This window comes from Taudactylus pleione, unplaced genomic scaffold (genome assembly GCF_031769625.1).
Source record: "Taudactylus pleione unplaced genomic scaffold, aTauple2 ptg000016l, whole genome shotgun sequence".
Taxonomy (NCBI): Eukaryota; Metazoa; Chordata; class Amphibia; order Anura; family Myobatrachidae; genus Taudactylus; species Taudactylus pleione.
In genome coordinates, this window is record NW_028284418.1 from 14529423 (window position 1) to 14673601 (window position 144179).

Here is a 144179-nt window from a genome sequence, read left to right on the forward strand (position 1 = left end):
TCAATAATCACACCACTTTAAATAAGAACTTAAAATAATCCCCTTATATTAACAGTCAAATTTTCCAGATGTAATATGCACAATATAAGTAAAAAAAATAAATAATAAAAATCATTCAAATTAGTCAATTTTGCTACAGCATATATTAGTAAAAATGCCTGTGGTACAAAAATTCAATGGACTTCCAACCTTAATAAGTAATTACAGTTTTATACTTATAATCGACAGAGTGATCCTGTATTGCTGCCTTAGTTACCTGATTGGACACATTGACGATAGCATCAGGCACTCCACGTTCATTTAACTGATGGGCAACAATCTGATGAGAGAGATATGTAAGTCTTGCTTTTGTGCTGTATTATTCTCTATTATGTATGGCTTATCTGTGATCAGGGCCGATGCTAGAGTGTTCAGTTCGCCCCTGCAAACTATAAATTTATGGAAATATAACAAGAAAGGAACAGCGCTCAGAATTCAAACATGAAAAAAAATTCTCACAAATTAATATAAGAAAAATAATCATATGCACAAATAAAAACACATGTACAGTAAATAAATAGATATGACTAAATCAACACAATATGAAGAAATTAAAATTAAAGGATAAAAAGTCACCCAATCCACATTGGTCATGTGTACTATTGTGATTTATAAACCTGATTATTTGGCTTTTAATAAATAGTGCAGTTTTGAAACTACCAAAAACTAGCGATCTTTATTTTATTTTCAGATGGACAGCTATCCTCTGATACATGGAGGTTTTGAGAAATTTGGTCTCAACTCCGAAGGTGCACAGTTCAGTTTCATTCAAAGAAGTTCCAGATCAAGATAGAACAAGTCAAAACCCAACTTAGCCAGTCATTATCCTCCTATTTCAGTCAAATTCCCGGCTCGTAACCAGGGACACAGAGCACGGGTTGAAGCCAGGATACCCCTTTCACACACAAGGGTGATGACCCGGGTTATTCCCGGGTCGTCACCCTTTTCACCGGACCCCGGTCTTTCGACATTCAGTGGGCGCTTGGAGATGATCTCATCGACAAGTGTCACTGTACCCTGTCAATAAGTTTAAGTAGCACCTTTCACACTAGAGCCAGGCCATCTACTCGGGTTGCATGTCCTGGGAAAAACCCTGCTAGCTAGCAGGGTAGCTTACACGAGGCTTTCAACCCGGGTTGCACCTTTCAAACTTACACCAGACCCGGGTTGATGCGCATTCACGTGCAAAAACCCAGGTATTTGGCATGTCTAAATGGCCCCCCTGAACTGAGACATTTCCTGGAGGTGGCAAACATTAACCATCAGGAAGACGTCCAAGACTTTTTTTTTTTTTTTTTTTATTTATTTTGCATTTGGCAGAACAAAATGTTCCAGCACTGTCGGTAGTATTCATCTCAGGTGTAGAAAACAGGGATACATCAGGCATGCCCTGCATCTAAAAGGTGCCTATACATCTGCGACGGATCGCCGGGATGCCATGGTAAATTTCCGATCGCCCACCATCGATGTTTTGCGATCCGGTGCCAGATCACAGACATTTGCCAATTGCGATAATTTTTTGATCACGATCGTCAAAATCCAACTTGTTGGATTTCTGCAATCCCGAGTTGCAGGTTTGCAGCAATCCATCTCTGATGTAAGGTGGCCCATCACAAAATGGTCTATAACCGAATTACATGTGGCTACAGCCACATGTCAATATGCTGGCATCTCAGCTAAACCACAAGGTGGCTTGCTGTAGCTCAAAGACCAGGTATTCAGTCCATAGAGTATTCAGCTATTTTTCTGTTCTCTTAAGTAGCAATGCTTACATGCATTATGAAGGTGAAAGAAAAAAAAGGTTCACGTGCTGCTTGGTGCACTGGACTGGCCTAATTGGACTTGATAAATGGAAGTCTAGGAAATAAAAAAAATAAGGAGGGGGATGGGCTGTACATATTAATCTTAAACATAATAGGTGCTACCATGCTGAGACCTGTAGTTCTACAGCAGAAATGAAGGGGGGAAAAGCAGGTGCACACTATAAACACTAAGAATTCTAATGATCAAAATATTTATAATAAACTGCAACAATTAACATGGTTTTTAAAGGAAGGTTTCTTAGTACGTTAGGCCAAAGATTTTTGCCCACCTACTAAGTCATGGTGAACCTTATAATGTGGGTCCCTAGCATCCCTAATACTGACAGTAAATAATTTATCTAGGACTTATCTTTCATAGAAGCTTACAAAGCTTTGCTATGCCAGACTTGGTAACTCTTTTAGAATGATTCCCAGCGAGTCTGGCCAATGTTTTAAAGTAAAATCATTTAAAAAGGCAAAACCAGCTTGGTATTGCCTTTTAAGACGGCTACGTTAACATCGGCCAGGCTCGCCGGGAAGTAATCTATGCCTGCATATCACTGGCTATTACATTTATCCCAGAATCTTAAATTGGGGATAGTTTATCCCACCAGGACTTATGGATAGATTTACTATGCTGTGTTTTTTCAAAGCCACCGAGGATCAGCTGCTTTCACTGATGTATTGCAAAGGACAATAGTCATTGATGCTAAATAAGTTTGATTTAGCATGCATTACTGTTGCCCTCTGAAATCATCGGTCAAAGCCGATCATCAGAGGCTTTGAAAACCCAAGGCATAGTAAATCTGTCCATTAGGAGTGGCTGTTTCTTTAAATAAGTGACTATGGGCCTGATTCAATACAGTATGCAATATTGCGTACAGACGCAGTTCAACTATGATTGCATTGCGATCTCAATGGATTAGCATACTATCTCAGCACGACATAAGGACGCCCACTTACACACATCTGTAATCCTTAGCAAGACTGCAAAACCATTGGTACAATCGAGTACCATTGCAGCCTCACGCACACTTGCACAAGCCCTGACCTTACTCAGAAATTGCTAACTTCCACACCTCGGACTGCGTATGGCAGTGGATAATTTATGCACGCCCCTGCAACACCGTTGAAACGCACTGGCACGCCTGCCCGACCCCCCACCACCCACCAACGGCACTTCCCGTCGATCGGTCTGTGATGGATCTGCGTAGTCCTTGCAATCGCAGTCCCGATCGCAATGACTAGTTCACACACTGCGATGCATGCGCAGTACACAACAATCGGTTGATTGCCTGCGTATTAGCAACTGCGTTCCTTGCTGAATCAGGCCCTATGTTAGCACTAAATATTTAAGTGAAAGAGGGTTCACAGACAGGGTTGTCTAGAGCATGCTTAAAGAAAGATCAATGATTTCAGCTAGGTCGTCATAGGGCCTAGAAGAGCTCTATTTTTAGGTAGCTCAGATGCTTGTTTATTTTGCCGGAGGACTTGGGCAATGTACCTGCATAACCATAATGTGGTTACCCAGGAATTAGATATTCACCACATAGTGCAGCTTATTCATAAACAGACAGCATTAAGCATGTGCAAGTCATGTGTGCGATAAAAGGAGATGGGTTGATGAAAAAGGAGAAGATCAGATGTAGAATGACGGCACAAGGAAAAAAAAATATATATATTTTATTTACACTCAAATCAACACTTTACAGATAATCCACTTTGGAACTGTGTGCAAATGTAAAAAGGTATAACAAATTGGGGATACCCATATAAGCAGTGGTGCAAAACAAAGCAATAAACAAACATAGTAATGATAGCAAAGGAAACAATTAAAATTATTATGGCTGGACAAGCACATAAATACATGCCCAGTCGAGTACACCCTAACATGTACATGCATTTTATTGCAGTTTCTTTTAAGGGGAGGGAGATTATAGAAAAAAAAAAAAAAAAAATCACTCGTAGGATTTTTAAAAAAGAAAAGAAATAATAGCAGCTCTGCTCTAGTATTTCATTATCCACTGAATCCTTCAAAATGACATAACCATAGCAATTTTTCATTTTTTTAAATGATAAGTTTGATAATGATAGGTTTGATCATGTAAAATATACCAAAAATACACCTAACTTATATAAAATACTACCTAATTGCATGTGGAACACTTAAAAATAATGGTGTTCCCAAATGTAACCAAAAGGTTTGTTTACTTTTCCTAATCTGTAATAGAAACTACAATAGGTTTTATCATAGACTGACCCCTTGAATTTGTGCCCCCCCCCCCAAAAAAAGAAGCAGATTTTAACTTTTTTTTATTTTTAAACAAATTAGACTGTGGTAAAGGAGAAACAGGATGTGGACAAGCAGACCGGACAGAGACAAGTGGGTGAACTATCATCCTCTGGAGCTAAACTTTACAATACAGAAGTTTACCATTTCCTGCAACTACCTTTCCACATTGAATGTAGTCATGAGACATTGTATTGCCACTTTATCATTGCAAACATTCTCACGTTTATATACAAATTTTGCCAGAGCATTATAGATATTCAGGTACTTGGCACAGTGACTTTTATCTTTTATCTATGTCACTAAAAGCCATTATTTTTTACATTCCACCAGGTTAGAAAAGGAACTTTTTATTATCCATCACCAGGATAGTTTTAAGAAAAAACAAGCACCATTATCAGATCCTCCTGTTCAGTTCTGCTATGTGAAACATTACCATATGTAACTGTAGACACAGCATCAGTACCAAACATAATAGTACCAGAAAGTATTCATGCAAATGGGAAGGAAAGGTTATAGGAGGAGCCAGCTCATTCCTAGGATTAGGGATCAACATTATTTCAGTGCAGATAATGTCCTTTTAGGTTCACTCACAGGCAACAGAAGTCAGGACCTCTTTCCCAGCCTTGATCATTAAGTGTCAGGAGGCTGTACGCTTCCCGTTTGGACACCAGTGTGTGTCAGGGTACAATAGACAATGAACAGATTTGAATCTGCAGGAAAGAGGAGAGAGTTTAGTTTAACAAATCAATTGATCGGCCAATATCGGCCAGTGTGTACCCAGCATAAGAGAGAAAAGAGGAGACTGACCGAGTGGGATCTTGTTTTAGGCTGAAAGACCCAGCAACACGCACAACATTTCTTCTGTTTTCAGGACCACCATAGCTCAGCGTTACCTGGATAAGGGAGAAGTGTTCAATTAAAGCATATCTATTGTCTTTACATAATAGAGCCTGCCATTTTGTGGATTAACCAGTGAGAATACAAGATGGAGACTGCCAGTAATACGGAATAGTTTAAATCTGAACAGGCATTTATCATGTAATTAAATCACTTAGGTCAAAAATATTAACATAGAACCACCATTATAAGCAGCACAAGTTAGTCATTGCAAAAAGAAATAAATAAAAAAAAAAAAAGGGGTAAGGCAGTGGTTCCCAAACTGAGTCATGCCGCCCTAGGAGTATCAACATTTTATTCATGGCACCCCTACGCCAAAAGTTTTGTATTGATCATTTCAGCAAAAATTATGAAACCATGTAAATTGCTATCCTTAGGGTCAGTTACAGTATGTGGTGGTGGACAGAGTTGCAATTCTGATTGTCAGCATCCAACACTGGTTTTGCCTAACACATTGACCATAAATAATTTGATTTGGTCCCGAGCCACCAACCTCTGGCACCCCTGTAAGTGCCCTGAGGCACCCAGTTTGGGAACCACTGGGTTAAGGGTTATAAACTTTAAACATGCTTATTAACATCACATAAATGCTCACCACTGGCAGGAATACAGGACAGTGCAGTGCTCACAGGCAAGAGGTTACAGGCTGAACACAGAATCTTCCAAACAGCAATATAGTTCTAGGATCCCTAACACTAGTCACCCCCGGGCCTATAACCTGGGTGACTATTTCACCATCAGGATCAGTTTCCCAGTATCTCTGCAGCTTTTTTTTACCAGCCTCACACAGGTGTCTGTAATCAGCTGCCTTTCCAGACTCAAACCTACGCAAAACACAAACCCTGGCATGGATCTGACAACCTGCAGTTTTACCACTATGTCAAATCTATCCTGTCCTTGCATATATTATATTATATATACATACATACATACTACTGTGCAAAAGTGTTAGGTGTGGACAAAATGCTGCAAAGTAAAAATGCTTTCAAAAATAAAAGTGTTATAGTTTATTTTTATCAATTAACAAAATACATAGTGATCTAAAATCAATATTTGGTGTGACCACCCTTTGCCTTCACAATAGCATCAATAGGTACACTTGCACACAGTTTTTGAAGAAACTCTGCAGGGAGGTTGTTCCAAACATCTTTGAGAACTAACCACAGATCTTCTGTGTATGTAGGCTTGCTTCTGTCTCTTCATGTACTCCTAGACAGAGTTGATGAGTTTGAGATCAGGGCTCTGTGGCCATTTCATCACTTCCAGGACTCCTTCTTTACGCTGAAGATAATTCTTAATGACATTGGCTGTACGTTTGGGGTCGTTGTCCTGCTGCAGAATAAATTTGGAGCCAATCAGACACCTTCCTGATGGATAATTACCTGCCTGTATTTCTCAGCATCGAGGACACCATTAATCCTGACCAAATCCCCAACTCCATTTGCTGAAATGCAGCCCCAAACTTGCAAGGAACCTCCACCATGCTTCACTATTGCCTGTAGACACTCATTATAGCACCGCTCTCCAGCCCTTCGGCGAACAAACAGTCTTCTGTTACAGCAAAATATTTAAAATTTTGACTCATCAGTTCAGAGCACCCGCTGACATTTTGCTGCACCCCAGTTCCTTTGTTTTCGTGCATAGTTGAGTCGCTTGGCCTTGTTTCCACGTCAAAGGTATGGCTTTTTAGCCGCAATTCTTCCATGAATGCCACTTGTGGCCAGACTTCTCCAAACAGTAGACGAATGTACCTGGGTCCCACTGGTTTCTGCCGGTTCTGAGCTGATGGCACTGCTTGATATCATCCGATTTTTAAGGGAAGTACGCATCTGATGCACTAAGTTTCTTGGCCGACCACTGCTTTTACGGTCCCCAACACTGCCCATTTCTTCGCGCTTCTTCAAAAAAGAGCTTGAACAGCACATTTTAATTCCACAGTCTGCTTTGAAATCTTTGCCTGGGAGAGACCGTGCTGATGCAGTATATCTACCTTGTGTCTTGTTGCTGAGCTCAGTCTTGCCATGGTGTATGATCTGCAACATGAAACAGTCTTCCACAACCTCACTTTTGTAGCAGAGTTTGGCTGTCCCTCACCCAGTTTTAAGCCTCTTACACAACTGTTTCTGTTTCAGTTAATGACAGTGTTTGGTATGATTGGTTAATCATACACCTGTTTGTTTCAGTTAATGACGGTGTTTGGTAGGATTAACCAATCATATACCCGACTACAATCCTACAAAATCCCTGACTTTGTGCAAGTGTACCTAGATTCATTGAGGCACGTGGGGAGCGTAGGCTAGCACGTCTGGTCGAATCCAACAAATAATCTACTGTTGCACAAAAAAAAAAAAATAAAGCTGGCTATTATAGAAAGGTCATATAATTAGAAAAGAGAAAAGGAGTTGTTGGTGATGGGCACACAGGTAAAGAAAAATATAACTTTTATTAGTTATTACCTAAAATAAATATTCCCAATTAGAGGGGAAATATACAGTGAAATATAAGGTTTAAAAATTGATATCAAACAAAACACACATATATAGTAAAAAAAGAGAAGGCAGATCCACTGATGGAATATAATTGTAACTAAACGACTATAATGATGGATGAATTCATCGTATATAATTGTCAATGCTTCTAATTATTTCCTATCCATTCTAGATGCTATGTACATGGTGTCAGATTTAATCTGACATGTATTGTAATTAACATGTCACAAATAGTAATCCTGTTGGCACTGTATTTAGTTGTCAAATATAGCTTTTATGATGTTAATTGTTATATTGCACCCAATATAATGAATATGACACACCAATTTAAGGAAGTTTTGTCACTAACATCAGAGTATCACTCCAATATCGCTGTAATATTGTTACTTACACCTCGTGAATAAAGATGTCATACCACTGTATCAGGGTGTCAGTATAATATAATTCACATATTATTGAAAGGAGAAATTAATATCCAAAATCTCCTCCTGATTATATAAGTTGTGAATAAAGACTCCTTATGGTGTTGGCTTATCAGTCTATACACCAGGTTATCACTGTGCCTTTGCATTGAGCGGTTATCAGATGAATAATGATAATCTCATTCTTACACAAGGCACTGGATCAAGTTTCTCCTGGTAAATCGCGAGTGCAGTATCAGCAATAGTGACAGCACTCTAGACAGCTTGAAAATGAATCACATACCCGTAGTTCAGATTAACGTTTCAGAACTAGATTTGGTAGTTCTTTCATCAGGTAACCTGATAAAATTACTGCCAAATATAGTTGTCGTTAATCTCTACTATAGGTCTGCGATTCATTTTCAAGGTTTCAAGCTATTTGTTCCTTTTCTTGTCGGGAAAGGTAATTGGAAGGCACCAGACGCACTAATGTCTTAGCAAGCCAAGGAGTGCTGGCACCACATACAAACACTCTATATGATAGATAGATAGATATCTATCTAAATAAATACTGTGATTGACTGATGGGCGACCAGTGTGCTATAAAAGTGCTACTGCATAACTAAAGCCTGATGAGCATGCAAATATATAGAAATGCAACAGTGAAATAAGTTAACAATATATATATAATTTATTCTAAATACACAGATAAAAATGGAAGAATTGCTAATACAAAAATGGACAATAAATATGTAAAAAATAAATAAGACTAGACAGCGATCAATGGATAAAAAGGAGATATATATCTCTATCTGTATATATATCTATCTATCGGTCATGCACCCCTTTTAACTTGTTTAATCTAACTTGTGTCAGCTGTTTTCCTAGGTGCTTTGCAACAGGTGTGCTATGTGACTGTCTCACATTTAAAAGCAAAGTTGCTGTGAGCTTTAAACCTTGATAGCATACCCTGAGTTTAACACTAATGTAATGGCTATTTCCATGTTATAATTCTGAGCAATAGAGTAGGGACTTGCAGTAAAGTGGGGTCCCGTGACAGGGGCTGCAAGCTTAAATGCATTGATCAATTCATGAACCAAAACCCCACTGTTTATTATTAGTTATTATGGTGATTTCTATCTATCTATACACACACATATACATACATACTATATATATATATATATATTATATATATATATATATATATCACACACACACACACACACACACACACACACACATGATGGTCGCTGGATGGTGGAGGTCCATTTGGAAACTGTACTAAAGACCACTTGAAATAAGCACAGTGGGACCATACACCAATGAGAATACAGCCTATATATTCATTAAGCACCAATAGTGTCACCGACTCATTATTCTTTAAGTCTGCATTTGTAGGAATATAGGTTCAGTCTACAAGACGGTTGCAATGAATGTATGTGGACAATAGATATACTCTATAGCAGGTATATCAAACACGCGGCCCAAATAAACATTTTATGCTACCCAACTGCGGCCCTGATTCAGAGACGGCCGCTAATGCGACCGGAACTGCATCTCCGTATGCAACGCAGTTGCAAAAATATGCCAATGTTAGCAAAAATCTCCTGAGCATAAAGACGCCCACTGTGCTCTATGGTGGTCCGCGCTACAGGATAGTTAATCTATCTCTAGCTGCTATACACAAGAGAGGTATCCCAACCTCATACAGATAAATAACTAGTAATCACAAGCAAAGGTGCTAGCGCTGCGAGATAAAACTGTGATCTAATGGATGGCTAGGTGTTTATGCTATTACTTGATTGATAGTTTTCTTACACTAAGACGCATGTGAACGAAGCTCAAAGCGGAATATAAGACAGTGGATTTCACCTATTAAACTATATGGTGGGCGTTCTTGTAATATGGTCTATTGTCCTGGTGTGAACCACCTAATTAACTGTTGGGTGGGCGTTCTTTATAGTGAAGTCTAATGTCCTGGAGGTATATATGGGGCCTAGGTTTGCAATAACTTTAGGCAGGATGTTCTTAAACAGCCAGGTATCCGTACTTCTAATGTCAGTCACTGATGTGGTACTCCAAACAAATAGATTCCCTTTATCCACTGGTATGTTTCAGTCTATTGACTCACCTCCTCGGCCGTCACCCCAGATCCTGTAGCGGGTTCACGGGTGCACCTGCAATCCTTGCTCCACGGTCCAATATGTACGGGTGTAAGGGTGGATGGTGGTCTAGCTAGACCATATATACACTATGAACGTGGATGTATGGGAGTAAAAATTTTATTTATTGCCTGTCCACACACCTAGGTGCTACAAGTGGTACAGGTAAATAAAAAATGGCAAAATTCATGCATACACATACAGTGGTGCCAATTATAAGAGTTCAGGGGTAAAAAAGTCTGTAGATGGTGGGTCCCCAACGCGTTTCGTCCCCTGTAGGGACTTTTTCAAGACGCCCACTACTGCTGTCACACCTGCGTACAACTACGCATACCTAAACAACGGTATCATCGAAGTTAATTGGCGGCCATTTTACCCATGCGGCAGGTCTGACCTGACGCAGGCCAGGGAGCTCTTCAGCCACACAGAGCTGCGTATTCAATTGTAGTGGCTAATTAATGCACACCCAATTAACGCCATTCAAATGGCCGGGCACACCTGCGTTTCGCTAACCACCCCGTCAACACCCCCAAACGGTCACTTCCTGTCAATCAATCTGCAATGGGCCTCCGTGGTCTGCGTGAACACACAGCAAACGCACTTCTGTCTTCGCGCCTCTGTCTTCGGAGGCCAGCGTTCCCAGTGATGCAGTTCGCGGGTGACATCATGACGTCACCCGCAATGAGAGGAGCCTGCGCCTGCTGGATCTAGTTAAATCCAGTCAGCGGCAGCGTCAAAGCGGGAGCGGTGCCCAGCACCCAGCGTGAAGAGAGGTAAGTACTGCAGTGGTGCCTGTTCTACACTGGGAGGAGGAACAGCATAAGGGGCACTGCATAATGGGCACAACATAAGGGGCACTACTAAGGGTATTACTGGGGGGCACTGCATAATGGGCACTACTGGGAGCACTGCATAAGGGGCATTACATAAGGGGCACAACTACAGTGGCATTGCAGAAGGGGAATCGTCCGGCGGTTGGAATAATGACAGCAGCTGCCCGACATGGGTGAAAATCCCGATCGTCCCCAAGGTAAGTATTGACTAACCTAATTCCCTCCCCTAACCCTCCCTTAGGAGTGTCTAACCCTAACCTTCCCCCTCTAAGTGCCTAACCTAACCCCCCCTGCCCCTAGCCTAAACCTAAGTCCCCCCCCCCCCTCCAGGGGTCCCTAACCCTAACCCCCCCTTCCCCTAGCCTAAACCTAACCTCCCTGGGGGTGCCTAACCCAAAGTCCCCCCCGGGAACCCTAAACCTAACCCCCCCCCCCCCTGCGGCTATCCGCGCCCGGCGTCCCTTCGATCGGGATGCTGGGCTCCCGGAGTCGGTAAAATGACAGGAGTCTACATTTTGACGCCTGTCATTTAACCCATCCCCTGCAGTGCCTACACTGAACAATCAGTCATCAGTCTCTGTCATCCCCAAACATGGTCAATCTGTCGTTATCAGCAGATTGAACATTCTGGTCAAACGATGATAGATGTCAAAAACGACCAGCGGGAGCGAGCATCGCTGGTCGTTTTTGACATTAAGCTGCCAGATTTGTGCCAGAGTAACAAGTGATTGAACGATAACGATGTCGTTATCGTTCAATCGCTCTGTTTAATCGGGTAGTGGATACCCGCCTTTAGACCTTGAATATTCAGCCCGGTTGGTATTTTGAGTCTGACATGCCTGCTCTATAGAGTAGATGCAGCCTCACATCCCTGGTAGACATGGCTAATTTAAGAGCAATTACAAAATCAATCTATGAAATAGTTCATAACAGAAAGGTCATTGGATATTTCAGAATGGATTCAAAGAAGTGAAAGTTTTTGCCATAAACCTCTTACATGTCCTAGCATGGTCAATGTGAATGAATATATACAAAGTATATATACCTTACAGTCAAGTAACCAAGAGTACAGTCTTGAAAATCTGAGCTTAGAATGAACATGCAAGTCTCACAGTACTTACCTGCTGTAGCAAAGTGTTCTGTGGGAGTCTCTGCAGGTTTTCTAGGTGTGAATGGAAGAGATTACTGTGCTGCATTTTTACTTCCAGCATTCCTTCAATAATGTACCCTATGGTGCAGTCGTCCGGTAGCCGAACCTTCTCCGCTGTGCTGATGAAGTTCCCCATACTAAAAAGGGAAAGGAAAGGCTTGGGTTTCCATTCTCAGACCGCAGGAACAAATTATGGTGACATGACCAAACCACTCACCTAGCCCATGGACTCATCTTTAGCGCAAGTCCTCGGCTGATACAGAAGCCAGCACCACCAGTTGCAAACCAGAACTTTAAGGATGCCTTAAGACCAAAACATAGGAAAATATTTGACATAGCAAATCACAAGTCTCATTAGGACCACTGCATTGCACTGTGGGCCGGATTCAGACCAGTTCACTAGGATGCGTTCGCACGCAGTCGTCAGCAGCCAGAGTATGCAAATCTTGCGATCGCTAGCAAGACATTAGCACGCCCACTATGTCTTCACGGGCGATCGCGGTTTGTATTTAGACGCCCACCAGCCTGACACAAGACGTCCTCTTTTCCTTAGTAACATACGTCATCTGCAGGAAGTGTCTTAAACAGATCGGTAACATCGGACCCATATGCTGCACTTGTGGCTGACCATACCCTACCGCAAGCACTGCGAGTGCTGCGGTGTGTAATTCAGCCATGTGACGTGTACGCTGACGATGTGTCTTAATTATGCACGCCCCTAAAACGTCATTCAGACGCACAGACAGGCCTGCGTTCACACCCCCATTACAAATCGACTAACCCCTGTCACCACCGACAAACAGCTCGTCCTGTCACTCATGCTTGCGGAGTGTCTGTGTACAGGGTGCTAACGCTTCCCGATCGCATGGACTAGTTCGCGCACTGCGTCTTGTACGCATGCGCAGATTGCAAACATTGGCAGGCTACGTGCGATCGCAGCCTAGCGAATGGGTCTGAATCAGGCCCTGTATTCAAAGCCTGGTCTAGGAGCTCAGCATAGAACATGACAAACTAAGGGTTAACGTTTCTTCATCCACAATAGGAAGCAGTGGCCATACATTTGCTCGCATTAGGAAACAGGATATTTCCAGCCTTCCCAATGTTTTAAAGAGGCAATAATTTAAAATGCTAAATTCTGGAGCACAAACAAGTTCTATGTATGTATTTCATACAGAGGTGCATCTGGTACAGACTAAAAACAGTTTTCTTGTACCAGGGTGAGTGATTTTAAAGGGACCCTGCTCCTCCTCCTCCCAAACCATTCTGTCGCCTCCTGCTCATTACAGTGCTCACATCATGACATATGTCATATGCTGGTGTCACATACAGCCCTGTCCTCACCAACACAATGACACATATAGACAGGTCACTGCAACCGCCACACAATCAGCTCTCTCTTCTTCTGCTGCTGAAAACATTCCAATGATCGGATTGGTTACAGGTCCTTCTATCATTTCAAAATGGGGGCATTCCATACGAGTTAGAGAAGAGTTAACACAGCAAGGAGCTCAGGGCCCGATTCAGACCACTGTTAGGCCACTGCGCATGCGCACGCCGGAGCCGGCTCCGACGTGCGCATACGAGAGACCCAGCTAGCGACGGGTGCTCCGTCGCTCCGGGTCTCGCACCAAAAGGGGATGGCTGTCGATTTTGATCGACAGCTCGCACCGTTTTGGAGGCGTGGCGGTGGCTTCACACACGGAGGCGTTCCCATGTGAATACCAGCCGTTTGTGGGCGGCCTCACTGACATCACAAGTGATGTGTGGGAGAGCTTCCGGCTCTATTAGAGCCAGAAGCTCTCTGGGGCTTGCGGCCACGAGACTCTACCACAAGAGTCTCGTTGCAAGCCCGATGGGCGCAATGGGTCTTGACCATGGCGACCATCATCCTGGTCGCTCGCAATAACTGTGGGTGGTCACCCACAGCGGCCAGGAGGCCGCTCCAAAAAAACGCCCTGATTCAGAGCGCCCGGCTCTGAATCGGGGCCTCAGTCCCAGTGAAATGTATGTTAAAGAAATGGTATTACACTGCCTTTAATCTGAACATAACAAAAAGGGGAAAAAAATAAATAATGGATGAGAAGTTATATTTCTTGACGCAGAACCAAAAGAATCATCCTCCACAAATGAGATTATACACAATGGAGTGAGGCTTCTTTTTTTTTTTTTGGTTTGGTTTACACCACCATATATAGTCACTGCACATGGCACTTAGGTGACTCGCCATTTACTTGCTTGTTGGGCATACAATGCTTCAGCTGAAAAGGACAACCTTGGTTTCACCTGAATAATGGTATATCTAGTTCTTCCTAAATTCATGCCCAATGAATGTGGGGTGATGCACCATGGTGCCAATTCCGAGTGATCCCTAGATATAAGACTAATCAGCCTTTCACTGACTGTTAAGGGTGGTAATTGAGAGCACCACAGGTTTGGGCGGCTGCTATACCACCTTCTAATTGAAAAACAAACAAACAAACAAAAAAAACCCACAGCATTTAAGCTGGGTACACACTATGCCAGTGGCTCCCAAACTTTCTTGAATCACGGCGCCCTAGAGTATCAGCATTTTTTTCACGGCACCCCTAGGCCGAAAATGTCTTAGGGTCCTAGTCATGAAGAGAAAAATGTCCCTAGTGGTAATTAAGGACTGAACTCACTGCAAGTTCAATCCTAGTATTGGAGGCATTCATCATGCCTCCTATACTTATCACTTCCAATAAGCTGCTCCTTTTCAGGAAGACAGCTTTTCGGAAAAAGGGCATTTTTCTCCTGCTGCCATCACTCTTCGCTGCCTGTCTTGAAGCTGCGCATGTGCAGCTTGAAGACAGGCTGCGAAGAGACAGGAGAGAAGCCGGCAGAGTAAAGCCCGCCCTGCCCCCTTAGCATCCTCTATACCTCCCACTCAGCCCAGGATATCCCCGCTGCTCCAGCTTGCTCGCCTCCTCAACCCTGAGACCTGGTTTCCAGCTCACTGGCCTCCTCAACCCTGGATATACCCCATGCCTGAGACCTGGTCTCCTGCTCACTCGCCTCCTCAACCCTGGATATACCCGATGTCTAAGATCTGGTCTCCTGCTCACTCGCCTCCTCCCAAAAAAATGCTTTTGTGGAACTTGATGAACTTCATAATTTTGACATCCCCATACTATAGTATGGCGACTGTGGAAATTATCTGGGGAGAATTGTAACCAGGAGATATCAGTTATATCTCCTGCGTTACATTAATGATTAATGGGGCTTACACTTCATTTACACAAAAATAGATGAAAATCTTTAAAAATGTACAAAAAAAAAATATTAAATGAAGTAAATTGTGCCTAGTATACAGTATATCCTAAGGTTCAGATATGGCAGCCAGAAGCACTAGTTTTGCCTATCACACTGATCATAAATAATTTGATTTGGTTCCAGACCACCAACCAGAGGCATCATTACAACTGCCCTGAGACACCCCAGGGAGCCATGGCACCCAGTTTTATATTATAATATATCTCGCAAATTGTACATCCGATAACTTGTGTCTGCGGGTTATTCATCACATCGTCCCATCTGCTGATCTGCACAGCAAATGGGACGATGCAATGAATGACGCCATGCTGCTAAATGCAGCATGGAACTTCACATCATGCCGTCGTACACCGGATCGTGCAGTGTGTATGGACGGCACGATGTGTCGTTACATCATGTGGTCCGGCCGGCTGGGTACACCATCGTGTAGTGTGTACTCCGCTTTAGACTTGCTAGTCTTTCTCATTCTTTAATTTGCCAGTGAATCTTATACTTAAGTTTCTAGCAGTTACAGTAAGGTGCCTCCCACTCACCGAACCATCTCCTTTAACTCTATCCACAGTTTCCACAGGATGATCTAGACTGGGCCTTCCCACATAGATGTCTGCATTGTGTGGGAATACAGACAACAGGTCCACAAGATTGCGCACATTCAGATAATTGTCATCATCCAAATGACAGAACCACCTGTAATAATAAAGTTACCAAAGAAAAGAATTAAGATTACTTACATGCAACAATGGTTTTGTGGAAATCCACTACTTTGTTTGAAGCATAACGCCACTCAATTGAAAATCTAGTCAGATTATTTGCAATATTTTACCCAAATCCTGTGTGCTCCCGCTGGCAGCATGTTGTTAGTGAACAAGATGCTGCCAGTCTGAAAAAAAGACTAGATCACAGTATATAAAGAATAATACTACCCACAAATATGAAATGGTTCCATGAGCTTACAGCAGTAAAGAAACAGAAGTACAACACATGTACAGAGGGTGCAAAATTTGAGCCTCGTCTTTCAGCATATTGATATATGTTATGGATAGGGTCAGGAAATCAATGTACAAATTAGCTACACCGTGATGGATAGTTGGTAATAACTTGATAGTTGCCATTATTTCTGTGTAAGGGAACTGCAACAGGAATGAGTGATAAGGCTGGGGCAAGATGGGGCATATCCATGTAAACCCCGTTTGATCTACTTTCTGTAAGTATAGTCTGGCAAAGAATAACGTTTTCCAATTTCTGATATTTATGTTTCTTGGTCTCCACTATCACATCTATACTAATGACAAATCTACTCTTCCTCTCCTACATATATTGTCTATGAAAAAAATAACAAATTATATATATATATATATATATATATATATATATATTCCATAGACAAAAAAAACCTTACGGTTTCACGTGTCCTGTTAAGGCTTCTTGGAGATGATCTGAAATTTCACAAAACTTAGATCATTAAGGTCGACGCCTTAATGGACGTGTTCCTTGCGCAATACAAATATGGTATGCCCTCACACCGTGTGGTTAACTGCAGATTCAGCACGCTCACAGATTGAGATTGCCGTCACTCACAAAATGGTGGAGCTGTTAATTCAGAGAATTCTACTGCTTTGACAGAAAGGAGGGGATCCAAACGAAGGCTGCACACGGACCCCCTCCTCTATTAAAACGCCTCTGTTTATACCACTTAATTTTCCTAAAAGCCATCTATAGAGTAAAGGGGGGGTTACATAGGAAAAGATTTATTTCATATGTAAACCATGCCCTGTTAGAAAATGCTTAGGCAAATGATATGCATATATACTGTAAGTATGGGGGTGTAGTCAGCATTCCGACATACAGGAGGCCGACGGTCTAATTACCGGCACCGAACAGCAGTCAGGATTCCGGCTCCAGTATACTCACCACCGGCATCCCAAAGGTAAGTATCGGGGGTTAGGGGAGGGTTAGGATTAGGCACTAAGGGGAGAGGGTTAGGTTTAGAGTGCGGGGAGGGGGAGGTTAGGTTTAGGAACTAGGGGTTGAGGTTAGGGTTAGGCACTGGGGTAGGAAGGTTAGGGGTAAAGGTTAGCGGTAGGGAGCTTACCTTTTTGGGTCAGGATTCTGGAAGTCGGGATCCAGCTGTCAGTATTCGGACAGCCGGCATCCTGACAGCAGAGGTCCCATACCCAACTAGTGTGTATATTAATATATATATATATTAATCCTATTAGTTATATATTACTTCTTACAGGTGTACAAAATCCAATTTATTTATTTTTTAATGTAGCTTTCCCAGTCCTGTAAAAATCATTTTCTAATAGACACAAGTACAGTTGTATTATTCCCTATTCCAGTGGTTCCAACATTTTTTTGAATCACGGCGCCCTATAGTATAAGCATTGTTTTCACGCCACCCGTAAGCCAAAAATTTCTTGAGAAATTCTTACATTTTTTTAGTAAAGTGAAGTAAATTGAGCTGACCTGTCATCCTTAGGTTCAGCTATGTGGTGGTGGACAGGTTTGCACACTGTTTGTCCACATATTTCCACTACATTGACCATAAATAATTTGATTTGGTGCTGTACCACCATCCTGAGGCACCCCAGCCAAGTGGTCCGAGGCATCCCAGGGTGCCACGGCACACAGTTTGGGAACCACTGCTCTATTCATTGTTTTAACTACAGAGCGTAGGTCGACAGGTACATGTAAAAAGAACAAAAGAAAGCCTATCACTGTATATCACAGGTTCTCAAACTCGGTCCTCAGGACCCCAAACAGTGCATGTTTTCCAGGTCTCCTCATAGAATCACAAGTGAAATAATTAGCTCCACCTGTGGGTCTTTTAAAATGTGTCAGTGAGTAATGAATACACTTGTGCACCTGCTGGGTGAACTGGAAGATGTGGCCTGTGTGGTGTCCTGAGGACAGAGTTGAGAACGACTGCTGTATATATTGATGATAAGGCAGGAAAAGCGAGCATGGGCTGTCTGCAGTCACAAGGTAACACAGGATTTCATGGTCATTTAAATATATGACTAATACACATTAGGATTGTAACACACCAATTCTGACCATCTTTCTCCCGTATTTAACCCGAATCACCCATCAAGACATTTTTGCGGACCTTTTAATATATGTGCAATATATTCATTTATAAAGACATGAAAATAAGAATAGTGATTACAGGCAGTTGGCAACTATACAACCATATTAATGGGTATGTTCTAAAAGACAAGATAGAATAAAATAAACATAACACTAATTGAAATTATCTTCAAATAAGATGTAAGGTATCCGATTGTCATACAACACATATACAGTAGGTAATACTAGCGTTCACGCTAGGCTGTTTCAGCGGGGCGCTGCGCTGCGCCCTGCCTTATTTCTGAAGGGCAGAAAGCAACCTGCCCTCCAGCACGGTGCCCCGCTGAGACAGCGTGCGGGTTCTCTCTCTGGTAACTTTACCACTGTGTTCCAAAACAGTGGCAAGTGGTAAAGAACTGTATCCGCTAAAAGTTTAAAAAAAAAATCCCACACACCCAAAACCCAATACATGCCCCTCCTGAGTAGTCCTATGCTAATAACCGCAGTACCCTTCAACGGTTTTAAAAATTCACCTGCCACAGCTTTGTTGGCTTATGTCCCAGTGTTGACAATTTAAATCAAAATAGTACTATACTTTTTAAATTTAGATCAAACACTTTTTCTGTGACTTCAGAACTTGTATTAGAAACTAAAAAACTCCTTCTATGGAAGAGAAACTATTGCATCTCTGGCAGGGTGAATTCTCATGAATGAAAGTAAATAGAAAACAAAATAACAGTTGTTCATAGTAAACTTAGATTTGAAAAGCATGTTTTCCTGCATATAGATAGATATATACAGTCAGGTCCATAAATATTGGGACATTGACAGAATTTTCAGATTTTGGCCTCTATTCACTACCACAATGGTTTTGAAATGAAACAAACAAGATGTGATTTAACTGCAGACTTTCAGGTTTAATTTGAGGGTAATTACATCCAAATCAGGTGAACGGTGTAGGAATTACAACGGTTTCTATATGTGCCTCCCACTTTTTAAGGGGCCAAAAGTAATGGGACAAACTAAACAATCCTAAATCTAACTTTCACTTTTTAATACTTTGTTGCAAATCCTTGCAGGCAATTACAGCCTGAAGTCTGGAACGCATAGACATCACCAGACGCTGGGTTTCATCCCTGGTGATGCTCTGCCAGGCCTCTACTGCAAATGTCTTCAGTTCCTGCTTGTTCTTGGGACTTTTTCCCTTCAGTTTTGTCTTCATCAAGTGAAATGCATGCTCAATCGGATTCAGGTCAGGGGATTGACTTGGCCATTGCATAACATTCCACTTTTTAGCCTTAAAAAACTCTTTGGTTGCTTATGCAGTATGCTTCGGGTCATTGTCCATCTGCACTGTGAAGCGCCGTCCAATGAGTTCTGAAGTATTTGACTGAATATGAGCATATAATATTGCCCGAAACACTTCAGAATTCATTCTGCTGCTTTTGTCAGCAGTCACATCATCAATAAATACAAGGGAACCAGTTCCATTGGCAGCCATACATACCCACGCCATGACACTACCACCACCATGCTTCACTGATGAGGATCATGAGTAGTTCCTTTCCTTCTCTTCTCTTCCCAGCACTCTGGTACAAGTTGATCTTTGTCTCATCTGTCCACAGAATGTTGTTCCAGAACTGTAATGGCTTTTTTACATGTTGTTTGGCAAACTCTAATCTGGTCTTCCTGTTTTTGTGGCTCACCAATGGTTTGCATCTTGTGGTGAACCCTCTATATTCACTCTTGTGAAGTCTTCTCTTGATTGTTGACTTTGACACATATACATCTACCTCCTGGAGAGTATTCTTGATTTGTCCAACTTTTGGAAGGGGTTTTTCTTCACCAGGGAAATAATTATTTTGTCATCCACCACAGCTGTTTTCCGTGGTCTTCCGGGTCGTTTGGTGTTGCTGTGCTCTCCAATGCGTTCTTTCTTTTTAAGAATGTTCCAAACAGTTGATTTGGCCACACCTAATGTTTTTGCTATCTCTCTGATGGGTTTGTTTTGATTTTTCAGCCTAATGATGGCTTGCTTCACTGATAGTGACAGCTCTTTGGATCTCATATTGAGAGTCGACAGCAACGGATTCCAAATGCAAATGTCACACCTAGAATCAACTCCAGACCTTTTACCTGCTTAATTGATAATGAAATAACGAGGGAATAGCCCACACCTGTCCATGAAATAGCTTTTGAGTTGATAGTCCCATTACTTTTGGCCCCTTAAAAAGTGGGAGGCACATATTTAAACTGTTGTAATTCCTACACCGTTCACCTGATTTGGATGTAATTACCCTCAAATTAAATCTGAAAGTCTGTAGTTAAAGCACATCTTGTTTGTTTCATTTCAAAACCATTGTGGTGGTGAATAGAGGCCAAAATCTGAAAATTCTGTCAATGTCCCAATATTTATGGACCCGACTGTATATATATATATTTTTTTTCAGCTAATTTAGAGTTGTGCACTTGTATTTCTTCTTTTTGTGTATATACAAACTGACACTTTACACAGACAAGGGAGACCAATGGGCATGTTTTCTAAATTCTGGCTTTAAACCAATACATTAAGGCATTACACAAAACAGTAACAGTAATTCTCACTTTTTGGCGGACAGGACAAACTTGTCATATTCCACAGCCATCTTACAACACAGAGCTTGGCGGGTGTGTACTGCAGAGCAATTGGTGTTCACCATGTGATTCCCTGCAAATAGAAGAAAATACAAAGAAGTCTGAATATATACAATAATCAAAAATAATGCTTTTAATGAAATAATTACAATGTATATACAGTTAATTATTAAATTAGATACACATTCTACTGTCATTAAACAATGTGTGTATCCAGCGATGCGACTGATGACCCACCACCCAACGGGCCGACCTATCAGGCGGCCAGTACACATTATAGGATCCAGTGCCTGACCGCCTGATATGCTGGCCCCTGCTGCATTTTGCTGCATGGGGGTCATCAGTCGCATCTTCAGACTAAGCTGCATATAGGGCAGACCTGAAGATGCGATGGACAACGCTGTGGGGGCATGCAATGCCCGGCATAGAGCGACACAGAGCGTACATATTAGACGATGTCAGACAGATCCTTCGGATCAACTGAAATATCATCTAACGTGTACCCAGCATAAGAAAGGAAAGAACCTTTTTATCCTATAACTTACCTATTTTCTGGCGCAGTTCTTGGTCTTCCCAATCCGTGAATATGAAAGTCTGGTTAGGACACAAAGATTTTTATTTACAATAATGAATACAAAATGACACAACATTTATTATGGAGCAGTTTCTGCATTAGCCACTTATACAGAAATTTTAAACGAAATCTATAATCTATTGACAAACAATTTAAAACGAAAAGGGATGAATGTGATACTGCAACACGACACAAGTGGAGTTCATGTACCTCCTTGGTGATGCCATCAGGACAGTACTGATGCTTCACCTGCCACCACCTACGCAGTTTAGTATTTGACTTTCCTTCACAAACATCAACTGTTATTTTTTGTGACATCCTTCTATCCCAATTATTAGTTTATGACCTACACCAGGTAACTACGGGGTAATTGCTTTTGGGACTATTGTTATGGGAGAGTATAATGGAACAACTGTAGTAGGATTAGTAGTGTTTTAATTATCTATCTATGATCAAACTTTAATCTCAGTCCTTTCCAATGTTCTATAATCCATCTGTTTCCCACCTGCTCCTTTGCTTGGGAGATCCAGGTTTGCAGAAGAACATCCAGGCGGCTCTTGTGGTATTTCTTTGTGGTTTTTACTGCAATAAATACATCTTCTTCCTGAAGAGACAGCCTTACGTGAAGGCTGTCTCTTTGTCCATGGCCTCGAACGGGTCCTGCATCCACACTGTAGCTCTCCAATTCTTGAAAATGGTCACTTTGATTATGTCCTTGCTCAAGATTGCCATTTTTCCCCCACTGAGGCTCACAATAGCTGCTGGCATGGGTTAGGTTACAGACGGGTGCTGGGTGAGGTTTTGGTAAACCATACTGGCCCCAAGGAAGGAGTAAGAAGACGACAACACAGACTGACACAGACAGTAGGAAGAAGAACTTGGTCAGCCCAATGCAGGAGATCTTCATCCTTCAGCCCTCTTAGATGGGCTCGGGTCAGTCATCTCCGGCATTGCAGACACTGAAGGAGAAGTTGGATAGGTGATAAGTGCCCCTCACCTTACACATTTTCTGTAGCTTTCACTTACCAAACAAAACAGGCCTGATAAGGAATAGTAGCAGCAATTTCCACCTTGGCCAAACCATGTCGCACTGTAAGTGGGGCACATTTAGAATGTGCAGAGAGATTTAAAAATTTAGGAGTGTCCCAGACGAATTCTTAATTTAAAGTGTAAAAACAAAACTGCTCAGTATTTATTACATACAAAAGCAGCCAGTATTTTCCCTGCATGCAAAAACAAATGCATTTACATCCTTTGCATTGCAACATGGTTTAAATTACTAATTTTTGCTCTTACTCCTAACTCTGAATCAGCCCCAAAGTCCTACTCTCTGTCACCAGCCCAGCAACAAGCCACCCCACCTGCTGTCTCCAGCCCAGCAACAAGACGCCCCACCTGCTGTCTCCAGCCCAGCAACAAGACGCCCCACCTGCTGTCTCCAGCCCAGCAACAAGACGCCCCACCTGCTGTCTCCAGCCCAGCAACAAGACGCCCCACCTGCTGTCTCCAGCCCAGCAACAAGACGCCCCACCTGCTGTCACCAGCCCAGCAACAAGACGCCCCACCTGCTGTCACCAGCCCAGCAACAAGACGCCCCACCTGCTGTCACCAGCCCAGCAACAAGACGCCCCACCTGCTGTCACCAGCCCAGCAACAAGACGCCCCACCTGCTGTCACCAGCCCAGCAACAAGACGCCCCACCTGCTGTCACCAGCCCAGCAACAAGACGCCCCACCTGCTGTCACCAGCCCAGCAACAAGACGCCCCACCTGCTGTCACCAGCCCAGCAACAAGACGCCCCACCTGCTGTCACCAGCCCAGCAACAAGACGCCCCACCTGCTGTCACCAGCCCAGCAACAAGACGCCCCACCTGCTGTCACCAGCCCAGCAACAAGACGCCCCACCTGCTGTCACCAGCCCAGCAACAAGACGCCCCACCTGCTGTCACCAGCCCAGCAACAAGACGCCCCACCTGCTGTCACCAGCCCAGCAACAAGACGCCCCACCTGCTGTCACCAGCCCAGCAACAAGACGCCCCACCTGCTGTCACCAGCCCAGCAACAAGACGCCCCACCTGCTGTCACCAGCCCAGCAACAAGACGCCCCACCTGCTGTCACCAGCCCAGCAACAAGACGCCCCACCTGCTGTCACCAGCCCAGCAACAAGACGCCCCACCTGCTGTCACCAGCCCAGCAACAAGACGCCCCACCTGCTGTCACCAGCCCAGCAACAAGACGCCCCACCTGCTGTCACCAGCCCAGCAACAAGACGCCCCACCTGCTGTCACCAGCCCAGCAACAAGACGCCCCACCTGCTGTCACCAGCCCAGCAACAAGACGCCCCACCTGCTGTCACCAGCCCAGCAACAAGACGCCCCACCTGCTGTCACCAGCCCAGCAACAAGACGCCCCACCTGCTGTCACCAGCCCAGCAACAAGACGCCCCACCTGCTGTCACCAGCCCAGCAACAAGACGCCCCACCTGCTGTCACCAGCCCAGCAACAAGACGCCCCACCTGCTGTCACCAGCCCAGCAACAAGACGCCCCACCTGCTGTCACCAGCCCAGCAACAAGACGCCCCACCTGCTGTCACCAGCCCAGCAACAAGACGCCCCACCTGCTGTCACCAGCCCAGCAACAAGACGCCCCACCTGCTGTCACCAGCCCAGCAACAAGACGCCCCACCTGCTGTCACCAGCCCAGCAACAAGACGCCCCACCTGCTGTCACCAGCCCAGCAACAAGACGCCCCACCTGCTGTCACCAGCCCAGCAACAAGACGCCCCACCTGCTGTCACCAGCCCAGCAACAAGACGCCCCACCTGCTGTCACCAGCCCAGCAACAAGACGCCCCACCTGCTGTCACCAGCCCAGCAACAAGACGCCCCACCTGCTGTCACCAGCCCAGCAACAAGACGCCCCACCTGCTGTCACCAGCCCAGCAACAAGACGCCCCACCTGCTGTCACCAGCCCAGCAACAAGACGCCCCACCTGCTGTCACCAGCCCAGCAACAAGACGCCCCACCTGCTGTCACCAGCCCAGCAACAAGACGCCCCACCTGCTGTCACCAGCCCAGCAACAAGACGCCCCACCTGCTGTCACCAGCCCAGCAACAAGACGCCCCACCTGCTGTCACCAGCCCAGCAACAAGACGCCCCACCTGCTGTCACCAGCCCAGCAACAAGACGCCCCACCTGCTGTCACCAGCCCAGCAACAAGACGCCCCACCTGCTGTCACCAGCCCAGCAACAAGACGCCCCACCTGCTGTCACCAGCCCAGCAACAAGACGCCCCACCTGCTGTCACCAGCCCAGCAACAAGACGCCCCACCTGCTGTCACCAGCCCAGCAACAAGACGCCCCACCTGCTGTCACCAGCCCAGCAACAAGACGCCCCACCTGCTGTCACCAGCCCAGCAACAAGACGCCCCACCTGCTGTCACCAGCCCAGCAACAAGACGCCCCACCTGCTGTCACCAGCCCAGCAACAAGACGCCCCACCTGCTGTCACCAGCCCAGCAACAAGACGCCCCACCTGCTGTCACCAGCCCAGCAACAAGACGCCCCACCTGCTGTCACCAGCCCAGCAACAAGACGCCCCACCTGCTGTCACCAGCCCAGCAACAAGACGCCCCACCTGCTGTCACCAGCCCAGCAACAAGACGCCCCACCTGCTGTCACCAGCCCAGCAACAAGACGCCCCACCTGCTGTCACCAGCCCAGCAACAAGACGCCCCACCTGCTGTCACCAGCCCAGCAACAAGACGCCCCACCTGCTGTCACCAGCCCAGCAACAAGACGCCCCACCTGCTGTCACCAGCCCAGCAACAAGACGCCCCACCTGCTGTCACCAGCCCAGCAACAAGACGCCCCACCTGCTGTCACCAGCCCAGCAACAAGACGCCCCACCTGCTGTCACCAGCCCAGCAACAAGACGCCCCACCTGCTGTCACCAGCCCAGCAACAAGACGCCCCACCTGCTGTCACCAGCCCAGCAACAAGACGCCCCACCTGCTGTCACCAGCCCAGCAACAAGACGCCCCACCTGCTGTCACCAGCCCAGCAACAAGACGCCCCACCTGCTGTCACCAGCCCAGCAACAAGACGCCCCACCTGCTGTCACCAGCCCAGCAACAAGACGCCCCACCTGCTGTCACCAGCCCAGCAACAAGACGCCCCACCTGCTGTCACCAGCCCAGCAACAAGACGCCCCACCTGCTGTCACCAGCCCAGCAACAAGACGCCCCACCTGCTGTCACCAGCCCAGCAACAAGACGCCCCACCTGCTGTCACCAGCCCAGCAACAAGACGCCCCACCTGCTGTCACCAGCCCAGCAACAAGACGCCCCACCTGCTGTCACCAGCCCAGCAACAAGACGCCCCACCTGCTGTCACCAGCCCAGCAACAAGACGCCCCACCTGCTGTCACCAGCCCAGCAACAAGACGCCCCACCTGCTGTCACCAGCCCAGCAACAAGACGCCCCACCTGCTGTCACCAGCCCAGCAACAAGACGCCCCACCTGCTGTCACCAGCCCAGCAACAAGACGCCCCACCTGCTGTCACCAGCCCAGCAACAAGACGCCCCACCTGCTGTCACCAGCCCAGCAACAAGACGCCCCACCTGCTGTCACCAGCCCAGCAACAAGACGCCCCACCTGCTGTCACCAGCCCAGCAACAAGACGCCCCACCTGCTGTCACCAGCCCAGCAACAAGACGCCCCACCTGCTGTCACCAGCCCAGCAACAAGACGCCCCACCTGCTGTCACCAGCCCAGCAACAAGACGCCCCACCTGCTGTCACCAGCCCAGCAACAAGACGCCCCACCTGCTGTCACCAGCCCAGCAACAAGACGCCCCACCTGCTGTCACCAGCCCAGCAACAAGACGCCCCACCTGCTGTCACCAGCCCAGCAACAAGACGCCCCACCTGCTGTCACCAGCCCAGCAACAAGACGCCCCACCTGCTGTCACCAGCCCAGCAACAAGACGCCCCACCTGCTGTCACCAGCCCAGCAACAAGACGCCCCACCTGCTGTCACCAGCCCAGCAACAAGACGCCCCACCTGCTGTCACCAGCCCAGCAACAAGACGCCCCACCTGCTGTCACCAGCCCAGCAACAAGACGCCCCACCTGCTGTCACCAGCCCAGCAACAAGACGCCCCACCTGCTGTCACCAGCCCAGCAACAAGACGCCCCACCTGCTGTCACCAGCCCAGCAACAAGACGCCCCACCTGCTGTCACCAGCCCAGCAACAAGACGCCCCACCTGCTGTCACCAGCCCAGCAACAAGACGCCCCACCTGCTGTCACCAGCCCAGCAACAAGACGCCCCACCTGCTGTCACCAGCCCAGCAACAAGACGCCCCACCTGCTGTCACCAGCCCAGCAACAAGACGCCCCACCTGCTGTCACCAGCCCAGCAACAAGACGCCCCACCTGCTGTCACCAGCCCAGCAACAAGACGCCCCACCTGCTGTCACCAGCCCAGCAACAAGACGCCCCACCTGCTGTCACCAGCCCAGCAACAAGACGCCCCACCTGCTGTCACCAGCCCAGCAACAAGACGCCCCACCTGCTGTCACCAGCCCAGCAACAAGACGCCCCACCTGCTGTCACCAGCCCAGCAACAAGACGCCCCACCTGCTGTCACCAGCCCAGCAACAAGACGCCCCACCTGCTGTCACCAGCCCAGCAACAAGACGCCCCACCTGCTGTCACCAGCCCAGCAACAAGACGCCCCACCTGCTGTCACCAGCCCAGCAACAAGACGCCCCACCTGCTGTCACCAGCCCAGCAACAAGACGCCCCACCTGCTGTCACCAGCCCAGCAACAAGACGCCCCACCTGCTGTCACCAGCCCAGCAACAAGACGCCCCACCTGCTGTCACCAGCCCAGCAACAAGACGCCCCACCTGCTGTCACCAGCCCAGCAACAAGACGCCCCACCTGCTGTCACCAGCCCAGCAACAAGACGCCCCACCTGCTGTCACCAGCCCAGCAACAAGACGCCCCACCTGCTGTCACCAGCCCAGCAACAAGACGCCCCACCTGCTGTCACCAGCCCAGCAACAAGACGCCCCACCTGCTGTCACCAGCCCAGCAACAAGACGCCCCACCTGCTGTCACCAGCCCAGCAACAAGACGCCCCACCTGCTGTCACCAGCCCAGCAACAAGACGCCCCACCTGCTGTCACCAGCCCAGCAACAAGACGCCCCACCTGCTGTCACCAGCCCAGCAACAAGACGCCCCACCTGCTGTCACCAGCCCAGCAACAAGACGCCCCACCTGCTGTCACCAGCCCAGCAACAAGACGCCCCACCTGCTGTCACCAGCCCAGCAACAAGACGCCCCACCTGCTGTCACCAGCCCAGCAACAAGACGCCCCACCTGCTGTCACCAGCCCAGCAACAAGACGCCCCACCTGCTGTCACCAGCCCAGCAACAAGACGCCCCACCTGCTGTCACCAGCCCAGCAACAAGACGCCCCACCTGCTGTCACCAGCCCAGCAACAAGACGCCCCACCTGCTGTCACCAGCCCAGCAACAAGACGCCCCACCTGCTGTCACCAGCCCAGCAACAAGACGCCCCACCTGCTGTCACCAGCCCAGCAACAAGACGCCCCACCTGCTGTCACCAGCCCAGCAACAAGACGCCCCACCTGCTGTCACCAGCCCAGCAACAAGACGCCCCACCTGCTGTCACCAGCCCAGCAACAAGACGCCCCACCTGCTGTCACCAGCCCAGCAACAAGACGCCCCACCTGCTGTCACCAGCCCAGCAACAAGACGCCCCACCTGCTGTCACCAGCCCAGCAACAAGACGCCCCACCTGCTGTCACCAGCCCAGCAACAAGACGCCCCACCTGCTGTCACCAGCCCAGCAACAAGACGCCCCACCTGCTGTCACCAGCCCAGCAACAAGACGCCCCACCTGCTGTCACCAGCCCAGCAACAAGACGCCCCACCTGCTGTCACCAGCCCAGCAACAAGACGCCCCACCTGCTGTCACCAGCCCAGCAACAAGACGCCCCACCTGCTGTCACCAGCCCAGCAACAAGACGCCCCACCTGCTGTCACCAGCCCAGCAACAAGACGCCCCACCTGCTGTCACCAGCCCAGCAACAAGACGCCCCACCTGCTGTCACCAGCCCAGCAACAAGACGCCCCACCTGCTGTCACCAGCCCAGCAACAAGACGCCCCACCTGCTGTCACCAGCCCAGCAACAAGACGCCCCACTCACTCTCACCATGGCAATAACACACACCTGCCAAAATGCCCCATTTACACCACTCCAAGCACCATGTCCTCCTGATCTCTAGCTCATGGCATACAGGTCACAAGGTAAAGATAGAAACCTGCAGCTCTCCTGGCACCGTGAGACTACAAGTCTCAGCAATAAAACACCCCACTCGCTGTTACCACAGCAGCAATAAGACACCTGCCAAGGTGCCCCGTTTACACCACTTCAGTACCATGACCCTCTTAGCCCTAGCTCAGTCTGGCATACAGGTAACCGAACACAAATCACATACCATCCCCCATACCTTTGCCTACACACAGCCCCAACCACAGCTCGGCCACTACCCGCTCACATCACCGATTCAGCAAAAGAAGAGGTTTAGGTGGCACTGTGGCAGGCCGACGTCATATGTGCGCGTCGGTGTGACGACACTTAGCGCATCATGTGACCTGCCTGATTACTGCGGCGTTACCTTGACGGCAAAAACGTCACGGCGTTCGCCGGAAAGGCAACGCGCGTAATCCGGAAGTGATTTGATGGTCGGGGCCGGAGCAACGGAGAACGAGGGGGAAGGGAAGGATGCCGCTCCCGGTACAAGTGTTCAACTTGCAGGTCAGAGTCGGCTCCTCACCTGCGGATTATGTGACTCGGGTGTCCCCAGCCACTGACTGAGGAGCAGCCGCCATCCCTAGTGTACACAGTCGCCCTACATATACTGTACCTGGCTATAAGCATGTAGTCACACCCTGATCACTCACTGACAGCTGCTGCACAGTATCCCCCCAGCACTGCATAGAATCCCTGACATCACACCCGGATGTCCCTGTTGCCTGTTACACATCCTGTATTACAAAGTTGCATGAGGGTGTGTACATACCAATACATGGAAGTAATGAGAGGGTGAAAATGTCAGTCCATGCACAGAGCCCATGTGTACTGGGCTGTAAGGAAGGGCATATAGGGACATTGCGCTTGTATTGTCTTTAATAACTGGCTTCTGATTTGGTTTATTTTTCTAGTGGAGTTTGTAAAATTAAAGTTCATATCCCAGTACTGCAGGCAGTACCTCTGTATTATGCAGCAATGACTTCCAGTGCAGATGAATCATAGATACAAATACACAATCAGGTGCTTCTTGCCTGTAACGGAAGTATGCCTAAATCACCGCCACACAGTATGGTATTATTATAGACAGGGCACAGTATGGTATTATTATAGACAGGGCACAGTATGGTAGTATTGTAGACTACATTTGTTCATAGATGTCATGCACCTATCTGAGGGGATTCTTACTATCATTATGCTTTTCAGCATGTGTTGTTACTTGCTACAGGCAGGTGTTTCTCACAGGCTAATATTTGCTTCACCACCTTCTGTAGATGAAGATATTAGCTGTCGCCTATCTAAGAGGACATTTAATAGCCATGCTAATTAACAGCAGAGCATGAGCTATCTCTTGTACTCCACGTGTTTTGTGAATCCTGCTATGATGACATCAGAACTTGTTTTATGCAGACTTTAATTAGTTATTTACACGTTACCATCATTTGACGTTTATTTAAACAGGAGTTATGTTGTTCAATTATCATGTGACAGATATTTAAGGGTGGTATATGTTAAAGGGCCATTAAATGTAAAGTAAAACTTGGCATGTATAAAAGTGCCATTAATACATTTTGTGAATTAAATTAGTGGCCTTTTTTTAAATACATAACATATATTTTATGCTTATACATATACTCTTCTCTTTACCATTTTTATATGTATATTTTATATGGTTGTACTTCTGATGCAAATGCTGTTATGTCTTCCAACCAGTGTAGTTACAGTGGCTGATAAAAGCTTTTGGTGGTTCTGTGTTGTCAGTGATGCAAAAGAGTTTAGTAATGGGCACGGAAGTGTCTGATTTCTTCACCATCCGATTGCTGACACCTATAACAGTGTATTTAATGCATCTAGGCGAATGGCTCAGGCCAGATACCCACTGGTGTGTTGTTGTTTTTTTTTTGTTTTTAAGCTTTACATGTTTTTTTTTGTGTGTTAAACCTATGTATACAGACGTGTTTGCTAAAAAAAAAAAAAAACATTTCTAGTGTAACCATATACCAATTTAGTTGTGTCACAGTAGCTCCTTATCAGAATGCTGGCCCTTCCATTTTCATGTGTTACCATTTTTAACAGGTTGGAAAGTCTGCAAACAGCTGTTGAGTATATATAATGTCAATAATCAGACCCACTTGGTATGCATTGTTACTAGCGTCACACATTAACTTTGTGGCCTACAGGTAGTGGCTTTGTGTGCTGCCTGCAGTGCTCTTACATGTGGGCACCCCTGGGGAGGAATTGGTATGAAACACCGCCGGCCGCACGTCAGCGGCAGCCCGACAGGAGCAGAGTGCGACGTAGCGGAAGCCCGACAGCGCTGGAAATCCCGATCGTGGATAGGTAAGTATTTACTAACCTAACCCCCCTAACCCTCCTTAGGGGTGCCTAACCCTAATTCCCCCTCTAATTGCCTAACCCTAACCAGCCCCTTCCCCGCTGCCTAAATCTAAGTCCCCCGGGGGAGTGCCTAACCCTCCCTCACCCTAGCCTAACCCTAACCCTCCCGGGGGGGGTGCCTAACCCTAAGTTCCCCCCGGGAGCCCTAAACCTAACCCTCCCCCCCGCGGCTGTCCGCTCGCGGCGCCCGGCATCCCTACGATCGGTATGCCGGTCTCCCGGCGTCGGGGAAATGCGGGCGTCTACATCTAGACACCCGGCATTTCACCCTTGCCGGGAAATGGCAGTCGGGAAGCCGGCTGCCGGTATTTAGGCAGTCGGCTTCCCGATTGCCTCCCCCTGGGGAAGTCCATTTTGGATCTCCATTGTACACTAATGTAGCATAACCAAAGTATAATAGTAGCTTGTCTAACAGTTGCAACATTTTAACAGTTTTTATGGCAATTTTTTTTAAAAATTGTTGAAAATGTAGCAAAATGTAACTGCTGTAGCTAACAAATGCATTCATTGAAATATAATTTTTCTTTATAAGAAATTATTATTTATAGGAATTAGAAACCTGAATTCCTACGATGTTTAATCCTTTTACTTTGACTGCAAGTTTTACATGTTTCACATAGCTTGGGATGCAATTGGAAAACCGGCTGATGTGATCCCGACAGCCAGCTTCCCGACTGCTTTATCACGGCGTGGGTTAAATGACAGGCGTCTATATCTATATCATGTGGCCGGCGGTATTTCATACCGATTCCCATAGCTTCTAGAGCTTGAAAGTAATACAATAAGTAGCATTATTATTGGTGTAATATTGATTATTCTTGATGCTTTATGGTAAGGTAATGGTGAAATGACTGCCACTAAAGGCTCACATATCTCTGAGTGTACATACTGTAGAAGAAAGTGCATTTTGCGTCTATTATTAAAGTATGTGTCTTTTATAATCAAGCATATGCATGCACAAAGGTTATTTACAGATCCGCAAAAAATCCACCCCATCCATTTCTGTTTGCATGAGTGTTACCCATACCTGCTCACATACTCAGATTTGGGTCTGTCTGCAATTCATTTTATGGAGTTGCAGGTTCAGCTGGAAATGTGTATGGTGGAAAGAATGAAAAGGTTACTTCTAAGTCCTAACTATCACTCCATACTTTAAATTAAACATTTGAAAAAGCCTCCGTGGTGGCGAAACATGTCAGAGAATATACCCCACATACGCGCACGCAGGGGGGGTTTCTGAGTACCTAGAAACCCCCCCTGGTCGCCGCCGCGCTACTAAATAATATATATATTTTTTTTTTTGTAAAGAGAGGGAGCACCGGAGTTCAGGTAAATGTCCCTGCTATTATACTAGTAGGTGGGCTGACTGAATGTAGGGGAGCTGCAGCTCACAGCCCTTCCCAGGCTCAGGCAGTTACCATGGAGCATTCTGAGAAGCTGAGCTGCCGCCGGGTGTCTTACTGACTGTATTTCCGACGCTGTCCCCCGCAGCAGCAAGTGTGACTATCACGTGGGGGGTCTCACCGACTGTATTCCCGACGCTCTCCCCCGGATCCGCAGGTGTGTCTATCACGTGCGAGGGTTGCCGGCGAGGAGGGAGGGGGAGGGGGTGGGGTCTTTGTCAGTGTGTGTGTATGTGTGTTAGTGTGTAGTCTTTGTCAGTGTGTGTCAATGAGTGTGTATGTGTGTCAGTGTGTGGTCTTTGTCATTGTGTGTAGTCTGTCAGTGAGTGTGTATGTGTGTCAGTGTGCAGTCTTTGTCATTGTGTGTGTGTGTCAGTGTGCAGTCTTTGTCATTGTGTGTACGTGTGTAGTCTGTCAGTGAATGTAATAATATAATATATATATATATATATATATATAATTTGTATGTTTATAACTATATGTGATATATTACTGAGAGCTCTTTATGATTTAATTTCATTGTTATGTAAGGAAACATTTATTTGCTGGTTATTATAATTTATTAGTTTAAATTAGATGCTCATTGTTTCTGCTTCTTTTTTGTCATTGTTCTTCGTGATTCATAACTTGTCTCAGCAGCTAAAGTTTCATAGACCTGAATATATTTGACACCCAATGTATCTTTGCATTTATCACGTTGATGGCTGGTAAAGGCAAAGGCTAAACCTAAGCTTGCTGTGCAGTTTGTTTATATATACATCTACCTCGATTGCTAGACTGCAGGACTGTTCGCACGCAGCAGCCGTAACGTGCAGCAGGAGTGCTGGGACCTCATGCAGATCCAAGTAAGACAATAACAGCGGCTGACTCACCACACACAGTGGCATATCTGATACTACCCTGGAAACGGGAGGCAATCGGGAAACCGACTGCCTAAATACCGGCAGCCGGCTTCCCGACTGCCATTTCCCGGCAAGGGTGAAATGCCGGGCGTCTAGATGTAGATGCCCGCATTGCCCCGATCGTAGGGATGCCGGGCGCCGCGAGCGGACAGCCGCGGGGGGGAGGGTTAGGTTTAGGGCTCCCGGGGGGGACTTAGGGTTAGGCACCCCCCCCGGGAGGGTTAGGATTAGGCCAGGGGGAGGGAGGGTTAGGGTTAGGCACCCCCGGGTGGGACTTAGGGTTAGGCACCCCCCCGGGGGACTTAGGTTTAGGCAGCGGGGAAGGGGGTGGTTAGGGTTAGGCACTTAGAGGGGGGATTAGGGTTAGGCACTTGGGGGGGAAGTTAGGGTTAGGCACCCCTAAGGAGGCTTAGGGTTAGGGGGGTTAGGTTAGGTTAGTAAATACTTACCTATCCACTATCGGGATTTCCAGCGCTGTCGGGCTTCCGCTGCGTCTTACTCTGCTGCTGTCGGGCTGCCGCTGACGGGAATCGAACCGGCCGGCGGTATTTCATACCAATTCCCTGGAAACAGCATAGATATATCCTTAGCAGGATTTTCAGCTGCAAGTGACACAAGTTTTTGTTTTTTTTTCCTAAACCAAGGTGCCAAAAGCTGACTATCTACTTTCACACAGAGACCATTCAATGGGCGGAATTCAATTGTTTTCGCGGCCCGCATCTCCCGTCTAAAGTGACAGGAGTTCGCGGGCTGCTATGCAATTGTTCTAGATTTTCGTGCTGATCGTGCCCAAAGTGGTCGGGTTTAGCCGCGTAAAGCAGCGAAACCAAACCAAAGTGCTGGGCGCGATCGCGAAAAGTGATGTTTGGGCGCCCAAACATGTCACTTTTCGCACATTTCAGCTCTCACCCTCCTGGGGCTGCGAGCTGAAATGTAGCGCTGTCAGCTGATTGTGCCCGACAGGAGCAGGGATTGAATAGCTACGTCGGGCGTGATAGGGGCCGGAATCAATTGAATTCCGCCCGATGAGACTCAGTCATTATTATCCACACAAAGCTATCCAGTTGTGACATTTGCAGCAGGTGCTAGAGATAAGGCTACTACAAGTCCTTATTTATAAGTATGGATGTCCTGATATTTTTTTAGTTTAATTCTACTTGTCATTAAATGTACATTGTTTAAAATCGAGTTTTTGACCTTTTCATTCTCTGCCATATTGCAGTCTATATTTATGTAGAAGCGCAGAATCCATATTTATTGTTTATTTAATTTTTATATGGCTCAAATTGTTCATGAAAGTGAAACCTGCTTCCTTTTCTGTTTGTCAGTATTTCTATCACATTATATTTGTGTACATATAAAGTGCATGCCTGTCTCAGACAGAAAGTTTGGACAACTTTATAACTTTACCATCACATTCTGAGCCTCTGTGATAAAGAGTCCTCTTAGGGGAACATAGAGAGGTTTGTGGCTCCCTCAGGGAACAGCCTAATAAATGCTCTCTTTCCATCCCCTTAATCTCATATAAATACCTTTTCCCACAAAGTGTTAAGACTCTTACACACACCACTAGATGATATTTTGAACAATTTGGCCGATTCCGACGCATCAGAACTATAAACTGTTCAAATCGTCAAGTGTGTACGCACTATGCACTCTCCCGCTGCGTCATCAGTCAGATATTTTAGTTATCCAGGAAGATCCGTCAATCTTGTCAATGATTCCCCGCAGATTGTGCACTACCGAATGATCAGGCAGTATGGTTACATTATATAGTTAACGATCTAACCACCAAACGATGCACGATATATTGTTTGGTCGTTTTGTTAACGTGGGTACACACCTGACCGCTATATCTGCAGATGATGGTCGTTCATACACACTGAACGGCCATCTGCTTGTGCCCTCGGGTCCTGGTGGGCAGGACCTGGTGGGTGGGGCAGGGGGGCGTGTCCCGTTCCCCTCCTCGTGGCTGCCGCTGTGTGTGTACAGGCAGTCGGCCGACCTCCCGTACACAGCTGCCGATGGACAGATGTGTCTGTAGACATATCTGTCCATCAACTCTACAGCACAGCCAATGCGATATGTCAGTGAACGACGACGTTCATCGACATATCGCGGGTACACATTGGCCGACGCGCAGCAGATATATTGGCCGATCAATTGATCGGCCAATGTATCTGTCAGTGTGTACCCACCATTAGATTGCACAGCGTGTATGCACAATATAGTTTGCCCGGGAGTTCAAGGGAAATCGTTGACAACATTGCATCGTTTGCAAGTCATCTAGTGTGTACCTAGCATTAAGTGGATGCAGGTCAAAGGGTGTGAGTGTGCCCAGCCTGTGTATGGTTAGAATGGCCAGTACCTCCTATCACAAAGCTAGCTTTGTGGCTATTTTCACAGAGATAAGCGCATAAGATTAAATAAAGCATGTGCAGCTTGGCCGGTTTTTACAAATTAGTAAAAACACAAACACCAGAAGCTGATGCATAGTAGATTAATATGTGCGATCTATGGTCTGCACACATGGCCATGTACTGAGACGGTATTAAATTGTTAAAGCCTTAATGGCACATGATGTACTTTATTCCAGCTTGCTATGTAATAACATTATCTATAGCACAGAGCAGATATATTGTCACTGTCATGTACAGCATTGCTTATTGATGGTTTCAGCCCTGACCAACCTTGTGTGCCTCCATCGTCATCCTATTGACCCATGTCTCTAGGTGTATATACTATTGTATAGGTTACAATGATGAGATTACACGGAATTCTATGTATTTATATATGAAAAAGGTAGCTTAGGTTGAGTCCCAATGTTACCTTTATGCCAATACCAATTGTACAGCAGCTCTTTGGGCCTGGAACAGATTTGGAAGCAGATTGGATGTGGTTTTATCAAAAGAAGCATGCACATACAAAATGTGTGTATTCATCTGTATGCATCTCTTGTGCGCCTGGTTTACTACTAGTCCTGATCATCCGTGTGCGCTTGCACCTGCCAGGGGCAAAAGATACACCTCCAACAGCCATATTTCTTCTTCAGGGTCCATAGGCTCCACAGGGAGACCTTGGAGTGTAGGTGGTGGATCTGGAATCCGGGCACCATGCAGTTAAAAGCTTTCAGCTCCCAGGATACACCGGTCCACTCTCCCTATGCCGCGCCCACAAGCCAGAGGCACCTCAGTTTCGTTGGTGCCTGGCCCGAGTCGGGTCACCATTACACGGGGGGCTCCTTAGACAGCCCTTAAGCTTTTTTATTTTTATGATTTCTTTATTTTACTTTTATACTTAGAGCGCGCAGCAGCAGACAGTCCGTGGGACTTTTGCGCTGCCGCTCTGTCACCCCTCCGGTGCTGCAACGCCAGTACAGAACTGGGGATCTCGGCGGGCATCCCAGGGTCAGGGCTAGCCAAGGCCCCGTAGAAGGACCCAGACTGCAGCCGGACAGGTAAGGTGCGGTGACCCGCGTGTTAGCAGTCATACCTCCGGTCTCAGGGGACAGACCGGAGGTGCCGAGTGTGGACGCAGGCTCCAGCCACCACGATTCACTAGACCACCAGGGTACACATGGTACAGGAACTAGCATCCCGGTGAGTAAATAATCGGCAAGGGGAGGTCAGTTTCCCCGTTAAAGCGGCCCCTCCCCTCAGCTTAGGGTTGCATTATACCCAGTGCCATATTGTGTGTCATATTACTCGGCAGCTAGCAAAGGCTAGAGTAACAAACAGGCATCTGCACCCATACTGCTATCATGCAAGTTATGTGCTGCAGACTTGAGGGGTCTATTTACTAAGCAGTGTTAGGAGACGGAATGAAAAGTGATAAGGTGCCAGCCAATCAGCTCCCAACTGTCATCTCACAGGCTGTGTTTGAAAAATGACAGTTGGGAGCTGATTGGTTGGCAACTTATCACTTTTCACTCTGTCTCCTAACACTGCTTAGTAAATAGACCCCTAAGTGAGGAGCATTTGTTACAAGATGGGCCAGGCCCATCAGACAACCCAGCGCCTGTACAAGAGTCCCCCTGACCTTAATTTTCTCAGGTTCTGGCCACTATTGCGGACCGCCTGGCGGTCCGGCTGTAATTCCCCCTTTGGGGTTGCCACAACTGGTTTAGGCGATACAGGTACCTCCTGTGCCCTCACCATGGGTAGACGTAATCTCTAACTCTGTGCAGAGTCTAATGGCTACATCTAATTCCTTTCAAACCATGTTGCAAGGTGAGAAACCCTTAACCAGTAAGCCCTCTAAGCGTACTGTGGTATTGTTACATTCCACGCAACTCTCAGATTCTGAGTATCATCTGAGGAGGCAGTAGTTGCTGCTCTCTCTAACCCTGACTCCCCTCTGGAGGAGGATGAGAGTCGGTCAAAAATTTATATTCCTGCCTTGGTACGAGCTGTCAGATCCATCTTATTAATAGCAGATGATGAGCCAACCCATAAATCCAAGCACCCTCTGTTTAAACGACAAAAAGTGGCTTCAGCAGAATTCCTTCTATCGGATCATCTAGCTCAGTGGTGTCAAACTCGGGCCCTTCAGCTTTTGTGGGACTACATTTCCCAGCATGCCCTGCCACACTTTTAGCATGTCCTAATAGCAAAACTGTGGCACTGCATGCTGGGATGTGTAGTTCCACTGCAGCTGGTGGGCCCGAGTTTGACACCACTGATCTAGCTGAACCCATGGCTGCAGCCTGGCAGTCGCCTGGTAAGAGGTTCATACTGACCTCATGTTACTCTTTTCCTGTGGCTCATTATGCAAAATGGGAAACATCCCCTGCGGTGGATTCACATGTTACGTGTTTAATTAAAAGCGCTACATTGCCTATTCATACAGTTACTTCCATGAAGGATCCAACGGATAGGAAAGTAGAAGCTTGCCTGAAATCAATATACTCTTTCAGGGACTGTTGCCCGTCCAACCTTGACTATTGCATGGGTGGCTAAAGCTATAGAGAGCTGGGCTGACGCACTTGAAGACTCTTTCCCCTCAGATGCTTCTAGGGATCAGATGTCTTTTGTTGCTCACATTCGTGATGCAGCTTCCTATTTTGGAGATGTGACATTAGATGCCAGTCTCCTACCCTCCAGAGTCTCAGCTGCGGCTGTGTCTGCCCACCGTACCCTGTGGCTACGCTCATGGAAGGCTGATGTGGTTTCCAAGAAAGGCCGAGAAGGGTTACCCTACAATGTGGAGATCTTGTTGAGCACAGACCTTGACAAGATTGTAACTACTTCTACTAGGCCTCGGAAAGCTTAAAGGTCAGTCCTTTCCTAGGCAGTTGGCTTCCACTAGAGCCGCCAAACCCAGGATCAAGCAGACCTGGAACACCAGACGCCCTGCTTCAAAACCCCAAGATAAACCCTCATCCTGACTGGACTGGCCTCCCTCTGGGCTATCCCAAAGTGGGAGGCCGACTTCTTCAGTTCGCCCAGTGCTGGTGTCAAAACACCACAGATACTTGGGTAAGAGAAGTGGTCTCAAATGGGTACGCCCTCTCAGTTCTCAGACTGTCTCCTTACCAGTTTTTCTACACAGGCCCTCATTCAGACCTGAACAAGGCCTTACAAATCCAGAAAGCCATACAGTCCTTGCTGCAAGCAGGGCTAATTGTGCCAGTCCCACTATCTCAGTGAGGGACTGGTTATTGTTCTACTCTTTCTGGTTCAGATCCGAATGGGTCTCATCGGCCTATCCTCAACCTCAGATCCTTGAACAAATTCCTAAGGGTGCCAAAGTTCAGGATGTTAACCCTACGCTCCATCATCCTAGCTATGGAGCCTGGGGACTTTATGGTATCTCTGGATATTCAGGACACATACTTACAGGTACCTATAGCACCCTCACATCAGCGATATCTCCGGTTTGCTATACTACGGCAACACTTCCAATTTCAGGCTCTGCTTTTTGGACTATCCACAGCTCCACGGGTGTTTGCTAAAATTATGGCTTTCAGGGCGGCACACCTGCGTGGTCAGGGTGTCCGACTGTTACCATACCTGGACGACCTCCTTCTCCTAGCAGGGTCCCCAGAAGTTCTTCACCGCCGTCTGTAGTTAACCATTGCTTTCCTGCGCAAGCACAGATGGTTTATCAAAGTCTGGAAAAAGTCCTCCCTGAATCCCTCACAGAGAATGATTCATCTGGGAGCCCTGCTGGATTCTCCTGGATCAGAGAATCTTTCTGACATCAGACAAGATCTCCACACTTCAACTACGAGTCCGCAGATGCCTCCACAGTCGCCGAATGTCGATCCACTCCGCAATGCGGGTTCTGGGATCAATGGTGTCCGACCTTCGACATGATGGAATATGCCCAGTTCCATTCCAGGCCTTTGCAAAAGCTGATCCTCTCCAGGTGGAACGGGTTACCGCCAACGGATCAAAGTTCAGACGATGGTGCTCTCTAGAGGTGCGTCTGTCTCTATCTTAGTTGCCACAGACATCTCATCTAACCAAGGGTCGCCCCTTTTGGATCCCGGACTGGGTAATCCTAACAACGGACGCCAGTCTCCCGGGCTGGGGCACAGTGACTGGTCCGCACTCCTTTCAGGACCATTGGACATCGATCGAATCAACCCTGCCAATCAACATATTGGGCCTTCAACCTGGCCCAGCACATACGTCACGGAAAACCTGTACAGGTTCAGTCCGACAATGCCACAAAAGTGGCTTACATTAACCATCAAGAAGGCACTCGAAGTCGGGCAGCAATGACAGAAGTGTCACGCATTCTGACATGGGCCAAGGGTCACCTATGGGTCATCTCTGCAGTGTTCATTCTGGGAGTTCTCAATTGGGAAGCAGACTTCCTCAGCCGTCACGACGTGCTTCACCAAGATGTGTTTCAACTCCTAGTGAACAGATGGGGCCTCTCAGAGGTGGACCTCATGGCCTCTTGACACAATCACAAACTGTCAGTGTACAGGGTCCAGCACATGAGATGCCGAGGCAACCTTAGTAGACGCACCAGTGAAGTGACCTTCCAGTTTGCATACCTATTCTCTCCAGTCCCCCTTCTTCCTCGAATTCTTCGGAAGTTCAAACAAGCACTGTCCTGCTGGTGACTCCAGCTTGGCCCAGACGTCACTGGTACTCAGATCTTCGGAGTCTCTCCAACGACACTCCGTTCCTGTTGCCTCAACGACCAGACCTATTGTCTCAAGGTCCTTTCCTTTAACCGGACCTGGGTCGTCTGTCTTTGACGGCGTGGCTCTTGAGACATCCCTCCTGAGGTCCAAAGGTTTCTCTAGTGCTGTAGTTAAAACTATGCTCAGAGCGCGTAAGCCAGCCTCTGCTCGGATCTACCACAGAGTTTGGCATACATATTTCCAATGTTGTCGTATCAAAAGCTACGACCCCTAGGTGTTTATTATTTCCAGAGTCCTCGCCTTTCTTCAAGCTGGATTGGACCTACGACTCCGCCTGGCCTCACTGAAAGTGCATGGCTGTGCGCTGTCCATTTGGTTCCAGCGTAGACTTGCTCCACTACCGGATATCCACACCTTCCTCCAGGGTGTCCTCCGGATTCAACCTCCCTTTGTCTCTCCAGTGGCTCCTTGGGATTTGTCAATAGTTCTTCGGACCCTCCAAGGTCCTCCATTTCAACCCCTGGATTCTGTGAAACTCAAGTGGTTAACAGCGTAGACTCTCTTTCTTCTGGCTATAGCATCAGCCAGAATAGTGTCTGATTTAGGGGTGCTCTCCTGTTGCTCCCCATTTCTAATTTTCCACCAGGACAGGGCAGTACTTCGGACTCGCCCTGGGTTCCTTCCAAAAGTTGTTACTAGTTTCCACATTAATGAGGAAATTGTAGTCCCAGCCTTTCAATCACCAGACCTCTCGGCAGGTGAGGCCTCCTTGGATGTGGACCGTACAAGTTCCCTTTGGAAATCAGACTCCTTATTTGTGCTGTATGGATTTCACAAGAAGGGATGGCCAACCAACAAACACACATTGGCTAGATGGCTTCGCAGACTATCTCACAGGCTTCCATGCAGGCAGGCCTTCCTGTATCGGCTACTGTTACTGCTCATTCTACTTGGTCTGTGGGTCCCTAATGGGCAGCTTGCCGTGGCGCCTCGGCTGTTTTAGCTTTGTAAGGCGACCTCGTGGTCTTCTGTCCAGACCTTTCTGAGGTTCTATGCCTTTGATATCTTAGCCTTTCAGGATGCTTCCTTTGGGTGCCGGATTCTCCTCTCAGCGCAGGAGCGTCCCCACTCTTAAAAGGACTGCTTTGGGACATCCCCAAGGTCTCCATATGGAGCCTATGATCCACCACCTACACTCCAAGGTCGCCCTATGGACCCTATGGACTTCGAATAAAGACAGTTAGCAAAGGTAACTTCTTTTTTTTTTTTTTTTATCCAATAATTTTTTATTGAGTTTTATATGCATAATAAATTTACATTATGAAAACATTGTACATAATACAATAAAAACTAAGTACATAAAGCAAAAAGAAAAGAAAAATAAGTTTGTGTGGTCTCACTTTATAGCATTTAAATTTTAAACAAAGGTAAGTTCTTACCATAACTCTAATTTTTCGCTTATGTTCAGCTCTCTATAGCCAAAAGATGCTCAGTAAATGCATATGTTCAACTCTGCCTCAGGCCCTTTGTGTCCGGTTGCTATATTTTTGGTCCCTGTGTATACCTTTTATGCACCTATGGAGCCAAGCATTAATGATTGAGTTAATGTTTTTCACTGCAGAGTATACCGCCTTACAGTACCTGTTAAGTGTGACACTGCCTAATTAGCACAAGGTGCGTATAGTTTTTAAGTTGTGTGTTAATGGCGCTACATTTAATACATCATTTGAATGCAGTTTGTTGGGGAGATGAACAGAACTGCGTTATTGAATGTGGCAATTAGGACTTCTACTAATTTCCACTTGGATAATGTAAATGCTCACTCACTTTTTACCTTTGGTAGTATATTACAAAAAAAAAGTGTAATGTTTCACCATATACACAGTGCTGCACTATATTTTTCTCCACCTCTTTGAGCGCCTCTGAAATGGATTACAGTTTATATGCTGTGTTTGCCTTCAGCAGGTAAGCTTGGTGTCAGGGTCTGAGATTGCCGAGAGTCAGGACAGGATGAGGGATAGCTCCAGCCCCAGCTCAGCATCTTCTTCAGGGACAGATCTGTACTGTACCCCCTACAGCACTAGGTCAGACCTGCTCACAGAGACCACATCTGGAGATTACAGCCTGAGCACCAGCCTTTCCATCTGTACGCTGTTATCTGAGGTATCAGGGAGGGACGGACTTTAGACAAGTTCACCTAAATGCCAAAAACTGTTTCTTGGTATACTTCATAACTTTTGAATTAACCAAATTGAGTAACTTGGTATTATTGTGTTCTTGTTTCCATCCCTGTGTATGCCCCAAACACTTCTGTAGAACTGCTTTGACTTGCTGAGTAATCACCGATGGACTCACATTATGCCTAACAATGAGCATTTAATGATATTTCAGTATAGGGATTAATGATACTGTGTTGTTTCTCCAGGGTGCTGTTGAACCCATGCAGATTGATGCTGACCCCCAGGATGACCAGCAGAATGTGCCAGACATCAATTATGTGGTGGAAAACCCGACCCTGGTAAGTATGTCCTGGCAGAGCTGAGTACATTGCTTATTGTTTGGCCCTTATTAATGAATATCTATTTAACATTAGTTACTTCCCAATTTCATTATGGCTATAGCTTTGTTAATATATAGCTGTCTAAATGACTATTGACCTATAAAGCTAAAATACAACGCACAAACATTTTGTATCATACAAAACATGGAAGTACTGTATGTCTAAATCTTTATAGACCCTCTGAATATTTCACATTGCTTGTAGGTAAGATTTCAATAAAGGCAGTGAAGACGATTCAATTGTTGTGTGTATTGCAGCTCTTGTTTAAAGAGCCTGGGGCTATTCAATTGTTCTGTTCACCCAGCCCCAAGGCTGCACTCTATGCGGATTTCGTCACGCTCCTTCCTGAGGTGTGAGCAGAAATCTGCATAAAGTAGGGCTTCTGGTCTGGTCGTGAGTGCCGGGCGTGCTTTAACTGCATGGGGAAAACTGCATAACACAGCTAATCCCTTAGGGGACGTCATGGAAATAAAGGGGGTGAATCATTTGTTCGTGCAAAATAATTGAATAGCTCCGGGGCTCTTAATGCCCATCCAATAGCCGATTAAATTGAGCGGTTGATCGATAACGATCGTTCATACATCGTTTGCAAAAATGTCTAAAACGACCAGCGATGCGTGTGCCTGCTGGTCATTTAGACATCTATCATCGTGCAAACATGCTGGACAATCTGACCATAACGTCAGGTCCAGCATGTTTGCTGATGATTGATGAGCCTGCACTGAACGACTGCTCGCTCAGTGTAGGCACAGCACAGACTGACAAACGACTGCAGAATTACAATGTCGTAATCGTGCAGTCGTTTTCATGTCTGCTAGTGGATGGGCACCTTTAGATTGGAGCTACGTTACACACAAACAGTTGAATCGCCCCTAAAGAGCGGCTACTCTGAATCTTATCATCTGTGTTCCCTCTTTTGTGTTTGCAGGATCTCGAGCAGTATGCTTCCAGCTACAGTGGTCTCATGCGTATTGAAAGATTACAGTTTATTGCTGACCGATGCCCTCAGCTACGCGTCGAGGCTCTAAAAATGGCCTTGTCTTTTGTACAGAGAACTTTTAATGTAGATGTTTACGAAGAGATTCATAGGAAGTTGTCAGAGGCCTCCAGGTGATAAGAATAAAATAAATGAAATTACTACATGTGGTTAAATAAGCATTCTGAGTTGGACGCAGCGGCCTCCATATGTGTGTTTTTTGCTGCAATGCGCCTTCGACTTTATGCTAAATACTACCCTGGTGTACATCCTTGCATCTGAATGTGCAATAAGTTAGACACTCTTTTTGGGCATCTTTAGACGCTACAATCCCACTTGGTGCATCTTTAGATGCAACCATCGGATGCATAATCGAAACTTCCACCAGCCCCATGCTATGTGCGCAGTCTCCGTCATAGTATGGTCTCCAATGTAAGAAATTAAGCATCTGAGTTCGTAATTAGTTCTGCAACATACCCATAAGACAATACGTCTGTGCAACTGAATAGCCACCTCCCAGTCACCGCCAAGGAAGGTTCAATACATTTGAGACTATACTTCTTAATTAGTCCTGCAACTCTGTACACTCACACCGTGGGATGCATCCGCTGTGCGAGTTCAGCGCCGTTGAAAAACATTGACGATTTGCGTGTCCGACTCAGAATCAGCCACCATTTATCCGCTTTTCTTCACCCATATCTACAGTCTCTGTTCTCTTCCTCTTGTCCTCTGTTCACAGCCTCTTTTCTTTGCCTCTCACCCTCTGTCCACACTGTCTCCTTGTCCTCACAACCCTGTCCACACATGCTCTTTTCTGCGTCATACCATCTGTCCACACACACACACTCTCATAACTCCTCGCGTCCCCGTCAGCAGGCTCTTTTCCCCCTCCTTGCACCCTCTGTCGGCAGCCTCTCTTCTGGGCAGCAGCATTTCTCCTTCCTCCTTTAACCTGTTTGTTGGCAGCTTCACCTTTCCTAATCGCAAGTCCTGTCAACAACCTCTCTTTTTCCTCCTCGCAGCTCTCCGCTCTCTTTGGCAGTCTTCCTACTTGCAACCCCTGTGAACCTTCTTTCCTTCGTCTTCACATTTCCTGTTGGCATTCTCTCTCTTCCAGCTTACTCTTTATAGCTTTCCTCTCTAAAAAGCTCATTTTTTGTTCTGTCCAGGGAACTTCAAAACGCACCCGATGCTTTGCCTGAAGGTTCATTGGACCCCCCACCACTGGATACTGCTTGGGTGGAGGCAACTCGCAAAAAAGCACTTCTAAAACTGGAGAAACTTGACACTGACCTGAAGAATTACAAAGGGAATTCTATCAAAGAAAGCATCAGGTTAGAATGAAGTCTGACAAGGCATGTAGAATGATATAGGAGCATGTATTATTTGATTATTGTTTCTCTGGTATTAAAAGATCAATAAAGCAGTACAGTCATTGCTGGGGGCATGTCTGATGCCAGTTTATGTATAATATTGCAGGGGGAAAAAATAAATTTTCTGAAGATACATATATTAGGATTGGATAGTGTTTGACTTATTATAATGATCTTGTATCTACAGGAGGGGTCATGATGATTTGGGGGATCATTATCTGGATTGTGGAGACCTGAGCAATGCCCTGAAATGCTACTCCAGAGCCCGTGACTACTGTACCAGTGCTAAGCATGTCATAAACATGTGCTTGAACGTCATCAAGGTGAAACTATGACATCACACTCATTGCATGTCCTGCACATCCCTTTTAATTGTGTTTTAATGTCTCAGGCTGAGAGCGTTAATAATACTCTACTCTTAAGCCTATAAACACTGCACCTGTGACTACATTGCCTAGTGAATAAAATTGTGGGTTTTAAGTAGGGATGTGCAGGCTCGGATAGGTTCGAGTTTGCACGTGGAGTTCGGATTTTTCCCTCCAAAAAAACGGAACTCAGAACGAGGCAAAACGTCATCTTACATGGACGAACATCATCATTCCTGGTCTTTTGTCCAGGAATGATGATGTTCGTCCATGTAAGATGACGTTTTGCCTCGTTCTGAGTTCCGTTTTTTTGGAGGGAAAAATCCGAACTCCACGTGCAAACTCGAACCTATCCGAGCCTGCACATCCCTAGTTTTAAGTGGTTGTACACCTTGCAAGAATCCTTTTACTTATACCAAGTACCTCTCCAGTAAAGCATATCAGTAATCTGCCTTTGATACGCCAAATGTTTAGTTTATTAAAGATACTGCTCAGACAGCAAATACTATTTTGGGCCGAGGAACCAGCTTGCATGGGAGGTGTGTATTACATGTGGCACCTGGTTGGATGGTCTCCTGTCTATAGATGTATCACATACCCCTTTTGTCCTCTACATGCTTTAATATCCCAATCCAGAGCAGTCTTCTTCAGCATGGAAAGATCTATTCTCATGTTCTTGTCAACCGGCTTTGAGCATTAGCTGTAGTTAGGTAATGGTGGGCATCCCAAAGGGATAACAGTGAGATTTGCCACTCGGGTATTTTTGAATGGTGTGGGATTGTCTTAAGGTAAACAGCCTCTTTTAAAGTTTCAAACCCCACATTGTGTTGAATAACTCTTGAATCTGTTTTTGTGCACATTTTATTGCTAACAACTTTTTACTGCCTGTGCTTCTTGTCTGATTGTCCCAATTTCACCACAGGTTAGTGTATATCTCCAGAACTGGTCTCATGTTCTTAGCTATGTCAGCAAAGCAGAGTCAACTCCAGAGATTGCAGAGGTGAGCACCTTTAAACACATACCTACATTTCATCATCCTTTAAAGGGGTAATATGATTCTGTTTTAAATTATACATTCTGTCTTCCGCATGTGTGAGAAAATGGACAAGGTGGGGGAGGTGTTTGGGTGCTAGATCAGCTCAAACCTGAAATGGTAGACCAAAATAGTGTAAAACCATTGTGGTGGCCACTACTGCTGCTGACAGACTGATATTGCCACATGCTGACAGCAGTTAAATAGAAACATTCTGGATTTTTTGAGGCCCAGTGTTTCTTGGGATCATTAGGGATCCACAGAATGGACATGTTCACCCCTCAGTTTGTCCAACGTATTAATACTGTCTTATACTGCTTTTGAAAGTTTTGCTAATGTAATAAACACTATTAGTTGTCCTGAAATTACCTCTATGCATAATAAATTCCTCTTTCTCTATTAGCACAATAGGTTATGTGTAACATCTAGGAGACCATGCACTCGAGAAAAGAATACAATCCTGTTCTTCTCCCTACTTACTCCCCTGTATCCCTGCTTCTTGAATGTGGTGTACACTGGGCGTTTTCCCCTATATTACATTCTCTGGTAGTGAATAATAAAATAAACAGTCTTCTCCTTTGCCTCTAACTTATTGTTCAACGCCTCCATATTCCGCTTCCATTATGATAATCCCTCACCTTTGACCCTGGCCTCCAGGTGAGGAGGAGGGGTTCTCCATTACTGTGCACACCTTTATGCTCCCCTCATCGTTCCACAGGCCCGATGGTACTTCCAGGTAATTCATGTGTCAGAGTGCTCAATTGTTTTCTCCCTAGACCACTTGAGTATTTTGGATTCATTTATCCTCTCCAAGAGAAATTAGGAGTTTCTGGGTATGGCTGTAGACTTACCAGTTTTTCCACTAAGAGAACCACGATTCCTGTTCTTGGATCTAGAGATGAAATGGTCCTCTGACGAGCCTATTTTTCACACTCATTCTAGATTTTACAGCTACTTAAGTCCTTATTTGGTGCCTTTTTTTTCACTGCCCTGCCTTTTAATGGTGACATGTAACCCATTGTCCATGTCCCTCTACAGCTTCAGAGAAGTCTAGCATTTGTCACTAATATTCTATCCAATGAGGCTATTCAATTAAGTGCAAGGTGAATAGCGCCGGGTAGTTGATCCCGGAGCTATTCAATTCACACTGCTGTTTAGTCCGACTATATCAACTTAATTTAGAGAATGCCGGTCCTCGCGACTTCACCTGGGTGTTTAGTTGCGAGAAACTGCATTCTCAGACTAATGTGCTGGTTGCAAGGCTGTTGGCACCACGCTATGCGGGCAAATAGCCTCGCGGCTGGCACTTTAGTCGTTTTTCAGCTCACACCCTCAGGAGGGTGCGAGAAGAAATCCTTTAGTCGGGCTTTCAGAGCGCTGATTTGAATAGCTCCAGGGACTCCTTCCTGGGAATATTAACAGCGTGCTGAATTGAATAGCTCCGGAAACTCCTTCCGGCACTATTAACAGCGTGCTGAATTGAATAGCTCTGGAAACTCCTTCCTGGCACTATTAACAGCGTGCTGAATTGAATAGCTCTGGAAACTCCTTCCCGGCACTATTAACAGCGTGCTGAATTGAATAGCTCTGGAAACTCCTTCCTGGCACTATTAACAGCGTGCTGAATTGAATAGCTCTGGAAACTCCTTCCTGGCACTATTAACAGCGTGCTGAATTGAATAGCTCTGGAAACTCCTTCCTGGCACTATTAACAGCGTGCTGAATTGAATAGCTCCGGAAACTCCTTCCCGGCACTATTAACAGCGTGCTGAATTGAATTGCCCCCATAGTGACTGATGGTTTCCAGCCATTGTAACTTTGTAAAAAGTAATTCTAGCAAAGCTACAAGAGTTGTTTCCATAGTGGGGATAAATAATTTCTTGTTGTTTTAAAGCCACACGTCCTAGTGAGGCTGTCAGAACTCCTGTGGATGCTCCGTGCAATTATCTTTCTCAGGGTTTCTCAGTTTTTCTTATGTTCATTATTGAAAACCAGCTGTGAGTAGTAGAGAAGATGGAGTGGAAGGACCAATCAAAGTCGCCATTTAAAGTTGGGTAAAATAACTGCATCTAGCAGCATCTGACGCACCGGCTAGGGCAGGTGCATCTTCGTAAAATGATTTTACCTTGGCGTTAGAACATCTATAATGGGTAGAATAGGCTTTATGTGACTTTAACATGTTCTTGTTAGAACATTTCTCATTTTGGGCTCATGTGTTTTTTTTTCTTTTGTTTTTGCAGCAACGAGGGGAGAGAGACAGCCAGACTCAGTCTGTACTGACCAAACTAAAGTGTGCTGCAGGTTAGTATTCCCAGTACTCTGTCAGATACCTAGGGGTATATTTACTAAAGTGCGGTTTATAGAAGTGGAGTTGTTGCCCCTAGCAACCATAATAGGCACTGGGGATAGGTAGGTGCATAGGTTCAACTGTGTAGTGGTGATAATTGTGTACCGGTAGAAATAGAAAATAGTATTTGTTCAATATCTTTATAAATGAACAAAAAAAAAGAGAAAAACATCATGTGACCGGCGCTGCTCCCAAGAGTAGTAACTACATATGGCAAAAAAAGGAGAAAAAGAAAGCTCTTTTTTGGGGACACTCTTATTTAAAGATAACACTCAACTTTTATAATGGACTCAGAAGACTAACAAACATGAAGCACATTAAGTCTTAAAAATATATCTATATCCTGGATATAATATAATTTGTTGCTGAATGGAAATGAGCCTGTCCTTGAGGAAGTATGGATATTAGTGCTGTATATATGAGCAGCGTTGGGCCACAAACAGTTAATCTCTGGACCCTGTTCTGCATGAATACACCTACATTATCCAGGAATAGTGCCAATAACTCCTTTGTAGGTAGGTGAAAAATATAAAATCAATAGTACTAATCATTGAACTTCAAGTGATAATTAGTATGTATGGCATCCAGAAGAAAATGATAAATTATCACTACAAAATTATGTCACTGTATAGTACATCTGAAGCATGTAATGATAGATTAGTAGGTAGGATAAAATCTCCTCTAACGAATGTCTGGCTTCTACGTCCGGTTGTCTGTGACTATGGACATTGAATGATCGGTGGGAGTGCCAGAGCAAAGGTATTGGAGTAAAGGGTGCTTCTGCTGTCGGATTTTGCTAAATGTCTTTTAGCCTGTATCTGGCTGTGTGTGCCGAAGAAATAATAGTGGAGAGAGGGTACCTTAATTGTGTCTATATGGTGGTGTTCCGGATGCCTGGAGGAAGCCCTGCCTGTGCAGTGCGGGAACCCAATGTCTGCCTAATGTGTGTGTTTCGCCCTGTTCCAGCTTGATCACTGTGATCAAGTCGGTACAGGGCGAAATGCGCATCAGGCACCCAGAACGACCACCATATATACACCATTGTGTGTGTGTGTGTGTGTAATATATATAATATATATATATATATATATATATATATATATTCAATTGGGCGCGTGGTTTAGCTCCCCTTGTGGGATTACCGCGGGTATGCGCGCTCCCGATGCCCTCAGTATCCAATTTTTAATAAGTGGTCGTGGAGTTTTCCGCGCCGCCTACAAAAAAAAATAAGCCACTTAACTGCCGGGGGTCTCCGGTGGCCTCGGCGGCTCCCGGTGGCCTTACCTCCATCTTCTCATGTGGAGGGGGCTGCTGGGAGGAGCATGTAGTTCTCCCAGCGCCTTTACAGGGGGGCACACAGACACTGGGGGGAGGGGGGGAGGTACACATATAAACTCTTACACGCCTACACACACACACTGACATACTCACCGCTGCTGCAGGAGGCCAGGTCCCGATGCTGGATGCAGAAGACAGCGCTGCAGAAAGTAAGTTAATTAGACCCCTGGGGTGGGGGCTGCCGTCAGGGTCCCAGAGCAAGTCCCGCTGAGTTTTCCTTAAATTAATGATTTTAGGAATAATCAGACTTGCTCTGGAGGTGCTCAAAACCCGGAAAGCCCTGCACCTAATTGAATAGCAAAAACCCTGCACCTGAAGGAAAAACCTTGCAGTTGCAGGATTTTTTCTATTGTCACCCCCCAATTGAATATGCCCCATACAGTGTTTTTATTTTGAAGCTGAAGTTGCTACATTTCTACAGTAGTGCCCCAATGTTATAGCCAGTGAGTTTAGGATTTGAATAATGCCATCAGCCAATTAAATCACGTGACAGACTAGGGGGAAGAGGAGGAGACAATTGAGTGTTTCCTTCCCCCTCTCCTCCACCCAGGATAAGACCACAGCAAAACTGCAATTACCAAGCTGATAGGATTATGGAGACCGGTTCTGTAAATGGTGCAACTTTTCCAGTGCAGCCTGCCTGTCTGTGATCACTTAGCTGGTTTTTGCTTAGCTCAGTATAGTGCAGAGGAAGGGAAAAGCAGATGGTTATAACAGGAGAGGCAGGATGACATGGATTAGTGGCAGTCCCTTACAGCCCATGCACAGGAGACCTGGTTGGAGGATCCTTCTTGGATCTAAGTCGATCTGAGTTTTACCTGCTCTCTGTCTGTGTGAAAGTGATGAGGACATATTTTAACCTTGGATACAGTTAATTTTCTGCATAGTAAGTGTTTTATTCTACTGCATTATTTATAGCCAGTGAGCTACATAGCTGCCAAAGAAAAGACAAATTCCTCAGTCCCCCGACACACATCTCACCTTTAGCCCCATCTAGTCCTTTACCAAAAGAATAAATAGATTCATATATAAACAATAAATACAAATATTGTTCTTGTATATTACTTGCAGATAAAGACATTTCTTTGGATGTTGAATAAAGTTAATTGTGGTATTAACACTGATCTAGTTGCAGTAGCTTTAAATAGTTATGGGAAGAGGAGGTTTTATGCCATATAAACTGCATGTGGTGGATTTGGTGGACATTATAAGGGGCACACTGTGAGGTCTGAAGGCATGTGGTGGATCTGATGGCAGTTTTTACCGGGATGTAGTTAGGATACTAGCGGGCGCTATCTCGCCCGCCGATATCCCGTCATGGGACTAAAGATGGGCGTCGAAATCTCGACACCTATCGTTGGCCCCACTACTAAATCTCGAAATCCGGCTTCACGAACGAAACTAAGCTGGGTGTCTTAACGTGTAGCCGTGCAGGGGGAGGGTTAGCGATAGGGATCCCCGGGGGGACTTAGACACCCCCCTTCCCTCGCGCGGGTTAGGGTAGGGATAAAGGGGGTTAGGGTTAGGCACCACTAGGGGGGGTTAGGGTTAGGCACCCCCCTCCCCAGGGGAGGTTTAGGGTGCGGGGAGGGGGGATTAGGGTTAGGCACTAACGAGGGTCAGGTTAGGGTTAAGGGGTGGAGAGGGGAGGGTTAGACTACTTTCCTGATGTTGTCGGGATTCCGACCCGTCGGACCTCCGCCGGCATTACATACCGATTCAATTTTTACCATCTGACGTATTGGCCGTGTGATGATGTCTGATGACATATGTATTATAGGTTTAAAAACCATACATTTTGATTGGTCTCAGAAAAAAGTGAAGTAGGATCCCAAACACGGTAATGAATTCAGGCTGCTTACAGACTGCATACATCTTGCAAAGAGAGCTCCAATAGTATCTGAGTATGATGCTTGCTTTATAAATAGTACATAAAACTTTTGTTTAACATTTAAAGAAAAAAAAAGCCAGAAAATCTAATATCCACATTGCCTATCTATTATCTTGGAAAGTATTCATATTGTCTATAGCAGTGGTTCTCAGCCTTTTTTGAATCACGGCGCCCTAGAACAGTGTTGGCTAACCTTGACACTCCAGCTGTTGTGGAACTATATATCCCAGCATGCCCTGCCACAGTTTTAGCATGCCCTAATAGCAAAACTGTAGCAGTGCATGCTGGGTTATGTAGTTCCATAACAGCTGGAGTGTCAAGGTTAGAAGGTTAGCCAACACTGCCCTAGAGTATCAGCATTGTTTTCACGGCACCCCTAAGCCAAATGTTTGTTATTGAGAAATTCATCCAAAACAATAGAAAAGTAGTCCTTACAATGGAATGTGCTTATATGCTGCATACATACAAAAAGAAAATGGTTTTCTTAAAATTTTACTTTTATTACTTTTTCTTAATATCAAATTTATAGTGACATTAGTTAAAATCGGCAAAATAAAATTCTCGAATAGTAATTAGTCTTCTTTCTAGCACCCTGCACCTGTCAGAACCCGTGCAGTTCCTCTTTCCGGCCTGGGGTGTCGCTGTCTGGTCTGGTGCATCTAGCGCACTCAGCTGATGCAACAAACTTCTGAGATGCAGCCGTTTGTATGCTAAAAATACCAGAGCAGAGAGCGACACCCCAGGCAGGAAACGGGAACTGCATGGGTTTAACAGGTGCAGGGTGCTAGAATGAACACTATTAACGAAAATTTAAATCAAAGCTACAATCTGTCATTATTTTCGTTATATTACTGTGATTGTAAAATATGTGTTTAGAGTAATACTTTATCTGTGCACAAGGGGGCTTTCAGCTGAAAAGTTATTATTTTTAGTTTGAGCTGTAGAATAAATGGCTAATCCTTTTACCTTATTATTAAAGTACACAGATCCACTTTAATTATTCAAGGATTATATAATACCAATATGTGCAGACAAATGTTACAATAAGAATCAGCTTTTACTAAATCGATGGAATTGTATTACAGTGTATACTTTCTCAAAACGTGGCAATCCAATTGATACAAATGTATCCTACTGAGTTGTACCATGTAGACTGAAGAAAAGATCTGAAACACATCAGTCATTCCAGCAATTGTTAATGGTTCAGATCACTCATCCCATTCACAGAAACGTATTTGCAAATCACACTGAGGATTTAAACATTCACAATGTATTATGTAAGCTTATCTGTATGCTTGACATTCACAATACATAGCATTAACCCAGATTGTCTGCCCTTACGAGCCGGGCTAGTGTAATAATTCAGATCTTCCCACGTATTAATGCAGCGTATAGCCGTGCCTGTGTGTAGTCAGCATAATACATTTAATTAAATGTGGATTTCAATTCATTCATATGTAGGCTTTAATATTATAACATGGATATTCCAGATAGCGCTTACTTTAATGACCAGCATTATGTTACACTTTTTTTTATATACTAAGTATAATTATACTGGTGCCGCTAACCACGGTCACTATTCGTTTGTACCGTGCCACGCTGTTTCTGCCTAATAACTGCATCTGTGCCACTGCAGCCGTCAGTGGACACTATAACACGTTCTTTATGTCCCCTATTATTCTGCATTAGATACACATATAACAACACATATTAACATGGGCACATTATCCGACCGTTGCAGCTAAATGCGGACGCGCTTTCTTGCTGTAGCTTTTTCAGAGATAAGCCGTCCATTATCAATCCCGATTCTTTTATGCATCCTTCATATTAGGCAGAAACAGTGTGACCCAGTTTGGGAACCACTGATCTACAGTCACTATGTTGACAGTAAATATGTGCCGATGACCTATTACCAACATGATTGTAATGTTTCTTAATGTTTTGTAAAGCATCATGTTTAACGTTTTACTCCTGACATGGTTAAAATGCTTTATGTAAGACTACAAGCATGTTGGTATTATGCTTCATTGCCCCGCTACAGCATTTGTGTCAGAGACTAAATGACATGTAGGTATTGGTGGCAGGGACTGACACCAGGCTCAGTGAGGCAGGCAATATTTGTTTTGTGTCTAGCTTTTATAATTAAAGTTGTCACCATCTTTTCAACTGTACATATTATATACAGACATGGACAAATGTTGGTACCCTCCCACAAAACGAGAAGAACCCCTATTGTCTATGAAATAAATTGAAACTGACAAAATAATTGTCATTCGTCGTTATTCCATGTTTAATACAAAAAAAGCAATAATTTATCTTTTTACAGTTTTCCTGCTTTGTTCTATGACATAGCAAAGGCATGCATGTATACATGAGACAATAGCTTTTCATTTCATCATTTTGCAAGAGGAATGAAGTATTGTTTTAATGAGATGTAAGGGTACCAACACATTTGCCCACGTCTGTATATTTTACTTTCAGATGTGTGTTAATTGTCTGCCAAATTGTGGAAACGAACGTTTGTACTTTGCATTATGTTTTATCTTTTCCTGCTGCATTATGTAGAGTTATTACCCACACCTTTAAGGTGGTAGAATTGAATAGCATTGGTTCTCCAAGCAAGTCATGCAAAGTTACATAGGTAAATTGAAAGAGTCACTGTTTATCATGCTTTTCTAGCTCTGTTGATCCAAAGGAGGCAAATGCAGGTCCCCTGCGTGACCGCTGCTAATATATGCCTAAAATCTTAGGAAGTGGTTGGGGTGATGGAGTATTATTCCCTCCTTGGCCCCATGCGTAGCATAATTCCCTGGATCACTTACCCCAGTACTGACACCTAATAATTATAGATAGAGGTAGAATATGTTGTGTGAATGTCAAACAATCCAGTTAATGAATTTGCCTTGCACTGCCTGACTGGCTTCCTTCCAGCTGTATGGATGTGTTATCATCTGCACACTCCTGCATAGGGGAAGTTCTGTAGGTAAAAGGACTTTAGTTATGTTTATACATCATTATATATACTCTTTTTATAATGGTTTTGTGGTTACAGGGTTGGCAGAACTGGCTGCTCGGAAATACAAACAGGCAGCAAAGTGCTTCTTACTGGCATCATTTGACCACTGTGATTTTCCTGAGGTGAGTCTGCAGCTCCAATCTCTTTGCATTATGTTCTCTTCTGCCCATTGTGTTCATGTGTCCTTCTCTCCACAGCTGCTGTCCTCCAGTAATGTAGCTGTGTATGGGGGGCTTTGTGCGCTGGCCACGTTTGATCGCCAGGAGCTTCAGCGAAATGTCATCTCCAGCAGGTCAGTCTTGGATGATGTCGGAGCAGAGGGAGGGTTGGGTAAGGTCTTTATTTGGCTACAAAACATTTGTTTTATCTTTTTCAGTTCATTCAAACTATTTCTGGAGCTGGAGCCTCAAGTCCGCGATATAATCTTCAAATTCTATGAGTCTAAATATGCCTCATGTCTAAAGATGCTGGATGAAATTAAGGTGATTGGGCATGTACCTCTGCTGCAACAGGACACACGTTCTACTCCATCTCTGTGCTGCTCTGCTAGTTCTTCACATGTATACAGTTATATCTTTGTGCTGTTGCTGAGCGCTACTCAGTGTCTATAGTTCTGCTCTCTCGCTTACATTGTACAGCCTCATCAGTGACATCTTGCATGTAATATCTTGATGCAATGTTGGTTGCCAACCAAGATTTCCTTTGCAGAAATATATACTTTGCTGTGATGAAGCTGTTGTGTTGGGGTACCAGTGTACTGATCACTACCACCCTACATTAATTTGTCACTGTATAGGGTTTTCTCGCACATGTGCTGTGTTTTGTGTCGTTTGAAACTCTGATGCTGACGCAGATCGTTCCCCAAAATACAGGAACTAAAATAAAAATACAGCAAATGTGTGTATATGCAAAACTAACGCAAGGTACATGCAGGTTCTATGCACCTGATTTACACCAGGCATACGTCACATTTCTTTGTTTGCAAAATATGTATTCGCTATTGGGCACCAATAGAGCTTCAAATACTCCTCTAATACAGAAAGAACACCCAGTTTCACGTACAAGAAATGAAACCTTTTTGCTTGAACATACGCGCAAAAGCATATGCCTAATATATGCCAAATAAATAAGTAAGTATGCCTAATAAAGCATCAGCAGCACATTCGCAGACAGTTAATCACAAGTGGTTCATTAGTCCTGGGTACCATCATCATCAGGGAGGAGATTATCTAAGCAGCGAGCTGTGTGCTGCTTGTGTGTATTATTCTGGCAGTATGGCTCATCTGTTGTGTATTGTAAATGGGTCTTGTTCAAATAGCAATATCCTTTCTCCTGCTGCCTCAATAGGGGGGTCAGCTCCACCAGAGACTAGAATGGTTCAGTTATGCTGAGCATATAACCTGCACGTCCTACGGTCTCGATGCCCACACACATAATCAGTTTCTTAGCTCTTCTATTCAGTCATAATACTCTTTCCATGCTATTACATTGAGTACAGACTTATTGGCTCCCTCTGTTCTGTCTTGCTACTCTTTTCATGTTAGAAAGACTGAGTTCTTGGCTATCCTGTTCTGTCATGATACTCTCTCCATGTTTTACATTGAGTACAGACTTCATGGCTCTCATGTTTTGTCTGATGGTATTAGTCAACCATGCTCTGGAGTGGGATGTCATTCTAAAAGAGTGTTGGTTATCTCTGTTCTTCTCTGGGGGCCCTTTATAATAGAAGCAAATGCCCTATTTTCTCCTGTCCTGTTTCAGCTAACAGCAGCTAGGCTGACTACTCAAGTTTAGGTTTTTAATATACTGGAAATTATGACTGCCTAGTGAGTTGTGTGTTGTGCAGGGGGCATCTGTTATGTGCACAAGAGTTCACCCAGGGAGAAGGTTCCGACGAGCCTATCGCCGGGGCTTTTCCAAGAAGCTCAGTGTCCTGGGTGTGGTCAGAAAGAGCAGTAGCGCCCACTAATCAATCGATATCCAGTATCATGATGGATAGATGAGGCGTCCAATCAGTATAGGCCGGCAGATCGACCAATCGTTAGGGCATTAGCGTGATTGGCGTGTGAATAAACCAATCAATGCCTTATATAGTTTTTACAGGGGAATACTTTGTAACAGAGAAGTATCGCAGAGTCTTAATGAGGACATATTCAGGCACTGTTGTAAATGTCTATGATATAAGTAATAGATATATAACTATGAAATCAAGGATTATTGCTAAAACCTTACACTGGATATCATGTAGATTTAAACATATATTATATAGAAAGGATTAAGCATGAATCAAATATAGTAGATGTGCTAATCCAATGTCCTTGTACATGATACATTTTCAACAATATGCAAATATATGTTAATTCAAAGTATATGACATCCTGATATTATCCTCGCTGCAGAAAATAAAAATTATTTGTGAAAATAGGTTCCAGTAGAGGGACAGGATCTTTTATCAAAATACTAAGGGCATAAGTAAAGGATAGGTTAAGTTGTCATAAAATCATATAGATTTTTTTTTTCTATTAAATATCCTACGGTACCCAGAGCATCCTACTATACATTAAGGACATTAGTGGCATGTATGTATAATGTGGAAAAAAACACACATATCCCAATTTGTAAAATATGCCCATATGAAATATTAACTGTCTCTCACACTATTCTCATTTCACCTTTTTCTTCATCTTTAATTTTAGTGCTCCGAACACCTGTCCTCTCACCAAGGGTGGTGTTATTTATAATTGTCATTTATTGCCATTTGGTTCATTATGTTACACAATATTAGTAAGAATTGTTTAGATTAAAATATTTCTCTTTTTGTGCTCATGTTCTCAATGATGGTATGGATAATACTATAACACAGAGATTCCCAAACGCAGTCCTCAAGGCTCCCCAACAGTTCAGGTTTTCTAGATATCATGGTTGAGCACAGGTGACTTAATTAGTACCTCAGTCAACTTGATTTAACTACCTGTGTGCAACCATGGATCTCTCTACAACCTGAACTGTTGGGGAGCCTTAAGGACCGCGTTTGGGAACCTCTGCTATAACCTATATTTTAATGTAACCTGGAATAAAGTTCATATGTTTTAATATAATTGCCTCTCATTAGAGTGTGTCCCTTTTCCCGGACACACTCCATTTCCCCTGTGCTTATAGACTTAAAATGCTTGTGGGAGCACCTCTGTTTGTTGATATCCATAATTTCTTTGATGTTCTGAAACTGAAAGTTTTGTCCTGCTATAAACATATCATTTGTACCATTATCTAGTGTCATATTTCCCTTGTTTCCCCCTATCCCCTCTATAATATTGCCATATCCGCCAATTGCTCTGCTCCCCGATGTGCTGAAAAGGCTGTGGGAGTTCACATCATCCTGCTAGCTCCAAGATGACCAAAGCATGGCGGCAGATCATCACTGTCGACTACCCGTCCACACAGATCTGCTCAGTGAGGGCCCGATTTTCCAACAGGACTTAGTTTGGTGGCTTGACAGCATGGCTGTTGAAGCCATGATCCTCCGAGCTAAGGCATTCATACAGACAATGATAAAGGTCAGGAAGCCATCCTTGTCTGCAAATTACTATCACGTTTGAAGGATTTTCATCTCCTGGTGTGAATGGAAGCATGCTCATACTTCTAAATTCAGTGTGACTCATCTCCTGTCATTCCTGCATGATTGCTTGGACAGTGGATTGAAACTATCTTCACTGAAACTTCAGGATTCGGCCCTTTCAATCTTTGTCCAAAGTATGTTCGCCACCATCCATGAAGTTAAGACCTTTGGTGTGCTTCATGTCCAACATCCCTTTGTTACTCCGGCTGTACCATGGGATCTCAATTTGGTCCTGTCTGCACTTCAAAAGCCACCTCCTTTTTTGCTGGCCATTTCATCTTCCAGATGAGTCACGTAGATGTTGGCACTTTCTTACGGGTCACCATTCCTCGTATTTTTATAATGGCGGCAGTTCTGCGTACAAGACCTTTTTTTCAGTAGATGGTCGTATTTTTGATTTAATTTCAACCAGGATATTGTGGTTCCGACTCTGAGTGACGATCGTCCTCTTGCAGCAGGGATGCTATGAGCCTTCTTGATGATGTCAGAGCCTTGCTGATTTATTTGGAGAGATCTGCTGTATACCATAAAATGGACAGCCTCCTTGTGGTCTTTGTTGCGCACAAGAGAGGTTGGCCAGTGACAAAACAGTCGGTGGCCAGATGGATCACTGCGACCATCCGAGAAGCATTTGTTTTGGAGTGGGCCCCAGATCAGTGAGCCCCTCTTGGGCGGTGCGTCACAGTGCCTCTGTGGCGCAATTATGCAAGGGGGCCATCTGGTACTCAATCCATACTTTTAAGAAGTTCTACAAATTTTATGTTTTTGTAACCAGAGGTACAGAGTTTTGGATGTAAGGTTTTTCCTGCTGCAATAGCTGAGTGTACCCTCCCTTAAGGGGCATCTTTGGAATTTCCGCATGGTATTCAGTGTCCTCCAGATAGCATGCTAGAGAAAATAGGATTTTTGGTACTCACCGTTAAGTCAATTTCTCTTAATCCATCTGGGGGATGCTGTGTTCCCTTCCTTTTCTGTGTTACTCTTGTTTGAGTGCGTGTTACCTCTCTATCTCCTTATTAAAGTTGAAACTGATCACTATGGGATGTAGTGTAGAGGGGGCAGGAGGCAGCCACAAACAAGTTTAGTTTGCACTTTTGTCTGCTCCTTGGGCAGTGCCCTCTACACCCCCATGGTATCCATTGTACCCCAGATGGATTAAGAGAGACAGATTTAATGGTGAGTACCAAAAATCCTCTTTTGGGGGTCAGCACAGAGTAATTGCTCTCTGTAGTACTCACTCTGCATCAGACTATCTCTCTCTCTCTCTCTCCCATGTTTTCACAGCAAATTAAACTTCTCAGCATATTGAGTAACACTCAGTGTAACTCTGACTCCTATCCAGGTTATGGGTGCTTTCTCTTCTCATGCCATGCTTTCTCTCTATAGTTTTACACAGGTGTGATTTATCTCCCTATAGGATAATCTTCTTCTGGATATGTATCTTGCTCCTCACGTCCGGACACTTTACACTCAGATCCGGAACCGTGCCCTTATACAGGTATTTCTTCCATACAGATTAGGTTTGCAATGTCCTTTTACCAGTTGATTACTGTTATTATATGACGTGTCCTCTGCCTGCTATGGATTATGTTACCACTACTCCTGCCTGGTGTGCCTGCTCCTCATGTCTTGTTCCCTCCTGCTCTCCTCCCACTGCTGTTACTTTTTCTCCTCCTGCCTTCCTCTCTCTTTGTCTGACCTTTGTCTGTAATTTTAGTTCTGTGCCCCTCTGTGTGACCTATACGTCCTGTGCACTGCATTTGTGATGATCTAAGGCAATATAACACAACTTTGTTATATTTATACTTTAATATAAAATATACAGTATTGTTCAAAAGTTCTAGGCAAGTGTGGAAAAAATGCTGCAAAGTAAGAATGTTCTCAAAAATAGAAGTGTTATAGTTTATTTTGATCAATTAACAAAATGCAAAGTGATTGAACAGAAGAGAAATTTAAATCAAATCAATAATTGGTGTGACCACCCTTTGCCTTCAAAACAGCATCAATTCTTCTAGGTACACTTGCACACAGTCAGGGATTTTGTAGGATTATAATCGGGTGTATGATTAACTAATAATACCAAACAGGTGATAATGATCATCATTTTCATATTCCTACTGTGCAGCATTTTTTCCACACCGGCCTAAAACTTTCATGTCCTGGACACTGGGTAGTTCTGTGTGTCCTCCTCTGTCAGGTAGGTATGAGGGCACTGTTTGTAAGCAAAGCTTAGTTTCCACACCCCGGGTCTGGCTCTGTTTTACACAGCTTCCTGCGACTGCCCTTCCTCATAAATATTCCCTTTTTATTTTTCTTTTCGTATTGGGAGCAACAGTGACATTGTCAGCAGCCTTGGAAAGTTTGCAAATTCCCCGTTGTTAACAACTATTTATAGTATCAAAGCAAAACAAGTTAGAAGTACATGGGAACAAGCCAGTGCATGCCTACAAAATAACAGCAGATACCTGCTTATGGAAATTGGCTTTTACACACAAGAAACCAAGGTGACTCCTGGATAATTGGAGCATGTCTCACTCTGTGTACTGCGCAGTTACCTCTAAAGGGAATCGCTGGAATCGATTCCCCACAGTTACTACACACAGGCATAGTATAATAAAATACTGCGCTGTTCCTGTCGCCAGAGACCCACTTTATTCTTGTGTGCGGTATGTTGGGCATTTTGGCTGTATAATTATATAGACATCTATATGTTTTTAATGATGTGGGTATGTTAGCTAGTTTGCATCGTTCCATACAAAGGCTTGCGTGGGTACAAATTGCAGGCGTTTTATTAGACATTCACGGCTTCTAAATTTTTGTATAAGTTTGTCTAAGTCTTCTCATGTTTTTTTAATTGTTTCACAGAATTTGTCTTTTTTATTTTATTTTTTACTTGTAATAGACACTTGTTCAATATGTATTAGTCCTTCACTACTACCATGTTGTAGTCCTCTATATTAGCTTGTTTCTCCTTTCCTGTTTGCATGTGTTTTTGGCTTTCTATAAGCAATGTGTACACATGATCTGCATGTCTGATTCTCAGTATTTCAGCCCTTATGTCTCTGCCGACATGTACAAAATGGCAACTGCATTTAACACAACAGTGTCGGCACTTGAGGATGAACTGACCCAACTGATCCTTGAAGGACTAATTAATGCTCGCATTGACTCTCATAGCAAGGTAATGACTCCTGGATGGTGGTGTGGCTGCTGGTGACCCACAAAACATGCTTTGTTACACAGCCTGTTTGCTTCCAGATCTTATACGCACGAGATGTTGACCAGCGCAGCACTACATTTGAGAAATCATTACAGATGGGGAGAGAATTTCAGAGGCGAGCTAAAGCAATGATCTTGCGAGCTGCTGTTTTACGCAACCAGATCCATGTCAAGGTGATTGTTTCTTTGCGATAGTTAAATCAATGAAAACTAATAACTCAGAATGTTCCATATCAACTATATGTTCTATGGGTAATGCCAGTTGCACATAGATATACAAGTGTCACGTATCAAAATAATCAGCACAGTCTGCAGGTGTGTCCTCGTCACATTGCGACTTAGGTGCATTTTCGGCAAAGAAAGACCCAAAAAAGATGCCCAGCGAAAGCAGAGTCTCGCAGGACCTTGCGGCTCACTCACGCCAGGCGAGTCACGCTGCGTGGCATATTGAGGCTAGATGTATGTCTTTGTCCCTCCAGTTTTAGTCTTTTACTGTTTGGCTTCTACTTACTAATTTATTAGCTCTTTTTTTTCACCTCTTCACTGGTCTTCTAATCCTCCTTTTTTTTTTTCTTTATTTTCTTTTTTTAGTCCCCTCCCAGGGAAGGAAGCCAAGGAGAGCTGACACCAGCTAATACTCAATCCCGACTCAGCACCAACATGTGACCATGAGATCAGTCATCTGCGCCCCTGGCCCTATCAGCACAGAGACTTGCTGCAGAGACATGTGCCACCTGCTCGCGTCACCTTCCCATGGGCTGCCTCAGCTGTGTTTTGTGTGAGAGCTTGTCAGGAGCTTGCATGGTTTGTCTCATCGGTCTCAGTTTATTGGACTTGATCATCTTGCTCTCTCCCCTGGAATTTGAGGAGTAGTGATATATAATGCTGATTCTATATCTGGTTGTTTCCAGGTAGTGGCGGCGTAATTGAAAAATAATTGAGAGGTAGATGGTAGCAATCAGTTACGGCGTCATCTCTCTTTGAATGTACAAAGTGCATTCAGCGGCCTGCGTGCTCGACACTACCTCCCTCTCTGGCCTCTGCTTCCCCTACACCTTTTATTTACCCTCTGCCTCCTTCTTTATTTTTTCCCACTTTCTGTTTTCCTCTTAACCTGGTTTCCCCTCTGTGCTCTGGAGACATTAAATCTGCAGCGAATGGGCTGTCTATTCACTCTACATACAAGATGCTGGTCCCAATTTCCTTTTCATATGTGAAAATAGGACATACGACTGTATTATGATTCAGTATGAAACGCTTGCCTGCCACTTGAAAGCATTGCTATATTTAAATGTCCCCGTTCTTTTGGTTTCTGATTTTGAATTAAATATGTTTCTGTTTTTGCGTTCTCTTCTCACAGTGACTTCTTTGCTTGCTTTTCACAGTTTACATTTCGTTTGAACATAGCCCACTAAACTGTCCCCTAATGTTTTCTGCAACAGAGCCCACTAAACGTGCCCCCAATCTTTGTCATTAAAAACAAAAACAAACAACTGAAAAATACCTTTGTCCTGTTCTTGCACTTCACTGGAAGATGTCAGTATTTGAGATTTTCCTGGCTAAAGGTGGGTGATGAGCCTCCTCTCTTGTATGTGCTTTAGTGATCACTGGCAATGGATGCTGTAAGCAATGTTTATGCAAGGCAGGTAAAAATAACCATCCTTCTGTTTTGCCTTAGAAATGAATTCTAGGGGTCGCCTCTGTATGCTAGTTAAACATATTACCACATGCTGCTTATTCTGTAAATTTTTAGACCTTGATTTGGTTGCCATGGATACGCTTGTGTTCAGTTGTCTTGTCTGTATCAGGACTGTACACTTGTCTGTACATATTCTTGCTCCTTTTTACTTATCGCACCATCCCTGAATTCAGCCAAAATCAATAGCCCATGCTGTTTTTCTGTTAAGCCCTAACATGTAATGCTTTAAGAGGAATTAAAAGCAATGGCTGAATAGACTTGTGTTCAAATTCAGTTTCCCGGTTTCATATATTTTGCTATGGTGAATGGAAGCTATATAAAGTCTTGCACAAATTTTTTAATCTGAGCTATTTCTGGCTGAAGCTGCCAGGATGATCTGTCCCCTAGTGGGCGATTCTGGGCTATGTGTGCTGGTGTTTTTTTATACATTAAGAAGCATGATCTGTAAACACCTGTGTTTGCTGCTGTCAGGGCCAATTGTGTTCATTGTAATCACTGAATGCCGTGTGCTAGACAATTACGGATACATTTCAGCATGTGGTAAGCAATTTATAACTAGCCATCTGAGCAAACGGATCTTTTCTAAAAGCCAAGCAAAGTAATTCAACATTCACAGAAACATATTTTTTTAGGTTTTATTCATTTTCTAATGCCAGTTTACATAAATATGCAAGAAGAGTACATGGATCAGATACATAAGCAGAGGTATTATTATTATTATTAACCTTTATTTATATGGCGCCACAAGGGTTCCGCAGCGCCTTACAAAGTACAAAAACAAATGAGCACGCAAGACAACAGTTATTAACAGTACAGACAATGCAGGACAAGCACATGATTTATAAACAATGCTGCATAACACCTAAATAAGCAGCAGGGTGTCAGTAAGTAGTTTTAGGCACCATTGTAAATGAAAGTAAAAGTAAGGCAAGAAGAAGCACGTGAGGAAAGAGGGCCCTGCTCGCGAGAGCTTACATTCTGAGGGGAGGGTCAGACAAACGGGTGACACAGATGGGCTAGATAGTGAGGAAGGAGCATAGAGTAGTGGGTTAGGATGAGCGCTGGAAAGCATTGAGGAAGAAATGGGTCTTGAGGGCCCAGTTGAAGATTAAAAGCCAGGAAGCCAAGTGATGGAGGAATTTTGCAGGAGCAGTGGTGTCAGAGGGGTAAACCCAGGGTTTGGTGATGGCAAGGAGAATCAAGGCATTACAGATGAAGTGCTCATGAACAGGGACCAGTTTATTATAGACAAAACTGGCTTTCCAGAAGGAACAGGAGAGAGGGATAGAGTTAAGAGGCGAGAGGAGAATGAGATTATTAGGGTTGATGTAGTGTGGAGGTGATATTGATCTACAGAAGGGGGATAAGGAGTGTGGGGTTATGTGGCTGGCTTCTGAATGAGGAAGGGTGACAGCAGGTGATGGGTAAGGTGGAGGTTTAGTGTGGTGTGGGGGGGGAGAAGGATAAGTATCTTGGAGAAAAGAGAGGGTGCAGGGTTTAGTGGTGGTGCAGCAGGACCATGGTGGAAGAGTAGTGAATAATACTGGAGTTGTGTGAGATGCAGTTGAGAGACTAATATGTGATGAAGAGAGACAGAGGCGGGGGAGAATGTAGAGGGGACTATGGATGGAGAAAAGAGGTGAAAACTGGTGGTAGAGGAGAAAATAATGTAGCAGCTGAGTGAGGGAGGAGTAGAAGAAAAGAGACATCGTGTAGATGAGGCAGTCGGGGGGGGGGAGTCAGTAGTAGTAATGAGTGTGAGATGAGGGAGCAGTACAGGTCAAAGGTCAAAATCAGATAAAAGGAAGAACAGTGCAGGAAGATGTAAAGGCACAACTACAATAGTATATTATAACCAAAAAAAGAGTTTAGAGCTGTTAAAGTAGCAAGACTTGAGAATTAGTCTAAAGTATGAAAATATATATATATATATATATAAAGAAAAAGGTATACGTGTGAAACAATGGTAGGTACTACAGTGGTATAAAGATAAATTGACAGTGGTATTGGAATGATTTAAACAATGTAGAAAAGAAACGCAAACATACAAGTATTAAATGTTCAGTAAGCAGGTAGTTGCTTACAGTGATGAAGCAGGGTGTTGGCAAAAGGTGTGTCCAGGTTATAATCGAAGCTGGTGGCTGAGTAGCAGGGTTTCCAGAAGCTCAGGAGATCCTTTGCTTTTTCCAAGTTATAGAGAGTTCTTTTAAAATGTTGTCCTCCTGTCTTCCTCCTGCTTAACTCCTGACTAACTCTTTAAGTTATGCTGTACATGTAGTCCCACTTAGAAAAAAACCCTTTTTGAAATAAACCAATAGCATGGAGTCATAACGCACAGATTAAGTGCATGCTACGGCACACCCCCTTCCATTTTATTACTTGCTCTTGGTGATGTTACATATCACACAGCCTTAGCTATAGCTATGTATATAGTACTATAGATTTAATTTTACTAAGTATTTGAAGGAACCTCCTAATCATATAATTATTTTGAATTGATATATAACAAAATTACCCCATTCTTTACCCATTGTAATTCTCACCACCATTCCCTGCAGCAGGCGCGTATTAAGAGAGGAGGGGGCCCCTGTTCACTCCCTATCCGGGGCCCCCTCCCTTCTCCCCGTCAGCGAACTGACAGCCGCAGTAGATTTCGGGCACTAATCTGCCCGGAGATCACAGAAAATGGCGCGGCAGCCACTTTCCCGGTGATTTCTTGCTGCTTATACGCAAAACGCATGGGAAATGGCCGCAGCGGCCATTTCTCAGGCGTTTTGTGTAGCTCTACTTCGTGGAACTTCAGATAGGCAAGTATGAAAAAAAAAAAAATATGGGTGTGCGGTGCACCCGTTATAAATGCGCCCGATTCCTTGAAAGCATACCTCACCCACAACAGAAATACTCCTCAGTCACCATCATTCCCTGCCCCTTACCTCACCCACTGTATTTCCCCTCTCACTCTCTGACACCAAAATACTCCCCCTGCACACCAACATGCCTCCCCCTGTATAGCATCATGCCCCCCACCCTGCATACCATCATGCTCTCCTAACAGACTAACTTGCCCCCTACGCAAAAACATGTTGTCCCATCTGCACAGCAGGTTAGTCCTCACATTACACGTTACTTACCTTATTCCTGCAGTGCTGTCTGCCACATAGGACCCTCACATGACCCATCAGGAGAGAGTGATTTGATTCTGATCGGGAACTACCAGGGTTAGATACCTTTCAAAAGATGTTTGTTTCAATAAAATGCCCCCCCTACCAGTACTGATGCCCAGAGCATGACCTTCGTCCACGCTACGCCCCTAAACATAAGTGATCTCTGCAGTGCAGGTTGTATGTACAGTTGGTAGGGAAATGGGCTACCAAGCTTACATGGAGCAAAAAGATAGTCCTCATGTTTTTTAGGCATACATTTCCAAATAATTTGCATATAGAGCAGTTATTTTTAATTCTGAATTCTCTTCGGTCTCCAGCTGTTGTCTCATTGATACTGAACACAACAGTCAAATGTGACACTGAGCCTTATAACTCTTAAAAACCAGCCCTGTAGAACATAAATCCATACCTAGGAAATGTGGAGTACACTCCAAGCATTGTAGGACATTTTGAAAATGATTTATGTCTACTGAGAAAGGGACCAACTATATACTGAATACATATTATTATTATTACATATTATTTCTACATCAGGGTCCATAGGGTATCCACAGGATACCTTGGGGTATAGGTGATAACGTCGGGCACCATAGAGTTAAGTTTTCAGCCTCCCAGGATGCACTAGGGTCCCCCTCCTATACCTCGCCCCCGAGCCAAGGCATCTCAGTTTCGTTTGGTACCCGGCCGGAGTCGGATGCACCTGTTAGAGGGGGGCTAAGAAGAGCCCCTGAAGTTTTCTTCAATGCAGCTGTGGCAGCACATCTGGAAGTACAGCATGGACAGTCAGTGCTGACATCCATGCTGTCTTCCCTACACCCCCCCGCCGGTACCAGAACGCTGGTACCGATCAGGGGATGCTGGTAAGCATCTGGGGTCACAGCTAGCGGTGACCCCAGATGTTTGGGACCATGGCCGGATCCCAGGGGGGCAGCAGGTAACAGCGGGGTCCCGCGGTGGGACCCTGCTGAAACATGGTCCAGAGTCCCCAGGCAGGGGGCTCCCTGGGGACTGGCTGCAGCGTGCAGCCAGGTACCTAACTTGCGCTTCCACTACCCCCCTGGGACAGCAGACCGTGGCTGAGCGGTAGCGCTGCGGCGTACCAGGGGTTAATTGCATGCCACGGGAGCGCGCCTTCCCTGTACGCAGCCGGTGCTTCCACCGCTGCACACAGCCCTCTCTGCACTGTGCTGACTGGCCCTGTGGCAGCGCTCCTCCCCCAGGCCGGCCTCCTCTATGCTCCTCGGTGGCCATCTTTACAAGTGCATGGTGAACGCTGCTGGAAGCTTGGAAGCGGTGACATATTTGTCTGGGTCCCCCGGCATACCTCTCCTCCGTCTGGGTCAGGTCTGTGTATGCAGCGCTGTGTCCTACCAGGCTCGGTGTCTGCGTAGTTGATTATCAGCGCTGTTAGTGCAGGAATTGATTTTCTTTGCATTGTATGTGATCTGCTAGCGCTGCTGCCTGTACTTTCATTTTCTACTGTCAGCCTTTTCACTGTCCCTGATCTTTTTCTGCTAAAGCCCTTGCGGTGCGGTGATTGCAGGGTGGTCTCACACTATACTACGAGTATCAGCGAGAGGGGTCACATACTTACTATCATGTCTGAGAGTGACTTTCCTCTCCAGCTTTTGTGTACTACGTGCAAGGTACCTATAGCGGAGGGGGAGGGTAGCACGGAGGGGCTTTGTCGGCAGGGTTATTTATTGGCGCGACCAATTACTGTCACGGCCCCGGTACAGGAGCCGCCCTGGGCTTGTTTCGCCAAAGCGCTTACAACCCTCGTGGGCCAGTTAGCTCCGCAGCCTGCGTTCACACAGATGGGATTGTCCCAGCAGTCAGTGGTGTCGTCACCCATGCAGGGTTTCCCGAGACAATTGATGGTACCACACAGTCTTCCTATTTCCCCTCCCCAAGTCTCTCAGGAGCCTGCGTGGGTTAATTCTCTGACAAGTTCTGTACAGCACTTGTCGGACGTGTTACAAGGGGAGTCTGTGTTGAGGCCACATAAGCGGCCCATGGCGTCTCTGTCCGCTTCTTATGAGGATGACAACGTGACGTTTGATGATGGGGAGATTCTGGATCTTTCTGACCAAGAACCTCTCCGTACTAAAGAATCGGACGCTAGGTCCAAGGTTTATATTCCTGGACTTATTCGGGCAGTCCACACAGCTTTAGTGATTGGGGATGAAGATCCTCCGGTGTCCAAGTCTAAATATGCCTTTTTTAAGGATATTAAGGGTGACGCCACAGTGTTTCCTCTTTCGGGTCAGTTAGTGGACCATTTAGAGGAGGCGTGGAAACATCCTGGCAAACTGTATCAGCCTCAGAGACGCTTGGCGGTGGCTTATCTGTTTGCGGATAATTATTTTTCTAAGTGGGAATCCCCTCCACAGGTGGATTCTCATGTGACACGCCTAGTCCGTAGTGCCACATTGCCCATGACTTCTATGTCTTCCCTGAAGGACGCTACGGACCGTAAGGTGGAGATCCGCCTAAAGTCCGTTTATTCCCTTGCGGGGGGGGCAGCTAGGCCGGCTATGGCCATTTGTTGGGTAGCCAGAGCTATGGAGCGCTGGGCTGATACTTTGGAGGCGTCTTTCGATTCCGACTATTCGGCTGAACAGACCGAGTTGATAGGCAATCTCCGGGATTCGGCCACTTATATCAATGAAGCAGCCTTGGATATCAGTACCCTGGTGTCTCGGATTTCTTCGGCAGCTGTAGCTGCTCGTCGCACCTTATGGTTGCGATCTTGAAAGGCGGACGCTGATTCCAAAAAGGGCTTGGAAGCTTTGCCTTTTAATGGAGAAGTCCTATTTGGTCCGGACCTGGACAAAATTGTAGCCACGCTGGCGACAGCCAAATCTGCATGTCTCCCGTCTGCTGCAGTTCCTTCCAGTTCAGGTACGTCATCCTTTCGGCCTTATAGGGCCCAGGGTAGGCCTAAAGCACAGTCCTTTCCCCGACAGGCTGGCCCCAAAAAATCGGGCAAGCCCCGGAAGCAGGCCTGGAGTACCAGACGTCCGGCCCCTAAGCCAGATGACAATCCTGCGGCCTGACGGTCCGGGCCTCCTTTTGGGGGATCCCAAAGTGGGAGGCCGCCTGCTGCAGTTTGCCCAGTGTTGGTCGGTTACCACGACAGACACTTGGGTTCTCGAGGTGGTTTCTCATGGGTACGCCCTCTCCTTTCGGCACAGGCCCCCGTCTCGATTCTTCACCACGGGTCTTCCATCAGACCGGAATAAAGCCGTGGAACTGCGGAAGATTTTGCACACTATGCTCCAGGCTGGAGTTATAGTGCCTGTTCCATTCTCCCAGAGGGGCCAGGGTTTCTATTCCAATCTGTTTTTGGTGCAGAAACCCAATGGGTCGTATCGTCCGATCCTCAACCTCAAAGCACTCAACAAGTCTTTGCCGTTGCCGAGGTTTCGGATGGAGACCCAAAGGTCCATCATTCTGGTGCTGGAACCTGGGGATTACATGGTGTCGTTGGACATACAGGACGCTTACCTGCATGTCCCTATTCTTTTACGCCACCAACAGTTCCTCAGGTTTGCAATCCGCAACAACCACTTTCAGTTCCGGGCGACAGCACCACGTGTATTCACCAAGGTGATGGCGGTCATGGCGGCTTCAGGGAGTCCGCATGTTACCGTACTTGGACGACCTGTTGGTGGCAGGATCTCCAGAGCTCCTTCTACGCCACTTGGACCTGACCATTGCGGTACTGCAACTGCACGGCTGGTTGATAAACTGGCAGAAGTCTACCCTGATCCCGTCTCAGAGGATTCTGCACCTCGGAGCCTTATTGGACTCCGGACAGCAAAGGATCTTTGTGATAGGGGTAAAGATCTCTGCCTTGCAGTTGAGGGTGCGCAGTTGTCTGCAGAATCGCCGTGTGTCTCTGCACTCGGCGATGAGGTTACTGGGCTCCATGGTGTCGGTATTTGACATGGTGGAATATGCCCAGGTTCACTCCAGACCTCTGCAGCAATTGATCCTGTCCAAATGGAATGGACTGCCTCAGAGTCTAAAATCCCAGACGATGGTGCTCACTCCGGAGGTTCGCCTGTCCCTAGCCTGGTGGTTGCAGACGACCCATCTCAACAGGGGTCGTCCGTTCTGGGTGGCGAATTGGGTCCTGTTGACAACGGACGCCAGTCTGCGAGGCTGAGGAGCAGTCACGGGTCCACACTTGTTCCAGGGCAGGTAGACTCGGGCGGAAACAGAGCTTCCACTAAACATCTTGGAGCTCCGCGTGGTATTCAATGCTCTCCAGCAGGCACATCGGGTTTTCCAAGGTCACCCAGTGCAGGTCCAGTCGGACAACGCTACCACTGTGGCCTACATAAATCGGCACGGAGGAACCCGAAGTCGGGCGGCTCTCGTAGAGGTGTCCCGAATCCTGGTTTGGGCTGAGCGCAATCTCCCGGCCATATCAGCAGTCTTCATCCCGGGAGTCCTAAAATGGGAGGCGGACTTTCTCAGTCGCCAGGATGTTCATCCGGGGGAATGGTCTCTGCACCAGGATGTCTTTCAACTTCTGGTGGACAGGTGGGGTCTTCCAGAGATAGACCTCATGGCGTCATGGCACAACAACAAGTTGCCAGTGTACGGGTCTCGCACAAGAGACGAAAAGGCGTCTCTGGTGGATGCTCTGTCTGTCCGGTGGACGTTCCGGTTTGCTTATCTGTTTCCTCCGGTTTCCCTTCCACAGGTAATCCGGAAATTCAAACAGGAAGAAGGGACGCTCCTGTTGATAGCTCCCGCGTGGCCCCGGAGGCACTGGTTCTCAGACCTCCAGGGACTGTCCGCGGACATTCCTCTGCAGTTGCCGTTACTTCCGGACCTCCTGTCACAGGGTCCTTGTCTTCACCCGGACCAGACTCGGCTGTCTTTGACGGCGTGGCTGTTGAGACGGCCATGCTGAGGTCCAGGGGGTTTTCCAGCTCTGTAGTGCAAACAATGCTAAGGGCTCGGAAACCATCCTCTACAAGGATATACTATCGTGTGTGGCATACGTTCTTCCAGTGGTATCGGCCGAGAGGTTATGCTCCTTGGGAGTTCCATCTGTCTAGAGTATTAGCTTTCCTACAGGCGGGACTGGACCATGGGCTTCGCCTTGAAGGTGCAGGTGTCTGCCCTGTCCGTCTGGTTCCATCGTAGGATTGCTGCAATCCCTGATGTGCGCACCTTTATGCAGGGTGTTCTCAGAATTCAGCCACCTTTTGTTCCACCGGTGGCGCCTTTGGATTTAGCTGTGGTCCTGAGGGCTCTCCAGGGACCGCCGTTTGAACCACTGGGCTCAGTGGACCTCAAATGGCTGACAGCTAAAACTATTTTCCTTCTGGCCATTGCTTCGGCCAGACGTGTTTCTGACTTAGGGGCTCTCTCCTGTAGACCCCCTTTTCTGATTTTTCATAGGAACAGGGCGGTGCTGCGCACTCGTCCTGGTTTCCTTCCCAAAGTTGTTTCGAGTTTCCACATCAACGAGGAAATCGTTGTGCCGGCTTTTAACTCACCTGATCTTTCAGTGGGTGAGGCCACTTTGGATGTTGTGCGGGCCTTAAAGATTTATGTTGACCACACTTCTTCGTTTAGGAAGTTGGACGCCTTGTTTGTCCTCTATGGCTTCCGTAAAAAGGGTTGGCCTGCTTCAAAGCAGACTTTGGCAGGCTGGATTCGTATGGCCATTTCAGAAGCTTATCTTCATGAAGGCCTTCCGGTTCCTTCCTCTGTGAGGGCTCATTCTACTAGGTCTGTGGGTCCTTCGTGGGCAGCTCGACGTGGTGCCTCTGCAGTCCAGATCTGCAAAGCTGCCACATGGTCCTCGGTCCACACCTTTGTGAGGTTTTACGCGTTTGACACCTTTGCCTCTCAGGATGCTTCCTTCAGGCGGCGGATTCTCCTTTCAGCACAGGAGCGTCCCCACCCTTAAAGGATACTGCTTTGGGACATCCCCAAGGTATCCTGTGGATACCCTATGGACCCTGATGTAGAAAATAGGAGATATGGTAAGAACTTACCTTTTGTTATGTCTATTTCTACGAAGTCCATAGGGTTCCACAGGACCCCCGCCCTGTCGCACCTGTGCTGCAGATGGGCTTTACTCTGGTCACCGGTTTTTCCGTCTCCCTCTGGTGAGAATGTGATTCTTGTGTGTGTTCAGATCTTTTTTCTCTCTTCCTTCTCCTCCTCCGGCCTATGGTTTGGTACGTAACTGAGATGCCTTGGCTCGGGGGGCGGGGTATAGGAGGGGGCCCCTAGTGCATCCTGGGAGGCTGAAAACTTAACTCTATGGTGCCCGATGCCTGACGTCATCACCTATACCCCAAGGTATCCTGTGGAACCCTATGGACTTCGTAGAAATAGAGATAACAAAAGTAAGTTCTTACCATATCTCCTATTTTTCCTTCATATGCATAAAACACATCTATTCATCTGCCGCTTTGAGACTCTGAGTGCCACTTCTGTTTTTTGCTAATTTATCCTGTTCTATTAAGGAGGCACCTGAGCACATTGTTTTCTGGTATATAGGAGAGCCGGACTATTACACACATATATATACACACACACACGCAAACATGCTTGCATATATACACAGCTTACACACAGTGTGTGTGTGTGTGTATGTATGTGTGTGTATATATATATATATATATATATATATATATTTATTGTGATAGGATCACTGGTAAAGTGGTCTGTGGCAGGTACATTTGTCCCAAATTCCTGTCTTATGTGTTCTAAACCCCCAGGAGAAAGTCTGCAGTGTAGCAGGCTTGAGTCTCGGCTTTTTGAAAAGCTGGTTTGGGACCTGGGGTTGTGGGTGAGAGGAGAGGGAGGGCTCCACCCACGGCCACTCCAGGTTTTGGTTCTCGCAGCCTGGTAACAGGCTTGTTAGGGTTTCCACCTGAGAGTGGCCAATATAAGCCTAGTGTGTTTAGGGCTGAGTGTCTCACCTGGGAGAGCAGGCAGGGAGTTTGCTCAGAGACACTTGAAAACCTAACTGTGAGTGTTGTGCCTTTGTTGCTGGTGAGGGCATTAGGCCCTGCCAGGTTCTGGTAGTGAGGGAACCACCTGTGAAGTTAGTGCCCCGACAGGGCTAGGATTTATGTTTGTTTTCTTTGTTATTTCTGTTTTGCACAATAAAGACTGGCGCCGACCAGCTTGTACTCGAATCCAGTCTGGCGTACTGTTTCCCGGCTGCTGTGTGTGTGTAAGGAAGGAGTCCTCTACCCAGGAGAGGGACCCCTAATCTGACTGTGTCACTATATATATATATATATATATATATATATATATACACACAAGCATACTTACAGCATACGCATGCATTCACGGAAATAAACATTCTTACAGCATACACATGCATGCGCGTGCACACACATACTTACACACAGCATACATAAATACGCACAAACACAAGCCACCTTGCCCCCCCTCCCTGCACCACAGGGACCCCTACACATAAGCCACACATTCACAGTGCACATATCTGCTGCTAGATACAAGGGACAGCAGGAGAGAGCTGAAGTTGTTTGCGTACGTGACCCAGCCAGCTGTAAACCCCATGGGAACTGCGGCACTGCCTGGGAGGAGCTGCGATCTCCCTAGATTCAACCAGCCTTTCTCACTTAAGTGTGGCTGTGAGGACTGAGGCCGCTGCCGCATTACTGACAGAGCTGCCTCGGACAGTCTTCAAGAAAAAAAAACGACAGTATCAATCAGCTGTGATGAGTAATCGGAGGGCGGGGGGTGGGTTTCTAGGTGCTAGTGAACCTCCTTAAAGGAGACTATGGATAAAGGATTCAAGCTTGCCTAAAGTCTCTCTTACAGGAGCTATTACTCGTCCTGCCAGGGCTATGGCCTGCAGGTGTGCACGAGTACCCAGAAACCCCCCCCCCTGCCCGCCGATCAGTGGCAGTTTCAGTAAGTGTAGTGCGGACCGCACAGAAACAAACACCCGCCGGCGCCGCGTAGTCTCATTGGCTGCTGCATCCACGGAGGGAGCTGGGCTGGAGCTCACTCATGAGTTCCACCTTCCGGCTCCCGCATTGGGTGATGGGAGAGACGGTTTTTTTTTGTCTGTGTGTCTTTGTCCTATTCATGTAAAGGGGACTGCATATGAAGGGCTACTACTGGGGTCACTATATAAGGGGCACTGCATATTGTGGGGGGCTACTTCTGGGGACACTATATAAGGGGCACTTGAAAATGAGGACTGCATAGAGGAACCACTACTGGGTCACTGTATAAGGGGCACTACTGGGGGCAGGGGGGTCTTTAATAAATAATGCTGGCTGTATTTGCCTGCTGCAGTCATGTTTTTTAGTGATAAGTCTGTCTGTGTGTGTCAATGTGTGTGTACCCTGTCATAGGCTGAATGGAATATTTTACTGTAGTGGTCCTAAATCCTGTGTAAGCTGTATCTATTTATGTATAGATGGTTTTTTTCATTGGTTCGGTAACCAAGAATTTGGAAACCCCCCCTTTCAAAATCCTGCATTTGCCACTGACGGCCTGGGTGGCAAAAGTCATTGAGAGTTGGGCAGAGACCCTAGAAGACACATTTCCCTTTGATGCTTTGCGGGAACAGCTATCTACTTCTTTCATATTGGAGATGCAGCCTCCTATTTAGGAGCGGCTGCTTTGGATACTGGCCTAGCTTCCAAGGCATCTGCTACTTCCGTGGTAGCCCGCCGTACCTTTGCAGCTTCTAAGGCAGCGTTCTTGCTCTCTGCATCTACTATGAAGCCTTTTTTCGTTTTGTCCCCAGGGATAAACGAAGGTCAGTCCTTTCCACGGCATTCTGCATCCACAAAGGCCTCCAAGCCTTGGACCAAATAGGCCTGGGCTACTAGACATCCACTTACCAAATCTGAGGACAAGCCTTCAGTCTGATGGGGCTCCCAGGGTTGGAGGCTGACTTCTGCAGTTTGCCCAGTTCTGGCTTCAGACCACCACAGACGCCTGGGTACAAGAAGTTGTCTCCCACGGTTACGCCCTCTCATTCCTGAGGCGGCCCCCCCCAGTAAAAAGCCCTGCTCCTCCAGAAGGCCATTCAGTTCTTGCTGCTCTCAGGGTTAATAATTCCGGTCCCCACATCACCGTGAGGGACGGGTTATTATTCTACCCTTTTCTTGGTTCAGAAGCCCAATGGGTCTCATCGGCCAATCCTCAATCTCAAGTCTCTGAAAGAGTTTATCAGGGTGCCCAGCTTTTGTATGGAAACCCTACGCTCTATTGTCCTAGCTATGGAGCCTGGGGATTTTATGGTGTTACTGGACATTCAGGACGCTTACCTACATGTACCTATAGCGCCCCTTGATATCATATAGCGATATCTCTGGTTTATATGTCCACAGCAACATTACCAATTTCAAGCACTGCCTTTTGTGCTTCCTACAGCTCCTTGGGTCTTTACCAAGATCATGGCAGTTATGGCCGCCTATCTTCATTGTCAGGGGAACAGACTGCTCCCATACTTTGACGATCTCTCACTCTTAGCAAGCTCTCCAGAGATTCTTCACTGTCATCTATAAGTGACCATTGCCTTTCTACAAATGCATGGTTGGCTGAACAACTGGAAAAATTCTTCCCTGACCTATTCTCAAAGAATGGTACATCTGGGAACCTTCCTGGACTATCCGACTCAGAGAATCTTCCTAACAGCAGACAAAATCTCTGCACTACGGCACCAAGTGCACAGGTTACTCCACAGTTGCCAAGTGTCAATTCAGTCTGTAAATTCACGCTGGTGGCTACAGGCATCCCACTTAAACAAGGGTTGCCCATTTTGGATCCCGGACTGAGCACTCCTCACCATGGATGCAAACCTCCATGGGTGGGGCACAGTGAATGGCCAGCACTTCTTCCAAGGATGCTGGACTCCAGCCGAGGCGATCTTACCAATCAACGTCCTGGAACTCCGAGCCATCTATAGAGCCCTCACTCTGGCTCAGGATATTCTTCAGGGCAGGCCAGTACAAGTACAGTCCGACAATGCCACTGCAGTGACCTACCTCAATCACCAAGGAGGCACTCAAAGTCTATTAGCAATGGCAGAAGTATCCTGCATTCTCACATGAGCCGAATTCCATCTCCACAGTATTCATCCCGCGGATTCTCAATTGGGAAGTGGATTTCCTCAGCTGTCATGACATGCATGCGCAGGGGACTGGTCTCTACATCTAGAAGTCTTTCAGCTCCTGGTGGACAAATGGGGTCTACCGGACGTGGACCTCATGGTTTCACGACACAACCACAAACTTCCAGTGTACAGGGCCAGGACAAGGCACCCTGGCGCAGCCTTCGTAGGACGCATTATCTGTGAAGTGGACCTTCCATTTGGTGTACCTCTTCCCTCCAGTCTCCCTTCTTTCTCGGGTTCTTCAGAGAAGGGGCCACGGTCCTGTTGGTAGCTCCGGCTTGGCACAGTCGCCATTGGTACTCCGGTCTTTCCATAGACACTCCTCTCCAACTTCCTCAACAACCGTCCCTGTTGTCTCTGGGTCCCATTCTACATCTGGACCTGGCCCATCTGTCTTTGACGGCTTGGCTCTCGAGACATCCCTCCTAAGGTCTAAAGGGTTTTCTAGCTCTGTGGTCCAGACCATGCGCAGAGCATGTAAACCGGCCTCTGCCCGGATTTTTCACTGGGTGTGGCATACATATTTCCAGTGGTGCTACTAGAAACTATGACCCTCAGATTTTTAGTGTTTCTAGAATCATTGCCTTTCTTAAAGCTGAATTGTATCCCTGACTCTCTCTAGCCTCTCTGAAGGTGCACTTCTCTGCTCTTTCCATCTGTTTCCAGCGCAGGATTTCTCCTCTGCCGGATGTTCACACCTTCCTGCAGGGTGTTCTTATACATCCTCCCTTTGTCCCTTCTGTGGCTCCATGGGATTTGTCAGTGGTTCTCCACGCACTTCAGGAACCTCCATTTGAACCCCTGGAATCAGTAGAAGTCAAATGGCTCACTGCGAAGACTTTCTCTTCTGGCTATAGCATCTGCCCGTAGGGTATCGGATTTAGGGGCGCTCTCCTGTCGCTCCCCATTTCTGATCTTTCATCCAGACAGGGCTGGTCTTCGTACACGCCCTGGCTCCTTCCCAAGATGGTTTCTCATTTTCCACCTTAATGAGGAATTAGTTGTTCCAGTCTTTCAATCATCAGACCTTTTGGCAGGTCAGGCCTCCTTGGATGTGGTCCGTGCTCTGAAGATCCACGTGGACCCTACTAGTTCCGTCAGGAAAATGGACTCCTTTGTCCTATATGGATTCCACAAGAAGGGATGGCCAGCTAACAGACTCTGGCCAGATGGTTTCGCATGACTATCTCACAAGCTTACACGCAGGCTGGCCTTCCTGTGCTGGCTAGAGTATCTGCTCATTCTACTCGCTGTGTGGGTCCCCCTTGGGCAGCCTGCCGTAGCTTGTCTGCCGACAAACTCTGTAGAAAAAGGAGGGGGGTTTATCCCCCTATTGTTCCTCAGCACACTGAATAGTACCTGCAACAATATATGAAAACTATATGGTCATAGAAATCAGAGATATTAGTTGCATGCATTTGCAAATACATGGGAAGCTGCTAGGCCACGTCACGGCTTCTCTGTCACTAGCAGTCCCTAACACTAAGGGGTTCACATCCGGGGCGCAGTGCACCCTGAAAAACGTCCAGCCCAGGACCCCCCCCCAGGGCATCGCACGAAAAATGGAAAAAGAGTGACAGTGCAGTGTAAAGTATAGGTGTGTAAGATTAATTAATGAGTGTTGGAAAAAGGGGTTAAAATATGTGAATTATTACATGAAAAAAATACAAACATAATATGTGATGTAAGAAGCAACTATGTATTAAGTGGTGATGCCATGAGGGGGCCCAGCCAGACCAGCCCCGGGGGCCTTACGCCCGAATGCTCACCCCAAATGTAAAATATACCAATTATAAGGCCTCATGATAAAGGCACATATAAATTTTGTCAAATGTAAGGCCTCCTGATAAAGGCACATACATAAATGCATCCACATTGAGAGCCAGCTTACCTGAGAGTCACCCCTGGGAACTCCAACTAGCACTACTAGAACCAGCATGCCCTACTAATGCTGGCTCCTTCATGCCTCTCATACCAAACAAACAAAAATGGCAGCTGCTCAATCAAATGCATGCAACTAATATCTCTGATTTCTATGACCATATAGTTTTCATATATTGTTGCAGGTACTATTCAGTGTGCTGAGGAACAATAGGGGGTTAAACCCCCCTCCTTTTTCTACTTAGTATGACCCCTCCCTTTCATGCACCTGATTAGTGCTGCTAGATTGATTGAGCAGCTGCCATTTTTTGTTTGCCGACAAACTCTACAAGGCGGCAAACACGTGCTCTTCTTTCCACACCTTTCTTAGGTTCTATGCCTTTAATATTTTTGCTTCTCAGGATGCTTCCTTCCTTTCGCCGGGTTCTCTCAGCTCAGGAGCGTCCCCGCCCTTGAACTGCTACTGGGACCTTGCCATTGTCTCCCTGTGGAGCCCTATGGACCCTAAAAAAGAAAAGGAGTTATGGTAATACTTACCATTCTTTGAAGTCCATAGGGTCCACAGGGCACCCGCCCTGATGCACCTGGCTTCTATGGGCTTATTCTCTTGGTCATATGCCTCCTCTGTGTGAGAGTGTGATTCTTCAGTGTAACCGTTTTCCTTTTCTCCTATCCTGCTCCTACCTTGGGCTTGTTAACTAAACTGAGTTGCCTTCAGGCTGTGGGGGGGGGGGTATAAAAGGAAGGACCAGAGCATTCTAGGATAGAAAAAAGAAAAAAAAGCTTTGCTGTTCATGTCCAGTTCTCCAAGTACCACCCTACACCCCATTTTCTCCCTGTGGACCCTATGGACTTCGACGAAAGAGAGTCAACAAGGGTAAGTTTTACTATAACTCTCCTTTTATCAATTAACAAAATGCAAAGTGAATGAACAGAAGAGAAATCTAAATCAAATCAAATCAATATTTGGTGTGACCACCCTTTGCCTTCAAAACAGCATCAATTCTTCTAGGTACACTTGCACACAGTTTTTGAAGGAACCCTGCAGGGAGGTTGCTCCAAACATCTTGGAGAACTAACCACAGATCTTCTGTGGATGTAGGCTTGCTCAAATCCTTCTGTCTCTTCATGTAATCCCAGACAGACTCGATGATGTTGAGATCAGGGTTCTGTGGGGGCCATATCATAACATCCAGGACTCCTTGTTCTTATTTATGCTGAAGATGGTTCTTAATTACATTGGCTGTATGTTTGAGGTCATTGTCCTGCTGCAGAATAAATTTGGAGCCATTCAGATGCCTCCCTGATGATATTACATGATGGATAATTACCTGCCTGTATTTCTCAGCATTGAGGACACCATTAATCCGGACCAAATCCCCAACTCCTTTTGTTAAAATGCAGCCCCAGCTTGCAAGGCACCTCCACCATTCTTCACTGTTGCCTGCAGACACACATTAATGTACCGCTCTCCAGCGGCAAATAATCACAGGTGAAGTTGGTGGCCTACCAGAATTAGTGGTGATCACAGTACCTATCCAGAACTGGTTGATTCTGAAGGGTGGCTGAGGCTTAACCCGGGTTTGAAACATCTCTTCAGCATATTATAGGCATCTTTTTCACCTGATTCTGGTAGGAGGCCAACTTCACCTGTGATGATGTATCAAAATTCACTATGATGGAAATTAAGCCCAGTATAGATCTGAGGGCTCTGTTTTGTATTCTCTGTGAATACTTTTTACGTAAACATTTTTTAAATTTACTGTGTATCATTAAATTCATATGCATTATTCTTGTTCGACACAAGTCTTTTATTCTCAGAGGGTATAGCCTTTGGAGAGCCTTCCTTTGAGCAATTCTTTCCAATTGGTAGATGCATGTGGCCAATTCCGATGCATGTGTCCAATTAGGGTTAATATGTTCATGAAACGAGCTTTAGTATGATCTGCACTAGATTGCATTTATTTTTATATTTTCCATGTTGTGAGTCCAAAATATCATACCTCACGATTATTTGAAGACTGAAAGCAGAAGGGAAACAACATTTTCTAAAAAAGATGACTATTTTAGCTATCTCCTTAGTTGATCACAGCACTTAGGTGTGATACCGTTATTATTTTTCTTTAAATTGTATCTGGGGAAGTAAGATACCTTCTCCTAAAGGTATTTGACCAAAGCAGCCTTTGGTCAATTGTTAAACACCATCAATTATATATTTATTCAGGACACCTATTTAGATGTACCTATCCAGGGGGGATCATCAGCGGTTTCTCTGGTTCGCCATACTGAGGACCATTTCCAATTTTGGGCCACACTTTTTGGACTTTTGACATCGCATCGGATGTTCACAAAGGTCATGGCCATGATGGTGGTTGACCTTCATTGCCAAGGATTATGAATTCTGCCGTACCTAGACGACCTTCTGTTGGTCCAGTCCCCGGACATTCTTCAAGAGCACCTGCATCTCACCCTAACCTTGTTGCTATTACACGGCTGGCTGATCAATTGACGCAAGTCCAGTCTGGCTCCGTCTCGGGAAATGCTCCACCTGGGCGCTCTCCTGGATTTCAGAGTTCAGAGGTTTCCCTTCCCAGGGACAAACTGACACCCCTTCAGTTCCTCTTCAAACTTTTTTTCTCCACCAGTGTCTCAATACATTTATGTATGCGAGTTCTGGGAAAAGTGGTCTCCACCTTTAATACGGTGAAATATGTACAATTTTATTTCCAGCCACTGGAACTTCTGCAGCGGTGAAAGTGCTCTCCTGTCAGAATTGGTGTTTGAGAATTACCTGACTCAGGTGTTGAAGTGGAGACCGGTTTAACTGGAACCGTGGTTGAGGTAAATAGCTCTATTTGTGAAAGAATTGTATAGCAGTGAGAACTGCCTTTGGTGATAAATGACAGGAATAGGAAACTTGTAACATTGGAGTGGAACTAGTAGAAGACTTGGAGGAACCGGACCGGGACCTGCAGGAAGACTTGCTGAGTTGAACTGGTGAACTTGGAAGTTGACTCTGGACTGGAGTAATGAGAATTGAACTGGTGAGCTTGGAACTTGAGTTCAGACTGGAGTATCGTGGAATGGACTTGGAATATCACTCCAGTCTGGAGTATCATGGAATGGACTTGGAATATCACACCGGGCTGGAGTATCGTGGGCTGTGCTAGGAAGCACTGGTAACACACAGGGAACTTAGGATCATAAGTCATGCAACAACAATGGACATAATGCACTGGCCTGGGAACTGGTAGGATTTCTGGATTGCCAGGTATTGCTGTAGCAGGTTTACAGGATTGCCAGGTATTGCAGTAGCAGGTTTTCTGGATTGCCAGGAATTGCGGTAGCAGGAGCCCGGGATACACTAGTACACAGTAGCAGCATGAACCATACACCACGGGAAGTAACGAGATGTTCAGGCCCAGAATGCCATCAGGGGAGGATATACATACCCTGGGTCTGGCAGCAATTGGTGGATACGGACAGGTGGTCTGGCAGTATCATTCTGAGTGGTGGAAGGCACAACATGCAGAGGGAGTATTCATCTCTACAGCACTGAGAATCAGAACCACACCTGCGATTCCAATCAAGGCTAGCAATGCTCACAGACAGATGAGAGACCAGGTGACTAATCACTGTGGAAAGGAGAGCACAGTCTAAATACACACACAGCAGTGTTACAGCCAGCATGATTCAGAGCAGATCTCCCAGGTGAATTGCACACACAGATCCATGGAGCAGCTGGCAGAGGTATGTCTCAAGGCAAAAGTTAAAAAACTAGCCAGGGTTGTGACATCTCCCCTACATCTCAAATCCCAGATGCTCATTCTGTCCAGAGAGATCCGACACTCCTGTGGTGCATCCTGTCATCTCACCATGACAAGTGTCACCCCTTCCTGATCTAGGATTGGGTTCTTCTTACCATGGACGCCAGCTTCGTGGCTGAGGAGCCATTGCCGGCAGTCACATCTTTCAGGAAAGGTGGACTGTTCGGGAGGCGTGTCTGCCAATCAACATCCAGGAGCTTTGAGTGGTCTACTGCATTTTTTCAAGCAAGGTCCTTTCCTCAACACAGAGCGGTAAAGGTACATTCAGACAACATGACGGCGGTTGTCTACATAAAGCTTTAGGTTGGTACCAAGAGTCACAGACCCATGAAGGAAGTCGGTCGCATTCCTCCGCTGAGCGGAGCACTTTTTTCAAGCCCTATCGGCAGTCTTCATTCCAGGAGTCCAAAACTGGGAGGCGGAATTCCTCAGCAGGCAGGGCGTTCACTCAGGCAAGTGGTCTCTTCATCCCAATGTTTTTCAGATGCTGATCTGTCACTGGGTCCATCTGAACATTGACTTGATGGCCTCCTGCCACAACCACAAACTTCCTCACTATGGCTCCCGATCCAGGTACCCGGGAACCTTCTTGCTGGATGCTCTCGTGGTACCATGGAATTTTTCACTTTTGTGCCTATTTCCTCCGATTGCTCTCCTTCTACGGGTCCTTCGTAAGTTAACGCAGGAAGGCGTCACCACCATTCTCATCGCACTGTACTGGCCACGGAGGGTCTGGTATGCAGACATTCTCAGTCTGTCTGTTGCATTCCCGTGGTGCCTCTCTCTCGGCCAGGTCTTCTCTCCCAGGGCCCATGACTTTATCCAGACCTTGGCCGTCTGGCTTTACGTGGTGGCTATTGAAACTTTGATCCTAAAACCCAAGGGTTTCTCAGACTACGAGTTCTTTATGACTTCCACAAGCGTGGCAGGCCGGTATAACATACTTTAGCCCACTGGTTACGCCTTATGATTAGTCAGTCCTATCTTTTGGCAAAGAAGCCTGTCCTGACCTCTGTGAGAACTCATTCCACTAGGACAGTGGGAGTCTCTTGGGTGCCTCGCTGTGGTGCCTCTGCGAAGCAGCTGTGTAGGGGGCCTCATGGTCCTCTGCCAATACTTTAATTAAATTTTTACAGCTTTCACACCATTGCTTCTGCCGATGCTGCCCTTGGGTGTCGGCTTCTTAGCGCAGGGACAGCTTTTGTACGTCCTAGTGTCCCCTATTGGGTGAAATGAAAAAGTCTTATTTTTTATCTTACCTGTAAAATCCTTTTTTCTGAGTCCACGGGACACCCTCCCTCACACCCCTGGCTGGCTGGGGGTTTCAGGGTTTCAGCACCCGAGACAATGTGTGTGTCTGTCTCTTCTCCGTTCCTGTTCCTTAGGCTTGTTAATAATAACTGGCTTCCCGGGCATCAGGCAGGGTATAGGGGAAGAGGAGCCTGTGGTGCTTACAAAAAAGTTAACTCCTTGATGCCCAGGCTTCTGCAGTTCCACCTTTACCCACAGTCCCTGTCTCTCCCATGGACTTGGAAACAAAATATTTTACAGGTAAGACAAACATCCCCGTATTTGTTTTGTTCTATCAGTCACAGTCGGCATTTACTAATAGTAAACAGTTCTAATGTGCTGACCTGTGGTTGCAGGTGTGTGGGGTTGTCAAACGCACTCAAACAAATAGTAATAGATAAAGGGTAGAACACCTGCACTGTGAGTTAATGAAATACAAATAAAAATATATTAAAAAAAGTGTGTATATATCACTGATGGACAACAGGTAAGTTAATGTTTAATATATCAATGAGAATACATATAGAGTAGGCTCTATACGAGCTGTGAAATGTTCTGAATAATAAACAGGGCTGAACAAATAAAATGACAATTGTCAAATAAGAGAGAAATCCGCTCCTAGTGAAAAGTTATTACAGTCATTGGTAATTAGGACTGACTCTCATTCTCACTGTATGTTGTTAACTGGCAGCAGAACTTTACCAATAATGGATGTGTGGTTCCTGGGGAAATCCTCTGGCATCCAGCCCATCAAATATGGTGTTGAAGCACAATGGTTAAGGGTATCCTCCAAAGCTGCATAAGTTTCTGAGGCTGAGAGAGGACAAAGTCCAATACATGTCCAAAGTGTCACTGGAGTCCAGAACAGAGTGTGGTCTCAAATAAATCCCAGTAGGTCCCAACACGTTTCCCTGAGTAATGGTCACTCAGCTTCATCAGGAGTAAGTGTCCTGGGTCTCCAACAGCCCTTGATATACCCGCTCATTGATTAGATAATGTAAAACACTTGGGGCGGAATTCAATTCTTTCTAGCCCCTATCACGCCCGACGGAGCTATTCAATTCTTGCTCCTGTCGGGCACGATGAGCTGCCAGCGCTACATTTCAGCACGCAGCCCCTGGGGGATGAGAGCTGAAATGTGCGAAAAGTGACATGTTTGGGCGCCCAAACATCACTTTTCGCGATCGTGCCCAGCACTTTGGTCGGGTTTAGCTGCTTTACACGGCTAAACCCGACCTCTATGGGCGCGATCAGCACGAACATCTTGGACAATTGCATAGCGGCCCGCGATCTGACACTTTAGATGGGAGATGCGGGCCGTGAATACAATTGAATTAAGCCCTTGGAGTTAAAAAAGCATTGAGAGTTGTCCATCAGTATATATGCCATGTATATTAGCATGAATAAGGAGGCAGTCCTATTTAAACAGGTTCAAATGCATAATAATATATATCGCATATAATAAATATCATTAATCTTATTGGCCAAGTACTTACAAAATAACAGGAAGTATACTTTCTATGTCCTACATTCCGATCACATGACGTGTCCTGGAGCTAGCTGTGTGAGCAGAGACACGTCATGTGTCCACACAACAGACTCCGGTCACGTGACATGTAACCATGTCAAAGGCTCCGGCCACATGTGTATACATAAACACACGCATCAGAGATCCTGATCACGTGTGTCCGCATGGTGGTATATTGCGGGGAACTCTATATATCATTAAATGCAAAGCGTACAAACGCTGGAGTCCCCATATAGTGAACTGATGCATTGTACTAGTTTCTCAGTGAGTGAGAGAAAGGGGGGTGGGGCAATCCATACATTGGATGTATGTTTGACCCCAAACATACATCCAATGTCATTAAGAACTATCTTTAATGTAAAAAAGAACAAGGAGTACTGTGATGATATGGCCACCACAGAGTCCTGATCTCAACATCATTGAGTCTGTCTGGGATTACATGGAGACAGAAAGATTTGAGCAAGCCTACATCCACAGAAGATCTGTGGTCAGTTCTCCAAGATGTTTGGAACAACCTCCCTGCCGAGTTCCTTCAAAAACTCTGTGCAAGTGTACCTAGAAGAATTGATGCTGTTTTGAAGGCAGAGGGTGGTCACACCAAATATTGATTTGATTTGGATTTCTCAGTTCATTCATTTTGCATTTTGTTAATTGATAAAAAATAAACTATTAACACTTCTATTTTTGAAAGCATTCTTACTTTACAGCATTTTTTCCACACCTGCCTAAAACTTTTGCACAGTACTGTGTATATATATATATGTATGTGTGTGTGTGTATGTGTGTATATATATATATATATATATATATATAAAAATGATCCCTTATCTCGCGATAAAATTTACAAGCAGCGCCTCAAGTGAAACCCCTGTTAGTGGGCTCCAGACAATAAAAATAAGAGATACCTGAAGGCGCTAATGTATAATAATGCAAACTTAGTAAATTCACATATAAAATCTTTTGTGTGATGGTTCAGATGATTTCATTAGAAGACTTATTCAGTCCATAACTCCAGTTACCCTTTATAATCTCAGATTGAGTGGTCCTGAAAATACACCTGCTCAGCAGAATGTCACCCAAGAAAATGGCCAAATGGCCTCTCATTAGAAGATTCCAAAATTTATTTATTTGGACAAATTACAAATATTGTACAATGGCTTACATTAAAACATGATGTTAAACACCCCACTGTAAGTGTAGAGCAGATGATGTACTCCACCACCACCCTTGTGGATGTGAGCTCACTGGTGGTATGCTCCACAAATGGCAGGGACGATATCAATACCCTACGCGTTTCGTCGCAAAACTGGAACTTCTTCAGGGGTATGATCGAACATCAAAAGATTTGACAAGTTAAAATAACATATTTTTCCACCGGCATGGAGCTTGCAATCTCCTTCCAAACTAGTGTGATAAGACTACCCAGCAGCTGGAATATAATCTTTAAACAATAGTCCTGTTTATTTGACTTACTCCCTATCCATAGTAGAGCTATGGAACTGAAACAGGGTTTCCCAGAGCGCTGTATAGCATCATCAATACCACACAATCAATGGACTCTACCAACACCCATTAATTGCTTTGTCACACTGGGGTTACTCCAATATGGCAGTTTTTTTTTTTTTTAAGCAGAGCACTGATATTGCTATATGCTCAGTGCTGTTCTCATTTGAAAAACCTAGGATCATCTGTTCTAAACCCAGTTAGGTTCTCCCGACTGTTTGCTGTCCCAAACTGTTCTGTTAAAGTGATAAAGAGGGGCTTATTAATTAAACCACTCTGTTGGAGGGCTGATTGCTTACTATGTGCATATTATTCTGTTTTGTGTCGTGTCCGTCCGTTGCTACCCCTCTCCTCCAAGCAAAGAAGGCCAAAATGGTGTGAACTTCTCCAGAGTTACAGCCTTAAATTTAGGATTCTTAATAATAAAAATAATATGGATAGCATTGGACAACAACTCACAGATTATTTGTGCCTTTTTGAGAAATATGTGGATTGGCTGATGTCCGATGTCTAAATACTCTGTGCATTGAACTTCAGAATATACATTGTTCTGTAGATGATGGACTTTGTTGTATATACAGTAATATACAAGCTTAAATAGCTGTTTTCTGTAGTCATTCCTGTTATTACTCTTTTACTTTAATAATGCAAAACTTTTGTAAGAAAATGTTTGCATCCTGAAATTTGCAGGTGGTTCTCCTATACCCAATAATTACATCATCTTTTTTTCTTTTTTTTTTTTTTTTTTAAATACGTTTTTATTTTATTTTTTTCTGTACCAACCTGACTATAGAACAGTACTGTTATGATGCATATCCAAGCACTCCTATACTGCACACGACAAATCTGCTACGGTAATGATATGCAGACCATCAAGCCCGGGATAGAGATGAGTTTACCAGGAAAAAAAATATATATATAATATATACAGACCAAAAAATAGAGCAGGCGGCACTCACAGGACTAAAAAAAAACGTACTGAAACTGTCTGATTTACTCCAACGTTTCAATCTCCTTTATTGGAGATTTTCCTCAGGGTTGGAGTAAATCAAACAGTTTCAGTACGTTTTTTTGGAGTCCTGTGAGTGCTGCCTGCTTTATTTTTTGGTCTGTATTATCGGGGAGCTGTCAGCACCCGGGGAGGGCACCAAGGCAAGTACATATATTATATGTGGTATACAAGTGAGTGCCGGCCTTTGGAGATATATATATATAAAATCAGCTGCAGCGGTGCTGAGGCTCACATAAATTGATGCAGTCAAATGGAAATAGCAGCACTCCCAGCAGGCTTGGAAATGAACGCAATAAGGCACTGAGTAGATATCGACGTTTCGGAATTTAATCTGTCATTGGGATATACAAGAACATGTTCTTGAATATCCTGATGACTGATTACATTTTGAAATCCCGCTGGGAGTGTCGCTGTTTTCCATTTGACTGTGTATATGTGCAATCCTGGCTTCAATGCTTGACAGCCAGGGGGGACACACTCTGTACTGGTGCCAAATGGTTTGGGCTGGGAGATCTAGTATGTAGGTGTTTGGCCGAACCTTACAAGGCATAGGGGCCCATTTATTAATGATCACATTTGCAATGCGATCTGGGCATGACATTATCACCCATGATCGCATTGGAAGATGCGATCATACTGGTGCAATGCATCAAAAAGGCACATGCAGGGACACAGGCTCCAAAAGGAGCCCATCCCCGTGATGCGCCCTGAGTGCCGCCGAGGCTACTGCACATTGCTGGGGAGGGTTCCGAAGGAATATAGATTGTAAGAGCCACTGAGGCAGGGACTGATGTGAATGGCCAGATATTCTCTGAAAAGCGCTGCGGAATATGTGTGCACTATATATACACCAGCTAATTACGCGCAGTGTATCCCAAAGGCTATAGCAGCTAAAACCCATCTGCAGATGGCGTTAGCTGCTGGGGCCAATCTCCGGAATTCATCGCATTCTGGAAGTTTGTAAATTTGGCAGCATCGCATCCCCCATAGAAACCTATAGGGTATGTGGCTGCCAGCGGGAATGGAGGGATTGCAGAAGATATCGGAGATACCTGCTGTAGTCCCACTGTCATACATCTGATGGAGACTTAAAGTTTGCAGTCAATCCATGAAAATGGGTGTTTTCTGGGCTTAAGCCCCAAATATACAATGATAAATGGTCCCCAAAGGGATGTAGCAGCACCTTACAGATATGATGGTTGACCTCCTGTGGTTCACAGGTGGCAAAATTCCTTCCATGTTTATTATGACTCTTCTGAATGGTGTTTAACGGTCCTCAAACTCTCAATGCTAAACTTTCGAGTAGACAATAATTATATTTAATTTATAATATTTATATCTACCTTCACAAGACTACACTGCATTGACTAAATAGTCAATAATAATGTGACAGGGCACCAAACCGGCAACAGTTGTAAATATGTGTGAACAAAACAGATTATGGGGTATATTTTCTAAGCTGTAGATTTCAAAACCTTCGATTTTTGCAGATCTTACCTACCACGTTTAAAAGGGCAATAATATTTAATGCAAAACAAGTCTGATTTTGCATTTGCTATTATTGGCCTTATTGGTGATTCCAGTTCACATTCCCCTGGTGAGGCCACACATAGCAGCAATCCACTGAGTTAATGACTTTCAGAGCTTTACCTTTGGTATTGTTTAATGATACAAAGAAGTATACAATGTCACAGCAATTTTATATGGTGTCAGAAAGGTGCAATTAATGATGTAACAGTGTGCTGACATTGCAGACATGTTGGCCATGGTAGAGGCTGCATGACTTTATTAGTGATTGTGCATGTATTATGTACTGCTTATCCACGTGTGGGATTGTGGGTGATGATGATGCTCATACTGCAAATGCTCCAACGCTACATTTTGTCCCCTGACGTGTGTGTATGGCAAAATTTGCTGCAGTTTGTCATCGACTCATCATTTAAAGGACCACTAATCCTAAAATAGAAAATAGCCTTAAATAAAGGATATTGAATAGTTCATGTTTTAGCACCTCTAGAAACTTTTACTTATAGATTTGTGAACAGTGGGGGATTGTAGCAGGGTTATCTGCCCCAGGGTCTCTTCACTTATTTTGTTTGCTCTTTCAAAATGTAGTGTAGTGAAGCTTGGGTCTCTTTACTCTTGCAGGCATTATAGCAAGCAGGACATTGAGGTTGCAGATGGGTGGTGAGTGTGGGGCATACGTGACTAGGGCAAATTGATTGGGTGAGGCAGTACATGTCCCTATTTCTTTTCCATCAATTATCACTTATGGCCTCCCTCAAATGAGAAAATTGTAATGACAATGGAGGTCATGTCGAAAGGGGGGAGTTGGAGGCAAACTGTGCCCCATGCCAGTAGAGAGGTGAATGTGACAGCACAAGGAGAGTCTAGTCTATGTGTACAATGCACCTTACGCAGTATGCCATGTGCCACATACAGTAACATTTTGTAATATGTAGCTAAGATTGGGGTGAGGGACTATGGCAAATGTACAGCCCAGAGCCCCAGATCATCTAAATCAGGGGTGGGGAACCTTTTTTCTGCCAAGGGCCATTTTGATTTTTAGAAAATCATTCAGGGGCCATACAAAATTATTAACTTAAAATTTGCCTCCTCTATTTGGTTAAAAACGTTACTAACTCACTCTTAATGCGAAGGCTGTAAGTAACTGCGTCTCTTTGGTATGTTGCCAGGCAGAGTCTGGAGGGGCAGTCCCTATGGATGTGTGACAGGCAGATTGATAAGGCAGCAGCCCTGGGGTCCTCTCAGTCCTAACCAGCCTGATGACAGTACTGACTGTACACACCCCCTGCTGTGCCCGCGCTGTTAGGGTGAGACCCTGCACGCCCCTGAACTAACCAGCTCAATGACAGCCATATGACAGCCCTGATTTCCCCCCCCCCCTTGCGCGCTGCCTGCCTGTCGCCGCTGATGGGGAGAGAGCCCTGCATGCCACTCAATGACAGCCCTGACACCCTGATCCCCCCCTGTGCTACCTGCCGCCGCTGATAGAGAGCCCCTGCACTAATCCGCCCGATGACAGCCCTGACACCCTCCACCGCTGTGCTACCTCCCGCCGCTGATAGCCGATGACAGCCCTGACACACACACCCTCCCCCTGCTGTGCTACCTGCCGCCGCTGATAGCGCAGCAGGGGGAAGGGGTGTGTCAGGGCTGTCATTGGCTACCAGCTGCCGATGACAATCCTGACATCCCCTCTCCCCCGCTGCGCTACCTGCCACCGATGACAATCCTAACATCCCCGCTCTCCCGCTGCGCTACCCGCCGCCGCTGACAGCCGCTACACCACGCTGATTCTGCTGCTGCCGCTGACAGCCGGCCGGGCCGGATGATTTCACCTTGCGGGCCGGCGGCTCCCCACCCCTGATCTAAATCCACCATTCTTACTGGAATTTATTGTGGTCATATTAAGATTCACAATTACAAATTTAGTCTGTGTGCATCTAGCCATTCCCTTTTCATGTTGCATTTTATTAATAAAAATTAAAGCTATAAATTACAAATCTCAATGCTCTCTTTGGCCAAATGCCTGTGAAGCGTGGTAAAATTGCGATTTTACCATTCCTAGACATTACATTGTAATCAGATATGTTTGAGGAACTTTAATTTAGTGTTAAATAGATTATTAATTAGATTGAATACAGATAATAAAGTAATCTGTATTGACAAATCACAGATTATGTGCTATAGTTTGTATATTCTCGCTGTGCTTGTGTGGGTATCCTCCGGGTACTATGGTTTCCTCGCCCAAAAATATACTGGTAGGTTAATTGGCTCCCAACTAAATTAACCCTAGTGTGTATGTGTGTGCGCATGTGGTAGGGACTATAGATTGTAAGCTCAACTGAAGCAGGGACTGATGTGAATGGACAGATATTCTCTGTGGAATATATGTGCGCTATATAAATAACTGGTAATAAATTAATAAATAGTGGATCCTCTGTGAACATATGTTTGTTTTGGTTAAATTTCAGTTGAAACTACAATGTAAAATGTATCTGCACTACAACTCACAGCAGTAGCTGCCTTAACCTAAACTGTACATTATTGTCTTGTGTATACGGATAAAACACACAGAAATGTCTTTGCTAATTCCTCTAATTTATTCTAGTCTTTCATATTACCATGCCATAAAAAACAAAGCTTAGTTCTATAACCTGTATTATGTAAATAACGAGAAAGAGAAGACTGTTCCAGTATTTGTGCATTTGGCACATTAATATGCCCTGTCTGCTCATCACCACTAATAATGAAGTAAAAGGTTACATGTATTAGTAATTAGATGTATACTGTATGATGTATGCGACCATTGCATAAGGTAGAAACCACGTTACAATTAACCTGTTGAGTATTTAAAATATACTTTCTTAGCACTATATGCCACAAAATGTTTAACAAAACTGTTTCAAATAGTGCCTGTTTATTAGCTACATCGTACCAGTCACCAAGCAACGTGTACAGTTATTTCTTTTAAATAGCGATCTGTGATTAATATCCTACAAATAATTTATGCGGTAACAGAAAATAGACACATTTTGATAGTTGCGTCAACCAGAAGTAGATGTGGGCTGATTGCTTAGCACACGTGTCATTTTACGTCATAATCAATAAACGCCAGGACAGCTTAATATCACACACATGCCATATTGATCGATGTTTGCCTGGTTAGTACAAGCCAGCATACACACACACAGCGGGAATGTGCTCATCCGCGCATTAGTACAAGCCTGGGCCGCTGCAATGACGCAATTGTTCTTTGTGGTATCAGACAGGTGCAGCCAGGCTGACAGCAGGACTACCCTCATCCATTTGAGGTATGGAAGCACTTGTGCTAGCTGTGAGAGGTCGAAACGTTGAATTACTTTTGCCTCTCTTGAACTGAGGCTCCATATGTTTCCTGGAAGCGTTGTAGTGTAATAACCGGGGCATGGTGTGGTCTCCCGGGGCGTGGGTCAGTGATTGACTAAAGATAGAAACAAACCTCTCTCTGTAGCTATTCCTAAACCGTTTGGCTGATCTATACAGGTTGCCAACAAAGCAATAGCATAGAGGATTTAGAGTTGAGTTGGTGAGGCCAAGCCATTGGGCAAAAGGTCTCACCTGGAGAATCCAGTCATGTTGGAGGTACCCCAAGAACTCTTCAGATTCCCCATAAGACATATTAATGTCAATCCAAATATCTACTACATACAGAGGCAGCCAGGACAAAGTAAAGAGGAGCACCAATGCGACCACCATCTTGGCTATTTTCCTCCGGGCTTTAAGTCTGGAGCCAGGCATTGCCCAGCTATTATTGTCCAGTACAGTGTCACTTGCCCCCCATAGGCGTCGACTTGTGAGGCAGCAGATAATGAGGTTGAATAAAACGGGCAAAACATAAAGTGCACAAAACAGCATGAAGTTGTATATGAGTTTCAGGTGTAGACTTGGCCAGCTCTCCGTACATACTACAACCGCTAATTGCCCAGGGAAAAGGTCCAAGTTCTGGGTCCTGTTCATAAACAGTAATGGTATACAGAGGCCAGAGGCGATGAGCCACACCAGACTGATCATGATCCCTATTCTTCTGCTGGTGAAGAAAGTCCTGGCGTGTAGTGGGCTGTGCACGCTGTAATACCTGTTCAGGCTGATAACAGCCAAGGTGAGGACACTGGCAGACACTGACACCGCCTGGACAAACGGCACTGCCCTGCACAGATAGTCCCCAAACACCCAAGCGTTGTGCACCTGGTGGCCAAGATTGATGGGCATGCAAATGCAAATAACCATCATGTCGCATACAGCTAAGTTAACAAGAAGATCCCTGGTCCCCGACACCCCAGATAGGCGACACCTTCTTTTCCTCCGAGTTCCTAGCACTCTCAAAGCCATAATGTTACCGGCTAAACCGGCCAGGAATGAGGCAGAGTACATGACCACCAACACAATGGTTCCCGGTTCATGTGCAGAGTAGAGGACGCTGCTGGAGAAAGGAATAGACTGCCAGACACTATCATTACCGGGGGACAGGTATCCGAATAGCGAGACATTCCAAGAGAAAATGTCCCCCAGGGTCTGATGTAGCTGCAGAGTGTTCATCCTGAATAGTATGTCACCAGGGCTTTTCTTTGGGTGTCTTTCTGAGAGAGCTCATTATAATCACCTCGTTTCTTTATGGACAAGTATTCATCCTCTAGTCATAGAAGTCATCCTTAACTCCTTGTCACAGTGACAGTCTGTAAAGTACATGGGATTAATAATGAGTGTTCCAGTTGCAGAGCTGCCCTAACTGAGCTCCACTCTGTGTATTGTGCGGGCTGCGGAGCTGTCCAGGGCTCAGGTGCTGAACACACCAGCAGGGGAAAGCATCAGACGCGTCTCCAAGTCCACACGCTGCTTTATGAGCCGTGACTGAGCGACACCCACCAATAACAGATAGGTACTACATTATGCACTATATTTACTGCACACTCTGACCGGGACCTTGGCACCGAGCTTTTGCTTTTCACATGCCAGCACTGAGTTGGAAAACATTTTTTTTTTATTGCAAAATAATTCTAAAATGCTCTACAAGTGTAGTGAGTTTCAGTTTATACGGATCATACACTCGGAATAAATAACTACTTGTTATTGACGTTGCTGTTTGAACAGCAGTCTATTTTACTGATATGTTTTATTGTTTCCTTTAAACTCTGAAGGTAGAAGGCTGTGATGACAAAAAATGCATTCTTGTAACATGCATATTGTGATCGCTTGTAGGAGTTATTTGCTTTAGGAGGGGCATGTTTGATGAATGCTATGCTGCCTCTGTTTTGAACCCCTCAGCTTTGACTTATTACGGTCTGTTAGAACGAGTGTTTCTCCTTTTAATGCAAGGTCACATAATAAGTAATGTATCATTGTTACGCTGCTTTATACTTGTGGGGAAAATACAAAACTTGCGCAGAAAATATCATGTACATAAATACACTATCAATCACAGTCTCTGGGCAATATTAACCCCTGTATCATCACCATTTAATTAATTCATAAAACAAGGATGGTAGCAACGGAAGAGACACAGTTTCCATCTGTTTTATGTTCTGAATGAGGGATTGATCATATTGCATAATACCCTCCACAGCCTGTGCTAGCTTTATTACATTGAAAAATGACAGAGCAAAAGTTTAAGTAGAGTAATAACAAGTCAATCGTCAGTTAATACTTTAAATAATTGACTTGTACAAGATAAACATAATTTACACGAAAATAGACATTAACAGGACATTGGTGCACAACACAACTCTGTGTATAGTACTGTAGATTACGTCATGCTGTAGGACCACATATTTTCACCCCATCCCAAGTGACCAGCTGCTCTGACGTCCTGATGCAAGGCACAGGCAGAAGGAACATTGCCTAGTTGACCCTTATTCAACCCAGGGTCTCAAATAATACACCCCAACACTACTTTATTTAACCCCCTAATATCCCAAACAAACAGTGGTAGTGTGTTTTTTAGAATTGATAGATGACTTGAGACATACTTGCCTACTGTTGAGAAAACATTTCAGGGTGATTGTGAAAGCAACACCCATACATGCCTTACTGAAAAGTACATAAACTCCTCTGCCTAAGAGGCAGAGGTGTAGCAAGGTGCCATGGTGCCCGGAGCAAGGGTATGTTTTGGCGCTCCTCCCCTGTACTGAATTGGGGGCGTGGCCAACATGTGGGGTCATGTAACATTTTAAAATAACAAATATTTAAAAATCCTAAATTGGTGACACAGGGTTTGATTCAGCAAAGATAACAATTGCAAAGCTGCACACAGGCAGCTTTGCAATTGCGACCCTTGCAATAATGCAAATGCAGCAGGATGTGTATGACACCCCCGGCTGCATTTGCAATCCCAGCACTGCAACCGAGGTTGCAGGCTGGGATCACTGTTGCGACCATCGGTGGTCAATGGTCACGATGGTGGATGGTGCCGGGCGGCCAGCTAGCTGAGTCAGCTTACTCAACCTGGCCTGCATGCGAGCCCAGAAAACTGCACCTGTCCAGGCAGTCCCTGGGCTGACCACTCCCGGAAAACGGGACGTGCACACCCTGTTTCTGGGAACGGCAGCTGACACTGCCCCCACACTGCCCCTTAAATGTTTCTGTCTATCAATCAGGCAGAGGCATACAAGGGTCTGCGTGTGATTAAGCAGGACCCATTCTGCATTCTCGCAGAATGGGACCTGCGCCTGCACAGATTCCCAAACATCGGGAATCTGCGTGCACTGTTGAACCAGGCCCTCTGAGTGCTGCCTTTACTCCTACTTAACACACACACACAAACGAGAAGAGGCTGTGTTCACTTTAGTTCTAAACGTTTATAGTTCACTTTTTTTTTATATAGTAAATGATTTTTGTCAGTGGTAGTGCCTCCCCCCTCACTGATTGTAGCAGGTCCCCATCCTTATATTTATTATTAAACCCATCAGTCAGTGACCCGTTAATTATATATCAGTGGCACACTGATATATAATCAACAGGACACTGGCTGATGGGTGCAATAATAAATATAAGGATGGGGACCTGCAACAATCAGTGAGAGGGGGGAGGCACTACCACTGACTTTCCTAACCCTCACTGTTTGTAGCAGGTCCCCATCCCTTATATTAAATATTGCACCCAATAATGACCACCCCTATAAATTATAAAGTACATACTGTAGGTAGCCAGCCTATAAACAAAGTCCAGCTAGAAAACACTTTTCTTTCCCGTCAGTGCAGCACCTCTATTCAGACTCGGTCCTGTTTAATCTCCGCCCCCGTCTGACGTCATATGCACGTGCATGTGATGTCAAACACACGTGCATATGACATCAGACGAGGGTTTAGATTAGTCAGGATCGAGTCTGAAGAGGACTTGGGAGTGGAGAGTGTGGAAGCCTACGCAGCTCAGGCTGTCACTGACACCTGCGAACTGCGGGCAGCCGGGTGGTAGGTACTGCGCCCTCTAAACTTTTAGGCGCCTGGAGCTTGCGCTCCACCAGAGCTGTCCTCCCTACGCCCCTGCTGAGAGGCATGTCATAAAATTTACTTATATCCAAATGCATATGGGCCCCAAAGCAGTTTATATGCATATTTTCCATGCTATATAAGGGTGCTATGAGAGATAAGAGGCTATGCATTGAACCAAGAATTTAAGTTTTGCAAACCATGCACAGTTGTTGCACTACAAAAAAAAACCTAGCCACAAAAAGAGCTTGAAAACATTGTAAAGAAGTCTACTCTTTAGCCCATAAACACACACACAAGATGTTTACCATAGACATAAATGTGGATTAAAAACACTACAATTTTTCAGCATCTTAAATGACTCTCTCTACCTTTATTCCCTTTTATCAGTTCATGCAAGTTGTCACTCATCCCCTGTGATGCAGAACACATCATCAGTAAATCAGTACATGGGCATAAATCAAAAGTAATTCATAACATATTATTGGGCACACAGTCACTCATGTAGCCATCAGTGTGCTGGGGAGCTGCAGCAATTTTCCTGTCCTTATTCTTTCCCAGTGTTTCATCCATGGTGGATGGAGAGTGATGACATCATCGACATCATCATCATCGTCATTGTGTTACACATTCCTTCCCCAGGAAGAGCACCACTATATCAGGGAGTCTCCCTGGCACTCAGGGAGAGTTGACTTTAAGTACCTCATTTGAAAGCTTTTCCAACATTCACAAATGCAGTTGTATGTATGGTGGACATAAAGAAAGCAATAAATGCCACTTTTTGCCCAAGGAGCATTGCAACAGGGCTATGATCCTTCTTTAGAGATATGAAATGTGCTCATATGACCAAACTCCTTCAATCCTATGGGGCTCAACAGATCTGTCCAAAATCTGCAAGAGTTAGGAGTTAAGATACTTTCCCTATAGCATGCCCAAGCAAAACTGGGCCTGGTTTGACTAATATATTAGGGTGGTTCAATAAGTAATGTAACAAGACCTCTCGTGTGTAATGTTCTCTATGTCATTCTAATCTCCCACCAGGCCAGAGTAGGTAGAACACTGCTTCACATTAGACTGCACCTCATATCAGTCATACTGTCCCAACATCAGGTGTAAGACAGCGGGGCTGGCGAAAACATGGTCAAACATTGAGGTGCGTCTAAGGAAACATCGGCAGCTGTCGAAGTGAACGGCGATAACGTCATGTCACAGATGACAAATTGTGCCATATTGAAAGAGTGATTCAGGAGGGCAGATGCATTCCAGTTAGTGATATTGCTGACGAACTCAAAAGATTGACAAAGATTTCTTCTATGCCAGGATAGATGCCTTGGTGTACTGTTGGAACTAATGCTTAGACAAGTATGGGGACTATGTGGAAAAATAATTTGTATCAAGGCTATACTATTAATTATACGTATATGTACGAGTTTAATAAATTTATGCAGTGAGAGGTATTATTACTTTATTTATTGTACCACCCTCGTATATTACTTAAGATTTTGCACAGAGGTACAGCTTCCGCAAAGGTGTGTTTCGTGCAACCTAAACAAAATTGTCCCATAGCTGGTTCCAAATACTCAAAGCTAGGGGTCCATTACATATGCGGAAATGCTGGTTTCAGCATGTTTTAAGTAACTGGCCCATTCATTATTAGGGGCCCGATCGCCTAATATTTAACAAACTCTGAAAACTGAAAGTTTTCGCAGTTTACCTGCAAGAACCAATACCATCTTCAGATGGCATTGAGAGCCCTGCTCCTTCCTATGGGATTGCAAAGAGAGATCCAGCATCCGATGATGAATAGACTCCTAATAGATATCTGATGCCAATATGCTGAACCATACCATATGATATAATAGCTATTATATAGAGCAGAGGTACCCAATCACGGTCCTCAAGGCTCCCCAACAGTTAATTTTTTAGAGATATCCATGGTTAAGCACAGGTAATTAATTCAAATTGACTGAGGTACTAATTAAATCACCTGTGCTCAGCCATGGATAGCTCTAAAACCTGAACTGTTCGGGAGCCTTGAGGACTGTGATTGGGAACCTCTGATCTAGAGTAATATGGTAAGCCGTATCTGGTACTATTAATAATATCCTGAACCATGTTGGTTGTGTACTGAAAAAAATAAGCTATGTCTGGCACAATTTACAATTTATCAGATTGTGCTGTAAACTCTTAGGGGTATATTTACTAAAGTGTGGATTTATAGAACCAATCAGCACCTATTAGAAGATAATAGCTAGAATTAGATTGGTTGCTATGGGCAACATCTCCACTTCTATAAACCAGTACTTTATTAACTGTACCCCTTATTCTTAATACACTAGATATGTATACCAGGTTTTAGAATTCCGATGAGACAACTTCTGGTTTATAACCAGACTAAAAAATGTAACAACAAAATGTTTATGTATAAAAGAGACATGTTTTGAATGTTTTTTTTTTTAATGGCCGAATAATCATGACGGTGCTCCTTTAATGCACGTGAATGCATCCCTACCTTTGTCTTGATGTTTGAGAACACAGTTAGGCAAGTAACTAAACAAATGTGTGAAAGTTATTAATATGTTTTGTTTACTGAGAGTTACTATGATGATGTCCATGAAATTGGGTAATACAGTGCTACATATGCAATGAATTCTAGGACTTTTTTTCATTTTTGTATAGAAACAAAAATAGAAAAAGATGAATAATATATAAAAATAGCACACTGATGTAAATAGCATTAGCATCAATTAGGTCATTTATTTAATAAACCAGTTATTTGGAATGCGCTTTCATGGAAATACAGCAGATCACAGTGATTCATTTGTGAGTAAATAGGTCATGGGCATAAGTAAGCAGGGCTGTCATTCACACACAGTTCTGTTCACCCTTTTGTGTCTATTATAAATATATGGCATTATCTTACTTTTGTCAGAACCTGAGATTTGGCACGTTAATTGTTATTTTCACATATACAGCCATGGCCAAAAGTTTTGAGAATGACACAACTATTGGTTTTCACAAAGTTTGCTGCTTCAGTGTTTTTAGACCTTTTTGTCAGATGTTACTATGGTATACTGAAGTAAAATTACAAGCATTTCATAAGAGTCAAATGCTTTAATTGACAATTACATTAAGTTTATGCAACGAGTCAATATTTGCAGTTTTGACCCTTCTTTTTCAAGACCTCTGCAATTCGCCCTGGCATGCTGTCAATCAAATTCTGGGCCACATGCTGACTGATGGCCACCCATTCTTGCCTAATCAATGCTTGGAGTATGTCAGAATTTGTGGGTTTTTGTTTGTCCACCCTCCTCTTGAGGATTGACCACAAGTTCTCAATGGGATTAAGGTCTGTGGAGTTTCCTGGCCATGGACCCAAATTTAGATGTTTTGTTCCCTGAGCTTAGTTATCACTTTTGCCTTATGGCAAGGTGCTCCATCATGCTGGAAAAGATATTGTTCACCACCAAACTGTTCTTGGATGGTTGGGAGAAGTTGCTCTTGGAGGATGTTTTGGTACCATTCTTTATTCATGGCTGTGTTCTTAGGCAAAATTGTGAGTGAGCCCATCCCGTGGCTAAGACGCAGCCCCACACATGAATGGTCTCAGGATGCTTTACTGTTGGCATGCCACAGGACGAAGACCTGTATATGGTGATATAACAATACGTATTCTTTCTGTTTTCTCCTCTTCCTCATGCTGATGAGCCCATCTGGTTCAACTAAAGAGATATTTACATGTGGAAGAAAACTCAGGAATATGGAATATTAATACTACCATTGGATAAGATTGGCACAAATTATGCCACACAGTTATGCCCTTTACAACACATTATGCAACAGTAATGCGCCTTACACATTATGCCACAGTAATGTCCCTTACACATTTAGCCACCATAATGCCACTTACACATTAATACCCCTTATACATTTATGTCCCGACCCCGACCGTTGTTGTCCCCAGGATTTGAGCCACACGATCGCCCCGTACTGGCAGGCAGCCACCCACAGCCCTTGATAAACACAGCAGCACCACCATCATTCTCATGCGGCGCCGGTCGCAGGCCAATCAGAGCTTGCGGACCGGCAGCTGCTGTTGATTGGCCACAGTTGCAAGCGCCCCCCCACTGCCGGTGCCCCCAATGCCACCGTAGGGTCTGCGGGGGCCGTAGTTGCGCCCCTGTCAGCAATGGATAAATATAAAATGAACCACAACATTAATATAATTAAAAAATGTATCCAATTGATTGAGCTGTATAAAATATAAACAAGCTAAGATTTTCAACCTGTATATTGTACCAAAGTTCCAGTTCAAAGTAGTATCAGGAGATTTTTCCTCCGATTCAGCACAATGTGCCTCTGATAACTGTTGTTAATTGGGCTGAGAGAAGTCTTTCTTCAAGCAAGAATGAAAATATTATCAAAGCTTTTTTTTTTTTACAGTATGGAGAACTTTCACATGTTGGTGTCAACCAAGACAGGCTAGGGCTCCTGTTACTAAGATTTATCAGAAATCAGACTTTCTGCAAGAGGGCTAACAAACAGGTCTAGCACTTAGCACACCTAAAGTACAAGACTCAGCTTTGTTTGTAAATTATTCTCTATTGATTTAATCAAGAGACTACTTTATGCTGCTAAAGTATGAATGAATGTCATATATATCACTATGGGATCTCAGTCTGGTGCCAAATGGTCCTAAAGAACCTTTTTAGCCTTTATAAGAGATCTATTTCAGAATACTTAATGTTATCTTTCTTGTTGCAATAAGCAGAAGAGACCTATGGCACAAAGAGCCTTTTCTGATAATTTATGCAGATAGGGGCATATTCAATTTGGCACGAGGTTTAGCGAGGTAAAAAACCTTGCGCCCCTCACGCCCAATTTTGGAATACTGCTGGTATGCGTGCTGCCGATACCCGCGGTATCCAATTTAAAAAAAGTGTTGCTGGGTTTTTAGCTCTGAAAACCCTGCGCCGCGTATAAAAAAAAAAGAAAAAAGCTACACTTACCTGACCAGGGGTCTCCGCAGCTCCCGGTGGCTTCCCCTCTGTCTTCTCACTGGAGAGGGGGCTGCTGGGAGTCTCGGGGGCTGCTGGGAGGCTCCAGAGGCTAGTGGGAGGGGCAAGGGCTGCTGGGAGATGTAGTTCTCGAAGTGCTTATTCGGGGGGGCCACACTGACACCGGGGGTCACACACACTCATACACACTGACATACTCACCGCTGCTGCAGTAGTCCGGGACCCGACACTGGATGAAGAAGACAGCACTTCGGAAGGTTAGTAATTACTGACTAATTAAGAAAATTGGAAACTTCCGTTTGCTTAATTAGTCCAAAGGGGGGTTCCGCTGGGGTGCTAGAGCAAGTCCCGTTGATTTTACCTAAAATTATCGATTTTTGGAAAAATCACACTTGCTCTGGAGGTGCGTGATTTTAATTCTTCCGGCGCTATAAAAATAAAAAAACCCGCACCTGCAGGAAAAACCTCGCAGGTGCGGGTTTTTTGCTATTCTCCCACACAATTGAATATGCCTCATAGAGTGGTGTTAAGAACAAATTCCTAATTCCTTCCTAAGGCAATTTCTAAATTTCATGTGAATAAGGAAATTGTTCTAGCAGCTTTGTGTCCTTAGCCGAAGAACCCACCGAGGGAAAGATTGCACACTCTGGATTTAGTAAGAACTCTTTATTCTTCCGCAAATGCGCATGCTGGGGGGGTTTCTGAGTACCCAGAAAACCCCCCTGCCTGCCGATCCACCGCTGTGCAGCTGAGCAAAATACCAGAGCTCAGACAACTGTGCTGTGAGGCATCTGCCTGCTCTTACTCACTGGTTGAGTTGTCTGAATATAACCAGACTGCCAGAAATTTCATTAATTACCTCCCGTGTCCTCTGCCGCGGCCCGTCCAGTAAGGACTGGGAACCGAGGACACAACTAGGAGGAGTACCTCCCCTGCTCCACCTCCCATGCTGCCTCTATCAATGGCCTTACACTGTGTACTTGCACAACGTGACGTGATGACGCCACGACGCACGCAACCTCTCTGTATATGCCTGCCTGCTGCCTGCCTGTGAAATGAAGAAGCAGCACCGAGGAGCAGCAATGAGTGACACCACAGCAGCTGCAGCATGCTAGCCCAGGAGCATAACACCTCGGCCGAATCGTCACCTGAGATACACACTTGGGTGAGGCCTCAGCTACTCTTTACCAATACTCACCCCTCCGGTGAAGTCAAGTGAAGTCCCTCCTTGTCTGCGAGATCCTCCGCTGGGCTGTTGTCTGCGATGGTCCTTCTGCGCATGTCCATGTCACGGGTACCCAGCAGTGCCTGGAAGGCTACGCTGAAGCCGGAAAGGCAGCGACGGGTCCCCATTGCCATCAATGGGGACTGCTTCGCTCTCCCGATCTAAAGATGGCGTTAGAAGTGGGACCACCCATTACCAAATGTCTAGTTTCGCCTATGGCTGCAACGGCATTCATGTCTTTTAGTGATAGAGGTGTGTGTATCTGTCTATGTCACTCAGTGTGTGTGTACCCCGTCTTAGGCTGAGTGGTATAATTTACTGTAGCGGTCCTAAATCCTGTCTGTGTAGGCTGTTTATATATATATATATATATATATATATATATATTAGGGGTGAGCGGGTTCGGATTTCTGAAATCCGAAACCCCCCGAGCCCCCCCGATCCGAGGCCGATCCGAGTCAGGCATCGACTTTTCCCACCTGACTCGGATCTGAAATCGAGGCAAAACGTCATCATCCCGCCTTCCGGGTCTCGCAGGTTTTGGATCCTATATAAGGTACCCGCGTCGGCGCCATTTTCTCACTCAGCTGTGGACAGGGAAGAGGGAGGGTGGGAGTTAGGGCTGGCTGGGCTGTGTAGTGTAGTGTAGTGCAGAGTAGTGTTGTGTTGTGCTGTGCTGTGCTGCTGTTGTCCATAGGGGCTGTGTCCACTACTTCAAAGTCCATAAGGGCTGGCTGTGTTGTGCTGTGCTGCTGTTGTTAATAGGGGCTGTGTCCACTACTTCAAAGTCCATAGGGGCTGGCTGGACTGTGTTGTGCAGTCAGTTGTCCATATGGGCTGTGTCCCAGTCCTAAAGGGGTGCTGTAGTGTTGTCCAGGGGGTGCTCTGTCCGTCAGGGGTGCTCCCCCCAAGTGCTAAAAAATAAAATATTTTTTCTGTGTTTGTGAATTGTGTGCGCAGTAGCCGCACATGCATCAACAAAGTAGTGCCAAGCGTGCGCCTGTGTCATAAGTAAAGGGCCGGCTGGCTTGACCGTTAAAGGGTGCTGTAACCCCCAAAGTACACTCCAAACCAAATAAAAAAATATTTTCTGTGTTTGTGAATTGTGTGCGCAGTAGCCGCACGTGCATCAACAAAGTAGTGCCAAGCGTGCGCCTGTGTCATAAGTAAAGGGCCGGCTGGCTTGACCGTTAAAGGGTGCTGTAACCCCCAAAGTACACTCCAAACCAAATAAAAAAATATTTTCTGTGTTTGTGAATTGTGTGCGCAGTAGCCGCACGTGCATCAACAAAGTAGTGCCAAGCGTCCGCCTGTGTCATAAGTAAATGGCCGGCTGGCTTGACCGTTAAAGGGTGCTGTAACCCCCAAAGTACACTCCAGTCCAAACCAAATAAAAAAATATTTTCTGTGTTTGTGAATTGTGTGCGCAGTAGCCGCACGTGCATCAACAAAGGAGTAGTGCCAAGCATGCGCCTGTGTCCCATAAGTAAAGAGCTGGCTGGCTCATTTCTTAAAGGGTGGTGTAACCCACAAAGTGCACTACTCTCCAGCAAAAATAAAAAAATATTTTCTGTGTTTGTGTGCGCCTTAGCCGCACGTATATATCTATATAACATAAATGGAGGACCAAACTTTCTCCGATAAAAATAAAATAGGGAAAGATCAAGAACCACTTCCTCCTAGTGCTGTTGCTGCTGCTGGGAGTTGTTCATCATCCCAGAGAGGAAGTAGGAACACCACTACTTTTACTAAACAATTGACCCTCCAACAGTCCCTAGCGATGAGGATGAAGTACGACAGCAGTCATCCTGAAGCAAAACGTATAACTGAGGCTTTGACTGCTATGTTGGTGTTAGACGTGCGTCCGGTATCCGCCATTAGTGCAGTGGGATTTAGACAATTGATGGAGGTAGTGTGTCCCCGGTTCCAAATCCCATCTAGATTCCACCTGCATCCTCAAAGCAGCAGCAACAAGCGTGCGTCTGTCTGTTAAAGGGTGGTGTAACCCTCAAAGTGCGCTCCACAAACAATAAAAAAAATTATTTTTTTTTTTCTGTCTTTGTGAAATGTGTGGGCTGTAGCCGCACCTGCATCCTTAAAGCAGCAGCGACAAGCGTGCGTCTGTCTGTTAAAGGATTACATCGGTGACAGTATCCAAGTAGGCATGTCAGACAGTCCGTACCTGTACTGGCAGGAAAAAGAAGCAATTTGGAGGTCCCTGTACAAACTGGCTCTATTTTATCTGAGTTGCCCCCCCTCCAGTGTGTACTCCGAAAGAGTGTTTAGTGCAGCCGGGAACCTTGTCAGCGAAAGGCGTAGGAGGTTGCTTCCACAAAATGTGGAGAAGATGATGTTCATAAAATGAATTATCAACTCTTCCAGGGAGACCAGCCTCCAGAACGTATAGAGGGACCTGTGGTTGTGGATTCCAGCAGGGACGAATTAATACTCTGTGAGGGTGAGGATGTACACAACACTGAAGAGGGTGAGGAATCGGTGGATGAGGAGGATGAGGACGACATCTTGCCTCCGTAGAGCCAGTTTGTGCAGGGACAGATTAATTGCCAGCTTGTTTTGTGGGGGCCCAAACGAACCAATCATTTCAGCCACAGTCGTGTGGCAGACCCTGGCGCTGAAATGTTTGGTTTGTTAAAAGTGTGCATGTCCTGTTTATACAACATAAGGGTGGGTGGGAGGGCCCAAGGACAATTCCATCTTGCACCTCTTTTTTTTCTTTGAATTATGTACTGTTTGGGGCCTAGTTTTTCAAACTGCCATCCTGTCTGCCACTGCAGTGTCACTCCTAGATGGACCACGTGTTTGTGCCGCCCACTCGTATCTCTTAGCATAGTCATCCAGCTACCTCGGTGCAACCTTTTGGATATAAAAACACTATTGTGAGGTGTGAGGTGTTCAGAATAGACTGGAAATGAGTGGAAATTAAGGTTATTGAGGTTAATAATAGCATAGGAGCAGAAAAACACACAAATTCTGTGACTTTAGCTGTTTTTATGCTTTTTTTAAAAAAAAAATACAGATCCAAAACACAAAACCCAGAACCCAAAACACGGAAGGGTGGTTTTGGCAAAACCAATCCAGATCCAAAACACGAAGAAAGATCCAGATCCAAAACACGAAAAGTGGCCGGTGCACACCCCTAATATATATATATATATATATATATATAGAATTGCAAAGAAAGGACAGCGGCACTCAAGGTCTTTAGAAAAATCCAATCAAGTGTATTCAGTAAAAATCACTGCATAAATCCAATGTTTCGGAGCCCGTAGCCCCTTTGTCAAGGTGAGTGTGAACAAGTGAATTGTGTGTCTTACCTTTTAAAGGATGTCGTGAGGAGTGAGAAAACCGCTCGTGTAGAGAGAGAGACGCCGGTTCCGTCGCTTCCAGTCCCGCACCCAACACTTCCTGTACAGCAGGAGATGACGTGTATACCTCCCGGCGTCTTGTCGTCCAGGCAACCCTGTGTCTATGACGACCATTAGACGCTGCTGGGTACACCTGGAACCGGCTCTGAAAAAAGATTGCATGTGGGTGAAAAGAATAGAAATTAAAACTAAGAAAGAGCCAATTAACCACCAGACATTATGAGTATGTGATTATAATGCGCTGAAGGAAAAAGTAAATGAAAAAAAATTTAAGCATATCGAAAATAAAATCAATAAGTGAAAGGGAAAATAAGGCTGTGCTAAATCTGTGAAAAGAGTAAGGTGCATCTGACCAAATGTGAATGTTCATAACTAAATGAAATCCTGGTGAAAAGTTATCAAATCAATTGCTTGGTAAACATGTTAATAAAAATGTGCACATATATACTAAAGATGTATTAATATCCTATTAACTCACAATTTCTAGAATGAGATAGCATTTAAATATAAATTACAGCGCAATCAAAAAGTTGGAATATAAACATTGAACTAAAAAATTGATTGAAAAACTGACACAAGCGCTACCTCTTTAACCAAAAAAGTTCATGATAGATGATGATAAAGATGGTAGAATTACTTATGTAACTATGTCTGGTACATTGAAAACAATCATAGGGTGTACACTATTTATTGACATGGAACATATAAGTATAAAACACAATACATATGACACATAAAAACTTCAGCTTGGTAACTCTGATGTAAATAACTATGTCACCAAGAAATCACAGATGCATGACATATATAATACATATAAGTCCAATCCCGGTGTTTATAATATAAGGTGGCTGCTTTACCAGAATTATGCAGGTCATGGGCATAGGTGTAAAAAATTGCGGAGAGGTAGTCCGGGTCCCTCAAATCCACAGGTCCATTGATTCTCCACAATCCTGGTGCTGCAGTGGTTCTAACTCCCTCCTGCCAACGCGTTTCGATACTCCATGTACCTTTATCAAGGCCTGAAGGTGTAGATGATTGGGCTCTCTTAAATACCCCTTTTGATGATGACTTCCGGTTCTGGTTATCGCGAACAGGAAGTGGTCGTCCGTTTCTAATTGCAGTCCCTCTAAAACATTCTGTATATCCTCCCAGTTTGAAAGCAGCATGTAGACATGTTCTTGTTTATTCCAAAGATTCCCTTTATTTATTTTCTATGAACGCTTGTTTATAGCGTCAAACCGGAAGTTCGAGTCATCAAGCCGGAAGTGACATCATCGAGGGTTACGGAAAAACATGTCCCAGGAAATATGGAGCGTGAAATTAGTTCCACATCATAATAGGCTGAGATATTTGGGTGGGGAGAAAAGCCTGCAATAAACAGGCAAACAGACCAAGAGAGCCCCATTACATCAAAGCAGCAGTCAGCTCATTAAATAAAAGTGAAATTCAGAGCTGCTGTCCCAGCCTATTATGATGTGGAACTAATTTCACGCTCCATATTTCATGGGACATGTTTTTCCGTAACCCTCGATGACGTCACTTCCGGTTTGACGACTCGAACTTCCGGTTTGACGCTATAAACAAGCGTTCATAAAAAATAAATAAAGGGAATCTTTGGAATAAACAAGAACATGTCTACATGTGCCCCCACAGAAGAAGTTTCATAGCAATCTCTCTAAACAGGAGAGGATTGCACTTAAGAATATGAGCAATCTACAAGATGTAGTTTTCCGCCCCGCTGACAAGGGGGGAGGGATAGTCATTCAGGATCTTTCAGACTATCTCTCGGAAATATACCGTCAACTGGCAGACACTGATACATATCAGAGGCTTTCTAAGGATCCTACGCCAATATACAAAAGAGAATTAGACGAGTTACTTCTACAAGCCAAAGATCGTAAATTGATCTCAGAAAAAATATATAAAGCCCTGATCCAAGATTTTCCGGTAGTGCCTTTATTATTCTCGGTACCCAAAATACACAAAAATTTAATTCATCCTCCGGGTAGGCCGATAATATCGGCCAGAAACTCTTTATTTGAACCCATTTCCCAATTCTTAGACACCATTTTACAACCGTTGGTCTCTAAACAACCCAGTTTCATCAAAGATACTACAGCGTTTCTAACACGTCTAGCATCAATTGAGTATATCCCTGAAGGAGCTTTATTATGTGTTATGGACGTGTCCAATCTATACACTAGTATACCTCATGGGGAGGGATTGGAAACAATGAGACAATTTTTGTTGAAAGAGGAAATGCATGAAATAGAGCTGGAATTCTTTCTAACTTTACTAGAATTAATTCTCAGTAGAAATTATTTTCTTTTTGATGGGCAATTTTATGAACAGCGCTCAGGATGTGCCATGGGGAGCAGTGTCTCCCCCTCCTTCGCCAATGTTTTTATGTTCTCAGAGGAAATAAAAATGTTTTTCAGTGATGACAACATACATGACAATATTAAAGGTTATTCTCGTTTCATAGACTATCTATTTTTCGTGTGGACCGGCAATGCCACTGAGTTTATTAATTTAATGGAAACAATCAATGTCAGGAGTTCACCCATTAAACTCACTTTTCAATACAGTCCAAAAACTATCAATTATTTGGATGTTTGTATAACTCTAGAAGGGAATTGTCTCACTACCACTGTATTTACTAAGCCCACTGACAAAAACACAATTCTACGGGCGAATAGTCATCATCCCAAGTCTCTTATCAAAGGATTACCTAAATCGCAAATGATAAGAGTAGCTAGGATTAACAGTGACAGATCGAAATTAGAAGATGAACTGGACAAAGTAGTTATGAAGTTCATGCGAAGAGGATATGGTTTAAAGAATCTTAAATCCTTAAAACAACAAATTCTGGAAATACCAAGAACTACGTTACTGATTCCTAAAAGAAAGGAACAGATGGACATCATTCCTTGGAAGAGCAAATACAGCACAGCCAGTCCAGTGCTTCAACGAGCAACAAGAGCGCTATGGCCCATTGTTAAAACAGATAGAGATTTAACGTGTTTTAAAAACAAATGCCCTATGTCATGCTTCACCAGAGCGAAAAACATTAAAGACTACTTGGTACATGCTGATATCACGAATTTCAAGGCAGCTTCCTCTTCTTCTTCTTCCTCATTTTTGTCAAAGAACCCCGGGTGTTATAAATGTTTAGGCTGCCTTACATGTAAAGCTTTGATGAGTGGACCTTCCTTCAAACACCCACATATGGACAAATTGATTCCAATAAAACACGTTTTATCCTGTTCTTCAACTTATGTCATCTATTTAATAATTTGTCCTTGCAGACTTTACTACGTGGGAAAAACTATAAGACAATTGAAGGAAAGAATCGCCCTACATCGATCAGCGATCAAAGCGGCTCTCTCAGGCAAAACAATGGATCAGCCGATAGCTAAACATTTTAAGGAATCAAATCATCCGTTATCTTCATTAAAATACATGGCCATTGACCACATGCCGGCCACATTAAGAGGAGGAGATAGAAATAACAAACTCCTTCAGCTGGAAACACGATGGATTTTTTCTTTAGATACTATTTGGCCTTCTGGCCTCAATGAAAAGATTTCCTGGAATATTTATAAGTAATGTTTATATTCCAACTTTTTGATTGTGCTGTAATTTATATTTAAATGCTATCTCATTCTAGAAATTGTGAGTTAATAGGATATTAATACATCTTTAGTATATATGTGCACATTTTTATTAACATGTTTACCAAGCAATTGATTTGATAACTTTTCACCAGGATTTCATTTAGTTATGAACATTCACATTTGGTCAGATGCACCTTACTCTTTTCACAGATTTAGCACAGCCTTATTTTCCCTTTCACTTATTGATTTTATTTTCGATATGCTTAAATTTTTTTTCATATACTTTTTCCTTCAGCGCATTATAATCACATACTCATAATGTCTGGTGGTTAATTGGCTCTTTCTTAGTTTTAATTTCTATTCTTTTCACCCACATGCAATCTTTTTTCAGAGCCGGTTCCAGGTGCACCCAGCAGCGTCTAATGGTCGTCATAGACACAGGGTTGCCTGGACGACAAGACGCCGGGAGGTATACACGTCATCTCCTGCTGTACAGGAAGTGTTGGGTGCGGGGCTGGAAGCGACGGAACCGGCGTCTCTCTCTCTACACGAGCGGTTTTCTCACTCCTCACGACATCCTTTAAAAGGTAAGACACACAATTCACTTGTTCACACTCACCTTGACAAAGGGGCTATGGGCTCCGAAACGTTGGATTTATGCAGTGATTTTTACTGAATACACTTGATTGGATTTTTCTAAAGACCTTGAGTGCCGCTGTCCTTTCTTTGCAATTCTGACAATTTGTTCGCAGAGGGCACCGGGGCCAAGTGACAGTATACACTGGAGTGCCGGACCGTTTTTGTTGTTTTTTGTTGTATGTATATATATATATATATATACATATATATATATATATATATATTTGTTTGCTAGATTTTTTTTCATTGGATTTGGAAACCCCCCATTCAAAATCCTGCATTTGCCACTGTTCCGGGTGGCCTACAGAAAGGTAAAACTCCTGTAGTTACTCAGGACTATAAGAGGAAAGTCCTGGAAGTTCCAAAGTTGAGTGTACTTTTACTAAGAGCTGTTGCAACTTCTTAGGCTCACAGAGAACAGGCATCAACTGAAGATCTATGCAAGGCAGCAACCTGGTCTTTTATACATGATTTGTAAAACATTATCTCCTTGTCTCTAATTCAGGAGATATACAATTTGAGAAAGAGATTATTGAAGTTATTGATCAATAAATATGTTGTAAGTAGATATTATTGCTTGACTAATATATATGCCCCTCCCCCTATGTTAATTGCTTTGGAATGTCTCATTAGTCAGGGCTGCCAGGGAGTCTGGTAAAGAAATAAACACATTATATTCATACCTTGTCATTTGTTTTCTTTGACGAACTCCATGGTCGCCGAATATGTCCTCCCTTGTATGTGTTCATATTTTTCAGAACCAACCTTCCAGGTGTGAGCATTCTTTCCTAGCTCAGAAGAGGATTATTTAACCCTTTAGTCAGGACTGCCATGGAGGCTTTCAAATAAATTATCATGTAAGAACATCATTTGCTGATTTCTCCAGCACCTGTCCTCTAGATCAGACATTTTACAGTGGAGTGAGAGTAAGGGCTCTGTTTGTTCCTCATGGCCTTGGATCAGAAGATTTTGGGATAAACCTAATAACATAAATGTAGTTTGTAATTGGTCAGTTCTGCTGCCAATATCAGAATGAAGGTGCAAATATAAGTACAACCAGTGACGTGCGGTGGGGTAAATGGCTGGGGAGGCACTGGCTAGTATTAGAGCAAGATTTACAGATACATATAGGAACCCGAGGGTTAATGTGCTCATTATACAGAGGTGCAGCAGTATATAGTGCTGGAGATTTGGTGTGTTTTGATCAGGGATGTGCGGAAAAGGTAGACAGGGAGGCAGTGCCTCACCTGCCATCAGGGCCGCCATCAGGGGGCTACTGCTGGGACTGGAGTCCCGGGCCCGGACAGAAAGGGGGGTTGGTCCGTAATGAAAGAGAAACACAGGGGTGGGGGGGCTGCCTATTTTGTCAGTCCTGGGCCCCACAATTTCTGATGGCAGCCCTGCCTGCCATAGACTTTTTACTCCAGAGTTTTGACTAAAAATTAATAATACAAAGAAGTTATTTATAATATTTTCTTTACATTTTTCTTATAATTTTTATAGTAAAAACTGTGGAGTATACCTAAGTATGGCAGGAAAGGCTCTGCCTCACCAGACCGCACATCACAGAGTACAACTATTAATGCCTGCATGGCACTAACCATTATCAGGTTGACAATAAGAAGGTGATAACATTAAATTAATCTCTGTCAGTGATCTTTCCTGATATATATATCTGTCATATGTTAATTGTATCTAAGCTATACATAGCTGAAACTGTGAGGAAGTGTCTGGCATAAACCTGTGTGTACACAGTATATGTGATATATTGTAAACTCCAAAGTCTAGCATATATGCATTGGTACGCCTGTGATTAGTATATACTGACACATTTACTGAAAACACAAGTGAAGTAATAACTAATTAGGACAGAATTCTAGGAACAGGTGAGGAGGTTGGGTGAAGGAGAATGAGAAGGAGGAGCAGAAAAATAAATTTATGAGAGAATATTGAAGGGAAAAAGGTGGGAAAAAAACATAAAAAAAGAATGATAATGAATGAACTTGTGATAGGAAAGATTTTTTACAAATTGCCTCTCCGAACATCACTGAGTACTGAGTAGGCTGAGAGGAGAATTGTGAGGACAACAGGAAAAAATTGTCTATATATAGCATATTAATTATAAAAAGAAAGGAAGACACAGAATGATTTCCACCTGGGCCCAAATTAATTTATGCAGATGACTTAAACCAGGGTACTTTGCATAACAAAAGATTGAGCTACTACATATGTGACAGTAAGTGAGCTTCAGATGCCTTGTACTTTTTATATAATATTCTCATAATATAGATGCAGAATGGTCATCCTGCATCCTGATACACAATGTTGTCTGCTGCCCTTCGGATATCTATACGTAAGGCCACAAACTCCTGTATTTCTTTTCTATGTTACTCCTATGGTTTCCCATTAAATTCAATACCTGGGCAAACGAGGTGCTGTTTTCATTTCTCTGGAACAGTGCAAGAATGTACTGATATAGTGCTGTGCAGGGCCGGTGCTAGCGTGTTTGGTGCCCTCCTGCAAACTATAAATTTGCGCCCTCCCATTTTTCTACAAAGGGACAGCGAATGCCGTAGATGCGCGCCGCCAAAAGGGAGCATAGTCACACAATAGTATTCCCAATTCAAATTACGCCACACATTTCACCGCACATAGGGGCATATTCAATTGGGCGTGAGGTTTAACGAGGAAAAAACCTTGCGCCCAATTTAAGAATACCGCGGGTATCGGGAGCGTGCATACCCGCGGTATTCTCAAATTGGGTGCGAGGATTTAAAAAAAGTGGACGCAGGGTTTTCAGCTCTGAAAACCCAGCGCCAAAAAAAATATAAAAAAAAATTCTGCACTTACCTGCCTGGGGGTCTCCGCGGCTCCTGGTGGCCTCCCCATTATCTTCATACTAAATAGGGGGCTGCTGGGAGGCTCCAGGGGCTGGTGGGAGGGGCAAGGGTTGCTTGGAGATGTAGTTCTCCCAGCGCCCCTTCCAGGGTGGGCATGCAGACACTGTGGGGGCTACACAAACCAGGGTCACACATACACAATTACAAACCGTAACAAACACTCACACACTGACATACTCACCCTGCTGCAGATGACCCGGCTTTCCGATGCTGGATGAAGAAGACAGCGCTGCAGAAGGTAAGTAATTAAGGACTAATTAAGCTAATTGGAAACTTCCAATTGGCTAATTAGTCCTCAGGGGGGTATCGCCAGGGTGCCAGAGCAAGTCCCACTGATTTTTCCTAAAATTAATGATTTTAGGAAAAATTACACTTGCTCTGGAGGTGTGTGATTTTAATTCTCCCGGCGCGTTAAAAATGCAAAAATCTGCAGCATATTTGAATAGCAAAAAACCCACACCTGCAGGAAAAACCTTGCAGGTGCGGGTTTTTTGCTATTCTCGCACACAATTGAATATGCCCCATTGTGTGCCTGATTCACATTACACCACATAGCAGTGTCCCTTATTCACATTACGACACACATTAGTCCCCCTTATACACAATGCCAACAGTAGTAGTTCCTCTTATGTAATGTCCACTATAGTAGTTCCCCTTATGCAATGCCCACTTATACAGTGCCCACTGTAGTAGTGCCCTTATACATAAAGACACACACACACAACACTATACTTACCTGAAGCCCTGCTCCTGCGCCCACCGCCGTCTGACTGCTCCTCGCGCTCAGCACTATGTGAGAGACGTCATGACATCTCTCCCTTCGCCCACTGCAGGAGCCGGAACTCAGGAGTGAGCTACAGCCTCCGGCTGCTGCTGCAGGGAAGGTTAAGGCTATTAAACAAGGCAAAGAGAAGAGAAGGACTCCTAATTGGGGCACACTCCTTCATATGTAATATGAATTTATTAAAAAGTTAAATTTTATTGGTATTCATTAAAATAGAAACAGCCTTTTACACACCTATCAGACTATACAGTACGTAGATATAATAATTAGAAAAATTACAATGTAAATAAACACATCTCCATTGAGGAGATCTACTGAAAAATTCCTATAAGTAACAATTATACATCTTTTAGGGGAATGAATGCAGTGTGTAAATTCTAGCAGGCTATATCATGTATAGTTCACCAATTAAAATTAGCCTTCAGATATTAAACAAAGTATAAACCAAGGTAATTACACAAACATATTATGTAATCTGCAATTTATATAACTATCCCCAAGTCTCAAGGAATCTGATGTATAAATATCATAAATATGAGCTGAGCTGTATGAGGAAACAATACAATAAAATAATCCTTTCAATAATTACCTAATAGGCATACATGTATATATTATCTTTTATTTATCGCTATGAAAAAAATGCTTAGCTTATAGGTTTATATAACGAGTATACTTTCGTTCATTGTCTCATCAAGCATAATTCCCCAAAAACAATATATTAGATATGCATATTGAAGGGTTCATTGAAATGTACACCCAGTAGTGTCGTCTACATGCATGCAAAGGTATTATTCACCATTTATGTATGTCTCAGCAAAAAGGAATTATCAGTATAATATCCTATATGGAAAATAGTATATCAACACAAATTAGGTAAAAACATATACTGATGTGCCCAGCTATAACGTGGCATCACAGCGCTATCTCTCACGCCACGTATGGCGCGCCACACACCACGCCATGAGTCGCGCCACAAAGAAAGTTTATTAGTGAAAAAAGTCATTACGTGTAATACAACATTTTGCCCACCAGATGTCACTTTTCCTAAACTACATAGCGCATGCGTCAGATTTCATTAAGTGTAATACAACTTTTTGCCCACCAGGTGTCACTTTTCCTAAACTACATAGCGCATGCGTGTGATTTCATGATGTGTAATACAACATTTTGCCCACCAGGTGTCACTTTCCAATGTACCGTACAGTATGTTCTGTATCACCGGCCGATGATTGTTTGACAGAAGCTTAGACATTAGACTTTACAAACTACAGAACTCTATTAATGGGTGAAGCGTGTGGCCTAGCGGTCTAATGCCTAGTCTCACTGCTTCTCCTCTCTTCTTGTTCCGTGGGTTCGAGACCTTGAAAATACAGTATGTTTTTTTAATTTATTTTTAAAATCTTCACTTAAAATATTCAGTATTCAATACAGTACATGTGGAGCGCATGTCTGCCCAGTGCTTCGGGAGTCAAACAGCGAAACTAGGATTTTTATTATTGTACATACAGTACTGTACCTTAGAACGCAAACTTGCGTCAATGCCGGCGCTGACACGAACGCGGACATTATAGTTATTTATTATGACCATCAAGTGGCAATGGGCCCTGTTAAAGAAACTGGTTTCTGTATATCAAACTGACTGTGCGTTCATACCGCAAAATTGCGTCAATGTCTGCGCGTGCCCAGTGGTCGGATTTTAATCACAATGGAATGTGTGCCCCATGTCCAGTGGAGCCAAGCCATACATTAAGTGCGCTATTTTATGGCGCATACCCAGTTGTCTGTATTGCCAACAGTACTGTTGAATTTTCACACTAGTGCCATTCTGCACTGTCCGAGACTTACAGTACCGCACAGTATACACAATAGTAAATTCATTACTACAGTACATAAGGTGCTACAGTAGTGGACTAACAGCAGTTTGTAGGGCAGATGCAGAGCGCAAACTTGCGTCAATGAAAATGCTGTCTTAGACTTGGTAACATTATTAATTTAATATGTTTAGTAACTGATAGTTGACTGTGTATAAGAGAGGGGTCTCTCTAGTACAAACTGACTCGGCGTTTAAACCGCAAAATTGCGTCAACTGTCAGCACAGTTTGCGTTGTGGTAACTTATAGCCAGTGGCGGGGTTGCAATGCATTGCCAGTGGTGCTGCGCCACAGCCATACCCTTGTAGCGCTATGGCTATGTACTGTACGCCATGGTGTACAGTATGGAATATCATACTGTACAGTACCAGGTCATGATTCACACACAGTGAAAGTGTGTTATTATTACACTGACTGTGTAATAATAATATTAAAAATAAAAAGTGTCTAATAATAATGAAAAGCTTCATTATTAAGCATCCTGGTTTCGAACCCGGGTTGTACAGACGTCTGCAATGTAGAAGTACGATTTCTTACCTCTACGCTACAGACGCCTGAGTACTGTACGTCATCGTATGGTACTGTAGATGTCACATAAAGTACTGTAGAGGACTAGGAGAGACTTGTGAGCAAGGGCTTAGGTGATCCGTCTTGCTTACACTTCTCTCCTTATGTTCGAGACCTTTATAATTTAATGGATTTTTTTAATGTTCACTATAGTACTGTAGTTCAGTCTTGTTATCCAACCCTTACAAAAATCAATCTATTGTACTGTATATGTGCCCAGCTACAGTACTGTAGTTTGTTGCTCCATACGGTACGCCATACAGTATACCGCATTGTTGCGCGATACACTGTGGCGTATTGAGTCTCATAGCACTGCGCATGCCCAGTTGTCTGTATTATACGGTACTTATAACTGTAGTTGTAAGTACAATACGGTAGACATTGTAGTGATTCCCTGACTCTAGGAACTACAGTACAGTAGATGCAGTAGTCTAGGGGGCTAATGCCTAGCCCTACTGCATCTACCATTTTCTTGTTCCACAAGGAAGTGCATATTTCAAATACACCAATCAGCGGCCAGATTTTCTGCTGGAAGGAATTCTTTTGTATCTGGTAGCATAAAAGAGCGTCTCAGACCGCACTAGCTATCCACACTGTGAATCTGCTACTTAACTGTACGGACTTGCTGCTCGGATTGTCTCATCGGCACGTATCAACAGTACGAACCCTTGAGATACTGTACTACTACCTGCAACGCTGCCTGACTTCTAAGTCGCTGTTGTTGCTGCTCATTACCGTGATCTACCTCTGCAACTCTGCCTGACTTCAGAGTCACCTTTGTTGCTGTACCGTGAGCTTCTACAGCTGTTTCCTACAGTATCAACTCACTGGTACTGTAAGTACGGTAGCTTGCTATGTTTTTGCAGTTTGCTGTGTTAGACGCTGATTTGCGTTTCCTGTGACTGACCGCCGCCATCTTGTTTTGCTCGGCGGCCATTTGTTTTTTCAGTCGCAATATTGCTGTGTTTATTGTCCCGCTGCCTCGGTTTGCCCCTTCCTTCACCCATCCCCATAGAGGCTTACTTGTGAATCCAGTAACTATCACACACACATACCGATCGTTCCTAGCCTCCCGTTGCCCCTCATAGTTTCCCGTGACTGACCGCCGCCATCTTGTTTTGCTCGGCGGCCATTTGTTTTTTCAGTCGCAATATTGCTGTGTTTATTGTCCCGCTGCCTCGGTATGCCCCGTCCTTCACCCATCCCCGTAGAGGCTTACTTGTGAATCCAGTAACTATCACACACACATACCGATCATTCCTAGCCTCCCGTTGCCCCTCATAGTTTCCCGTGACTGACCGCCGCCATCTTGTTTTGCTCGGCGGCCATTTGTTTTTTCAGTCGCAATATTGCTGTGTTTATTGTCCCGCTGCCTCGGTATGCCCCGTCCTTCACCCATCCCCGTAGAGGCTTACTTGTGAATCCAGTAACTATCACACACACATACCGATCGTTCCTAGCCTCCCGTTGCCCCTCATAGTTTCCCGTGACTGACCGCCGCCATCTTGTTTTGCTCGGCGGCCATTTGTTTTTTCAGTCGCAATATTGCTGTGTTTATTGTCCCGCTGCCTCGGTATGCCCCGTCCTTCACCCATCCCCATAGAGGCTTACTTGTGAATCCAGTAACTATCACACACACATACCGATTGTTCCTAGCCTCCCGTTGCCCCTCATAGTTTCCCGTGACTGACCGCCGCCATCTTGTTTTGCTCAGCGGCCATTTGTTTTTTCAGTCGCAATATTGCTGTGTTTATTGTCCCGCTGCCTCGGTATGCCCCGTCCTTCACCCATCCCCGTAGAGGCTTACTTGTGAATCCAGTAACTATCACACACACATACCGATCGTTCCTAGCCTCCCGTTGCCCCTCATAGTTTCCCGTGACTGACCGCCGCCATCTTGTTTTGCTCGGCGGCCATTTGTTTTTTCAGTCGCAATATTGCTGTGTTTATTGTCCCGCTGCCTCGGTATGCCCCGTCCTTCACCCATCCCCATAGAGGCTTACTTGTGAATCCAGTAACTATCACACACACATACCGATTGTTCCTAGCCTCCCGTTGCCCCTCATAGTTTCCCGTGACTGACCGCCGCCATCTTGTTTTGCTCAGCGGCCATTTGTTTTTTCAGTCGCAATATTGCTGTGTTTATTGTCCCGCTGCCTCGGTATGCCCCGTCCTTCACCCATCCCCGTTAAGGCTTACTTGTGAATCCAGTAACTATCACACACACAGTATATAGTATACAGTATATAATTACGGAGTGTTTTTTATATACCTGTATTTATCATATTTATTATCTTGTGCCTCTATACAATCTCACAATAGTGGTTAGTGCTTTAACAGTTTTAGCGCTGTGTAATCTCCTATATTTACCTGTATATACTGTATAACACACGCACAGTCTTAGGAGACAGAAAGAGTACTGTAATTGTTTACAGTGTTGTAATGTGAAACATTTACTGTATACAGTACATGTACAGTATTTCCAGTATTTTACTTAACATTGTATTTAGTGTCTTTATACTTGTGTATTTCAGAGTGCACCGAACTGTCAACATGGTGAAGAGCAAAGGTTTTTACAACGGAAACGAATCTTGCCCACTTCCACTGACCAAAAGGCTGAGTGCACTAGTCCCACAACGGTCTACAAGCAAACCTTCCAAGAAGAAAACAGGTAAGGAAAATTTACAGGTACCTCTTCTAGTCAAGGCAAGGAAGAATGCAAAGGCGAAGAACAACACTTTGCAAGTGGACATCGGAGAAAATGGACCAGGGAACGTGGAGCAACCCATGAACGTCCCGAACCAGGAGGAAACACCAGTCATTTATGGGCCAGAAGAATTGGACACCTTTGAGCCTTTTGTTGAAGATGTATCCTGCTCACCAACTCGGCGAAAACTGTCATTCCAAGAAGATAACGCATGCAAATGTAGCTGTGCCAGGATGGTGAGAGACCTCGTCGGAAAAGTTGGACAACTGGAAGCGAAAATTGACAACTTGAAAGAAGAGCTGAAGGAAGGGCTGAAGGACACCATTGCAGAAGCAATGAAAGAAGCAATCCGGCAAAGTAAAGAAGAATGGCAAGAGGCCGCTGCCCAGAGTACCAGGAAGAGACATGACCAGGCAATCCAGTATGAAATGGTCACACCAGATGAATTTGAGCCTGAGGAGAACGACGACGATTTCAACTTGGAGACTGACCCATCCTTCCACTTGCTACATATGGACAATACAGTGGCATCAGAGCACTTGGACATGACACCAGTGCCATCATGCAGCCTGCCTCAGTGGGAGAGTACACCAGTGGCATCACATCGCCTGCCTGAATGGTCAGTTGAAGAATCAAGGATCAACAATGCAAGCATGCCTGTACTTTCACCAGGAACGCCTGTCATGTCGAGCACGCCAGCACCACTGACTGTATTTGGAACACCCTTACCGGATATACCACTGGCTGTGATCAACGTTGAGAAGGACAATGAAATTTACAGAGCTGTGAATTGTGAGATGCATCGATATGCACAAGCAATATTTCAGGAACACGTGCCCTACGACCTGTATTGCAATTGGACGAAGCGGGTGAACTTTGATGGAAGTCGGAAGAAAGTGCCAATCCCCAACAATTTAAGAGAAGATATCCTCTCAAGATGCCGGACAAGATTCAGGATTGGAAAAGAAGAACTTACTCGGATAAAGGACACGCTGAATGGGGTGCTGCGCATGCCAAGAAAACATGCATGGAGGACAATCACGCATACAAGTACAGATCTGCAATCAACAAACACGACTTGAAGGGACTTGTCAGAAGACAGGAAGACCCGGCGCCGCCGCGGTCCTGGACGTGGCAGCGGCAGAAGAAAGAAGCTGAGGACAGGAGAGGACTAGAGGGGTGGAAAGCAAAAGAGCTAAAGAAGTTCCCCCCCTCAAAGCCTCTTCCACCATAACAGATAGGCCCTATGTGAGGCCAACGGAACATTAAACCAACCTACAGTAAACCAACAGGTCTGAAGAGAGGAAGACCCATGTGAAGAGAAAAGCGGAGGACAGGAGAGGACTACAGGGGTGGAAAGCAAAAGAGCTAAAGAAGTTCCCCCCCTCAAAGCCTCTTCCACCATAACAGATAGGCCCTATGTGAGGCCAACGGAACATTAAACCAACCTACAGTAAACCAACAGGTCTGAAGAGAGGAAGACCCATGTGAAGAGAAAAGCGGAGGACAGGAGAGGACTACAGGGGTGGAAAGCAAAAGAGCTAAAGAAGTTCCCCCCCTCAAAGCCTCTTCCACCATAACAGATAGGCCCTATGTGAGGCCAACGGAACATTAAACCAACCTACAGTAAACCAACAGGTCTGAAGAGAGGAAGACCCATGTGAAGAGAAAAGCAGAGGACAGGAGAGGACTACAGGGGTGGAAAGCAAAAGAGCTAAAGCAGTTCCCCCCCTCAAAGCCTCTTCCACCATAACAGGTACCGGTAGGCCCTCTGTGAGGCCAACTGTACTGTACATTAATTTATATTGTAGTTTGTTAGGCTGGTGAGATACAGTAGTATTAGTGTGACACTATTAGAGCAGGAAAGGGCCTTGCATGGCATATTCTCTCTCCTACAGGGACCTCTGTGTGGGATTGAGTGGGACAAAGAAGAAGAGTATCTCCGGTGAGTACTGTATGTACCGTACCATACCTGTGTGTCTGTCTTTTACTGTCTGTTTGTCTCTGCCTATCCTCCTTTCTTCAGGGCGTACAGTGGACCTTGCACTCTGATGCAAGGTAGAGTCTGCACCTGGTATAGGTGAAACTCTGCATCTGAGGCCAAAAGTGCCAGTGATGATTTTAACTTAACAGCCAACTCTTTTTGTGTAGTCCTCGGTCCAGTAGGGCGTATCGGTCGGCATTGAGTAAGGACTGTTCTCACGTCATATCTTTCCTCCTAGGTACTGTACAGTAGTCATGTCCGTGTCCAGCTTCGAACTCCAGGACATGCCAGCAGCAGAAGAAAGAAGCGGGGTACTGTAGAGGACTACAGGGGTGGAAAGCTAAAGAAGTCCCTCCCCCCTCTGTAAAGCATGTTACTGTAGGTTAAATAAAAATTGTCATTAATTTATACAATTGGTGTTTGTACTGTATGTAATTCAGTCTTTAAGTGCGCCTGAGACCCAACACGTGCATCTGTCATTAAAAAGGTACAAAAAGTCAATAACACACAGATGCAGGGGTGTATCATACTACTGGACAGGATTTCAATCACCAGAGGCGCGCCGGCCAATGGGGCTTGCCGCACACAGTCATATACTGTACAGTATCCCTGTTGCCTTTATTAAATCACCCCTTAAGAGTGGAGTGCAATTAATAAAAGTACGGAATGGGTGACTTACTGTACTGTATTTTCTTACCTTTTAGTTGTTACACTATCAATAAATGTAAATACAGTATACTGTACTTTATCCACAGCACCAAGTAAAGACAGAAAACGTTTTACCAAATAACACAAATTTTAATAAAAATCATAAATGAACAAAAATAAAGTTAACAAAAAAATTAAAAAAAGATCCACTAAGTGGTGGGCCATCTGCCTGTACAGGCCTAAAAAATCGCCTAGTGTGTACGCACCATAAATCTTGAACAGAGCCTCTATAACAACAAAAAACAAACACAGACAGAGGGAGAAAAAGAGAGAGGGAGGGGGAGAGAGAGGGGGAGAGGGAAGGAGAGAAAGAAAGAGGGAGAGAGACAGAGAGAGAGAATGAAAAGAGATAGAGAGAACAATGCACTGTACTTACGCAAACTGTCGCTGGGGCTGGGTGGGGGTACGGTCTCTGGTGATGCTGTTGAAAAAAATGACAGTACAGTATGTTACAGAAAAGAGAGAAAACGTTGGAGATGTTTTAAGAGAGAGAGAGAGAGAAACACAGGGAGACAGGGAGAGGGAGGGTTAGAGGAAGAGACAAAGACAGAGAGAGAGAGACTGACAAGGGTAAAAAAGGAGAGCGATACAGTGCTGTACAAAACAATGTGGTGTAGAAAGAGAGAGAGATAGGGGGAGAGGGCGAGAGAGAAAGACAGGGAGAGAGAAAGAGAGAGATAGAAAGAGAGAGAGAGAAAGAGAGAGAGAGAGAGAGAGGGGGGGTGGGAGGGAAGGAGAGAGAGAAAGAGGGAGAGGGGGAGAGGGCGAGAGCGAATGACAGAGGGAGAGAGAGAGAGGGGGGGAGAGGGAAGGACAGAAAGAAAGAGGGAGAGTGAGAGAGAGAGAGAAAAACAAAGAAAGGTTTACTGGATTCGCTGCTCTCCAGATCCGCAATCACTATATGGAGGTGTTCTGCATAAAAAAAAAAATAATACACTATTGTACAGTACTCAGTGGGAAAGTAGAGGGTAAACATACTCAACTGTAACATTACTACTGTATACAGTATACTGTACTGTATTACAGTACAGTATTAATACAAAATGTCCTACAGTATAAAACTGTATACAGTACTTACTTGGCTGGGGAGGTGAGTCTGGGTCTTCCTCTTGCCCTGGGGAGGGCTGAGGCACTTCAATGTCTTCAACTAAAATACACAAGGACAGAAACAATTATTGTGTAAGGAGAAGACGTTGGAGATGTTTTAACAGAGAGAGAAACAGAGGGAGACAGGGAGAGAGAGAGAGATAGAGAAAAAGAAAGAGAGAAAAACAGGGAAAGAGAGCGAAAAAGAGAGAGAGAGGAAAATGAAAGAGAGAGAAAGATAAAGAGAAAAAAAGAGGGAGAGGGAGGTGTACTTTACTTACAGGGCAGGGGGCTTCCTGCAGCCTCCTCATCAATGATGAGTCTGTCTGTGTATACAGTATAAGAAAAAAATATATTATACAGTACAAAAAATCAAAAAGGTAGTAGCATGACACTATTGTGTCCATACTGTAACTGTTGTAATCATTACCACTGTCATTTGAGGAGGCTGGAGAAGATGCTGGCAGTGATGGGGGTGGCGCTGCCGGGGCAGGGGGGGCTGCTGGCCCTGTGAGGAAAAAAACATGTCATTAAGGAGCATTTGAAAACAAGAGTTCAGACCTCTATTCCAAATTGGAGAGGGATTATGGTACAGTACTGTAGATGGCCTCAGTAGTGTGTACTGTACTTACTCTGAAAATTCAGCCAACTGGGCCCGGCTGCTGGCAGTGATGGGGGTGGTGGCAGTGATGGTGGTGGTGGCGGCGGTGGTGGCGGCGCTGCCAGGGCAGGGGGGGCTGCTCGCCCTGTGGGGAAAAATACATGTCGTCATTAAGGTAGATGGCCTTAGGGAATTAGCTATTGATTAAAATACAAACCAGTACAGTATACTGTAGTACATAAACTACTGTAGTCTGTGAAGCTGGCATTGGGGCCAAAATAAAACAGTATGGTACTGTACTGTACTGTACTGTATATAAAAAAAAAACATACAGTCCAGTAAAGTACTGTATGACCAAGTGGTGCAACGTTACACATAGGCTATGTGGGTGGCACTGTCGCCACCCCACGAGCTTTACAAGATGGCACATGCGCATGACACTGGAGCCCGAACCCAGCGGAGGACCCCGCTGAGGACTTTGCGAGACCTCGCCGGAGGGGTAAGTACTGTATTAATAAATCCACTGTAGCGCCAACCGTGTAATACAGAGAGCTCTCTCTCCTACAGATCCCACTACTACCGTACTTAGTGTGCAAGGTTGGAGCAGCATCACCAATGTCATCAGTTTGGGATGCAACGCTATTTTGCGCATCAAACGCACAGTCAGCTTTGAACACAGAGCGCTCTCTCACAGACGGAAAGCACTCTCAGACACAGTCCAAGGGACGTAGCCATAGTGCGCGAGGCTGAGACCGCATATGCGTTGTCGCATGTTTGCGTTTTGCGGTTTCTGGGCGCACAGTTTGTGATGCAGAGGCCTGTCTCACATTCTAGACAGTAGTTTCACTAACAGTTCCTGCAGTTATGAAATCACTATTCTGTGGTGCTAAATTGTAGGGCACCGTCACTTTTGAATATTCAGTACAGGCACATTCATAGCAGCACACTAGTTGTCCTAGCAGATGGGGGATGGTGTCTTTCCCAATGGTGACAATTCGTAGCATTTTTCAGGACACTAGGGCAGAGCTGACTGCTTACAGTAAATGGATTAACAAAGCTTCCTTTATTATGGTAATGTGAGGCTCTTGGCTTGCTTTGGGGGAAGGGACCTGATGCACTGTGTATGACTCTGGGCCCACTGGGCATGCGCCAGAAATCCCATCGCAACCCTCCTACTGGGCATGCGCCCGCCAGAGATGGAAATGCAACAGAATACAATACTGTACCGACTGCAGTAATACAGCCAACTGCGCATGCTCAGTGATAGCATAGCGCTACATGGCATATGGCTTGGCGCCACAGATCCCATTGTAACCCCCTCCATTTCTAATCCATCGCAGCCACCGTAGCGCCAACCGTGTAATACAGAGAGCTCTCTCTCCTACAGATCCCACTACTACCGTACTTAGTGTGCAAGGTTGGAGCAGCATCACCAATGTCATCAGTTTGGGATGCAACGCTATTTTGCGCATCAAACGCACAGTCAGCTTTGAACACAGAGCGCTCTCTCACAGACGGAAAGCACTCTCAGACACAGTCCAAGGGACGTAGCCATAGTGCGCGAGGCTGAGACCGCATATGCGTTGTCGCATGTTTGCGTTTTGCGGTTTCTGGGCGCACAGTTTGTGATGCAGAGGCCTGTCTCACATTCTAGACAGTAGTTTCACTAACAGTTCCTGCAGTTATGAAATCACTATTCTGTGGTGCTAAATTGTAGGGCACCGTCACTTTTGAATATTCAGTACAGGCACATTCATAGCGGCACACTAGTTGTCCTAGCAGACGGGGGATGGTGTCTTTGGCAATGGTGACAATCCGTAGCATTTTTCAGGACACTAGGGCAGAGCTGACTGCTTACAGTAAATGGATTAACAAAGCTTCCTTTATTATGGTAATGTGAGGCTCTTGGCTTGCTTTGGGGGAAGGGACCTGATGCACTGTGTATGACTCTGGGCCCACTGGGCATGTGCCAGAAATCCCATCGCAACCCTCCTACTGGGCATGCGCCCGCCAGAGATGGAAATGCAACAGAATACAATACTGTACCGACTGCAGTAATACAGCCAACTGCGCATGCTCAGTGATAGCATAGCGCTGCATGGCGTATGGCTTGGCGCCACAGATCCCATTGTAACCCCCTCCATTTCTAATCCATCGCAGCCACCGTAGCGCCAACCGTGTACTAAAGAGAGCTCTCTCTCCTACAGATCCCACTACTACCGTACTTAGTGTGCAAGGTTGGAGCAGCATCACCAATGTCATCAGTTTGGGATGCAACGCTATTTTGCGCATCAAAAGCACAGTCAGCTTTGAACACAGAGCGCTCTCTCACAGACAGAAAGCACTCTCAGACACAGTCCAAGGGACGTAGCCATAGTGCGCGAGGCTGAGACCGCATATGCGTTGTCGCATGTTTGCGTTTTGCGGTTTCTGGGCGCACAGTTTGTGATGCAGAGGCCTGTCACATTCTAGACAGTAGTTTCACTAACAGTTCCTGCAGTTATGAAATTACTATTCTGTCGTGCTAAATTGTAGGGCACCGTCACTTTTGAATATTCAGTACAGGCACATTCATAGCGGCACACTAGTTGTCCTAGCAGACGGGGGATGGTGTCTTTGGCAATGGTGATTATTCGTAGCATTTTTCAGGACACTAGGGCAGAGCTGACTGCTTACAGTAAATGGATTAACAAAGCTTCCTTTATTATGGTAATGTGAGGCTCTTGGCTTGCTTTGGGGGAAGGGACCTGATGCACTGTGTATGACTCTGGGCCCACTGGGCATGCGCCAGAAATCCCATCGCAACCCTCCTACTGGGCATGCGCCCGCCAGAGATGGAAATGCAACAGAATACAATACTGTACCGACTGCAGTAATACAGCCAACTGCGCATGCTCAGTGATAGCATAGCGCTACATGGCGTATGGCTTGGCGCCACAGATCCCATTGTAACCCCCTCCATTTCTAATCCATCGCAGCCACCGTAGCGCCAACCGTGTAATACAGAGAGCTCTCTCTCCTACAGATCCCACTACTACCGTACTTAGTGTGCAAGGTTGGAGCAGCATCACCAATGTCATCAGTTTGGGATGCAACGCTATTTTGTACCCGCATATGCGTTGTCGCATGTTTGCATTTTGCGGTTTCTGGGCGCACCATAGCCACAGTATGAAATCACTATTCAGTGAAATACAGTACAGTACAGAGCCCTCTCTGGGCACTACAGTGTCCAGAGCAGACAGTGACAAAAAAAAAATATACAGTACGGTACAGTATATTCTTTTCCAGGGATCGAACCCCGGACCATAATTCTACCAAAGTGATCACCTAACCACTAGCCCACACGACAGCTACAGTACAGTGAACCACAGAGAGTGGCCTCATCCTTGTGCACTCCTCCCGCTGCTGTTTTTAATTAAATAAAAAATGTCATACTGTAATGCATCCCATATCAGTGAAAGCTGTGCGTGCATCTAATTATTCTACAGTATCGGTTATACCGTGACAACAACTCCGGCAACTTCTCTACTATTCAGTTACTGCACCGTACCGTATGTACAATACAGTATGTGCAGTGATTTGTACAGTATATTATGCGACATTAAAAATACAGTATGGGTTGTGCGTTCATGCAAATGCTGTGAATATGATAGACATTCAGTACAGTGGAGCAGTCGCCACCCAGCGGTTAAGCACTATATTACATGCAATTACAAAAGTGGAGCACTCGCCACCCAGCGGTTAAGCACTGTATTACATGCCGTACCATATCCTTCGTTGAAGAATACCACGGTATTCCACAAGTCCATGGCGCGACTCAGAGGCCTGCACGCCACGCCACAAGTCCGTGGCGCGACTCACGCCACGCCATGAGCAACAAAATAGCTGGGCAGATCTGTATACACATGAAGTAACTAAAGTGAATAAAAGAAAAAAAAGGGCAAAATAATAAATAAATACAATTACAACGGTGAAAATACACACATTATTATTAAAATGCTAACATCACGGATAACCACCAATACAAAAATGTTCATTAGTAGAGACATCCCTCAATTCCACCTGGGAGAATGTAGGTAGCACAAATTCCTGTTCTAGATAGATGCAGATGTAATGTCCCATTTGTTGGACTAGGGACCAGGTTCGGATTTGATCAGAGGGGCAAGCAATGTGTTTCCCTTTTGAACAGACACTAATGACAGACACAATGAGGAAGGTACAACGCAATTTTATTATTACCAATAAGTAAACAACAATTGACATAAAAATATGTTTACCATTAACAGGATAATATTTTGCACATTTCAATATCAAGATATCTACTTAATACTCCCTGTCCTCAACTGGTGACCCCCAACTGGCAAATAAAGGTATATGAAACCGTGGTATGTTTGACCAGCGAATTGTAACAATATGATACTGTACTTTGTTAGCACGAGGGCCTTTGCTGAGAAAAATTAGAACAACATGAAGGCCAAGCTTGTATCAGTAGTGCAGCAGCAGGTTATAGCAATAAGATAAAGTCTGTACTAATATTCCAATTTTTGCTGAGAATACGTGAGTAAAACATGCAGGCCAAGCTTGTATCAGTAGTGCGCCAGCAGGTTATAGCAATGAGATACAGTCTGTACTAATATTCCAACTTTTGCTGAGGAAAAATGAACACAGTCTATTTATGCCACAAATTATTACCACCAGAATTGCCAGCCAGGGTTACACAGGGTTAAAGAAACATTTCATTCATATACATTGCACCACAGAAATCAACAAGGTAAATGGTTCACAGTAAATATACACATTGTTTTGAGAAACATCAGCAACAAATTAGGCACTGGCAAGGATGAATATACATTACATTAGAATTAACTGACTTTGAAGTTGATACCGGCAACAAGCAGTGCATTAAAGACATTTGCATTTACACCACTACCAGAAAATACCTTTGTACACCAGCAAAACATTCCATTAGTGCATAAGGAAGAAAACAGCATTTAAATGCAAAGACACAATGTATTAAAGAATACCAGCATGTAAATAGTTACCAGCAATTCAAACAGTTGCGCCAAACATGAGCTGGTGCAATTAAACCACATGACCACCTAGCATGAGCTGATGGGACACAGCGTAACCCCTAGCAACAAACATGCGGACTAACCGCTGGCACACGGAAAAAAGGGTGAGCTATTTCTACTTCCCCCCTATTTCCACACCTTACTCCCCACCTAAACAATCCCCTATTTGGACAGTAAGCAGGATTATATGGCTAGTGGGAAGGATACCCCCTTTTACCCTGGATACTGGGCCCTGACTGAGGACAGGAGGGGAGCTAAAGGGAAAGTGCAGGAGAAGGTCCTATAGCAGGTGAGAGGGTATCAATAGTACTCTCACCCAGCGCTGTGGCTGTTCAACCTCCTCACGACATTCAGCGGAGCTCCGGGATGCAAGGCACCGCACCAGAGGTCCAAGAAGCAGTCCTCAGATGTCAGTACACAGGGATGCTTGCAGGGGAAATTCCCCTTCTCAGGGCTCTGTATGGCAGAGAAGTTACTGCAGTCCAGGGGTCCTTGAGCCTTTTCCTTTGGGGTTGTCTCTTCCCTTGCACGCTGTCCTCGGGTCCTCCCAGCGTAGCCTTACTCCAGGAGGGGCGTCCCTCTGGTCAGCGCTGGTGATCCAGCCGTGTTACGGGCTCCTTCCCTTTGAACCCACAGGCAACTCCTTCACTCCGATCTTCCAGATCTTCGGGCACTTCTCCGGGCAGCCCACAGCATAAGGGGTTCTATGGATCTCCCAGCAAGTCCCTGCAGCAACAGTCTTCTCCTGGTGCAAAGGCTGTCAGGTACAGGTTCAGGTGGTGATTACTCTAGGGGGGTCCTGCAGGGGTAGGCTCTTTAGCCTCCAGGGTGAGTGTAATTACACCTCAGGCATTTGTAGGGGTTTGGTATGGCAATTCAGTGGGGTACTCCTCTTCTGCTGCACAGTACAGTATTTATAATCCACGGTAAGGCACTTGCAGGGGCTTGGTATAACACTCCAGTGGGGTACTCCTCTCTGCTACGGAGTACAGTAATTGTAATCCAGGGCAACCAAGGGGTGAACACACTCCCCATATTCCACAGATCCAAGGGCACACCACAGAAAGATCCTCACATCTCACTCTCTCTACTCAGGGGTTCAATAATTATAGTCCCGGTGGGTAGCAGGGGTCCCTGCAGCAGTCACTCCTTTAAACAGCAGGCAGCGACAGCACAGCCCTCATACTTAGCAGGGGGCTCTTCCATACTGGGGGGTCCTCCCATTCTTCACTGATCCTTACAGCTAGGAGTTCTCATGCGCCAGCTGTTCGCAGCCGGGATACCTTCACTGTGGCAGCGCTCTGGCTTCCACCACAGCCGCTGACCTCCAGCGAGTCCTGCTCTGCATCTGGGTTACTACTGGCTAGGATACCCCTTCCTCTTCCCCTGCAGGTATTTGAATCACTCTACAAGCTACATGGCAGCTCCTATTGCCCAGCTGCTTCCCATCAGGGCATCTCCTCTCCTCTCCAGGGGATTGCTATTTTAAAAACTCTCCCATTCACTCCTCTCTGTCGGTCCGGCTTCTATGAGTGGACAGGGGAACCCCAGCAACAGGCCGCCTACAAGGATCTCTGCCTGGACACCCAAGCTACCAATTAGTGGGGCAGGATTTTCCTGCAAAAATGGGTTACTGACCCAGGAGCATTTTCTACCTCCCTGTTTGCATATGAGCAGTATGGTCCAGGAGAAGCATGGTCAGTGAAAGTTCAATATATCTTTCTATGGGATCCATAGTGCTGTAGTACCTTATGAAGAGAAAAAAACTGACAGGGGCTGCAGGGAATTTAGTTCCCCTAACTAGCTAAAGGGGTAAGCCCATAACTATCGGGGTACCACACAAACAATTAGAACTGTACTGATATACCTGTCACCTTGAAAAAGTCGATAGTGACGAAACGTGTTGGTGACAATTGGACTATTGGACCCCCCTGATGTCATCTCTAGGCAGACGCTGTCTCCATCCACAAGCGGCACTCAGACGGAGAGCGCTCAACACTGCCGGAACAAGCTCCATCAGCTACTGAAGCGGGACATCCAGGTGCGCTGACCACAGATCAAGTGGCAGCCAGACGGGGATCACTTACAGCCCATGGACCCGGCGCACACCTGCTACATAAGTGGAACATGGAGAACGATACTTATAGGGAAAGATAGTAAGCGTCTGGCACATCCTTTATTCATTCTTTGCACATGTTTCTGCTTATATCGGATTGCAGGTGACAGGGATTCAGGGTCTAATTCAGACCCGCTCGCGAGCACTCGCAAGCGGGTCGATGTTGGCCAAGTGCGCATGCGCATGATGGAGGCGGCTCATCGTGCGCATGCGCGAGACCCAGATTGTGACGGGCAAGCCGTCGCTCCGGGTCTCACTACAAAGGGGGCGTGCTGTTGATGTTGAGTGACAGCACGCCCCCTTTGGTGGGCGGGGCTGCCCAGACGGAGGCGTTCCCATGGGAACGCCTACCGTCTGGGGCCGGCCCCACTGACATCACAAGTGATGTCAGTGGGAGTGCTCTCGGCTCTGATAGAACCGAAAGCACTCCAGGGCTTGCGGCAACGAGACCCTACCACAAGGGTCTCGTTGCAAGCCCGATGGTCGCGATGATCTTGACCATCGCGACCATCTTCCTGGCCGCTCGCTATAGCTGTGGGTGGTCACCCACAGCTATACGAGCGGCCAGGAGGCCACTCTAAAAATTCAATAGGCAGGCACTGATTCAGAGCGAGCGCTCTGAAACAGCGTCCGGCTCTGAATCAGGCCCTCAGTCCAGAACATTTTACTTTTCACAAAAGAGCTCTAAACATTTGTGTCTGTCTTACATGTGTTGATTGTTATTGTCTGTCAAAACATTTCTGGTCCTTCCATACATTACTGCACAAATAGCAACATAATAGATACATTATTACAAGCGCTTCAGCTCATATTTATGATATTTATACATCAGATTCCTTGAGACTTGGGGATAGTTATATAAATTGCAGATTACATAATATGTTTGTGTAATTACCTTGGTTTATACTTTGTTTAATATCTGAAGGCTAATTTTCATTTGTGAACTATACATGATATAGCCTGCTAGAATTTACATACTTCATTAATTCCCCTAAAAGATGTATAATTGTTACTTATAGGAATTTTTCAGTAGATCTCCTCAATGGAGATGTGTTTATTTACATTGTAATGTTTCTAATTATTATATCTACGTACTGTATAGTCTGATAGGTGTGTAAAAGGCTGTTTCTATTTTAATGAATACCAATAAAATGTGACTTTTTAATAAATACATATTACACATGAAGGAGTGTGCCCCAATTAGGAGTCCTTTTCTTTTCTTTGCCTTGTTTAATATATACAGTTTACTCCAAGGGTGCACCTTGTTCCCATTTAGATTTGTATTGAATTAGTTTCACTGTCTCCACATTCCTGTGCAATAGATCCTTTTCCACCTCCCAATTCCTTACTATGCAGGGAAGGAGCTGCCAGGCTCCCGCTGATAACAAAATCTCAGTGGGCATCCGGCAAATGGAGTAGGCAGTGGTGCCACTCCTGCCCGGTGCCTCTCTGCAGCGCAGGGCCGGCTAAGCTCATAGCGCCACCCCTGGTGCAGTGTTTACAGCAGGGAGCTGTTGCCTATGTGTTCTATGCCAGGGGAAGAAAACAGCACAACTTGTTAGAACACACATTGGACTCTGTGATTGGGGCCCAGAGGGGATGAGGAGGGCCCTCTCATAAATGATCAGATTAGCAGACATCACTGTCCATTAGTATATTATGTCACCTCTACCCTTCGGAATTCTGGCCACTGCCATGTCTCGAAATTTGTTTATGGCAGCTATCCATGTGATCGCCATAATTGGACATCGACTTGACAGCACACAACACAGAGGCGCCAAAAGGGGGTGAGGGGTGGGGGGGTGGGTACTAATTACCCTGGCCCGGGCTTGTTGGAGGGGCCCAGGTCCAACACTGCCCCCTTCCTCTTATCTGTCAGCAGCCCAGCACATGCTGCTGTGTGCTAGGCTGCAGTGGGAGACTACTTACTGCAGTAGCAGCAATCTCCTCTCCTCTACCTGTGGGGGGGGGGGGAGGGGAGTGATCGCACCAGTGATGTGCAGTCAGGTGAGGCAGAGCCTTTCCTGTTATACCTAGGTATACTCCAGAGTTTTGACTATAAAAATAAGAAAAATGTAAAGAAAATATTATAAATATCTTTTAGTCAAAACTCTGGAGTAAAAAGTGTATGGCAGGTGAGGCGCTGCCTCCCCTGTCTACCTTTGTCACGCTGGGGAAGGGGGCCCTGTGAGCCCCTCAGCCCCACGTAAACCCGGGGGAATGGGGCCACGGTCAATGTGATTCCATGACCTTCAGTGAGGTAATTGTCTGGGGAGGCACTGGCTAGTATAAGAGACAGATTTACACATACATATATGAACCCGAGGGTTCATGTGGGCATTATACAAAGGTGCAGCAGTATATAGTGCTGGAAATTTGGTGTGTTTTGATCAGAGCCAGCCCTAGGCAAGATTTTTGTTGGTGCCCCCTAAAAGATAATCCCACCACCAAGCTTAGAGTTTAGACACAGACACCAAAAATAACATTAGTTTATGGCTTATTTTTTATTGTTAAAGAAACACGTGCTAAACACAGAAAATATACAACTACCCAGGCAGCCTCCTTTGTTACCACTCGCTGCGCAGAGGTGAACGGCATAAAATGAGTCAGTCAGACTCATTATACTGCTCCTTGCTGCTGCCCATTCATTGCGGCAGACCCAGGTCGGTTCAATGTACTGGCTGCACCACTGCTAGTTCCGCCTCTGACCCAGCACCCCTCTCCCTGTCTCACAGCACAGCACCCATCACCCAGCAGCACAGATCACAGAGGCAGCCAACAAAACCAATCACCCCTCACTGCATGCTGAGCTGACAAAACATTTTTAGGTACTTGTGTACTTTACGGACTCATTGCAGATAGAACCAAGTGTCCTACACTCATTATTATTATTATCAATCATGGTAAAGTCTAAATCCCCTTCACGGAGAGGACCCTGACATCATCAGCCAGTGTCCAGCATCATTCCCTACCATCCAAGTGGGCATGGAGGGAGAATATAACCTTGTGGGGAGCGTAGTGAGCCACCGAGCCTAAAGCGTGGCGAGAGCAGCGAGCCCGCGAGGGGACAACTTTCGGTACTTGTGTACGTAAAGTATACAAATACCATTTAAAACATTCATTGGCTTCTCTCTGCAATGAGTCTGTAAAGTACACAAGTACCCCTTTTTGTAACACAATCACTTACTTTTTAAAACTGGCTGGGAGCCTGTGCATCCACCCTTGCTGTTTTGCAGCTCCTGCTGAATCCTCCTCATTTCGCTTTGTGGGGTTGGCTGCTGGAAGTCAGTGCAAGTTCAGCCTACTGGACTCCGCAAAGGCCCATGGGAGGAGGCACTGTTGTAGCTGGGCATGCGCAGCAGCCCTCCTCCAGAAACCAGCAGCCATTTTTGTTGATGCCCAGTGCCCACTGTGCAGAGTCTGCTACACTGATCCAGCCTCCCTGGACCTGCTCGCTCCTGCAGCAGCAACCCACTGTTGCCAACTGTGAGCTGCCTGCTGCGGCTGCTGCCTGTTCGGAGCTGAGAGCTACGATCGCGGCCGCCTAAGCACTAGCAGAGCTCCGCCATCCAGGTGCCCTGCCCAGCAACTGCCGCCGACTGTCTGCTCACTGTTTGCTGCTGCTGGGCCTTATCGGAGCTCAGCTGACAGCTCCGGTCGGGCCTGACGCTGCACAGCAGCAGTAGCAGCTGCCCCGTGCCTGCCCCAAACTTCTGCCGGCCCTAGGCAGGCTTGGATGCCCCTAGGCATTTCAAATGCCCTAGGCAATTGCTTAGTTTGTCTATGCCTAGGGCCGGCTCTGGTTTTGATCAGGGATGTGATCAAATAGGGGGTTTTACCCTATGAGGGCGTGGCCACACATCCAATGATTGAGGCCACGCCCCTTCAATAGTATTAGGGCCTGGGACGGCTGTCTAAGGCCCTGCAACAATAACAATCCTTCAGGATTCTTGGCACTTCCAAGTCTCAAACATGGCATGTTCCAAATTACAGAACAGTTATTCTGACTTATATATAATAGTAAAAAGGAGAATAACATACAGCATTAGCCACTTCTGTTTCGAAAGTGGTGCACACAGGTGGCTTCATATAGTAACTTAGATTGAGCACTTGTGAATGCAAGCTAACTAGTGAAGTTTTCTTGTACAGCTGCTGTAGTCACATATTTTCTGTAATATTTCAAAACAAATTTTGGGTCAAGAGAAGTATGTTACCATTGCAATAGTTAAACGGTTAGGTGGTGCTAGTGTACAACCTAATGATGTCCTGGAGCTTAGGATCCTCCCCAGCAGGACTGAAGTTGCAAGGGCTTTCCGCGCGCCAGCAAAACAGGGGACTCGCGGCCAGAAGCCCCGCTTTTGTCCCGGAGATGAGGACTGTCCCCTGGGACCAGTCAGTGTACAGTGCTGGCTCCCTCACGGTGTCAGGAGCCAAGTGCTGCATGTAATGCTACAGTGCAGCACCCGGCTCCTGTCACTGAGGAGTCATCGGCACTTTGGTGTCATCCCTCGTTGGTTGACACCCGGGTGCAGTCGCACTCTCCTTGTGATGCTACTGCTTACAAGCATAGACAGTTCAGTGTGGTGCATCCTCCTGGAAGCTGCACAGCTGAAACAGAGGACTAGATGGAGTTGGACAAGAGTCCTTTCCCCAATGAGCTGAGGAGAGACCTAATTCTGCTGCAGTCGCCAGGTGGAAACAGTTTAGCCGATAAAACAGTTAAAAACATCCACAAACGCATTCTGATGATTGTCTGATCAGTTGGCCAAGACAGAAAATCTAGGCCTCAATCTCCCGATATTGAGCAGTGTGTGCATTCTCCATAATTTATGTATTCCCATGACTACATCATCTTCCTTGTGGACAGGAAGCAAAATGTACATTGGATTTACTAACATGCTGACATTTTTACAATTTATCATATTATTAGGAACATATATGGGACATTTCAATTATGAGAAGATACGAACAGCACTTGAATTACGGTAGCCCAACATCCCATATTTTCCTCTATGGGGTGCTTGGAAATATGTGCAATGTTGTTGGCAGAACACTGGCACTTCGCAGCCATAGCTCCATATTGAATTAAGGGGGTCATTCAGACCCGCTCGCGAGCGCAGGACGCTCGCAAGTGGGTTGATGTTCCCCCAATGCGCATGCGTACGACGGAGGGAGCTCTGTGGTGCGCATGCGCGAGACCCGAATAACGACGGCCAAGCCGTCGTTATGGGTCTCGCACTAAAGGGGGCGTGCTGTCGATGGTGACTGACAGCACGCCCCCTTTAGTGGGCGTGCCGGGTGCGTGGTTGCCAGACGGAGGCATTCCCACGGGAACGCCTACCGTCTGAGTCCGGCCCCACTGACATCACTAGTGATGTCAGTGGGAGTGATTTTGGCTCTGATAGAGCCAAAATCACTCCCGGGCTTGCGACATCGATACCCTACCACAAGGGTCTCGTCGCAAGCCCGATGGTCGCGATGGTCTTGACCATCGCGACCATCTTTTTGGCAGCTCGCATATGCTGTGGGTGGTCACCTACAGCTATGCGAGCGGCCAGGAGGCCGCTCCATTTTAAGGTAGGAGGGCCCTGATTCAGAGCGAGCTCTCTTTTTCAGAGCGTCCGGCTCTGAATCAGGCCCCAAGTCCCATAAACTGTTAAACAAAAATAGAGTTAGATAATTAAAACAGTTGCAAGAGGTAGACAAGACTGGACAGTGCTTCAGAATAATTAGAGATTTTGCTTACTGAAAACCTTATGTAATTCTCTGTAGAATGGAGGTACCACTGGTCAACTTTTGTTTATTATTTCTACACATTGACCAAATGGCCAACTACGCCTTAAGTACTAGTGTGGTAAGATATTAGTTACTGTAAATTATTTAACCACATAAGTGTTATACACATGGTGGATTTATTTTCTTTAATTCAGACTTTTCCATCAATAAAGGGCAGTTGCTATCAAATGTACTGCCTGTTCCACCTCCTACAGATTGAGAGAGAAGATAATCTGTCTGTGATATAAAACATGAATTGTACACTTTGCAAAGTCTTTTCCTGCCAGTGAATATAAAAGATAACGAGTTGTTTTCAGAGGTGCATCTGAAACGTCTTTTGAAAGAGGCTGCAGCTCTGTTGTCGCATTTCAATGAGTTTCACAGCTAGAGAATTACCTGCAATTTAGGACACTCAGAAAACATGTTGAGAGATGCACCTGCACAATCTGTTGAGGCTTAAAGCTTAGGGAAGGCAGAAGCAGGAGATGGTTCATTTCCGCTAAACTCCCCGCTTCCATCAAATTTCAGAAAAGTAAAACACAGAAATTACAGATTAAATAAAAATAAAAGTTGTGAAATTACACTGAAGGAGCAAATGATCAGAAAGCGCACATTCAACTTTGTGGTTCAGGGTGGTCTGATATTTGGACTCATGCAGTGTTGGATATGTCTAGTTTGTGTAACTTAAAAATTAGAGTTATGGTAGACTTACCTAGATAACTCCTTTTCTTCAAGGCCCATAGGGTCCACAGGGATACTATGGGGATATTATGGTTGGAGAGATCCAGGCACCAAACAGTTAAGGTGCATACACACACACACACGATTTTTTGAACGATTATCGATAACTATATCGTTTAAAAAATCGTTCACTTTCTGAGTTAAAACGCTGATCGATTATCGCTCATGCGCATTGACGTTTGTAGTTCAGTCAGACTGACCAACTGAATGATTTTCATTAAGGGAATATGCAAAAATCGTTTGTAGTTCAAAAAAATAATTCATTACACTTTAAAAAATCTGACAGATAATCTGACAGAAAATCGTTCATAAAATCGTTGGTAACAAAATCGTTGTGTGTGTGTATGCAGCTTTAAAGCTTCTGCTCCCAGAATGCCCCAGGTCCTCCCCCATATATACCTCACCCCTAGCCATAGAACTTCAGTTTAGTTAACAAGCCTCAAGGAAAGAGAAGGATGAACAATCATACAGCAGAAACACGTTTAAGAATATAATCCCAATGAAGCCAGGTGCATCAGGGTGGGTGCCCTGTTGACCTTGAAGAAAATAAGTTATCTAGGCAAGTCTACCAAAACTCTAATTGTCTTCTTCGGGGTCCATAGGGATCCACAGGGATACCATAGGGATGTCCTAAAGCAGTTCCCCTAGGGTAGGGGACGCTCCTGAGCAGAAAGGAGAACTCGTCGCCCAAAGGAAGCATCCTGAGAAGCAAAAGTATCAAAGGCATAAAACTAAGGTGTGGACAGATGACCACGTGGCTGCCTTGTACTACCTTGTTCAGCAGAGGCACCACGGCTAAATGCCCCCGATGGCCCTACAGACAGATTAGAATGTGTTGTCCCCGTGCTTGGGACAGAGAGATCAGCCTGTGTGTATACCTGAGAGATTGTCATGCGTAGCCATCTCGCCAGAGTCTGCTTAAAACTCCTTGGAAAAAAATTCTAACATCTGGTTATGAAGCAATCTTCTTCTGGAACCAGACTGACCGTGCAGGAACCTGCACTCTCAAAGTGGCCATGCATAGACCTTTGTCTAATCCTGCCTGAAGAATAGCCAGTATCCTGAAAATCCTGAATATCTTAGGATCATACTTCCTATGGGAACACAATTGACCAAAAGAATACCAAACTCTGTAATAGATGCTGGCAGAGGCAGGCTTCCATGCCCTAATCATCATTTGAATTACAGAACTGGAAAAACCTTTCGCTCTTAGGATGGAAGATTCAAGAGCCATGCCGTCAAAGCCAGACGAGGTAAGTCCGGATGTCAACAGGGACACTACGTTAGCAGATCCTGCCATAGAAGAAGAGGGTATGGACAGATTCTGTATGTCTGTTAAGCAATGGCGTCTGGGCGAAGCCAGAGCCACCACTAATACCGTTCCGCCTTCCTGCTTGAATTTTCTGAGAAATCTTGGAAGTGGAGAAATTGGAGGAAAGATACGCCAGCTTGAAGTTCCATCTTACTGCCAGGGCATCCACGAAGGCTGCTGATGGGTCTCTGGACCCGTACCTGGGGACCTTGTGGTTGTGGCTTGACTCCCTGAGATCTATCTCTGGTAGACCCCATTTATTTACCAGGAGCTGAAATACTCCCAGAAGGAGAGACCACTCTCCGGCGTGTATTTCCTAGCGACTTAGGAAGTCTGCTTCTCAATTGAGTACTCCCGGTATGAATATTGCCGAGATGGCCAGAAGATGACGTTCAGCCCAATCAGAACCTTTGTCACTTCTTTCATGGCTGCATAACTTATTGTGTCTCCTTGATGATTGAGGTAGGCCACTGTAGTCGCATTGTCGGACTGAATCTGGACCGACCTGCCTTGGAGCAGGTCCTGTGCCATGACAAGAGCTCTGTATACTGCTCGTAGTTCCAGAATGTTTATTGGCAGAAGACTTTCTAAAATTTGTCCATCTTCCCTGAAAGGTGCGACGACTGGTCACTGCTCCCCCCCATCCACAATGGCTGGCGTCCGTGGTCAGAAGCACCCACTTTGGAATCCAGAAAGGGCGCCCTTTGTTTAGATGATCCTTTCTCAGCCACCACAGGAGGGGGTGGTGAACCTCTGGAGTGAGAAAAATCCTCTGAGATCTTATCAGACGATGCTATCCGTTCCACCTGGAGAGAATCAATCTTTGTATAGACCTGGAATGGAACAGAGCATACCCCACGATATCGAAGGTGGATACCATTGATCCCAGAGACTGGCATTGCTAACAGAATTGATACCCTCCGCTTGTGTAGCAGCTTCATTGTCACAATGATAGATCCACAATCTTGTCATCTGGCAGAAACACCCTTTGTGCATGAGAATCCAGAAACGCTCCCAGATGCACCATCTGCTGTGTTGGAGAAAGGGACGATTTCTTCCAATTGATTATCCAGTCGTGCCTTTGTAGGCAGGCTAAGGTCATTTGTAGATGGTTTTGTAACATAACCGGAGTCTGCGCCAATATCAGAAGGTCGTCCAGATATGGCAGAATTCTGATTTCCTGACGCCTGAGATAGGCCGTCATGACTACCATTATTTTGGTAAATACCCGGGGAGCCGTAGATAGGCCAAAGGGTAGAGCCTGAAATTGGTAATGTTGCTGAAAGACAGCAAACCGTAAGAATTGTTGGTGGGATGGTATAATAGGAACATGCAGCTATGCATCCTGAATGTCCAGGGAAACCATGTACTGCAATCCCCCGGCTCCTAGCCAAAATAATTGACCGGAAAGTATCCATACAAAACTTGGGTACATGGATAAACCTGTTGAGGTTTAGATTTAGTATAGGGCGATAAGCCCCATTCGGTTACTGAACCAGAAACAGATTGGAATAATAACCCCTTCCTTATTGAGACACAGGAACTGGGACTATTACCCCTGCCTGTATCAGGGAGTGAATGGCTCTCTGAAAAGCTAAGGCCTTGTCTGCATCTGATGGAGGATCTGTGCAAAAAAACTTCTGATGGGGATGTCTCCTGAAAGTGAGGGCATACCTGTGAGAAACCACTTCTTGGACCCAGGCATCTGTTGTAGTTTGACACCAACAATCTGCAAACTGAAGAAGTCGGCAGTGGGGTTTGTCAGCTGGCTTGGTGGCACAGCATCTGGTAGATCATTGTTGCTTACCTCAGGGCTTGGAACCATTGGGGAGGAACCTCCAATTATGGACCAAAAAGAATAACCCCTGAATATGGAAGAGCCTAAAAGGCATTCTTAAGAGTCCGTGTCAGCGCACCAGGAATGAAGCCTGACACGGAAGATGCCAACACTTTGGAGGTTAGGATACCAGTGTCTAGAGCCACCTCCCTGATATGCTCCACTAGAGACAAAATCTTGTTTCTGTAGGTAGCCAAACTGAGGCCTTCCTCCAGAGCATCTCCCAAGCGTCCGATGGCTTTAGCTACCCAGGCAGATGCCAGGGCTAGAAGTGCGATAGCACCTGCATTAAAATAAATTGCCTGGAGGAAAGTTTCCAGCTTCCTATCCATCAGATCTTTAGGGTTAGCGAAGGTAGTAACGAGGTGGGCAATATGAGCATGAACCAGGGGAGGAGACTCCAATTTGAACCAATCTGCAGCAGGTAGTGGATAAAAGGAAGCGATGTGCATAGAAACTTGGAAGCGCCCATGCATCCGCTATGAGGTCCACAAGTTGTGCAGAATGGAATTCTGCAACTGCCCTCTTCTAACGCTTAAACAACGATGTGCTAGAATTAGAGGCCTGCTCAGCATCCTATATTAGCAGCACAGATTGAACCTCCTTGATCAGGGCCTCTACATCCACCTGAGGTGCCCTTGGAAGACATAATATAGAAATCAAAGGATGAATGTTAACACGCCACAAATAAGAAATAAACAGGACTATGTAGAAGGGGATATGCAGTAATAATTCTGTGCATTGCTTGCGGGGTTTATCTATAAGACCAGTCAGCTAGAAGTAACACAAACAGGAGATAAGTAATTAGAGAGTAGACAGTGAGAAATACACAAAGTGATCCTTAACAGTTAACTACAATGCACACAGAAACATTCAATGCAGGTAATAATGGGCAGCTAGTGCCTAATGAACCAGCCCCAATAAGGGAGGAAGAAGCTATTGGTATAAACGGACCACTGAGAGCAAGGTATACCGGGACACCAGGAGCTCGAGCAACTCTCCGGAGACCAGCTGAAGCAGGCACTGTGTAAAATGTCCGCTTCACACCTCTGTGAGGGAGAGTGGAGAAAGGAGGAGTCACCCTGTGTCAGGCAAAGAATTTAACCTGTCGTCACACTAACTGCAGTAGAATAGAAGTGTAATGGTGCATACACCCGGTCAGATTTGTCAGATGAACGATTTTTACCAACGATTTGAACGATTTCAGACAGTATTAAAATAAATGAAATCGTCCAAATCTCACTGCAAACACATCAGATGTCAGAGATTATCTGACATGCGGGAACGCGCATCGTTCATCGTTGCAGGCTCAAGTCAGATTTTCTTTCAGATATGAATGACTGAACAATTTTTAAAATCGTTATTGTTCAGATCTGACACAAAATCTGACCGTGTGTATGCACCATAACTTATGCAGGAACCTTACATAATTGAAATGGGATGTAGTTAGCAGACCGGTGGAAGCCCGACACGGGACTTAAGATAGGTGTCGAAGTACCGACGCCACAATAGACGCCAGCCCGAATGAGGTAAGTGGGGGCGCCCCTTAGCCGTTGTGGGGGTGTGTTAGGTTTAGGCAGAATAGCGGGGTTACCATTAGGTTTTGGGGGGGGGGGGAGGTTAGGGATAGGCACCCCCTAGGAGGGGTTAGGCACTAAGGGGGGAGGGTTAGGGTACAAGATGGGAGGGTTAGGGGGAGAAGGGGGGAGGGTAGGTATACTTACCCAACCCCTGTTGGGATACCAACCATCGGGATGTCGCTGTCTGTATTTTGACAGGAGGCATCCCAACTGCCGGTATTACATAATCAGTCCATTTGAATAGGCCAGTTATATAAAATGGCTGCCCATAGCTTAAATGGGGAGAGTACTGGGAACTTTTGTGGTCAGCCCTATGGAAGGATGGAGGATGGAGCGACCGGCATAAGTGCTACGTATGCAGCATCGCCGCCGGCCGCTCTAGTAATAAAGTAGAAAAAAAAAAAACACTAAAAAAAACAGCTGTAGTAGCAGCTGAAAAGAACATGTCAAACTCCGTTGAGCACCAAAATGAAACTGAAGGCTGCAGGCAGGGGGTGGGGTATAAGGGAAGAGGAGCCCGGGATGTGTAAAAACAAACTTTTGGTGCCCAGACTCCTCCATCTCCACCTATACCCAGTATATTCCAGTGTCCCCCATCAATGGCATACCAAAGGATAAGATTATTAAATGTACAAATCAATAACTAACCCTTACTCATAGGGTGTGATTTAAATAGGGAGATTATACATTTAGCATATTTTTATTCTTCAATTGCATATCTGTTTTGAAGGTGGGAAGTTTATACTTCATATATCAATCATGTAGTGGTGACTATACTATTTGAACTCTAGGACATATCCTTATGTGGTGACAGTTTAGAACTAGAGATTTATGGTATTCTCTTAGGTAATATTTTGTATCCAATGTACATCCCATATTTCATTATATGTGGCCCATTATCAATTCTCTCTCTTCCATACTTACCATACTTGATTCTGATTTGCAGAAAATTAGTACATTTCATCCACCGTCCATTGCTCTTGCAAACGTCGGACAGCAGAAGCAACAACTCAAATCCACATGAACCCTAGTCATCTTCTCAGTGCCAGATTCCACATGGGCCTGGAGCTGAAATTCAT

General features: G+C 45.2%; 3 protein-coding genes across 7 annotated transcripts; 1 reads left to right on the forward strand and 2 right to left on the reverse strand.

Moving 5' to 3' along the window:
- Positions 1 to 302: 302 nt before the first annotated feature.
- On the reverse strand, positions 303 to 29335 carry RFNG (RFNG O-fucosylpeptide 3-beta-N-acetylglucosaminyltransferase). 3 transcript variants are annotated; one of them, XM_088474888.1, is made up of 10 exons: positions 29192 to 29335; positions 22146 to 22599; positions 21612 to 21660; positions 21037 to 21139; positions 15894 to 16047; positions 12287 to 12372; positions 12041 to 12206; positions 4942 to 5027; positions 4726 to 4844; positions 303 to 319 (listed from the first exon to the last, which is right to left on the reverse strand). In XM_088474888.1, exons 2-9 carry the CDS (start codon positions 22545 to 22547, stop codon positions 4772 to 4774), a joined length of 1119 nt encoding a protein of 372 aa, XP_088331014.1. In that variant the 5' UTR covers positions 22548 to 22599; positions 29192 to 29335; the 3' UTR covers positions 303 to 319; positions 4726 to 4771. The 3 variants fall into 3 exon arrangements, with proteins under 3 accessions (XP_088331014.1, XP_088331006.1, XP_088331003.1); XM_088474880.1 differs by lacking the exon at positions 303 to 319 and adding an exon at positions 327 to 428 and having other exon boundaries at positions 29192 to 29334; XM_088474877.1 differs by lacking the exon at positions 303 to 319 and having other exon boundaries at positions 3510 to 4844; positions 29192 to 29334.
- A 23-nt stretch (positions 29336 to 29358) lies between these two features.
- On the forward strand, positions 29359 to 63877 carry GPS1 (G protein pathway suppressor 1). Of its 3 annotated transcripts, XM_088474866.1 has the most exons (16): positions 29359 to 29499; positions 32477 to 32484; positions 42762 to 42959; positions 43222 to 43314; positions 44285 to 44466; positions 45502 to 45666; positions 45893 to 46028; positions 46993 to 47070; positions 49344 to 49404; positions 55732 to 55817; positions 55893 to 55987; positions 56072 to 56177; positions 60729 to 60809; positions 62355 to 62492; positions 62570 to 62704; positions 63122 to 63877. In XM_088474866.1, exons 1-16 carry the CDS (start codon positions 29424 to 29426, stop codon positions 63194 to 63196), a joined length of 1713 nt encoding a protein of 570 aa, XP_088330992.1. In that variant the 5' UTR covers positions 29359 to 29423; the 3' UTR covers positions 63197 to 63877. The 3 variants fall into 3 exon arrangements, with proteins under 3 accessions (XP_088330992.1, XP_088330984.1, XP_088330975.1); XM_088474858.1 differs by lacking the exons at positions 32477 to 32484; positions 42762 to 42959 and having other exon boundaries at positions 29385 to 29499; XM_088474849.1 differs by lacking the exons at positions 29359 to 29499; positions 32477 to 32484 and having other exon boundaries at positions 42780 to 42959.
- Positions 63878 to 93277: 29400 nt separating this feature from the next.
- On the reverse strand, positions 93278 to 94689 carry LOC148540938 (QRFP-like peptide receptor). Its single transcript, XM_088473327.1, has one exon. It carries the CDS (start codon positions 94687 to 94689, stop codon positions 93376 to 93378), a length of 1314 nt encoding a protein of 437 aa, XP_088329453.1. The 3' UTR covers positions 93278 to 93375.
- Positions 94690 to 144179: the final 49490 nt, after the last annotated feature.

What these genes read in the sequence shown, in the direction of transcription:
- RFNG (XM_088474888.1), bottom strand. Translation starts at nt 22,547, where the DNA reads ATGAAGATCTCCTGCATTGGGCTGACCAAGTTCTTCTTCCTACTGTCT. An exon ending in AGAACTGCGCCAGAAAATAG is followed by an intron (nt 21,140 to 21,611) that starts GTAAGTTATAGG and finishes TTCTATTTGCAG; the next exon opens with GGAATCACATGGTGAACACC. An exon ending in TTTGTCCTGTCCGCCAAAAA is followed by an intron (nt 16,048 to 21,036) that starts GTGAGAATTACT and finishes TTATTATTACAG; the next exon opens with GTGGTTCTGTCATTTGGATG.
- GPS1 (XM_088474866.1), top strand. Translation starts at nt 29,424, where the DNA reads ATGGTCGGGGCCGGAGCAACGGAGAACGAGGGGGAAGGGAAGGATGCC. An exon ending in AAGTTGTCAGAGGCCTCCAG is followed by an intron (nt 44,467 to 45,501) that starts GTGATAAGAATA and finishes TGTTCTGTCCAG; the next exon opens with GGAACTTCAAAACGCACCCG. An exon ending in TCTATCAAAGAAAGCATCAG is followed by an intron (nt 45,667 to 45,892) that starts GTTAGAATGAAG and finishes TTGTATCTACAG; the next exon opens with GAGGGGTCATGATGATTTGG.
- LOC148540938 (XM_088473327.1), bottom strand. Translation starts at nt 94,689, where the DNA reads ATGAACACTCTGCAGCTACATCAGACCCTGGGGGACATTTTCTCTTGG.